Source organism: Simochromis diagramma, unplaced genomic scaffold (genome assembly GCF_900408965.1).
Source record: "Simochromis diagramma unplaced genomic scaffold, fSimDia1.1 OVJJ01000715.1, whole genome shotgun sequence".
NCBI lineage: Eukaryota > Metazoa > Chordata > Actinopteri > Cichliformes > Cichlidae > Simochromis > Simochromis diagramma.
Window position 1 is genome coordinate 95,732 of NW_024387128.1, and position 144,179 is coordinate 239,910.

The following is a 144,179-nucleotide window of genomic DNA, read 5'->3' on the forward strand; positions in this document are numbered from 1 at the left end:
ATATGTCTGTATGGAAAACGTACTTATATAAAAGAAGAGCTAATATTCAACTAGCTAAAGAGCTGATCCCTCATTTTGTTGGGAAACTGGCTCAGTGTCATTTGTCTTTAGCTTTTCCCCCCAAGCATTCTAGTCAAAAGTGATAAGATAAGAATGACTAAACTGTTGGACAACGTTCGGTATGTAGATGTATTTGTACAAGTGTGGGAAATTCCAAATAACATGCTGCTGCAAAGGAGACGGTTGATAAAATATTTTTCATTTTAGCAAAGGGCGATTTAACTTTTTTACCTTTCACTCTAGCTCGAGCGTTGGCCACTTGAGAGAAAGTTAAAGGACAAAGTCCACCTCTCAGTAAATGAATTGCAAGTTGTGAAACATCAGTCACAACCATTGTCTGCAATGTTATAATGAAAGAGGCGAACGCCGGGCAAACGACACCACAAAGTGTACACGTTTTCCCCTGTGCAATGCAACAACTATGTACATTAATCCCATGGCAGATTTGGGATTTTCCAGTTTTCAAAGCTGTGCTCCCTGCACTGATGTCACGTAGCTGCCAGATAAGTGAATATAATCTTTAATCTTCTGACAACATTGGAATATGTTTTGTATCCCTGTCATACTAGCTATTTATTTAGTGGTGATGAAGTGGCTCTCCTTCACCAAACCATGTCCTGTACATCTAAGCAGGATTTCACAAACCCTTCAAATTCCTTCATATCAAGTGAAAACATTTTTAAAGGCCTCTCGCAAAAGCATAACATCCAGCTGCAGTTAATTCAGAACTCGTTCTGTACTGTTTGTCTTCAGTTTTTCTTTATGTGCCTTTCGCGTGTCCTTTATGTTTCTCGTCCTCGTCCAAAGCACCATGAATTGCCATGTTATTGCAAGGTGCTTACCTTGCCTTTGAAGGATCAATTATTTAAAGAATCACATTTACAACCCGCTGTCAGCCAATCAGCCTCTTTCACTGCAAAATCAGAGGTTAAAGATTAGTAACGGTACACTGACGCGATCATTTGCTGAAGCAGAGGGACGGACTGTACAGCCTCCCCTTACATCAGGAGCAGGACTACAGGTACTGTCGCTGATTTATTTATTTTTCCTTGATATGAGGCTGCAAATGGTTTCCAAGGAAGCAAGAATCTACTCCACGCGTCACTTGTCGCACTGTTACATAAACTCCATTATGCAAGCACAAGCACGAGTGACTTAATGGGAATTTTGATATTTAAATAAGCACTGATTTGTCAGTGTCCTTTGAAAGAGCACTCAATGCTGCTGTTTCTGTTTTGTGTGCAGCATAAACAAAGCAGGGCGAACGGAGGGAGGGACAGCAGTGTGTTGCAACTGGGGCTGATACAGTTTGCGTGAATGAGGGAGAACTGCCTTATCCAGCTGTGAAGAGAAGAAGAGGAATCAAGGTGAGAAAGGCTTTTCTTTTGCGTTCTGTTGGGGAGTATGGCACTCTGCTTTGTCTTTCTGCTCATTGCAAATATACACAAGAGCTATAAAAGAAAAGTTATTAGAGTGTGGATAAGGAGCAATGAAGCTGCAACTGCATACATGATTTGCTGTAAGACCTGTAAAATCGCTAATGGAGCCTCACCATCTTGCCCTTACAGCCATGAAGTCTCTCTGCCTGCTGCAGCTCGTGTGCTTGGCTGGTTGCATTGCTTCCAGATCCAGAGAATGGGCTCATCATGGTGCGCCCATATTTGCTGACCTCACGGTGCACGAGATGAAAGCTGTGCGGGCCTACCTGCACGGTATTCCAGAGATGGCGCTTACTAAAGCTCGTAGCAGGGCTCTGAATAAGAACAGTATCCTACTGATGGAACTCCATTTACCCAAGAAGCATGAGGCCCTAAAAGCTCTGGACCGTGGACACGCCAAACCCCCACGCCAAGCTCGGGTCATTATCCAGTTTGGAAACCAGGCCCAGCCCAACATTACCGAGTATATTGTCAGTCCTCTGCCGTCCCCAACATCCCACGAAGTCAAGACTTTCAAAGGGGCAAAGCCCGTAACGTTTGAGTCCAGACCTATTACTGTGGTAGAGTATGACCATATCAATGACATCCTCAAGAAGATCTCAAACAAAGCTCACAAACTCCTGTTTGAGACCACAGGAGGGTTTTCTTATAGCAACTGCTCTAACCGTTGCCTGACATTCTCAGACATAGCCCCTCGCGGGCTGGATCCAGGGGAGAGGAGAACCTGGATCATGTTGCAGAAGTTTGTGGAAGGTTATTTCATCCACCCAATTGGATTTGAGGTACTCGTCAACCACCAGGACCTGGATCCGGAAAAGTGGACTGTTGAAAAGGTTTGGTACAACAGCGTGTATTTTGACAGCGTCGAGGAACTGGTAGAAAAGTATGAATCAGGGGAAGTGGAAAAGCTGAAACTACCTGATCACAGCGATGACGACTTTTACTCTACCTACATACCTCGCGGTCAGATCAACACTCCCACGAATATCCATGGGCCAAAGCTCGTTGAGCCTCAGGGGCATCGCTACCACATCGATCGCAACTTTGTTGAATATGCAGGATGGTCTTTTGCATATCGAGTCCGCTCATCTGCTGGGCTGCAAGTCTTTGATCTCCGTTTCAACGGAGAAAGAATCGCCTATGAGATCAGCCTCCAGGAAGCTATAGCCTTCTATGCTGGTGATACTCCTGCAGCCATGCAAACAAAGTACATCGATGCAGGTTGGGCAATGGGCACCTCGACTTTTGAGCTGGCACCAGGAATTGACTGCCCAGAAATTGCCACTTTTATTGACCTTTACCACTACTTTGATACAGACAAACCTGTGCACCATAAGAATGCTCTCTGTATTTTTGAGATGACAATGGCTATGCCTCTGAGGAGGCATTTTAATTCCGACTTTCAGGGGGGCTATAATTTCTTTGGAGGGCTGGAAAACACTGTGCTCGTGCTGCGGACAACCTCAACAGTTTACAACTATGATTATATCTGGGACTTCCTCTTCTACCCGAATGGGGTGGTCGAAGTGAAGGTCAGTGCTACTGGATACATCCACGCCACTTTCTTTACACCTAACGGCCTTCACTATGGTTCAAAGGTGTACAACTACGTGCTGGGTAACCTGCACACACACCTCATCCATTATAAAGTGGACCTGGATATTGATGGTGAGTATCATAGTGAAGTCACGTGATTTTTTTCTGTCTATCCTGCAACTAATTTAAGCATAAACACGTTCTCTTTTTGCTTGCACACCCCCATAGAAACTGCTCAAATACAGAAATGAAAATAAATGCTGAGAATTAAGAGAACAAGACGCTTTGTGAAGTTGTTTGGCTTTATTATTCTAACACACACAGCACAATGTGGCCTCAGTTCACTGATAATGGCAAAAGGGCACCTCTCTCTGAGCTATGACTAAGCCTTTTACAGATGCCGTGCCAGATAAATAGGCTTTGTGGACTTTACCCATCATTTGATCTTGGCTACGCGACACGTTTAAGTGAATAACTAACAACATCTTGTATTGATGTGGACAACTCTGTTACACCTAGAGATTTCTCATGCAAAATCAATATTTTTGTAGAGGCATCACCAGACCAGACTCTCCTGACAGCTCTTTCCCCTCTCAGGTCGAGAAAACAGCTTTGAGACCCTGGATCTCAAATTTGTGAACTTCACAAATCCATGGAGCCCAAAGCATTTCATCGTCCAGTCCAAGCTCCACAGGACAGAACACAGGACCGAGCGATCGGCCGCCTTCCGCTTTGGCAAAAAGTTTCCCCGCTACGTGCACTTCTACAACCCCAATAAGAAGAATAAATGGGGCCACCAGAAGGGCTACCGGATTCAGTTTAACTCACATGCACACAGTGTCCTCCCAAGAGGCTGGAGAGAGGAGAATGGCATCAGCTGGTCCAGGTAACATGTTGTTTCGTTGACTAGGTATAATCAGTTATTCATTTCTATGCATAAAAACAACTTGAAAAAACCATAAAGATGTTAGAAATGAATTGGCAAATGTGCTGATACAGGTGAAATCACTGATCACAGTGTATGAATGAGGCCAGCTGTGGTACTTTCCCACTTGGTCTTTATGTTGATAATGAGAAAAATACTCATTATTTCCTCCTGGTGGAAATGCTCTGAATGTAGCCACTGTGCATCTTCGTGCTGAACTCACATACTTGGCATTCATCTAACTTGCTGTATGATTCTCCCAAATCCACATCTGTGACTCCTCTAACATACAAATATAAAAACGTACCACTCTTACAGACATTACTACAAGTTCATACAAGTAGGTGCTCACAGCACAAGGCGGCACTTTGTCTCTATGTTTTCTTCACCTGTCATCTGTCAGAATGACAGACAAATGTTTCCTGGTCAAATGTTTCCGCCTAGATATCCTCTGGCTGTGACACGTCATAAGGATAGCGAAGCTACCAGCAGCAGCATATACACCCAGAATGACCCATGGGAACCTGCGGTGTCCTTTGAGAACTACATCCGCAACAACGAGGACATAGTCAATCAGGTGCAGTAGCAAACCTCGATCCACGTATACCTTATTGTCCCATATTTCCACACTGTGCTAACCTCAGCATGAAGTTAAACTGAGAGCTTTCTCATCGAAAATAAACCTGAAATATATTCCACAGAAAAAGCCAACATTAATAATGTTGTTTAAATCTACTTTTTTAGGACAAACACATCTCAGTGCTCGCTAACAGGTTTAGCAAGCTCCAGTAGCTTAACCGATACAGTCACCTATCTCAAATGTAATTCACATCCTGTTTTTACTGGTTTCAGAGAGTAACTATGTAATGAGTCACAATACACTGATGGACAGCGTCCTTCTAAGAGTTTATGTCGTTAGTTTAGCTTTTCTCTTTTCAAAAGAATCATTCATCATCACAGTAACTCAAGAATGACACACGTTCTTTCGTTTGGCCTTTAAGTAGATAAAAAACAGCTAATCTGAGCACTATAGTAAAAATTCCACGGTCGTGTTTACTCTTCTGCATGCAGGACCTGGTAGCCTGGGTGACAGTGGGTTTCCTACATGTGCCTCACTCAGAGGACATCCCCAACACTGCAACTCCGGGAAATGCCGTGGGCTTCTTTCTCAGGCCTTTCAACTTCTTCAATGAAGACCCTTCCGTGGCGTCCAGAAGCACTGTCATTGTCCGGCCAGGCCAAGACGGCAAGCCCAAGATCCAGAGATGGACACCCGAGGTCATAGGTCACTGTGTGACAGATCAGCCTTTCTTCTACAACGGCACTTATGCAGGAGTCTAAAAGTGGTTGACACATATCATCTTTATTAAAGAAAACTGAAACAATTGCATAAATGTACATGTAGTCACAGTAATTTGTTGCCAGATTATAAAAGTGGCACTTAAATTCTATTCTGTGTTTCATGCAGTCTTGTTTTTTTACTGCTTCAAATGAAGATCAAATGAGCTAAATATTAAAGTATGTATAACACCAGCTCGACCCACTCATGTAATATGGCAGTGGTGTAGAAGCTGAGCCTCGAGAGCTCTGATAATCCTCCGATGCGTCGCCATGGATGAGGTTTAGCAGCAGCGGGTATCCAGGATGCTGGATGCCCTGTATCCGCCCTGCTTGGTCTGAACTGCTACCCCCTCAGCGTGCTCTGCTTGCCCCCATGTCGGGAATGTTTTTGCTGAAAGACAAAAGGCCCCAGAAAGCAAACAGCCTGATTCCAGATCGTTCCCGGCAAACAGTGTGGGATACCACCTAGCTGCGGCGTTGCCCTTGGGAACCTGGCTTTCCATACAGTGCACAAGTATCAGCAGCACATGTAAATGTGTTGGCCTTGTGTTATGGCACTTAAAAAAGTGCTACGTAAAACTTCTTTAAATCATATTGTGTTTGATTTCATTTTGATTCAAACTGTTTACACTCAAGAGCAACCAATAAAAACAGGTGTTAAAACTCAATTCAATTCAATTTTATTTATGTAGCGCCAAATCACGGCGACTTTTGTTGTATCCATTGTATCCAACAATTGTATCCATTGTTGTAGCCATTGTATCCAACAATTGTATCCATTGTTGTATCCATTATCCAACAATTGTATCCATTGTCATGTTTGATATATAAAAAAGTATCAAAATGAGTTTGTCTGAAAGGTAAACTGTGGTTTTAGTTTGGGGAAAAGGTATCCAGACAACTGTCGTGAGGATTTTTGCATTTGAAAAGGAAAAAAAAGAGAAAACATTTAATGTGTGTGTGCTGATGTTTAACAGGGCACACGGTAAAGGAGGGACGAGTGTGAAAGCTGTGGACAGCGTTAGAGGAGGGGATAGAGGAACAAGCATTCCTACAGCTATCCCCATAGCAATGACAGCTATAACATCTGCAGTACTGAACAATAACAGTGTGAAATTTGATTTCACACATTCCTCATGTAAAATTTATGCTTTCTTTGTTTCTTTTTCTTTCTGAAAGTACAGTTATACAAGACCCATCTGTGCTAAAATCTCTATATGAAATACCACGTTACTGTAAACAAAGGGTCAATCTGAATTTTAATACCTTGAAGGGAAGCCAACAAAAAATGAAACGATGAGAAGAAATGTGACATATATTTTGTTTCTTTATTACAACAATAAGTAAAGTATTAGTTGCTGAGAATAAAAACTCTCATTACTGTCGTTTAACAAAGAGAGGGAGATGCTGACCTGTTGCCATCTAGTGGTTTCTTGAATCTGCTTCACGAGAATCATGACGTCGGGGTTGGATCAAAATGCTGACCCAGATGAGGCATAAAGCCCAAACTTCTTGTCTTATCTCTGATTTCTTACATTGCAGCGTTTATCCTGTTTTTCCTCTCATAACATCATGATTCTCATTTTTTGGTCTCTGTCCAGAAAAAACATTTGTTGACACAGCCCTGTGATCTTTGCCATCATCCATCAGAGGCCTTTGGTTGTTTACGGGACGTTGTGTGTTCCTGTGACCTTTCAGAAGATTAAACTTGTTGTTCGAGCATGCATGCAGATCCCTTTGGGACCCACTTTTGCTTTTGAGATTCCCTTAGTTCTTCATGGCTGTTATGTAAATTTGAAGTTTCGTGAGGTTTTAATTTGCTTTTGCAAAGGAGCCAGATGTGCAACAGCAGTCTCTGTGCCTTTTGACCGAGAAGAATAACAAGCACAGAATAAATTGTTCTGTTATCGACTTGCTGTGGTCACAGAATATAATCAGAACATTCAGTGGAAAAGATAACTTGTACAGGTGAGTACATCATGTGCTGAAAGATTATATGTTGACATGATGCTATGGATCAGATTCAGTCAGGACAGCGCCGCACAGGAATTACACTCCTTCCTGTTGATCACTCACTGATCACACAGCTACATCCCGTTTGGCACAAAGAACAGATCTAAAAATCTGGATCGGTTTAATTTCTGTCCTTTCTGTGTTCCATGCGGAAAGCAGATGAAATCTGTAACTTGTCTTTCATCTTGGAGGGTTTGTATTCATCACATTTAGGTATTTAGCATCAACACTTAGTTCATACATAATCTACGCAGATGAAGTCCATCATACAATCCTGTTCTGTTGTCTCCGAGTTGACCAGGATGTCGACCAGGAAGTAGAGCAGGTCATCTACTCATCGGAACGTTGGCGGTTTGATCCCTGGCTGCTCCAGTCCGCATGCCGAAGTTTCCTTAGGCAAGATACCGAACCCCGATCATTTGAATGTAAATGTTACACACTCCACTCTTGATGAGAAGCTTGGGCTCGGGGGAGCCCTGATTGTCCTGCAGAGACATTTGCTGCCGGATACTCGATGGTCAGTTCGTGTGCTTGGAGACACTCTCGATGGAGGACACTGAACGAGAGCTACCGTTATGAACCATGATAACAGAGCTGATCGGAGCTGCCTCTGACCTGGCTTATCGAAGAACAAAGAAAGCGGTTACAGCTTTCCAAAAGCCCCACTAGGCTCGCCGACATGATTGACGACGGGCAAGCTGTGAGTACTCAGACTGTGTTTCTGGAACACCATATGGGAAGATCTTGCAGAAGCTCACGGCTTTGCAATGGGAAATAGTTAGACCTGGTGTCCGCATTAACCCAAACAATCATCTCCCTCCCTCATGCAGCTCCTGAACAACAAATTCTTGTCCCTGATAACCGGACTATGTTTAGTCTCTCTGACCCGATCCTTCAAGGACACCTGGTTTGGCTGAAGGACTGCTGACTTTCGCTCAACCGGGTGCAAGGACACTCTCCCTCAAGTTGAACACAGGATACACACACACGCACACATACACATGTACACTGACACAGATGCACACTCACTCCCTTCCCTATTCCAAACGCCCTGATGCTTGGCCCCCATCTGATGCAGACGGCGGGTCAGCTGGACCTGGGCAGAGATGCCACGACTCGATGCTGCTGTCTACATTGGCTTACTCTAGCCCTACTCACCCAACCCTGTTGCTTGTCACGTGTTTTCATGGTGTCACGGTGTGAAGATTCATGTTTTCTGTTCTCATACTGATCCCCTATCAGGAGCTCAGTTCTCTTTTTTTCTCCTCTCCTGTTTTTCTATACTATACCTGTTCTGACCTGTCTCCACAATGTGATGTCTGTGTAATGTATGTATGGCTGGAAGAGGTCCGATTTCGCTGCAGGCAAATAAAGGCTTCATCATCATCATCATCATCATCATCTTCAAAAGAACAGAAAAAAGCGCTTGTATGGATGGGTGTTGAATGGGTGAATGAGGCATACTATAAAAAGAAATACACTAATGAACCATCAACCATTTACTCCTCCCTTACCAATGAAGCAACAAGGCTGAGGTGTAATGTTCCTCCCTAGCCTAATGTTCTGTGAAATAGAGCGTTGCACTTCCTGATTGACTGCTCTTATTGGCTGTCAGATAAAGGTGATGTTCAGTCGCATCCTTCACCTCTCCATGAAATTGGGATAATACAGAAGAAACAACTAGTTTCTCAGTCTTTTCTCATAGAGATATGTGAGAGGCAGTACAAAGAACACAGCTACAGTTGCTTTGTTTGTTTGTGTGTGTGTGTTTCGGCGTACAGATAGACTGGAACCTCATGTAGTCCCCCTGTTGGTCGGTGGGGGGCAGACGTACATTCTCCAACCTGCATTGTTCCCATTTCAGGTGAAGAAGAAGATGGTTACTGGGGTAACGTCAACATCATCTCGAGCCGCTGACTTTCTTCCAGCTAGCGTTTCATTCTTTTTCAGGTAACCCGCCGCACGCCTGCTTCGACTGGAAGTTATACAGGCGTATAAAACAGACCGCAGAGAGACCATTTTCAGGTAAGAAGCTGCGTTATCTCACGGCTAACGCCGGGACGTTTACCGAGGCTTCCGTAAACGAAGCTAAGCGAAAAAGTGTCAGCTAACAAGTTAGCAATAGCCGAACTAAGCTTCAAAATTGTAGGTTTTAACAGACGACGCTGTCATAACGATGCACAGCTGCCGTTACAGCGATGCGGGTCAGTGTAATGTCAGTGCAGCGTAGATGCAGTGTTTGTGCACACGAAACAAATCATGTTTCTAAATCAAAGTAAACATGTGACATTTGTTATTATTTAGAGTTTGGTTTAATCACCCCGAGGAGCTTCTTTCCTCTTTTTAGCAGCGTGCACATCTTTATTTCCTTTACAAGCTCTGTGTTACTGTGAGGTACAAATCAGTCCCTTTATTGCCTTCAGCCTTTCGCTACCACTCCTAATCACGTGACCGCCTGATCTGTTGCGCTAGTAAAATCTAAAGTGGAAAATGTCAGTATATGAATTAACAGGCACCACAGGGTTAAAGGTTATTCTTTAGTGTCTTCAAGTGTGGCCCTTTTATTTCACCAACAAGCACCGAACTGTAACAGCATCTGGAAATGATGTGGTTACTGTTGCTCCAAGGCAACAGGAACAGTAACAGACTGAACTAAATTAAATAATACAATAAATTACAAAGTTAAAAATATAGGAAATAACATAAAAATGGCTCAATCCAGCCAGCAGCTCCATGTGTCTGATTTGTTACTCAGTGTTCCTGTTTGTGTGTCCACGGGTTTTAGGCATCATGGCAAGCCAGCGGCCTCCATCCAGCATGGGCCGGCCGATGAGCCGCAGCGGATCTGTGGTCCCTGGTGCTGGGAGACCCCCTACAGCTATCCAGCCTCCTCCTACAGCTATGCGTGTTGCAACTGGGGTAAGCCATCAGCAGCATGGATACGCTGTAGCTTTGAGATATTATCACTCTGAGTGTGTTATGTTCAGTCTGAAAATACAATTGTTTGCTGATTCTGTGTGTTTCTGCACGCCCAAGAAATGAGTGCCAGGTTTTACTGAGCCTACGTGTAACACTATAGACCAGTTTTGGCAAGAAAAAAGACCAAAAATAAAATGGACATTGTGCTTATGATGCATTTTCATTGCATCATGCTTCTTTTGTAATCTTGTGTGCAGTTCTGAGTACAGACTCTGTTTTCCCCTCCCTACATGTGTGTTGTATCTAATATGAGAAAAAAGACGAGTATGAGGTTTAGAGAGAGTAACATGGTTATTGTCAGATTTCCTTTAGATATCGTGATAATATTGTCACTGTGAATTCTTTCAGCTAAAATAATTTCAGAGTGAAAATGCAATTTTGTGACAGCCACAACTAAGGCACTGCATTTCCTCTTCCAGATGGTCCCAGGGACCAGTGCTCATCCAGGTTTGAGGGGTGGCATCCCCGTCGCCACCCCCGGAGTCCTGACAGCACAGATCAAAGTGACTGAGAGGCCGGTCACCCAGCAGGGGCTCAGTGGGATGAAAACTGGCATGAAAGGTGTGTTTTCTTCTTGGATATTTTTCTGATTGTGTTTAATATATAAATAAACCTGTGACCTCCCTCCCACATTTCCTTTACCAAAGGGCCTCAGAGACAGATTTTGGACAAGTCCTACTACTTGGGTCTTCTCAGGTAACACATACTCACTGGCATTAACAGTAACTACTTATGTCAAAGTAAAGGAGTGCACAAACCATAGGTCAGCTAGACCACTTCACAAAAGATGCAAACATACTGAGCACATTCACATTTCTTAGAGTTGGTCTTGAGTTAAAATGCATTTCTATTTTCACCATAGATTCAAATGTGATCTTTTTACGCTGCTCGTGAAAAATTCTATCGATGTGAAATTTGTTCTTCTGTCAGGAGTAAGATCAACGAGTTGACCACAGAGACCAGCAGACTGCACAAAGAGATTGAGAGCTACAACCAGGAGAACTCCGTCTATCTCTCTTATGAAAAGAGGTGGGTGGTGTTCTTCTTCTTCTTTTATGACCAAGTTTCATTCCCGTCTTTAACAGTTATAGTTGAGTGAAAGATGAAATCCACTGAATCCAGATGAACTCTGTATAATGTCCCCGTGATGTGTGTCTGCTGCAGAGCTGAAGGCCTCGCTGCTGAGATTAAGGATATGCAAGGCCAGCTTGCTGACTACAATATGGTAAACAGCAACAATGTTGTTAAACACTGAAAGATTGTATCCACTTTTTCACTGTGTTGTTGAGGAATGTCTAGCTTAAGCAGTCGGCCATGATGACTTAAAATAGACGATGTAAACTGCCCACTTCAGGGACAGTAACTATTTGATTGCAGGTGTTACGATGTTATGTTTGAGAGCAACTGCACATTTAAAACCTTTATACTGGTGAGGTTGTGTTTCCAGTTTTCAGTGAATGCGTTAAACACTGGACTCGTTTTTACTTCACTTTTGTATTTTTTTATTGTGTTTCCAGCTTGTGGACAAGCTCAACACCAACACAGAGATGGAGGAAATGATCAACGACTACAACATAGTAAGTAATCCATCAAAACAATATAAAAGTTTTTTTTCATGAACTGGAAATATAGGGGAAAATTCTCCCTTTAACTTTTTGATCTTGTGTTTAGTTGAAAGCTGAGAATGACAGCGAGGCAGAAAGCATCGATAACATCTTCACTGAGAGGAGAGAGTAAGTGCACGTGTTCTCATAAAGACACTTGTGTCTCCATTAGACAGTTTTATGTTCACAAATACACTTTAACGTATTTATTTTGTGAAGTATCATTTTCAGAATGAAGTACTAGGACATTATTTAATTTAGCCTGATGGCTAGTTTTCATGCGAGTCATAAAACATTTAAAAAGAATCAGATATGTGCAGGTATGAGACTTTTGAACACAAACACAACAGGAAATGACTGCTTGTTATGTAAAGATGAAGCAGCAGTGGAGTTTTCTTAATAAAAATAAATGCCGTGTAGATCCGTGAGCAAACAAACACGTGGAGTGTTTTTTATCTGAAACACTTGCAAACTGTTTTCAAACCACCGTAAATTGAGGTTTGTATAACACTGCACATTGCTGCTGGTGTTGTCGAGTCATGAAGAGGTAAAAACTCTTGTAAACCATGTGACTTCATCGTTCTAGTGCCGTGCAAACAAGGATAAAGCTGTCGATCTAACTGGGCGCTCACACACTAACACTAATGGCTCAGATTACAGGAAGTGTTCTGTACTTGAATATTGTTCTTCTAGTGGTCAAAAAGTGGAGTTAGGGTTGTTGCAGACTCCTCGTAGCTGACAACAGTGTACTAATGGAAGTATCCGGGCAACAATGCAGGCCGTGGAGTTAAGAGCCTGAATTTGTGAGATGTTGCAAAGAAGCTCCTTCAATGACCAACAGTACAGCTCTCACACAATGATTCTGTGACCCGTGAAATGATAATACTCAGCGGTGTTTATCAAACAGCAAGGTTGCCACTGAATGGATTGTATTGTGTTTGTGGTTTGGTTTCTTATCATCGTCGTTTCTCCTCGTGCATGTCACTCTTCTCTCCTGATATATGGATCCTCAAAGTACTCCTGCTCCTCCTGCTCCTCGTCTATCTGTCTGTTCATTGGTTCAAAGCTGAATGTTTGATGGGTCTGGTGTCTTCCCGTCGCCGAGAACTCTGTTGACACAAAATCCTCGTCGCCCTCCTCGACTTGTTGTTGTAACTGCCGATGCCTGTAGTTGTGGAAGAGCTTGTACCAGGACGGCCCCTTGACGGCACACACGATGAGCATGGAGGTGGCCAGTGCCAAGATTGCGACGGATGCTGTGAATTTCCACGTGTTGCCGAGCGCAGGAGTCGGGTCTAGTTTGGGTTTGAGGATGGAGACGGGGTTATAAGCTTGCATTTGTGCGTCCACATATTTAAGTGGAGAAAATGATCTGCAGCTCTCGATGTCGTACCTTTGCTGATGCTGTTGTTCTGACCGGTTGACTGTGTGGTCGTCATAATAACTGATGGGCCCGACGTCTGTTGAGGGTGGACCGGTGTTTTTGGTTTCTGAGGGTCTGGAGTGACGGTGGGTAATAATGTGGAGTACAGTGCTGCAGCATTAAGAAGATCTCGTCCAGCCTGCTCTGCTGGAGATGCACAGATGACCTGTGGTCCTCCTGCAGCCACACACCATTTCCTTCAGTACATGCTCTTTAAGTTACTAAAGTTAGAGAACAGTTTCTTCACATAGAAAGGGATTTTAAACACTGGCCTCATTATCTCTCTATACTACACTCCTACTTGTCTCTACTTGTACTTGTTTTCATTCAAAGTAGTGTTTTTGGCTTTAATACTGGGATAAATCTTTAAGAATGATGTGAAAATAATGTAGTTCACTGATTGATCCAAGAGAATCACTGAAATCTGCAACTTCAAATCTTTCAAATAAGGTTCAAATAAAACCTCCATACCAGCCGTGCGAGTCTCTTACATGGCTCATAGATTGTAAGTAAAAATGTGCCACTGCAGATTCAAGCAAGATACTCCGTGTCTACTAAAATTCCTTCAAATAAAGATCCACTGCTCAAAGAAAGTTCAGGAACACTTTGAACACATACTGGTCTCAGTGGGGGGAAAGCCATGCTGGATACTGATATGGACCGGGGAATGTTTTAGGAACGAAAAGATGGGAATGAAAATGATCAACCTAGAGAGGGCCGAATTCAAAGACACAACGCAAATAAAAGTGAAACCATGATGCAGCCAGTCTGTTGTCCCGATCCCTGATATCAGGCAGGTGCCGTTGCCTAGCCTGTAGACATCTGTGTGTCCCCCCCATAGATATGCCTCCCCAGACCATTCCTGACCCACCGCCAATCTGGTCATGCCGAACGATGTTACAGGCAGCATAACGTTCTCTACAGCTGCTCCAGACCCTTTCACATGTGCCACGTGTCCTCAGCACACTCATGAACTGTGTTTGTGTTCCTTTCTTTTTTTGAGCAGTGTTTATAGTTTTCAAACTGCTGTAATTGACTCATTAGCTCCCAGAAAGGGTCACAGGTCAGCCAACATTTAAAACTGTGTGATGAAAACTACTACCCATGGTAACATTTGCTGCATCGATCTGTCCAATGATGGTCAGCAGTGGACAGGAACAATTCCAGGGGTTTCCCTGTAGGTTCAGTACCTGATGGGACCAGACAGAGCGAGGTAAATGAAATAATAACACATCCTGTACAGGAAACACTTACATGTGCAGCCCTAAATCCCCATACACATGCATGCATTTCTTTATGTATGTCATGTCTAGATTAGTTCTAACTAAACTCTAAGTTAGCAGATTCTTTTTGAAATGCTCGTTTTACCTGTAACTTGTTCAGCCCACTGATCAGCTGTGCAGGGAGGCTTGTTAGCAAGTTGTGGGTCAGGTCCAACTCTGTCAGGACCTCCAGGTCACTGAAAGCCTGAGGGTCAAGGCTACAAAAACAGCACAGCAGAATTATTTTAACCTTGATTACATACCACACTGTACTTGGATATATTACTAACATGCAACAGTAGTAAGTTTTAGCAAGTATGCACCAATATCAAAATCAAACCAGTTTAATGGTTGGTGTTTAACACACAGTATACTTAAAGCAGCTAACTAGCATTTAGTTAGAAGTTAGACTTTTGCTAGCCTACTGACCTGCTGATGTTGTTTCTGGCGAGAGACAGCACTCTGAGGTTTGGCACCACAGAGAAGTATTTGGCTGGAATAGCAGTGATCCAGTTAGCATCCAAGTGAAGCTCTACCAGGCTGGGATAGCTAGCTAGTGCTTGCTGGTCCGTGTCATTCAGAGTAATTAGGTTCCCTTCAATCATCAGTTTGGTAACATTTACATTTTCAGAGTTTTCAGGGATGACTTGAAGATGTTTGTTGGTGAAGTTTGCTGTCAGCTGATGGGTGGAACAGGAACAATTCACTGTCTCATTATTTTTCACTAGCCCTGCAGTGAGCCACAGCAGGAGGAGAGGCTGCCAGCACCTCTCCATCACACCACACTGAAAGAAATGGATACAAAGTCCTGTAACCAACACGTGACAGAGAAAACACGCTCATTTCTTAACAAAACCAGTAATTAATTCATTTTTTGCCTGGTAGAATTCAGCTTTTTGATTGAAAAAGCGTTACTACGGCACAGATATCGACGAAGCCCAATTGGTTGCAAATTATGTAGTTGGACTAAAATAATCTGACTAACATCAACTCCATTTATACACAAGGTTTGCATAAGTTACAGTTATTTAGCCTGTCAGTAAAATGTATTTTCTGAAATACATGTTTAGCTCCTCCCCCTTTAAGCCAGCGTTCTTTGGATTGGCTGTGCCTCTTAAAAACAAGGTTGCGTGACACGGTAGCACCTGAAGACCACAAAGAGATGAAAAATCTCAGTGTATGCTGTGAAAAGTGTGCAGGGGTTAAAAGTGTGAGACAAGATTTTGTAAATAAGTATTGGCCAATGTTTACACTAAGCACAGCATGTCATGGGGACAAATACTCACAAATACTACGAGTGATACAAAGTGCCATAAATGTGCATTCTAAGTAATGGCCAGCAGGGGGTGCTGCAGAAAGTCCAATATATGGCGACAGTAAAACAGTGCTTGCGTCTCTTGATCACTGACCTTATTATCACTTTCACGATAAGCTGATGGTCTCAGTTTCACATGAAAACAAGACTACACTGATTTTTCAATGATGGCCCCTTAGAATCAAAAAGCAGGATAAAACTTTACCACAACGTCCGTGTGTGCCTGTTACCAAACAGCAGCATGGTGACAGTGTAAAAGGCAGCTTGAGGCTTGACAACATTTTGTTTAAAGTGTTTGATTCAAACAGCAGGTAGGCGGAGCGCAGCTCGCTGACATGACCGTACCTGTTCTCACTGACATCACAAAGAGCAGAAGGAAAAAAACTGTTCAGAATCTGATGAAAATACCCTTTAGAGTCGGGAGCTATTAAGCCATCTAACCTGAGGATAAAAAAACATTACCCATCATTGCACGTCATGTTCCTCTTTAAATATACGACTCAGCGTTGGACTCCATTAACAGAAAACATTATGCCCTCATATTTCTATGTGAATTCTTTGTATGTGCAGTGAACTGAGAAATCGGGCACTTTGCAGCATAAGCCCGAGGTCAGAGTACAGTAGAGATAAAGCACCGTGTTAGGGAGTGAGTGCACACTGATGCTGGAGTGTCTTTTTCACGTCTTACAGAGAAAAGAAACTTCAGCGCACGTCTTCTTTTAAAGGAGACGTGTAGAAATGTGTCTGCTGACTAACCTCGCACATCTGCATCTCACAATCACAATTCCTGTCTGGTTTTCACACTGTTTCTCTTTATACTTGTTGTGTAATCATCTTTTACTAATGAAAAGTAGCAGAAGAATCTTACCTGTTCTTCTACACGCACTAAGGTGAACCTTTAGTCCTGTGTTACTCTCACGCAGTCAGCGTACGAGTGACCTTTGTTCCTTGTAAAACAAGTGTGCACTCTGTGCTAACTGTTTATGATTGATCAAGTTGGTCCTCCCATCTTTGCTGTCTTCCTTCTTCTGCCTACAAGTATCTCTTAGGTTACTGTTGGAAATGGCTCATCTAAATATATATGTGAACTAGTTCAAGGTATAATTCTGCAAATGACTGAATATGATTAATGACGAGCATTTTAGTTCTTTTAATGACCTCTTCTTACGGAGAGATGACGGCTGAATGGAAAAGAAAGCATAAAGTAAGGAGAAGAGTGTGAAAGATCAGACGGAGAAAAGAAAAAGTGGATGAAAAGCAGGTAGAAGATGAAAGAGGCCAGTGTTGCTGCTGCTTCGTCTCAGCAAACATACCTGTGCACCTGTGTGGACACGGCAAACCCAAGTGTGTGTACTCACACTCTTGATATTGTAAAATGTTTTAGCAACATTTGCAAACTATTGTAAACATTGTAATGATTAATAGTACTGTGAAAGTGAGCAGGCACACCAGCAGCAGCAGACTGGGTTACATACCTGTGAGGAAAATCAAGAAAAGTACATGACAGCTGAACAAGAATTCCCACATTCCTACTCTTCCATTGAAGTTCTGCCGGAGGTTTCTTCCTGTTAAAAGGGAGTTTTTCCTTCCCACTGTCACCAAAGTGCTTGCTCATAAGGGGTCATATGATTGTTGGGTTCTTCTCTGTATCTATGAAGCGCCTTGAGACGACTTTTGTTGTGATTTGGCGCTATATAAATAAAATTGAATTGAATTGAAGTAGAGACTGATGTAAATGTGATGGAGCTGCATTGCAGCCCGACTGCACCGTCTCTGGGAAAGTCGGGTTTCAGCACAGAGGAGGGAATGTTGAGACTGGAGGAGCTGATCTACATCACAGGGGTCAGGTTCAAGTGTAACCGTATGATGTGAATGTTTATTCAAGAGTTTGGTGCTGTAGTCTTCCTCCACCAGTCCCAGAGCAGGGGTGTCAAACATAAGGCCCATGGGCCAGGATCAGCCCTCCAAAGTCTTCAGTCTGGCCCACTGTGGAAAATGTGAAGGAGGGCATAAATCTTCTACGGTGAGGACGTGCTCCATGACCACGTACTGTACCAAAGTAAATAAGTCGTAGATAAACCAATAAACAGCAGAAAGTTCCTCGTTTTTCACTGGCTGCTATAGAAATGTATCATTCTTAGATTCGATTCACCATAAACAAAAACAGAAAAAGGACAAAAATGTTCATTGTTGAATTACAGGACAGTCTGCACAACACAGAACCTAATTTAACATATTTATGGTTTAGCTCAGTGGGATGATCAGGAGGTCATACGCCGTGTGGCCGGAGAGCGGTAGGCCCGGGTTTGAGTCCGAGCCGCGCTAAGCTGCATGTCCCCCCCCACACACTCATGTCTCTATGGAATAAGGGCTGAAAAGGCCCCAAAATTAAAAAGAAAGCTTATTTGTTTCTTACAGTTTAAGTGCAAAGACACTGAGATGTATTATTGAATTGCATTTGTGTTTTTATGTTAAAATATCTCAGAGAAAGAGGCGTTTCACTGATGCGGCCGGCTTCAGATCATAGTTATGCTTCAGTCCTGTGATGTAGCTGAGCAGGAAACAGGAGGAAGCTTTGACCACCGCTGCTTGATTCTGTCTCCGTTTGTCGTTGGTTGGTGTAGTAAAGAATGAAAATTAATTTAAGAAACAACAACAATTTTTTAGATTCTTCATCTGCTTTGCCTTATTTTTCATGTGGAACGTTGTGCTTGTGCAGTGTTCAGTCAGGGCCTCCATAGACTCAGAGGAACCCGAGGAGGTGGGTTGCAAAGCAGCTTGTGCATGTGCCACAACTTAAGCAGCTTAGATAGCCTGACCCGATGTTAGCTGATGTGTAGAAGCGTGTCAGCTGATGTGGGCTGTTATTGAACTGTAAACTCTTTGGCTTCCTTTATCTGTCTGCGTGCACTCTGTCCACTCTGTTCACTCTGTCCACTCTGTCCACTCTGTTTGCTCTGCAGGAGAGAGGAGGCAATCAGGGCCATCGAGGAGGAGATCAGGAGAGAGAGGCGCGTTGCTGATGAAGTCGTCCAAACAATGCCGGCAGCAAAGCAAGAGAAATATTTCACCATGACAACCACTAATGAGGAACTGCTGCAGGTGAAGCTGTAGTTGTTATGGGGAAAGAGGAGATTGGTTCATGTCAGCAGGCACGATGAAATCTCACTCTGGCAAGTACTCAGCTGATTCTTTTGTTTTGCAGGAGCTGACTGTTCTGCAGGAGGAGCTGGACGTGCTAATAACGAGGAAGGAGGACTATGAAGCAGTGAGTCGGGTGGAGGGGGCGGTGTGAGCGAGGTGGAGGAACAGCATGGCTGCGGGTGTTTTACGTGAACGATCCTCGTTGCAGGAGCTGTCCCACTCTCAGATAAAGCAGGAGATGGTTCGGCTTCATGAGACCTTGTCAGCGCTGGAGGCCAAACGAGACACGATGGAGGCGGAGCAGAAGAGCCTGGGTTCACCCCAGGAAGAGAGAGAGAAGTTATTTAAGCAGGTGTGCGCGCTGGTCATTGCTACATCAGAGGACGGGAGGGATTTGATGAAATATCACAGAAACTTTTACAAACAGGAAATAGATTTGTTTGTGTTCCTGAAACGGGCTTTTACAAGGATATCACATGAATTCAGTTTCAGTCTGGTTGAGTAGTTTTAGTCATGTTGAGGAATTCGGTTCCTCAGCGTTCACTGCCTCCACACATTCAGGGTCTGCGCCGGCAAAAACCCTCTTTCAGCATTAAAAAGCAACTATAGCTGCGACATTTGGGTCCTGGTACTTTATTTTGTTCTCCGATGTTCTCTGATTAAGTAAACTTAATAACACTGAAGTTTAGATTATCTAATGCTAACCCAGGCTACTGTGGTAATGTACAGTAGGGCTGTTCTTCATCCTAAACGTGTGCATTGATTCAGAGAGTCAACAGCACCATCATGTGGTCAAACTGATGAATGGATTGTAAACAGCAGTGAGCAGAGCTCCTGAAGCTTCATGTTAGCAGACGTGAAAAACCAAAGACTGAAGCTGTGCTTCTGTTCTCCAGGTCAAAGAGGACAACCAGGAAATTGCCAGCATGGAGAGGCAGTATGTACTCATTACAAGTACTTAGATACTCGTCACTTCTGTGTGTGTGTGTAAGAATATGTGTATATTGTGTGTACTCAGGCTTACGGAGATACGGGACAGGAGAAGACAAATCACAGAGGAGATCCGACACCTGGAGCAGGACTCAGAAGCAGCTCAGGGTAACCCACAGGATGAAGGTGGACTCTAAACCTGAATCACCTTTGATGTGATTTCAATATTCTGAACATTTCTACAGGCGAATGTCAACAAAAATACAAAGAGCTGAAGAGGAAGGAAGAGGAGATCGACCGTGAGTCCCAGTCGAACCGAACACTTGTGACATAGGCAGCATAATCGAGCTCATTTAAAGTTACGGTGTTTCGAGAACATTTCTTACGTACTGTGTCCGTTTATTGCAAAAGAAAAAAATGAACACATACAACAGTTAACGGAGCGACTGAGAGGAGACGGTCAGTCGGTCAGCATCACAGGCGACTGACAGACACACAAACTGCATCTTGATGTCTTGGACTGTGGGGCAGAGTAGTTGAGCAGATGCAGGCTGACAGGCATGTATTTGTTCATCTGTATAATCAACACTGATGATCCCACATTTGGGAATGTGGGGGCTGATGCAAACACTGTATGTGAAAGCATGAAGCCTAATTGATGACAGTTAGGAGTCACCAAAACACAGTAGTTTGATTTCCACTATCAGGAGGAACTAGAGGGAACCTACTGTCTACTAGCAGCGCATGGATATAACCTCTGTCCTCTTCTCAGGGTTCCTCGAGTCATTTGAGGAGTCCAGGGCTCAGGAGGAGGAGAGACTAAAGCAGGGCCAGGAGAACATTGTCTCACTCCTGGAGCACTGCAGCAGGGTGAGGAGCACTGATGAAATGGGAGGACAAACACAGCGTGGTCCACTGCACTAACTGTGCATGTCTTTGTAGAACATGTTGCGGCTCCGTCGGGTGGATACAGTGACAGCCAGTGAGCTGAGGGACATGCAGGAAGTGCTGGTAAGCAAGGAGACCGAGGTGGTCCAGTCAGAGAGCACCGCTAGAGGACTGACGACAGGTGGGTGACACACACAGTCGGGTTTCCCTCACTTCTAAAGAGATCACATTCATTTATTTCTAACCTTAAAGTCTGGAACATTTACGTCCCGACAACACGAGCACTGAACAAAGCCCCTTCTCTGCCCCTGCACAGAGTCCCAGCGCCTGCAGCAGGACCTGGAGAAGGTGCAGCAGCTGGAGGGGAAGATCACAGGTGAGCTGAGCACCCTGCAGGAGCGTGTCAGCACCATGCAGTCTGAGCTGCATACCTACAGGGACCTGGACACCCTCAGGCTCACAGCTGAGGAGAGGAAGAAGGTAACTGCAAACTCTTTGTGCTGAAGGTCTCTTCCTGTTAAAAGGGAGTTCTTTCTCACCACTGTCCCCGAGAGCTTCCATACTGGAGATCAATAATGGAGCTCCGTTTTAAAAAATGAACTGACTATACTTTGTTTTCTCTCCTTGTGCTGCAGAGGCTGCAGGAGGAGCAGGTGTCGCTGACTCAGCGTCGAGATGCATTTGGACAGCTGCTGGAGGAGATGAACCAGAAACATGAAGCCCTGAAGACCAGACTGCAAGAAAATGAGACTCACGCTCAGGTTGGTCGTGTTTTGGTACACGGGAAACAGACTGAATCTTCTGACTCAGCTTCCTCCTCACCACCTGCCTTCCCGTCTTCAGCTCACAGCAGTCTTGTGTTTTGTGTTGCTTTATGTGTCTGAACGTTAGCTGGCTAACCTGGAGAGGAAATGGCAGCACCTGGAGCAGAACAATTTTGTGATGAAAGAATGTATCCTTTAGAAATATGACGTATGAATTCATCCACACTAGAAGCCCTCTATTCAGTCTCCAGCATCCAGAGAAAGTGAGCTTTTTAAACACTAGGACCAGTTCTTTACAGCTTTGGTAGCTTTTGGAGGTAATTAAAGGAGCAGTACTTGTCAGATGTGTGCATACATTTAGTTTTATTTTCCAGCTCTCGAAAAGACGCCCGGTTTGTCTTCTATAAACCTCTGGTCTCTGAGACACCAGGTCTGTGAGCTCAGTGATTTTTCCTTAACTGCAGCGTCAGTCATCGCCTCCAAATCCCAGGAGAGCGACTACGCCTCAGTTGCCAAGAGCGTCTCCCAGCAGGTGGCCGATTACAACAAGAGCCTCATAGAGCTGCTGCAGAACAACATGAGTTAAAAACAAAAGGCTTTATTCATTTGGTTCCAGATGAAGCTTTCTGACAGGCTCATGGTCATTAAAAGCAAAATGTGTTGAGTGTTTATACCCAAATAGCTTTTCAGTCATTCAAAGGCAGAGAGATTGTGCTGCATTCTGACAGCAGCTTCAAGTAGAGATGTAAATGTAAAATGGTGAGCTAATTTAAATGTTTCATAGGTACTGTCTGTTTATTGCAAAAGAAAAAAATAAACATACTACAATTAACTGAGAGACTGAGACATACAAATGCATCAGTTAAACTAACGTACATGTCTAATGCATCATGGGAATCCCCGGCAGCCTACGTCTATTGCAGCATAACTAAGGGAGGATTCAGGGTCACCTGGTCCAGCCCTAACTATATGCTTTAGCAAAAAGGAAAGTTTGAAGCCTAATCTTGAAAGTAGAGATAGTGTCTGTCTCCTGAATCCAAACTGGAAGCTGGTTCCACAGAAGAGGGGCCTGAAAACTGAAGGCTCTGCCTCCCATTCTACTTTTAAATACTCTAGGAACAACAAGTAGGCCTGCAGAGCGAGAGCGAAGTGCTCTAATAGGGTGATATGGTACTACAAGGTCATTAAGACTGTATATAAAAGATGGGCATAGTTTCCAGGTCTAGAAATTGAATGTATAGAAGTGTTTAGGCGTTCCCTGTGCCCGATTTGGCACCGTTCCTTCCTGATGAATCCCAAAAGTAATTTGTGCCGCTAGCTGGAATCAAACCAGCAACTTTTTGCTTACCAACTAAAGCTTCTTAAAGACAACAGTCCACCTCTTCCTTGAGGTTTAACAGAGTTTGAAAGCCTGCTAGCAGTGAATGCTACTTTCAAACTATCGAGCTAGTTAGCTGTATAGAAGCTAAAATGTTGATAAAGCTGTATGTTTAACCACAAAGAGACTGATTGCAGATGTCAGGGTAATCTCGTCTTGTCACAGTAAAAGCTGGAGTTGATCTTGATAATATCTGGTTTTCATGGCTGGTCGTTTACCCAACCAGGAATCTAAACGGTGCATCTTAATGTGCACAGCAAAATACAGGCTGCAGCCAAATCTAAAGGACAGACGGACAAGTTTTATTTTTATTTATTGCTTTTAATTACAGAAAAAAAAACCAGGAACAATTTGCATAAAATCCAAATTCCACTCTAGAAATATTTGACCTTTCTGGTGTGTAGATATCAAAGAGTACAGTAAACATTGATGAACAGTACAGCATTTTTCTAACCATTCAAAGGTCAATAAAATGAAACTTGGGTTTATTTGGTGTCCTCAGTATGTACACACATGAATCTCCTCTTCTTCATCCACATCTTCTCACTGCTTGTGATCCAGAGCAGTGGGATCGTCAAGTCTTGAATGAAAAGGAAGAACTTCAAAGGGAAACATGAATAAAGCCCATCTACAGTTGTTTGTTTTTGTGCATCTCTTTAGCAGTTTCACATGAAATATCTTGTCGTCTCCACCACTTGCTTCTCTTGTCACCCAATTTAAAACATCTGGGGGGGGGGGGGGATCCAAACATGTATGCATAGATCAACTAATGCACTGACAGCAGGCTGAGCAATGATGGAGGACAGACGCGGCACAAAAACAAGCACCATATCCACAAAGCTCTGAAAACAACCAATGAACAGCCTGAGTGCATCAAATGGCGACCAGAAACTTCAGCGTCTTCATTAATAAATAAAACAATCCTACATTTGTGTTAGCGACGAGTGTTCTCGAACTGATCTCATTTATTTTGTACTGACAACTTAATTGCTTAAATAAATGTTACATATGGAACCCAAAGAAGAGGTGGGAATTATGTTTTTGTCAAACTGCATTTAAAATTCTAATATTAAAATGTGTCAAAGCAAGCTCATCACCTGCTTTCAACTATAGCCAGCTAGCTGCTTGGAGCAAGAACAGCAATAGTGCTGAAGACATTCAACAGAAATGTGGGAACAGCCTCCTCTGATTATTTATAACCAAGTTTGTTTTACAAGGCAACTCGTGCTGCTCGCACAGAGGCAGTTCAGCTGCCAAGCTTCTGAATGGCTGCTCAAAAGGCTTCAGACGTCACTGGTTAATAAGCTAATGTTAGCTAAACAGAAAACTAGATTATAACCTTATCCAAGTCGTTAGCGCTGCGAAGGAATATTACACTAGCAGCTAGATTCAGCATTAGTTACTCTAAGCTGTGCTGACTGACTAATGTGGGCAGCAGTTTGCTTGGAACAGTAAAGACTGATGTGAAAAGTGAAGCCAGTGCCTTAAACGTGCAGTATTATTCTCAGTGGCCATCAGGGGGCGACCACTATGGTTATCGAGTTGTGACGTGTCACCGACAGGTCATCAAGCCGTGTCACAGATTCTCCTCACCTGCCAGTTTGAGGCCCGGTAACAAACATCACTAACCAGTGGGTGATATCACAGTGGGTGGGCCCATTGTGTACACCGTCTATGCCACAGGGTTGTAGTGGCATAGTTGTAGTTATCAGCTAAAACATAAGGGAACAGCGACAGACAAATTCCATTATGAACTAAAAACAGATTAGAAAAATCTCAGATCCTCCTTAAAAACTTAACATTGGGTTATGAATTAAGCCACCTTTAATTACACTTATATTCTACATGATCAACAATTAATTGATGTACTCTCAACCACTTTGGGGCTCCATATTCACACCTTGCCTTCTTTAATCTGTGTCACAAAAACCTCAGGAGAATATTTATCGCTTTAAATCTGCTGTTCTGCTTTTCCACATCAAAATAACCCTAAAGTCCACCTTAAAATATTCAGAAATCAAAACTGTAGATCTTTTCAATTGATTCAGTTGAATCCAGAAAGTGTCAGGTGTCGTCTGTGACAGTGTTGAGTTCAGCCTGTAACTGTCAGAGGCTGGACCCACCCAGTCTGTGCTCTACAAGTCAGTTTCCATGTTACAGCTTCTGCCCACAGCACCAACGCTTCGTGGGAACGCTGTATGACACTTTGCCATTTAGTAGATCAAATTAAAGGCTAACTTTGGTTGAAAGAAGACGAGTTTTGCCTTTCAAACACTCCACTGATAATTGGTCTGGAGCTTCCCGGGTCAATGACGATTCCAACAGGCCAAACTATTAAACTGGACCCACCTCAGACTAGTAGTTGCTGTAAATACACCGGCCCAGGTAACGCTGGAGGAGGGGCCCGAGGCAACACTTCTGCTGCTCGACCATGTTTGGGCAACACAGGGTAGCTAAAGTTGGCCAAACGTGAACATGGTTACAGCAGAGAAAAGGATGTTTCCCAACAATGCAAGTGGCCTAAACTTTAATACTAATTAATGCAAAATGTTGGAGGGGGCTTGGATATGAAGTGAACTGAACATGTTTGCCTTTCTGACACGACGAGCCAGCACGTCTCAGTTTGATGCACACTCCGAGCATGGACGCTAAAAGGAAACAGCTACTAAGGTTTAAGAGAAAAATAAATAAATCAGAGCAACATGGTGAGGACCAAACGTGCTGCCTGGAACAGAACTGGTCTGACTCATTACCTGGAATCTCAGTTTTATTTCTACAGTATGTCGCTTCAACTTTTTCCACTGTTAGCCATCAAAACTGGTTCTACACCTGAAACGACGTTTTACACAAAATGCTGATCAGTTTGCCAATTCATGCAGATTTCAAATGAACACCAATAAAATGTTTACGTGAACGCGTATCCGGTGCACAAGGTTGTAGTGGCTCCTGCTTCTCTATAGTGCATCTGACCAAAAAAAATAACTTTTAAAAAATGGAAAACAATAAGAAAATTAAATTACAAAGCAGCAGCAATTACCCTTCAACTAAAAACACACCAAGTGGCAAAAATGCGTGAGATCCGTCCACTCTGAATCAGCTTCCTCTTTAAACATACATTCAAAAACCTTACAGCAAAATTGAAAACAAAATCCATCTTTGATTCGTAGTCTTTGAAAACTGCTGTACAATAAAATCGTGAACAGTTAAGAAAAGGCATAAATACGCTCTTACAAAGAAGTGTTTAAGAAGCTCCCAGTCGAGACCGAAGGCTCCGCTTAATGTTAAAACTAAATATCCTCAAAATAGCTTTCACTTCCTAAGAATTAATAAGTTAATCATTTCAGACCCTCAGTGCAAAAATATCAAAAACCAACTGAAAGGGGGTGGGGCTTCGAGTCACATGGACAGTTTGCGTGTGCAATGAGTAATCCCCACGGGATGAAGGTTTTTTTCCAGGCACGAGTACTCGGGCTTTGTCCACGGAGCCCGTGGCAGGTCGGTCCTGTTCAGAGGATGCGGTGGCGAACACAGAAGCTTGATCACGCTGCTCACAAACAGCTCCCAGGGAAGAGGCTGCCGCCATGGAAACGAGGTCGCAGGAACTTCCTCCATCCTCCTCGTGCTCTTCAGTCAGCGTTGTCAGGGCCGTCTGAGATGTGGGACGGTGCGTACTTTAACCGGAACCCACCTGTGACACACAAACGCACAAACATCAGCTCGCAGTGGTTCATCACAGCACGACTACACGACACCAACAGTGTTCAGTGATGCTGAGCGTGTTTGCTGAAGAACAAACAGAAAAGGAAAACGCTGCTATTTCACGGCCCGCGCTTCAGGTTTGTGTTACGACTGTGGTTCGACAAACCCACACACACTTATTTTGTGCACTACATTACTCTACCTGTGAGGAAGGACAACTGCAACTGTAAAACCCATCACAGCCATGAAGTGTGAGCTGGTAATACTGAAGATTACAGATTTGTACACAGTAGTGCGATTTATACCAATACAGCGTGAATGTGCAACACACTACAGCAAGCTGTGCGGGCAGTATCGCCTGCATCACCTGCCAAGACTGCAGACGCACTAATGCAGAAGAACACAGCAGCGCTAATGGCCAAACAGGAGGATGGAAGCGTGTCACAGAAAACAAAGTTCAATGCTTTCACTCCACAACAGCATCACTGCAGCGCACGAGCATGTCAAACACCGGCACCCTGGAGCTGTAACTCTGAATGGGTCCATGTTGATCCCTTTCATTTATTTTGATGGTCCTGTCGAGTAACGGTAAAAATACATTTGATCATTTTTAAATTCATGCGTTTCCTGAGTCATTAATTTTCCGTGGGAAGACACAACGGGGCGATATTCATAAGTGGGCAGAGAACGCGAGGTTTACCCACAGGAAGTGGAGGTTAGTCGACTACCAAAATAATCTTTAGTTGCAGCCCTAGGTGCCATCAGCCTGTCCTAACCAAACTGTTTCTGTGGAAACGTCAAGCAAAAGTGCAGATAAACAAAAACCCTACACTGCCTCGTTTGTGTTCAAAATACATTCAGAAAACCTGACCTTTGATCTTGAGGTCAAGGTCACTGAGATTTGAACTTGGACGCACAGTATCAGTGAGAAATCCCACACCGCCTCATTCTCGTACACAAACTTTGGCGTCCATGCCGCCATCAGCCTTTTATGGCTGATAACTGTACTTGTTTGTATTCAGCTATTACTTTGATTTTAACGTAGGAGGTGACACTGCGGTGTTGCACACATGCTGCATCTCACTGCAATAATGTGAGCGACGCAGATTCTTCTGCCATATCTGAAAGCGCATGTTGTGAACCATGCACAGCTGAGTAAAGACAGCTACAAATATACTTCATGTGGAGGATCAGCGCTGCCTTCTAGTCTTTGCTGAGTGTTGGGTGTCGCTGTTACCTTGTTGTGTGGAGTCAATGGAGGGCTGGTTGCATTCGTGAGCAAAGTGGCCGCTCACACCGCAGTTATAACAGGACACGTTCCCGTTCTTCTTATTGACGCCACCTCCCCCCAACAGAGAGGGAGGCAGCATCCCCAGGGGAGGGTACACATGCTGGTAGACATGGTGGCAGAACGAAGTGTTTGGAGCCATCGGCTGCTGGAGGCTGTAGCTGGCGGCGGCTACCACTGCTGTAGCCTGCGTGGCCAGCATGTGCGATGGTACCTCTGCATGACTTTGGGCGTGAGTGTTAAGGTAAGGGGATGGATGTGCTGGAGCAGCACTGGGGAAGTAAGGGGGCATGGAGGTGGGTCCGTTGGCCTGGTGAGGAGGGTGAGCCTGGGTGAGGTAGCTGCTATTGCACAGGCTTGTGATCTGGAAGAGCGGTGGAGGAACACTGAACATCTGGTGCGCTGCTGCCATCTGGTGGCCCGGGAAGAATAAAGGCGTCTGACCCGAGGCGACGCTCACACTGCTGCTTCGGCTGCCGCAGTTATTGTGACAGCCACACGTCCCGCAGCCCATTGGCAGCTGCTGCGGTGCTGCTGGCTGCTGGAGAGTGAGAGGGCTACCAGGAGCGACCGGGGTGCTTCCAGTGGAAGCACTGCTGTTACTGTAGGATGTAGAGTCGCTGTGTGCCGTGCTGTGTGTAAGTGCTGGGCTAGAGCTCGGGGCAGGTCCAGGGGTGTGCGTGGGCACAGCTGGTGGAACAGCAGCTTGTACTTGTCCAGGGGCCACGGGTGCCCCCAGAGATGGCATTGGGACGGGGGGCAGGGCGTAGGGAGAAGGCAGGGCAGACGGTAAGCCTGGGCGCTTGCTTTGCGATGTCTCCACATGTGGTAGAGAAGAGGCCAGGCCCGGGCTGATGTTGGCTGGGTCTTGGCAGGTTAGTATTGGAGAAGACATGACGCTGACGGGTCTGATTGGACCCTGGTGTGAAACCTGCGGTGCAGCAGGTGAAGATCCACTCCCCGGCGCTCCGTCAGTGCCGCCCTGGCTGTGAGACAAAGCCGTTTTGAAGCCCTGGATCAAGGGCTGCATGGCAGAAGTTCCTGCAGGATGCAGTCCAGTAGGTGGAATCCCAAAGGTTTGGACAACATCCCTCTTCTCCGGGTCGTCCACAATTCCAGAGACGGCTGGAGGCAGTGTGGGCATCGGAATCATTAGCGGCCCTGGTGAGGGCTTTCCCTCTGGAACCATGCTCTGGCCAGGAAGTGAACCCAATGGGAGCCCAGCATCCGCAGCTCCGTTGGGGAGTATGTAGCTCACATTATGCATGAAGGAAATATGGGGGAAGTCTGCTCTCCCCTCCAGGCTGCTAAAGGAGGCCTCCGCCAGCACAGCAGAGTCAGTCTGGCCGGTGAAGAACATGTCAGAGCCTGGTCCTTTACAGAGGTCGTCACAGGGGCTATCTGTATCTGACAGAGGACAGCAATGTCATCGCTTATCTTTACAGTGGCTGTATTTAGAAAAAGGGCGTGTGTTTTACCTTTGTTGTGTTCATCCTCACTTTCCAGGCTCTCTGGTCCTCGGTGCTGTGGGCTGGATGGGGAGCTGCAGCTTTCTGACGATGAACCGCCATCTGCAACAACAATGTGTGTCAAAGCCAACCAGCGCCCATCTACTGTGTATGCAACAGGAAACACAGCATGATTGTTAACGTGTCCTTTACGATACGACAAGATTTACTGATGAGTTTATTAAACTAGTGACTGAGACTCTGCTTCAGCTGCAATTCATGAGGAACTCCAGCCTGTAAGAGACGGTGTTATTATTAGTCATTTACTGTCTACGAATACCATACCATGCAAGCACTAGGGCCATGTCACATGATAATACAGAAAAATAACTAGGCAACATAAAGATGTTACATCGCAGTATCATTGCTACAGCAATACCATGTGTTTACATTCCCGGTGCGCACAACAGCGAGACAAGCCTGCACATGCCAGAGAGGGACGGCCTCTGATACAGTGTTGCCAACTCGTCAGTAAGGAAAACAGCTATTGGCTGTCCTAAAAGTCGCTAAATGATGTCATCACCTAATTTGCATAACTGGTCATGCTTATGTTAAAAAAAAACAAAACACCTTAAATGCATTTAGAATATATTTAGAACTACGAATGAAATTCTTTTAAAAATTATTGTTTTTTTAATGTCACGATTCCACCATCCAGGCTTGGTACCGGCAAAAGTGACCTGAAACAGGCACTCTGGCAGAGTTACTGTGTGTGTGTGTGTGTTTAAGTCGTTTTAAACCTTCTGATCCACAAAAAGTACTGACTGCGTTACAGTCAGTGCGGGAGCAGCGGCTTCGCTCCTGCGCGATTCATTTGCAGTTTGGGCGCGTAGGGGTCAGCATCTCCTGCTCCGACTGCAGCTGTGGGCGACTGCTACGTGAGAATGACCGCCGCCTGTGAGCGCTTTGGCACGGGCGGCACGCTGCTTGTTCAGAGGAACAGCGATACGTGCTTTCACGTCAAAAAGTGGTCATAAGTCTGACTAATAACACCAACAAAAGTCGCTTTTTAGAAAAGAAATAAGGTCGCTAAGTTGGCAACACTGCTCTGATGGACTTGGGAGCTTAAAGGAGCTGCTTCAAAAGCATTCAACAAAGCACCGTCCTGTTGAAGTACACTGCCTCCTGCTACAGACGCTTACCTTTCCTTGGGGCTGCCACCAAACACCCGTTGGACACAAAGGACTTGCACTTCACCTTCTCTCTGAAAACAGGAGCACATGGGAGACCAGAGCGTTCATGTTAACACAGATGCAGCACACTGTACACTAACGCACAGACTGACAGAGCCAGAGTCTAATGACTGCTCAAACGTGTCACACAGGGTAAACGTGGAGCCTCTTAGCTCGTGAAGCAGACCTACCCTTCTGTGGGCAGCACTCTGCTCTTGGTTTTGGTGGCTGGGTGGCTTCTCTTGTCTGTGTCCTGGTGCTGTAAGAAAGCGAGGAGTCATTAACATGCAGCTCACAGCTCCCCTGGAATGACTCCATTTGCCATTAATCACTTTCAGCTGTTCAGCTAGCAGTGTATTAGGGGATCCCTACCAATTTACACGAATACTACACAGAGCTGGAGCATGAGTTAAAACAACAACAACAAAGAAAGAAAAACGACCCTGTGTAACACCAGTTTACACTGAGAAAAGGATTCTGAAGAGTCAATCCCATCCAGGGCTCTGAAATAAACGGGTTATGAGTGAGATGAAGAATGTGCTTTGTCAGCAGACTGTCCTCCACCTCTCAGTGTTTGAGCATGTTAGCGAGATAGCACAGAGCACTCCCCTTCACATGGCACGTCCAATCACAGACACAGGAGCAGCTGGGTTAATGCAATCATAGCGGCCTTCAAACGTCTGCAGCCCATAATGATTAACAGTGTTGGTGAAATGGTGCTCACTGTGCTCCTGAGCTTTACTCACAGGACTGAACCGAGCTGCATTCATGTAAAGGAGCTGCTTCTGACAGCGGCTGGTGCAGCGAGGAGCTTACCTACTGCACAAACGGAGCAGATTGCAGCACAGCAAGCTACCATTTCTACAACACTCGTGCCAGTGTTAGCAATCATATGACTGCTGTGTGTCTCAGTGGCACGCTGAAGTACTGCTGAGCACGAGTAAGAACTTCTTTAATCAAAACAGGTTTCTGTATACGCAAGACAAAGACAGACTGGCAAATAACCCGACCTGCTCGGCTTCCTGGCTGCTTCGCGGTGCGCAGCTCTTCTTCCTCCTCTCTGCAGGCCCATTGAGCTCTGCGGCGTGTCCTCCCCTGCGAGGGTCCAGCTGGGAGCCTTTGGCACCCGACAGACCGCTGAGAGGAACACGTGCTTTTGGTTAATACGTTTCCGTGCAGCTTTTTTCTGCTTCACTAACAGTTTTTTCAATTCTGGAGACAAAAAGAGTGGTGAAGCAGAGATCATACTCACAGCTGGCATGGACTCTTGGACCCGTGCTTTTTCTTGTGTCCCTGTAGATACGACTCTAGATTTCACAGGGTTTAAACAAGAAAAAGTCAATGATGGAGGCGCTCATCCAACTCATTGTTCATTACAATTCACACATTATTACCCATCAAATGACAAATGTGAGCACAACTAGGGTGAAGCACAGTGCACAGGTTTGATTACATTCTGACAAAGGAGAAGCGATTCATGTGTACTGTTAGCAGTGGCTGTAGGACCAAAGACTCAAAATTCATTTAATACATCATTTTTCTACAGCTGGAAAGAGATAGCCCATCTCTGTGTCTGTAAGGTAAATGGCTTTAAAAACTAAAAATCAAACTGTTCTTTGGAGAAAGAAAGTCGTCCAGGATTAACAAGCTTTATATAAAGTATGAGCAGGACGAGGCCGTGCTGGCTGCTGCCCGTGGCACATGATGGGGCAAATATAGCTGTGAAATATGAGGATTTGAAACAGACTCAGCTTTTCCGACTGACCTCCAAAAATAAACACTAGTAAGACTCGGGCAGCAGGCCTGGTTAGCTGGCCATGCCTTTGTTTTGTCAGTGCCCACAATCACTTCTCAATCAGCGATTTACACAAACTTCCATGCACTCCTCCCCTCATCATGCTGCACTGCCACCAGTATCACAGAAAAACAACCCGCTCCCCCCCAAAAAAAGAAAAAAAACAGAAAAAAAAGCGCGGACCTGAAAGCTGCTTCTTCTCACCTTCCTCCTGACTGGAGGCATCGGAGCAGTCTCCCTGGTAGGCTGTGCCCAGCTGACAGCTGCCTGTTCAAAAAACCCCAAAAACACAGAAAAGGTGAAAACCCAGGAATTAAAGCACAAGTGATGAAAACCACTTTGTCTGATCACTCAAGACCAAAAACTGCACATCTGTAGCATTTTATTACTTTCATTACATAAATAAAGAAAACGAACTAAACAGGAAGCCAGAGAGGTTCAAAATGTAAAATCAATAAATACAACACTACACAAAACAGTTCTTGTTGCTTTCTCTGGCTATTGTAAGGCTCCATACATGAACCTGAACTGTGACTGCGCTCCCTCACAAAGGACCAGAGGACATTATGTTGGTGGACATGCGTGTTTCAGTGAGAGGAGGTGAGACCACCGACTCTTCTGCAGGATGATGCTGCAGCTTTCATTAACAGCTGACCTTTCAGACAATTGCATGATCTAACATGAATATGAGTATCTTGGCCTTATACTCACATCTGCTACAAGTAGGTTTAGCAGCGTAACTGGAATCACAGTTGAAGAAGCTGCAGACCTTCCTGGTCTGCCTGAACAGCGGCGGCGCAGACAGGAACCTCTCTCTACAGGTGAGAGCAGAGAGACGGCATGAGTGAAACTCTGTTCATTAACAAAAACAAATACCCTAAACTTAGACTTCAGAATGACACCATTACTCTGAACACAAACTCCTCCTCTGAGAACGTGTTTGGCACTTATTTTGAAGCACTAAACGATTATTCATAGAAATAGTCACTAGGACATAAAAACTGCATGCACAGGGTGGAGCTGACAATATTTCAGTTACATTACACGATCATAAAGGCTTGAAGAATTCACAAAAATATCCATGGACTTTCTTCTGCTTATCAATTTCAGATTTGTGGGAGTGCATGGAGAGGCTGGGTACAGTCTGTACCAGGGTTAACACAGTCACACTAATCACTGGGTGCCCCCGTTCTCGTAATGACTGTACCAACCCCCCAGTCCATAAACATTGAACCTGTCGTGCACTGTGCAAGTTTTAATGGCCCATAACTGTAGCCAACAGTGAAGCAAAAAGCTTTGCTCCAGCACTAGTTAAGCCTCGCCTTATACAAGATGAGACACAAGACAAAAGTCTGACAGTGGGCCGGACTTTGGATGCAAACAAAAACAGTCCAAGCAGATAGGTTTCAGTTTCCCCACTCACTCCACAGTCTCACTTCACACTAAATGAAACTGGTGGAGAGGCCACACCCACTGTGTGGGTGTGTGTGTTATCAGAAATGAAAGGGAAAACAACAACAAAAAGCTCTCTGGGTTGACTATCCATTCAACCAAGAATGAAAACCAGCCCTGTTTAGCATGCCTGGCATGTATTACAGGGACACTTACAAAGCTTTGCAGATAATAGTCAGACCCATTTGACAGAATATCATGTTTAGCTGTGCTTTCTAGGTCAAGAGCCCCCGCTCCTTTCCCCACCCTCCAGTACTGGCATGATGGGGGTGACGGTGTTCCAAACACAGCCCCAAGTCATGTTTTACAGTTTGTCCTGCTGGTTTGTAGCAGCAGCAACAATAACTGACACACAGCACACTGACGGAAACGAAGGTACTTAAAATTCCCACGGAGCTGCTTGTTCACAGCTATTTTAAGCTCAAGCTTTCAAAATAATACAGCGACGGTTAGCTAATTGTTTTTGTTTACATTTTAAACTGGCTGTATTGATATATAAAGAAAAGACAGACGATGCTGTTCGATTTGCAAAATAGTGTCAAACAGGAGGATTACAGTCTGACACCAACATGCCCTTTGTTTCTCAGTCTGCCCTCCTCATCACATTGTGACTACATCTTAATCTCTGGTGACGTTTTCCCTCCACACATGCACACACACACCTGAGATAAATAACCGCAGGACACTGAGAATCTCATCCAGTGTTCCTTCACTGACCTGGGGTCATTCCATTCAAGTCTACTGAGCGCCTCAAAATGCCACAAAGCTTCTTGCTTGTTTTCGAAGTAAACTGCGGCACAGTGAGGAGTAGGAATGCATGTCAGATTTTTTACACACAGGAAATGATGCTGAACAACGTCTTTGGGTAAAGCAAGACAGATGGTGACCTCTTATCCTTGGAGAACTCAGAATAACAGAACAAAATGACCACAGTCGCGACTGCGGCAAGTCCTCGGTCAAAGCTGCAGTCCACAGTGTTTCCACGTGATCAGATATGCGAATGGCAGAAAACGCCAAACAAGATGGAGCCGAAACATTTTAACACAAGCTAGCCACAAAAATGCTCAACAAAAATAAATATTCCTCATCAGAAACTGGCTCATCTAGCCAGAGGTCAAAAGGAGAATTTGTCCCGCAGCTTTTTAAAATTTCAGGTGAACAAGTGGGTTAGATGTAAATTACCTGAGGTTCTTCTCCACCTCCCTGCTCTCATACTGGCCCCCCTGGTTCAAAAGACTCAAGATGCTCTTCTCAAAGGACTCCGTACACTGATCCTTAGGAAGCTGCAGAGAAAAAGAGGGAAGGTGAACAACAGGAGGGATGCACTGAAGCATTGCCTGCACATACAAGTTTTCATTATGCGTCTTCAAGACCTCGACTTCCTTTTTGTGCTCAATAACCAGCTTTGGGTTCAATGGCGTGGACTGAAGCTGTATTACCATAATGTATATACGATGGTACATCCCGATCACCTGTGCACAGATTAGTTTCGTACAGGACGACGAGTAAACTTTAGTGAAACCTCCCACTGTGAAAATGCTTCTTTTTTAAAAACTGGCCAAACATTTGAAATTGGCATCTGGACTCATACAGCTGTTACTGATGGAGGTAAGACCAATCAGAAAGTGGTTCAATTGCCAATGACAACTACTCCACAGTATCCTCAGCAAGGTTCCCCGGATACAACCGTCAGAGCTGGTGTGCAGATGTTACACAAGAAAAACATTTGTATAAATGCTTGAAGTACAAACAATCAGTAATTACCAGTGTATCAGTCCTATTTACTAATGACACTGCTGTCACTTTGTTCTGCTGATGTGTCTGCTGAAGTTCTGACAGTGAGCCAGCGCGCCAGCACCTGGCTGAAATTCAAGCAGCTAAATTAACTGTGCTGATTAAATGTTACCTACAGCTTCGTCCATTTGCCACAACGTCTTTGCATCATTTACAACAAAACAGACCTAGTTGCACATGTGACAGTGACACACTCAGACTGAAACCTCTGTACAATCAGAAAACAGTCTTAATTATATATCTTTAAAAAAAAAAAAAAAAAAACAACAGTTCAACAAATAAAGGAATATAACGACACTGAAAGTTCTTTACATATACTTCTGCAGCTCTTCTGCTTTAATATTACTGCTGTGATTACCTTCAGGAGGAAGTTCTCCAGCTCAAAATGGGTTTTGGTCGCTTTGCTGAAAGAGGAGTCGGACCACTTCACCTGAAACAGCAGCAGGACACTCCATCACTGCAAAGCCACAAGTGCCAAAAACACCTCACAGAAGGACTGCACTAGAAGTTTACCGCACAGTAACGGCATGAAGACACCCAAGCAGGGCAACAATACTGAATAAAAAGCGATCAACCTGTGAGCATAAGTGGAAAAAACAAACAAACCATTCAAATAAAACAAGAAAAAACAAAACTTGTGTTAAAAGGAAGATTGGCTTACTCTCCTGCTAAGAAATCGAGGTGTGACATCTTTTCTAATCTCAGGAGTTGCTCATGTCAAAAAGATAGAATAGAATTCAAAGTTAGAGTTCTGTTTATGAGTGAGTGCACTACAAAGATGTCAGAGTGTCTGTGTCTTATGCATCAGCAGCTCCTTCCAGTCCAAACAGAGCTGCTGGCTTTACTGTCAAAGCTTAGAAAAGCCAACAGGACAGTTAGGCTCTTCTCTCCAATTGTTTAATGATTTCTCTGCACACAAGCAACAATCAGGTTACTTTGTTCTATAAAGATCTAAACAGACTTCTCAAGGGATAAAGTCACCAGCTGTGACACTGACACGCCATGCACCACTGAAAACGGGATTTTTCTGAGCGCAACGGCCAAGTAGGTCAAACAAAGTAAAGAAAATACAGGAAACTATCTGGGCGTTATAATAGGCACATAACTGTGTGTGCGACAATAGGGGCACGTGTAAAAGCTGCATTTTTCTTGCATGATCAAGTTCACAGCTGCGGGTGTTGGTGGCAGAGCAGAAAGCAAGTTTCTGTACGTGTTACTGAGCAGGTATACGAACAAAAAAGAAACAGACAAAGTTTCTACAAGAAGGAGGAGCCTTAACTTTCTGTCACTGTATCACATGTGGTGAATATAAGGGCAAACAAACTTGTTCAGACCCGCCTGAGAGGCATGGCAGGCAGCAAGTTAGCAAAACAACCAGTGACCCTTTGCCTGTATACACGTGTATTTGGAAAACCCAACGACAGGAAAAAGACAATTTATTGCAATAACAGACTTCTTATTTTGAACTGTCAATCATGCAAAGCTACTCAAAGGTTAACAGTAAAAATTCAGATTTGTAACTTAATATCACAGCTCATCTTTGACTTGACCTGATCTGAAGCGGTGCCCGAGAGTGCGTGTGTGCGGTTACCTACCTCAAAATTGTATTCCTTGTCCGTTCTCTTCCGACAGATGCCCCTAAGCACAATTCCCTCGATATGCACAGCTGCACAAACACAGAGGACACACTAATGATATTGTTTTTCCATAAAAACAGCAACATAGCTAATACCGTCTTCAGACACAGTAGTACAGGTCTACTGAAAGCCTGTTGAATTATTTAAGCCCATACAATATCAGGGTCACTTCAGCACCTGCCATGAGTAAATCAGCAAGTAGAGAAAAATGTGTATTGGCTTCTCTGCGGCTGTACAAAGTGCCAACATAACAAAAACCATTAGTGCCTTAGAAATGATTACAGCAAAGAAAAAGAAAAAAAGCTACTCGTGAAACTCTGACTCAGGGCACATATCAAAGCTGCCAAGATCTCAGTTGCACCTGCAGCACATAATTGCCATCGTGTTCAGTATGTGCACCCTTTCTATTCACCTTCTCTCTGTGTTGCCCTGCGGCTGGACCGTCGGCTCTGGCAAGGTGGATGGGAGGCTGGACACTCTCCTAGCCCAAGCCCTTGAGAGGCCAGGTAATCTCCCTTCTGGCCCATCAGCTCCTGGAAAACAAACACTCAAAGTTAGAAACATAATAATTCACTGCAAGCTGAGCTCTACTTAGAAAGTACTGCATTTCACAAGTGTCACAGTTACCTATGACATTTCAATTTAAACAACTGTCGGTGCAAATTACTAATGCTGGGGGGGGGGGGGGGTCGTCAAAGTTCGATCAACACCACCAGTGGTTTGTTTTACTTTTCCCACAATACACAGCTGGAGATCAATGAAGGGATCTGGAAATTGGAATACCATCCCAGGATCTCTGATGGACCGATCCGATATTACGTATCGGTATATAATCCGATACTGACATAAATTTCTGGATTGGATATCGGAGAGAAATAAAAAATGTAATCGATCCATTAAATATCAAAAAAAGCACCTCACAAAACTTGTGACACAGCGTAACTCTGCTCATAACCGCAGCACGTCGCAGCAGTGTGCTCAGTGATAGAGCGGTCTCTCTTCTTTGTTTTGTTTTTGCACCAGAAAGAGGAAACAACAGCAGCACGTTTAAGCTTGATAAGCTGTTGTTAGAATGTATTTAATATTACTTTCTACACCAGGATCTTTTTCTACAGCTGACGGCTGGTAACTGTGCAGGGGCGGATCTAGCAAAGTGTAGCCAGGGGGGCCGATAGGGCATGAACAGGGAAAAGGGGGCACAAAGACATACTTTTCTTTCTTATTCTCATTTAAAATGTCGAGCTTTTAATTATTTAATATTTATCTGAATCTTACACCCAAAGTTTTAATCTGATGTAAAATGTATAGAAGTCCATTACTGTATATAGTAACTATTAAGTCTAATATACCCTAGTAAGCTATACTACTTTTTCCTTTGGGAAGGCACCATCTGTGCAGTCTGCAGTTCTGTTGAAGAAAGATGTTGAATCTATTTAATTATTCTTGAAAAATAATTTATTTCTGTGCATTTTTTTCCCACACTGCATCAAATTAAATTTGATTATGTCTATTAAGCATCATGAGGTGGAGTGTGTGTGTGTGTGTGTGTGTGTGTGTGTGTGTGTGTGTGTGTGTGGGGGGGGGGGGGGGGGGGGGGGGGGGGGGGGGGGGGCTGCTTACTCTTTAAAATACCAGAATAGGGAGGATGGAGAGCAGGTTTAAGTTTATTAGATTGATCAGTTTTGCTGAACTATGAAATATTTTGGGTGCAGTGTATTCTTTACATACACATAACAGAATAGCCTTACTGTTGTTTTTTTTAACGTCAGTATGAACTTATACAAAAAGCAGCAAGATATTTAAAAAAAATCAGTTTTATTGATTAAAAAATACACTATATCTGATTCATATCGGTATCGGCAGATATCCAAATTTATGGTATCGGACATAAAAAAGTTGTATCGTGCCATCTCTAATCACTGAGTACATTTTTCAGCTTTTTCTACGGAGTGTAAGACTAATTGCAGTGACTTTATAATTCACTTCTGACACAAAATGAACTCAACGACCCAAAGCAAATATTAGTCTGTGATAAATTACAAGCCAACAGGAAACATGAACCCACAGAAATGCTGAGCAAAGAAAGGGAAAAAAGCACATATGCATACATAATACAAATAGTACAGAACAGAGCCAAGCTACAGCATCCGTCTGTGGGTACAAGAAGGCCAAGCAAAGCACAACATTGTGTCAGTCACAAGGGATGAAACAGATTATGTATGCATAACAAAACCCCAGAACCCTCCATTTGTTTCAAACCCGTCACTTTCTCTATGTGTTTGCCCACATTTGACAGTGGCACAGTCCAGAGACTATTCTTTAAAAAGGGCACGAGTGATTTTATTAAGAGCAGTGCATCTTCATCAGGCAGGGTTCTGGCTCACAATGACTTCATCCTGGGACTCGTGGAACAGAAAGCCTTCGAGTCAGAGATACAGACACGTATGCTGCTACTAGCATAATGTGACTGGGCTGGAAACTAAGTCTCATCACCAAACAACTCACACTTATTCTATTAAGTATCTTACATGGGGAATAGCGACTGCTATTTCCTGCTACATATCCCCCACGTGTTAGGCAGCAACATGCAAACTCGGATCCTTTAGGGTGGCTGAGACTCTAAAACGAGTGAGGGGTTTCTCATGAGCCAGTGGGAAGTTCTCACCCTTGAGTGGCTACAGAAGAGCTTTGCATTCCTCACATGACTTCAGGATAGTTAACTGAGGTTTTGTTCATTCATAAAATCGACAAAACTATTAAACCGTTTTCTCAATACGGCCGATGTTATTATGCCCTCCTGTACGCTTCAACAGAGCCTGTAGTTTGAACTTTATCCACTTATAACACAAACCTGTGGAACCAGGTTTAATGACTGAAATCAACAGTTTGTACCTAATTGGAATCAAATGAACTAACAACTGCTGTTTGGAGACAAGAGGGACCACCATGTTTACACAGAGCTACAGGACGCTCACATCAAGAAACGGCTAAATACTACAGAAACGATATTAATATTTCAGTTTCAGTCATTGGGAGAGCAAATTGAAGCCTGTTAAACAAAGCAGGCTTACTGAGTTGCTTGGATCCTCTTATAGAACAGAGAAATCACTGAAGTCTTAAACACAGACTGGTGAGCAAAGGTAAGAAAATTCAGAGTGGATGTCACAGTAAACCTGCTTATAAAAAAATAATATTCAGGTAGACAAAATGTCCTGGCTTTGTATGCAACTTTGTGATACATTTCTATGGTATATCTTTGAATTATATTAACAAATCTGGAAAGCAGATTAGACGAAACAAAAAGCAGCCAGTTTAAAGGATTCAGTCATAAATGGTGTTGATAACAGCCCAAGGAGGTATGCTAAAAAAGCTATACATTGATAACTCAATATACTTAATATTAATGTCACGAAGGAATCACTTAACTTGGCTGGGTTATAATGACACCTTATCCACTTTATAGGAGGTTGTGTTCAGGGGTGAGATTTAAAAATCCAATGAAGAGAAAAAACAACATTTTTTGCAATTTTTGTTGCCAATAGATGGAGGAAAAACAGATCAAAGGAGCAGGGGTCCTTTGATCAACACGTCACACTGCATCTCTGCTGCTCCCACTGATATGTCAGTGTCTGGTATTGTATACAGTGTCATCAGGTCCCCCAGCAATAATGTGTCAAAAATGTAGTGCTGCTTGCAGTACATCAGCATTACATTGGCAGTGCCAGCAATGGGAACCTTCTTTCCTTTAGGATTAACATCCACACTGCTCCATGTGCAATGCTTTGGACAAGTGGTTTTACGTGACCTTCCACAGGCATTAGCAGAGAACTACTGAGCAGATATACCCTCAAATCAGACATGGGGTTTTAGCTTTGTTGAGCACTCCAAGCCCTTTTCACCAGAAAAAGTAACCAAAGATGAAAGCTGAAAATTTTAAAAACTTCAATGCAGTTTAAGCCTGACATGAGATTTGAACCACACTTCCCCAGGTGAAAGCTTTCTGCATCTTTCTTTTAACGTGCAATTCTTACAGTTAACACTACTCATCTTATCTGGCTGATAAGATTATGAGATACACTTGCAGGGAGCCCATTTCCAACTCGTGCTTTTGATTTTTTTTTTTTATAAATTCTAAAGCGTTTTAAAATAAGACACCAAAACATGTTACCAATCCCACCTTTCATAGAAAATCAAGACCACACCAGCTAAAAGGAGTTTTTTGATGGATGGATGGATATTCAGCTGTGTGGCTGGGTGATTGTTGGGAGATCGGCCCTTTATCAAACACCTGCTACAGCACAGAGGCGCTTGGAAAGCGGTCTGTTTGAGAATTAGTGCTGTCAGAGGAGCGCTTGGCATTACATCTGAATATAGCTTTAATAAGGGCACCACTTACCCTCCAATAAGCTTGTTAGCGACTTACACTGTAAATGGCGGTTAGACAGATGATGGTAACCCATACAGTTAAACAGCAGGCTACAAAACAGCTCCGAGCGTGTAACAGCTGCCCAAACTGTAGCTAGCAGCAGGGTAACCGGCTGGCTTTCATGTTAGTAATAGCATAGTATAATGGCAGCTAATGCTAGCAGAATAATGTTTGCTCTGAGCCTACTCTACCAGTATGTGACATAAATTTCATGTTACGCAGTTTGAAATACATGTATCTAACGTTTTTCCCCACTTTAACCAATTCTGCTGAAGAACACATTTTAAAGTTGGGCGAGTTTAACAAGCTAGCTTAGGATTTAGATGGGCTAAAGTTGGTTTGTTGCTCATTACCGTTGCTTGGACGTTTGATCTACGCTGGCGTTGACGCTTTCCCTCCTCCATAGCAAGCTCTATTTTGTCGAGCAGTTCCCGAACAACTTGGCGTTGGTGGAAGTGGAAGGCTGGGTGCAGGGACGCCATAGTAAAAAGCAGCGCAATCTGCTCCAGAGGTCCTCCGGCTGTGTCGTTTGCAGAGAAGCCGCAGTCTTCTTCTGAGCCTCCGTACATACTGTCGGCCTGACACGGCGAGTGAACGTGAGAGTCCCTAAATGGAGGGAGGGGGCAGTCGTAATTTCTGCAGAACAAGGCCGGGTTGACATGGCTGAGTATCCGAAAGAGTATTCCAGCACATTCCCTGCTGTCAGACCCGAGGAGGGACAGGCAGACTAGGAGTTTAGACCTGATCACTGGGTCAACCACGTCCGTTAACACTCCCAAATCGCTCGGACTATTTGCTCGAAACTCAAAGTCCCGTAAAACATGGTAATCTTTTCTAGCGAGATCCTCCAAGTAAGATCCTAAAAAACGGAGCTCCAGGGGTTGGCACATATGCAACAGCCCGCACATGAACTCGATACGCTTAGCAGGGTTTAGGTGCAGGCCGAACCACTCAAAGACGCTCTCCTTGTCCAGTTGTGCTGGATGCACCGGAGGTCTGGGCGAGTCCCCCAGCTTGTCATACGCCACGGAGGGAGATGCCGCCCCGAGAACATGTTGGTGCTTCGGCCGATCCAATGAATCGTTCTTAGCCGTTTGGTTACCTCCTTCCTCGCCCGTTTTCGTCGGTAGTTTCATTTTCAGCATTATCAGTGCTACGAGAGAGCCTTCAAAGTGTAGACGACGGACCAATATACATTACTGACAACCTAACACCGCCTCGTAATACTGAGCGACAACCGAATATCCGTCGTTTTACCGTGTTATTGCTGTTAGCTAAGCATCTGACGCGGCGCCACTACAGAAGCCCTTTTCACGGAGTTACAGTCTTCTTCTACTCTGCATTAACGGCAGTGTGGCAACCACTGTTAGCTCATTGCTGCCACCGCGCGACTGGTGTCGGAGTTACAGTGGCACAATGAAATACTGTACTTGAAAAACTCAAATGTAAAATCAAATTACAGGCCTGTAATTTTACTGTAATAGGCCTACTCTAATGCAAAACAGCGTATTCTGCTACTTAATTTGTTCAGTGAGATTTAGTGTAGTGCATGAAACACTAAACTAAATCGAGGGCCAGAAAAAGATGCTTCGTGGGCACAGCCGACATACCCATCACCCATTTTTAAAGTGATCTTCAGCAATAGTTCTCCACTACAGGTCACTGCATGAGCTCAGGAAAACTTCCAGAAATCACTGTGAACAATTTGCTGTGCCATCCTCAAATCCATGGTTAAAGCTTTATGATGCACAAAAGAAGCCACACATATGAACATGAAACGCCACTATCTTCTCTGGGTCAAACAAGAACTGAAGCAAAGAGAGAAACTGCTCTGTGGTGAAACGAACCTACATTAGAAATTATTTTTGTAAAACATGGAGGCTGATGATTCGTTTCTAAATTCCACTTACTGATGAAACTTTATTGAACTTTATTGAAGTGCTGAAAACAAGACTTCATTAAAACACTTCTATTTAAAATATAGGATCACCTCACATTTAAAATTGATCAGCAACCCAAAGGATAAGTATTTATTTTAATTAATCTGTATCTGTCCAAATGTGTTCCAATCCCTATTTTAGGGGCAAAATATGCTAAAAGGTTAATATCTCCCGGACAGATTTTCCAGTTTAAAGCAAAGATCACGAGCCATCAGTACTGTTCATTGAGGCAAGACTGCCCTCTGGAGGAAACATCTGGAAATTACAAGAGTGGCAGTAACTACCAGCAGCACCTCCCATACAAAAGTGTGACAGTGGCATCCATGTAACTAATGCTGTATGTTGAATCTTGAACTTCAAGCTCATTAATAATGTGTTCGGTATATATATATATTAACATATTATTTTTTCACTGCTGTGCTCATATGAATACACATAAATAAAGAAAACAAACAAATTATACTACAAAAAAATATGTCAACTACTATAAACAGCCTCCACTTTGCACTTTTCACAATTTTATTGTGAATTTTCAATTAAATCGATTTTCTTTTAGTAATAATGGGCTGAGATTACAGAGAGACAACACATTAGTTTCTCTCAGAAACATGTTAAACATAATTCTACTTTTTTATTGAGCAAAGGTAACCTCAACCTTCCCCGCTTTGCTGTTTGCTGTTACACACAGTTGAGTCTTTTGCTTCAGCTTAATTTTTAAGTACAGCATATGGTTTGGTAACACATGTATTCAAATGTTATTGTAGAAAATGATGCTAAAATCCAAGTTTTCCCATGGGTTGGTCTGTGAGGAGCAGACGGAGTGTAACGTGTCATTTCCGTTTGTCAGTGATCGCGACTTTATCGCAGTGATTCAACGTGAGCCGCAGCTGCTTTTTCATCTCTCGCTGCAGAGCTTCTGTAACCCTTTAATTGAACTCATCTCCTGTACAGCTGCAGAAAACAGCGTGCTGTGAAACCACAGTGCTGCCGTGCTTTATTACACGACTGCTGATCACAGGCTCAACACTTGATCCCCTTTATCTCAGACTCAGAGAAACTGTTGTTTAACTTAACAACCTTCACTGAATGAGGCTCCTACTCTCACTTAGCTCAGTTAAGTTTATTAACTGTTTGTTGTTTATTTCACATTGAATGTTAAATGAGTCATTTATGCAGTCAGACTTGTAAGCCTTTTTCACACATCTAGTAGCACCGTGCATGTAAGTGTGTGTGAGTAGATCCACACTGGATATACGTTGGTCTTAGTTGTGTCATATTCCGTGGTGGAGTTGGCCACAGTTTGTAAAGGCTGCCCTGACACTCCCACTGCACCCTCTGCCAACCAGGAGGAGGACTGTCACTGCCGAGCCAGGCGTCCTCTCTCTTCAGCGTCTCCCAGCAGAGTTGCATTCATCATTGGCTTGTTGCAGCTGAAGGAGAAAAGGAGAAAGGTAAGGACCTGTCAACACTTCTTCATTACACATGCTCTCACACAGTGTAGCTTTATGAGGAGGAAGCCTGGACAGAGTAGCTGTCCATTAGATTGCCAGCTACTCTTCCTTTCCTGGACTTCTCTGTTCTGCCCATCTCTGCTCAGGATGGTGGTTGTTGTTTCATTTACTACTTAATCTGCGATATGCATGCATCTTGTCTAAAATGCGATGTTACCACAGCATCAGTTTGGTTTGGCCAAAACTGACCGGCCATCAGGACAACAAGAAGCTAAATATACTGCAGAAGTCATACATCAAACTCTGTGATTATGGGTCAGAGAGTTGAGGTCCTCAGCTTTACTGGAAAGCACCAGCCTCCCTGTGTGTTTCTTGGCATGTTTAAGTTACGCTGTCAGTTATGTCTGTTCCCTGAAATAACTTCTAATTACTGTAGACACTGTACAGCAACACAATAAATTGGAAACGATGGAAAAGGTGTGTGCTGGACAGTTTTTAAGATCGTCATGGGATAGATCGCATGGAAGAAAAGTGCAGTTTTCAGATGCAGTCACCAATTATCTTTGAACAAGAGATGACAGTGAAAGTTCTGCTCGGTCACTGCAGTTATTTTTGACATCAGCTGCTCGTTGGTTTTTGACAGAGGAAAGATCGGATCTGGTAAAATGTTACCTGGTTTGACGAGCAGGAGATACAAAGCAGTGTATTTGTAAAGGCTGCGTAGCAAACAGAGCTCTTTCACTGATGTCTTTGTACCTTTACCTGTGCTAGCTGTGGCTGGTTGAGCAGGTCTGTAGAAACATTGGTTTAAAATGTCAGGTTACCCTGAGCCAACATGTCATCACTCTGGGCAGACAAGATGAATCTATGAAATCTAACCCCTTCATTGTCCGAACACAACCCTGTCGCATTATGTTACTTCACTGGGATGTTTTCCACTCTTCAGATCTTCAGGTCAGTCCCTAATCAGAGCACTAATCAAGTTCATGTAACTGTAACACAAATCTAGAAAAGGCACAAAACGTGCTGTTACGTAGAAAGAAGCAATAACTGAGCAGAAAAGAAGCAAAATGTGACTTGAAATTGAAACAGCATCTGTGAAATCTCAAGTAACTGGAAAACCTGACATAAATATTGAGAATTTCATTTACTAAACATTCTTTAGTGAAATTAAAAGTGTACTGCTCATCTTTTAAACAGGAGGCATTTAATCCGACAAGATTAAATCCAGATGTGAAGTTCTCATCACAGAGGACCTCACATCTGGATCTATATTTATTTTTGTCTGTTACTGCATATAAGTGTTACATGACAATAAACAGGGATGATCAGGCTGCAGTTCCAACGGAACAAAATGTATTTGAAGGACCAGTCCCTGATCTACCTGTGAAACCGCAGGAAATATGTTTTGGACAGTGTTCAGAGTATAGAGATAAATTAATGCCAGGATGTAGCCGACGGCATGAGGTCAAAACCGAAGCGGCCTAGCAGAACTACAGGCTGTAAATAAAAGATGGACACTGCTTTGGGGTCTTACAAAGAGAAAACTTCTTCTCTAAACAATAAGAGACAATAGATATATTTCAACTGTCAGAGTTTTATATTGGTTTTGTGAGTAATATTGTACATGTTCGGGCACATTAACCTTTCTGTTGGGTTTTGATTACACTCATAAAGTGTCATTATCATCTGTTAAAGCCTCCATCGAGTGTTTGTCGTATTACTGAGCTGTTAGCATGCACGAGTAGAAGGCTAGCTTTTTATGTGTGAAACTGCCTTCCATTCGTTATCATCAGTTTATTTCAATTTAAGAACATCTTGCAAGTTTCTTGTATTGAAGCAGGTGTAAAATTCACTTTTTTTAGGCTTGTATCCAATTTTCTCTACAAGGTCATGAAGAGGAAGTGGAGTTGCTTGTCCAGATCAGCTCTGGTGAAGCACACGTACCCTCTTTCTTCTTTTTGATAAGGCTCGTACTTATTCTGCTGACCCTGAACCCACCCCTAGTTATTCTGCGCTAGGTACTGGGAGCTTCCCATGATGCACTGCCTCTTCTTCACTCTCTGTGTTTATATACTCCACTTTGCATTTAATCATTAGTTCTCTTCCACAGCGTGTCTTTAGTCCTGTCTCCCTCCCCTCACCACCATCAGGTCACGGCAGGTGGCCCCGCCCCTCGCTGAGCCTGTTTCTGTTGGAGGTTTCTTCCTGTTAAGTTTTCCTTCCTACTGTAGGCAGGTACTCGCTCATAGGGAGAGATCTAATTGTTGGAGTTTTCTCTGTATTGCCCTCTTACAGCACAAAGTGCCTTCAGGGACTGTTGTTGTGATTTGGTGCTATAAACAATGGAATGAATTGAACTGAATTAATGTCGAGCAGCGTGATGAGAAAGAAATGTAGGAGCTGTTTAACATCAGGAAACACTTTCCTGTTGAGTCTGTGGGCACAATCCCCATGTGTCAAGTCACAATTATTATAAAAATGATATTTAGTTTGTCAAACATGCGCCCACCTTTTAGTAAAATAGACAGTAAAGCTGCTTTAGGGCACGAGTATCTTCTGTTTGATACGTTGCCTCAGAGAGTCATGTGCCGTCTTTGGAGAATACTTTTTGTAAGACGCAGTGGCATTAATTAAATGATGTGACACATTTATTGTTTGTTAAGCTTTCAAAGGAAATGAGTTACAAGTAGGTAAAGTGTGTGTAGAATGCAGGCGTCAGTATTTGAAAGCATTTTCTAAAGTGGATACAATGTGTCTAACTTCACGGCTAAAATAACACCGTTCCAGATTTATCCACTCAAAATGTATTGAAAAAAAATCATATTATTTTAACTGAGAAAGCTATAGTGTACTTGAACAGGTTGGGATCCAGTAGCAGTGCTGCTCTCCGCACTCATCATATTACATGAACCAGTGAAAGGCGCTGAGCAATCCCAGCAACATTTATGCACCAGGAATGTTCTGGGATGCTGAAGCCAGCGGAGGCTGCTCGTGTGGTTGGTAAACTGCACTTCTGGTTTGCTAGAAGAAGAGTGAGGTTTTGGAGGAATTCAGGTTCAGTACACACCTCTCCATGTCTACTGACTGATGTGTGGAAAAGAAGAAGTGAGGAATGGTGGATGCAAAGAGAAGAAGCAAAAAGAGTGTCTGTGTGGTTTTTTCCAGACCTGGTAAAGATAAAAACAGTGAACGGTTATGAAGGATCTCCACTGGTGTGTTGTTTCCCTCTTTTACTGTTGATGTTCTGTCTTTGGATGTCTTACATCTGTATCTTTTACTTTCTTTTATCCTTTTCCACCTCAGCCATTTAAAGTTGGGTTAAAAGTCCTACTACTCTCTAAAGGAATCCAGCTGCTATAACGAAAGAGCTGTTTAGGATTTGTACTTGGACAAATACTCTCAGACAGTCAGCCCATGTTTAATATGAGCATCCGCCATTAGAGCAGCATGAAGACAGATAATGGGGAAACAGCATAACTTTAAATTTCACATAAAATCAATTGAATTACGTGTTTATGTAATTTGTACATGTTTATAATTACTTGTATTTTAAAGTGTTGATCAGGAGTGTGTACGAATCAAGTTCTGTTCTGAGTCTTAGCCGGTCCCATCCAGTCTGAGTTATTGCTCTCAGCTTGGGACTCAGCTTCACTCCAGAAAAGAGGACAGGTTGAGCTGATCTGTGCAGGCAGGCAGTGCCTACTTTTGAACCCAGCTGCCATCCATGTGGTGGAGCTAGTTCAGATACGCTGTTATCTAACTGGACAGAGGCTGCTCGGGGAACAGTCGCAAAGCTTCCCTCTTAGCTTAAATTAGAATTTGCAAAGTCATGGAAAAACTCAAGCATCCCAGTTATGGCAGCGTTCGTGCGATGCAAACATTTATCATTTAGGTGAATTAGCCCACTCTGTAGACCAATCGTTCCCATGTGTCATATAAGAGATGTTTGAATTCAGTGCCCATGTGCCAAACACTTCCACTTGCTATAGTAGGAAAAGCACAGGCACAGCTAATAACCTTAATTAGGGCACTGTGCCATTTAGTTATACAAATAAGCCATTTCACTGAGCTCACAGGCTCATGTCTGAAGAAGAAAGGGTTAGTTGTACCAAAAATGTTAGTGTCTTGAAAAATACTTGCCAGTGTTAGCAACGATTGCCTGCTTTTATGTGAAACCCACAGCTTATGCAGGTTTGTTTGGTTCTTCTCATTAAAGTGGGAATGTTGTCTCTTTTATGGTCGAGCAGGATGATTTAGAAGGCCGGTGGCTTAATCCCCGGCTCCTCCTGTTGCTCATGATGTGTCCGTCGGAGTGTGAGTGTCAGCAGTGAGAGTGCAGAGGTACAGATGAAAGCATTGTATGAGTGTGTGTGGGGGACTGGGTGAATGAGACTTGTAGTAGAAAGTGTTGTGAGTGCTCAAATTGAATAGAAAAGCGCTCTATCCTCCTGAGAACCGAGGGAACGAGAATCTTCCCATTGAACTTTTTTGTGATTTCCTTCGTCTCTGGACGTAGTGGAGGCCACCCAAGCAAATGAGATATCCGTGGAAGGCCCTGCATGTCCTTTATTTAGTAGATCAGGACTTAGGAGGGTAGCTCAGAGGACATAAATGAATACGCTGGTTCTCGATAAAGAGACTTTCATAATAGGAAGCTAAATAACACTTTGGTACTGAGGCTGGTGAATTGTTCAGAAATGTGTAGAAGCCATGATGCACAGTCCAGCTGTAGTTTTATTGAAGGATGTAGGTATGAATATACATCTGTGTGCATATGTGTGTGTGTGTTTGTGTGTTTGTGGTTCTGAAAAGAAAAATTTGTACAACAGATGCTTAGTATTCACACATAAGGATGAAACATCCACAAAAAGGATACTTTATACTTTCAACATGTTAGCAGTTAGCAAAGGGGGCTAGCAGCAGCCTGACATGAGGCTAAAAGCAGCAACTATTCCGGCGCATGTGGTGCACTAACACTGTAATTAGCACACGCTTCTGCACAGGCTGCACTGCAGCCTTCAAAGAGGCAGGACTCATTTCTACTATTACAGCCACTGCCTCCACATTAATCACAGTTTTCCATCTTTACCCAGGATGCTATACAACTGAACACGCTTACACATTCATAATACAGCTGTGAGACTTTGGCTCAATTAAATATGTGTTTGCATTCAAACCATCAGTTCCAGTTTTATCAGCACATTCACAGAAAATATAATTGCTGCAGTTAAAATTACCAGGACTCAATATCTAATATTACAATAAACAATATAACTACAAGTATAATGCACACATAGCTCAGTCTGTAGCTTCAGTCTGATATTTCTGCCCCTGGGGTACCTGTGGATCTCCAGACTTGCTGAAGGAGTTGAGCTGTCAGGGATGCATGTGCTGAGAGCATGACCTAGTGACAGCTGAGGTCAGATGAAGCTCTCATTTGGACAGATAAACTAGCCTCACTCTGTAGACCTTTTTCATATTTTTGCACATCAGCATGGGGAAAGCAGAGGTATAATAGAGATGACTTATTCCCATTAAGTGTCTCCATTAAGCCTCATGAGACATGACAGTGAATTAACATGCACTAAATGGGATGTAGCTAACATTACTGTGGTTTTTTCTCCCTGTGAAAGTTCTATTGAATTATAGTAAATATTAAAGTTAATATTGACTAGTTTAACATTTTAATGTAACATTGTGTCTTTTCCTTTCCTTAAGTAAAGATTCGGTGTTTGCTTACAGCTGTGCACTCACACAATTCCATGACATAAAACGTGATAACGAGGTATCTCTCCCACCTTGACATACAGCGGACAGTGAGAAGACCTGAATAAATATATTTGGGCCTTTAAATGATCAACATGGTCAATTATTCAATTGCGCATGTTTTTTCTTTATTAACGTGGCCTGATAATGTTGCACTGATTGGAAATGTTGCAGAAAATAAAAGCTGCTCACTGTATAGTGGGTGAAAAGTATAAGCACCCTTCTAAGCTTCAGTCAATTCAGAGTCAGTATCTGTGAAAGCCACGATACATTCCCCATTGTTCTTTTTACTATTCAGGGTGCAAAATCCCAGTTAAGACCAGTGTTGAATTTTTACATTTTTACTTATGTCTGCTTATGCAGCTTAATTATCACAATAAAAAGAACATTAGCATCTCAGATTAGCAATTTTTCTACCATTCAGATCAGTCAGAAGCTAGCTACCAGCTGGTCTACTAGATAAAATGAGCAAGCAAGCTATAAAGCTAACTAACTTTAATCTAAACTATAACTTAAAGTAATAAAATCTGGCACTTTCAGTCGCACTGCTATGGGCAACAAACACAAATAAGAGCTGCCTCCTAAAAAAATCTGCTGGAGTATTTTTAAAAGTAATGATATAGTAATTTCTTGCTGGAAAAGTACAACATATGGTATATTTTTACCCCAGGACCTGGTATGTTGTCATTTGTTGTCCAACAAAATAAAGACTTTCCATGACATATTGTCCCAAAACCTGGTTCAGTCACCCGTGTAAACAAAAAACAAGAATGGACAAGAAGGCATTATTATTCTGGAAGAGATCCTCCCCAACACGATAGAAATGTTTCATGACCGTTAACAATAATGATTCAGAACAACCTTTATTGATCTCCAGTGACTCTGAAAGTGGCAACAGACCCAAACTACACAGAGATGTTTGCCTGCATCTCATATGTGGCTTGAGGACTCCATGTATCAACCTGATTAACTCCGAGTGATAAAAACAGCACCCAGCTCATCTTTTCAGTGGCTCTTAATTCACTTTAAAGCAGAAACTGGGATTCATTCTAAAACTCAGAACACACCCATGATGAACCCATGCTCCTAAACACACACAGGTCTTTTATAGTAAACATAGAGTTTGCCCATTTCAAGCCTGTAGCAAACTTACTACCCATGTTACCTACATATAACTTATATGGCGTTTAAATGTCCATTTCATTTTAATTTATTCACCAGTTTGATCTCGTAGAGAGGAATATGTAAGCAGTAATACAAAAAAGTTACTTAATAACAATTCTTAGTGATCCCTGTCAAGGTTTTGCACACACTGCCTATTCTTTCGGTGTTTCTGGTTTAAAAATATTTCGGAGAACAAGCATTACAGGGAGAGGACCATGTCAAAGAAAGGTTGTGGTGGCTGTACTCTCTGCAGCCCACGGATCCTCCCCTGTCTTTAAAGCCTGTGCCAGCACAGTGCAGCCTTCTCTGCCATGCCTGTGTTTCTGCTCACGTTGTTATTTTCTCTGGCCCTGCCTTGTGGTCGGTGGAGCCATGTTTGTGCTGCCGAATGAAAACAGGGAAAGCTCCATCATGTGTTGCATGGTATGGCATGAAATAAAAAACTCACAAAAGAATTTTACAACACAGAGGAGGAGGAGGAGGAGGAGGTGAGAGGAGAGGGGACAGAGGAGAGGGAGAGACAGAGATGTAGTCATTTCACAAGACACCCTGGACTCATTCTCACATCATATATCACATGCAGTATGTACCAGCTGCATATTACAACACAGTGTGTCCACTGGACGTGGGCTGAGTCCTTGCATACATGTTTTAGTGCTCAGTGTCTGTTGTTCAGGACACATTTTCTCTGGTAGCATGATTTAGCTCTAGCTGAAAACATGCACAAAGCCAGTACGTAATGACTGTAATAACACTGAAGCATTTAAAGCTGTTATATCTTGCTCTAGCTGACCTCCAGCTGTTTGACTTCTCGTTCATGCTGTACTGACTACACACTGAGCTCCGTGACAGCAGTGAAACATTTGGTTACACGCAGGTGAAAGCGAATATGAAACAGAGTTTTTCAGCTTAGTGACAAGTTGCTCCTTAAAGGCAGGCTAAATGTGCTCCAGGGCTGCAGGGTAACTGCTCACTGGGGAGCTCCCCAAGGTGGCTTAATAGCAGCAGCTAGCAACAGCTGCAACAACATGATGGAGTGTGTCAGAATGGAAGTGCTGTACTTTTTTGTTTGTCGTGAGTTTCGTGATGACAGTGGGGTAAGAAAGGAAAGGTTTCTTTCACAAGAGTTCTGCTGGCTTCAGCTGGTCTGAGGGGGGACGGCTAACCTACACATCTCCCTGGTGCACTATGTGTGGCACAGAAAGGGCAAAGTGCTGACGATGAAGCTATTCACGTACACAGACAGTTAAATGCTTTTCTACACTGATTTACTTTGAAGTAGCAAGTTGAGATAAAAATGTGTGTATTTACGTTTCATTTTGAGAAAAATGGTGTTGTTTTTGTGCTGTCTTGAGTGCAGGGAGCCAGTTTAGCACGTATTAGCGAGCCATATTGTTTCAGCACATGCAGAATATGGTTTCAATCATTTAGAAATGATAACTTGCACTGATTAACTGTTAAAACCCACGTAGTGTTTCACAGAGTGGTGAGCTCCTCCCTATCTGTACCTCTGAAACACAGCTAATGACCTGTTGCCAATCATAAAAAGAGACCAAATCAATGCTCTGAGAGCTTTGATAGTTTCTAGTTCCTGGGCTGGGAAATCCCTCTATGAGTTATGACAATGATGAGCAGGTTCATGGTTTGAAAATCTCTTTAAGCCATAGGCTCGGGGCTCCTTAGCTACACAGGAAGTCTCATTTCCTCCTCGTGTTTCCACCACATCTGAGAAACTGTGAACAATATTCAAACTGATAACAGAGTGAAAAACAGCATCAATGACTGTCATATGTTTTCACACAGGAAGGAACAATGTGACAGTCAGAGTCATTGTGTCCTTATTGTGTTTGATGTGGCAGAAATGGAAAAGGAGAAAGCAGGGGTGTTATGGCCAAACCAGCAGTGATTGGCTGACTGATTTATGAGTCTTTATTTCTGCTTCTGTGTGTAACTGCATTGAATTACAGAGCAAACAGAGTTATTCTTGCTGGTTTTCATTCTCAGCTCATTTGCATATGCCCACTCTGGTTCCCACAACTCAATTATTTTCTGACTATAACTTTATATCTAAATAAATATGTATCCACGGATCGAATGGACCTGCTTTGTGTGAATACTGGGAAGTCCAGGGAATTCAGTAAAGATCCGCCCACCTAATTTCTTTTTTATTTGAAGTTATTAAAGATGTTGTACAATCATTCCACTCTGGAACAAGAACAAGAAGATCCCCAAATCCACATCCATGGTGCGTGTATATAAACGTGTGACCATAACTGTGCATGCAAAGACTTTTCTATGTAAGGAAATTCTGCACGTTCCACACACAAACATGTGCATTTAACTGCTGCAGCATTTTGCCGTGCAGTTGTTTACTTCTTATTTTTACTTCTCATAACTCAGCACCTCAGGGAAGCTCATTTACTCCTGTAACTGCTGTCTGATTGCGTCAGGAATCAAAAGTGTCGAGGAACGTTTTAGCACCGATGGCTCAGCTCACAGCTCTGTGCCGTACAGCGTGCTCGTAGAGCTAATACCTCAGCAGGTTTTGGGGGCGTGGTCATATTTTAGGTCATAATTTAATGGTAATCTGTTCATAGGTGTGAAAGAATGTTTGCCTAATCTTTACGATAAGAAGCTTTCTTTTTGTTTTTATGTAGGTTGGGCTGGGCTGCGGTGCACTGTTCTCCTACAGAGCCATGTTGCTGTGGTCAGTATGGAGTGTAATTTTACTACTGACGACAGTGGACGCTGCAGAGGAGGAAGATGTGAGAGCAGGTACTGATGACATGCACCTTTGGATGAAAGCAGATCATAAAACTGATCTGTTAAGTCTCCTGAGTGTAATGACTTCTCTTTAATGACCGTGTATATATCTTTATGTGCACAGGCTGCAGCACGGCTGTCAATGACCTGGTATACATCATTGATGGCTCATGGAGCGTTGGCGTCTCGGACTTTGACACTGCCAAGCAGTGGCTCATCAACATCACCAGCCAGTTTGATATCAGTTCCCACTACACACAGGTAATGCTGCATGCTGTGCATAATGAGAATGATTTGAACAACCTCCAATTTCCTTTCAGATTTACTGCAGTTTTCATCACTCGAGTTATTTGGTGCATTACACACGACAGAGATCCACTCAGATAAGTTTTGTTGTGTCACCTGTAGGTGGCTGTGATACAATACAGTGACACACCTCGGCTGGAGATTCCTCTTGGGAAACACCAGGGAGTAGCAGAGCTCATCAAGGCCATACGGAGCATCAGCTACCTGGGAGGAAACACACAGGCAGGACCTTTTCTCCTTAAATGTCCTAATTTGCAGAAGAACATATAAAATCATGTATCGTGGGGATGTGTTTAGAATAAACAGATGCAGCAGTATATCAACATGTATGTAACACATGCCGATATTTCTATTTCTTGACTTATTCGGTGACTGAATAGAAATGAGCTAACCTGAGGTGAAGGAGAAACTCACAGAGGGGTCGGCAAGTAGCAAACCAGCAACACAAACAGCAGAGTGTTTGTCTCCAAACTCTTTGTTACCAACGTTTTTCACTTTGAAGGGAAAGTTTCATATTTCCGATCGTGGCTCAAAGAGTTGGCAGTTCGTCTTGTAACTGGAAGGTTGCCGGTTTGAGCCCCGGCTCGGACAGTCTCGGGCGTTGTGTCCTTGGGCAAGACTCTTCACCTACCGCCTGCTGGTGTTGGCCAGAGGGGCCGATGGTGCGATGTGGCAGCCTCGCTTCTGTCAGTCTGTCCCAGGGCAGCTGTGGCTACACCTGTAGCTGCCTCCACCAGTGTGTGAATGTTAGAGTGAATGAATAGTGGAATTGTAAAGCGCTTTGAGGGCCCCGAAAAACGCTATATAAATGCAATCCATTATTATTATTATTTCTGTCTTGATGCATTCTCAATCATCCAGGAAAGTAAATCTCAGTCAGCTGAGACTTGGATGAGTGACGAAACGTTTCTCCCACAAAACGCTACGTCCAGATGAACAGAATCAACTTTTGGAGGTTCATATTTCTGCTTCATGTTGCACTCTTCACAGTTCCACACACCCTGACTGTGTACTTGGCGAGTGGTTATCATCATCAACATCATCAACTTTATTTATAAAGCACTTTAAAACAACCACAGCTGACACAAAGTGCTGTACACTGGAACTGTAAAATAAAATTACATGAGATATAAATAAAAAACAAATAAAAGAAGAGTGAAATCATTAAATAACTACTTCAATTAAAAGAGAAACTAAGTCTCACTGAGGTTAAAAGCCAAGGAATAAAAGTGGGTTTTAAGACGTGATTTAAAAGTGGACAGTGAAGGGGCCTCTCTAACGTGCATGGGCAAATTATTCCATAATTTTGGAGCCACGATAGAGAAGGCCCCGCCCCCTCTGAGCTTCCTCCTGGATCTCGGTACCTCCAGGAGCAGCTGGTCACCTGACCTGAGAGACCGACAGGGTGTGTTGGGGATGAAGAAGCTCAGAGAGGTAAGGCGGGGCAAGACTGTGAAGGCATTTAAAAACAAACATAAGAATTTTAAAATTAACTCTAAAAGACACAGGCAGCCAGTGCAGAGAGGCCAGCACGGGGGTTATATGCTCTCTTTTTCGAGTTCCTGTTAGGAGTCGTGCAGCCGCATTTTGAACCAGCTGCAGACGTGAGAGCAATGACTGACTGACCCCCACATAAAGTGAGTTACAGTCGTCCAGGCGGGAAGAAATAAAAGCATGGATCACTGTTTCAAGGTGCTGCCTCGAAAGAAAAGATTTTACTCGTGCCAGTCGCCTTAAATGATAAAAACTGGACTTCACTGCTCTGATTTGGTTGTCCAATTTAAAATCACTGTCCAACTTAAAACCAAGGTCAGTAACAACAGATTTAAAATAGACTTCCAGGGATCCTAAAACAACAGAGGAGGACTCACAGGGACCACTGGGTCCAAACACCAACACTTCTGTTTTTTTTTCATTAAAATTTAAAAAGTTTAGAGCCAACCAAGCTTTACTGTCATCTAGACATGTCAAGAGAGGTTTTATGGAGATGCCATCCTTGTGTTTTAGTGGCAAATAAATTTGACAGTCATCGGCATAACAATGAAATGAGATCCCATGCCTTCTAAGGATAGAACCCAGAGGCAATAGATACAGTGAAAAGAGCAGTGGCCCTAAAATTGAGCCCTGTGGGACGCCGCATGACAGAGGAGCAGAAGACGATTCGTAACCGAGAAGGCTGACAGAGAAATTTCTGTCTGACAAATAAGACCTAAACCAATTAAGTGCAGTGCCACCAATACCCACTACATCATGTAATCGAGAAATTAGAATATTGTGGTCTATGGTGTCAAAGGCAGCAATTAGGTCAAGCAAGACAAGAACAACATGGTTACCAGAATCACATGCCAGAAGGATGTCATTAAAAACCCTTAATAATACAGATTCTGTGCTGTGAAGGGTTTTAAAACCTGATTACACATCTAACATATTAACCAACCAGACAAACTTACTAGTAACAAAAGCAGTTATGTTTTTCCTGCAGTCACTGTGAAATGAACTGCAAATAAATGTATTTGCAGCCAAATACACCTGATGACAGCCAGCAGCCCTGACAACCACCTTACCAACTGGTTGGAAATGCACACTTTTCCCTGGTTAATGACCAGTCTTTAGGCCTTCATGACTGAGGTACAGCAATTCATTTCACAGTGACTGCTAGCAACTCCCAGTACCCACTCACAACCCACTGGGGAATATTCATTTTTCCCTGTTGATTGATGGTTTCCAGGTGGACACCAGCTGTTCTGTCGGGCTATGTGACAGGGGCCATCACATTATTAATATCCCATTAAATAATCATCATAAAATACAAACATATAACTAGATAATAGTTAACTGTCTACTTGTGTATCGGTTAGCACAGGGGAAATGTGATGTGCTAAAACTGTATTGTGATGAACTGTGATTCTTGTGCATTTGTATGTCCACAGTGATAATACTGTGTGACACATGTGCGTTAACTTTGTGTGTTACTGAAATAACTTATTGGACCATTGCATTTCTACTGTAACTGAATCCCCTCCCTACTCAAAGCCGTCCTACTTCTTCTGTACGATCCTTACGACACGCTCAGTCAGTGCAGTTGTGAGGCAGCCGTCTCCACACACTCGACCTTTGCTTGTTGCATGAGCGAAAGGGCAGGCGTTTCTCAGTGCTGCACTGTTTCCATAAGCAGTGAAGCTTTGCTGCCATTGTTATTTTGTTATTACATGTTACACGTTATCATAGCTACGCTGTAAACTTGATCAGTTTTTGTTTTTGCAAACTAATTTAGTAGTTTTAGGAAACAGAACAGAGTATCTCTGCTGTCCAGCTTGTCTGTTATGAAGTATTTTGCAAAACTATGTCTTTAAAGAAGCTTCCCCAACATTGTGCACAGCACATGTAAGCAGAATATTAAGACTTGACATAAATAAAAGGATTAGTAATTTAGATATATGTAAATAGATATAGGAATATAAACAATTACACAGAAAAAAACTGCACAAGTCATAGGCAACGCTGCTTGGTTTTAATAGCAGAGTGGAGAGGGAAGGAATGAAACTTTTGACTCCACTGGAAGCGAAGTTAAACAAAGAATATCAAAAATTATGAAACAATCAGTGGGAAAATGGGTAAAGGATAAATTATTACATAGGTGGCCAGCTCCTACAAACTGACTGGGAACTATTAATGTCAAAGCATAGTGAAGGAACAAAACAGACTTTACTCCTATGATGCAACCTTTAAAGCGTCACATAAAAGCAGACTGCACATTTAGGCATGTTCACTGGTGCCACTTGCCAACACTGTATCTGCAGCAGGATGACCACACAACAAGGCCACAAGCACACCAATGGTCACCAAACAGACTTGCACATGCATCCCTGTAAATTCTGCAGCTGTAATACTCAACATTTCCAAAGAACCCTGTTAATATGTCTATGCTTGACTGGGAATGGCTAGTGGTTTCATTGAGTAGTCTTTAACATGTTCACTTGGCAGATCAGTCAGGGACACAAATAACCTTTGTTATACTCCTTTGTTAAGGAGTTAAATATATTAAAAAACTGGTTTGATGTAAATAAGTTATCATTAAATATAAAGAAAACAAAATTGATTATTTTTGGCACTAGACAAATGAAAAATGTATCTAAAATCAGGGTTAATGGAATTGAAATTGAAAGAGTGTACGAAAATAAATTTCTTGGAGTGATAATTGATGATAAGCTGAGTTGGAAGTCTCATATAAACCACGTGAAAACAAAAATGTCAAAAACCGTTTTATTCTCTATAAAACAAAGCATGTCCTGAACAAAAAAACATTATACACACTTTATTGTTCTCTGTTGCTTCCATATATGACTTACTGTCTGGAGATATGGGGTAATGCATATAAAACGAACACTCTTCCTATTTTCAAGTTACAAAAAAGAGCTATAAGAATTATAAACCAATCAAACTATATAGAACCAACTAACATTTTGTTTATTAATCTGAATACCCTGATATTTAATGATTTAGTTGAATATAAAATGGCACAGATAATGTATAAAGCACAAAATAACTTGCTTTGCCCCAGTACTCAGAAGCTGTTCAAAGTCAGAGAGAGTCAATATGACTTAAGGGGAACAGATTTCTTTAAAAAAAACAAGATGAGGACAAATATAAAGCAGAGATGTGTTTCTGTTAGAGGAGTTAACCTGTGGAATAGTTATGACAGTGATTTAAAAAGGTGTAGTTCATTTTCCTTGTTTAAAAATATGTTTAAAAATAGAGTAATAGAAAAATATATATATCAAGAATGAAAAGAGCAAAAAAAAAAAAACCCCCCAAAAAACTCTTGATTCTTTTGCTTTGATGTAGTTACTTATCTAAGGTGGAAAGTTTTTTTTTTTTTTTTCTTGTTTGTTTGTTTTATTTTTGCTTTGTTTTATTATTTGCTTCGAGCCCTGTGTACAGGAGCTGCATGCAAAAAGATCTTTTGTTAAAAGGGTTGGCGTAATAAGCAAATGCTTCAGCCAATACCTTTTGATTAGCCTTGTCTCGTGCTTTCTTGCTTTGTGGTAGATCTTTGTTCTGTCTTCACTGAGATATTTGAATGCTAATCAATAAAATAAAATAAAATCAAAATCAAACCTTTGGGGTTGTGTAAGGAAGAGTGTCTGGTGTAAAATTATTTTTTTTAATTCATTTCTTTTTGTAGACTGGCAGGGCCATCAAGTTTGCAGTGGACCACGTGTTTGCCTCCTCCCAGCGGGGCAATCTGGTCAAGAACCGCATCGCTGTGGTGGTTACAGATGGCAAATCACAGGATGATGTGGTGAGTGGTCCTTTGCCTCATGGGTAAAACCACGTCAGTGTTTTTGGGTGGCCTTTAATAACAGAGGCAACATAAAAGAAGTATCAACATGGAAAGAAACTTTGGCATAGAAAAGCCACACTGTGAGGTTTTAATACTCTAGCTAACCAGTACTTACCCCCTAACCCTAACTGTAACCGAGACCCTAGCACTTCTTCCCCAGACCTGGGAAAACAATTTAAACCAAAAGATAACCTTTTATATCTGTAGGTTGACGCCAGCATGGAGGCTCGAGCACAGAGTATTACTGTATTTGCTGTGGGAGTTGGCACTGAGATCACCACTTCAGAGCTGATCTCCATTGCCAATAAACCTTCATCTACCTATGTCCTGTATGCTGAAGATTACACCACCATCGATCGTATTCGAGACTCCATGGAGCAGAAGCTTTGTGAAGGTCAGAAAACTCAAGTGTATCTACAAAAGCACAAATTAGAGTGTTGCCAAATATCATATAGCTGAATGACCACTTGACTGAATGAATCACCCTGGTGCTTCCAGAGTCTGTTTGTCCCACACGAATCCCAGTGGCATCCCGTGATGAGAAAGGCTTCGAGCTGATGGTGGGCATGAACATTCAGACCAAGGCAAAGAAGATCCCTGGCTCTTTAGTTTCTGAGACTGCCTATGCCCTTGCTGCCTCCACAGACATTACTGAGAACACCAGGTAACATGCTATCGCTATCATTACATTCATTCTAAACAGCTTTTGGGCTTTGGTCAACAGCTATTTACATTTTTTATTCTTAATCTTTAAACTAGGGAGATTTTCCCAGAAGGCCTTCCTCCATCATACGTGTTTGTGTCCACTGTACGTCTGAAAGGGATCTCTAGCAAGCTGTCCTTTGACCTTTGGAGGGTGCTGTCAAAGGATAAGGCGATCCAAGCTGCAGTAACACTGAGCGGAAAAGACAAAACTGTTACCTTCACCACCACCAGTACGACAGAGAAAGAGCAGAAAGCTGTCTTTAAAACAGGCTTTCAGGTTGGTGTTAGGATTGAGTGTCCATAGAGACCAATGATACCCCCTTGGCTTCAGGATAAAGCTACAACAACAAAAACAAGTACCATATTTTTCAGACCATAAGGCGCACCGGATTAGCATTAAGCGAAACAAAACAGTCAGATAAGTCAAACTTTACTCAACTCATTCTTCTTGCTTCCTCCACTTACGTACCATTGATTCATTAATGCTGAATTCTCTGCAGCTGCTCTATTCCCATGTCGTTGCAGTATATTAATGACTAACCTCGCATTGAGGATGGATTATCTCAGTTGTTCTCCTGACTAAAGTTTGGTCCGTTTACAGCATCCTGCCATTGGATTGCATTTGTCCCTAACCATCGGGAACCTTCACGTTAACTTTTATCGAGGGGAAAAGTATTAGCGTTCATCCTCCAGCTTCACTGTGCTAATGTTATGCTAACATAGCTGTGTCGCTAGCGATCATATAGCACATCATTATATACCAGCTAGCCCAACTTCATTAACCCTACAAATGTCACTGCTGTTTAGTTTTCTGTCTTCATTTATGTTGGAAGTGATAGCAGAGCTGTACGTTTGAATTTTTGCAGAAATCTCTCAGTCAGAACATGCTATATCATGCTTAGGTGTAAACTAGCAAGCTAACTTCCTGCTAACTTCTAACTCTGTTAAATTTAATAAATTCTGTTTTCATGGATGTCTGGATGTTAAACTTAATTGTTACACCTGGTAAAGCAGCAGCAGCAGAAAGAATTTAGACAGTTTTTAACAGCCAGTGATGCCGCAGTGATCATTTGACTTTGGGACCTGAAGTTAACAGAGTTTAGGACCTAGATTACTCCGCGGTAGCCGTAATGCTCCGACAATCCATCAAGCGGTGAGGCTAGTTTACCAAACTCCTACTAAAACATTTGACAGATTTTTGAGCGCTGCGTACCACATAAAATCGGTTCGTTGGTAAGCACAACCAGAATTCATACATAAGGCGTACTGGACTATAAGGTGCACTGTCGATTTTTGAGAAAATTAAAGGATTTTAAGTGTGCCTTATAGTGCGGAAAATACGGTACAGTTTTATTCTTTATGTTTTGATTTTAGAGTTGTAAACTCAACCAGTTTCTCTAACCATACCGAAGCTAAAAATAAACCATAGGATTTTATGTAAAAGAAGACTAACAGCTATAATCTTGTACTGTTCATCTGGCCACTGAGTTTGACAGATTGAATAAAAAGAATAGCTTTTCCATGTTGCATATACAGTGAAGATTTTAAAGTAGTAGTTTACCTTGATTTGGTTCAGAAAAAGTAAAAGTAAATCAGTACCTCTGTACATAAAACGTAATAAAACAACACTTATTGCAATAACAGTGTCTCTACTCTGCTCTCTAGAGTAAAACATTTGTTGATGCTGCTTTAATAAGTGTGGCTATGGAAGCCCGTTTCCGCCACTAAATAAAAAAAAAAAAGGATCCATAACTCAAAATTTCGAGAAAATAACTCGAAATTTTGAGTTATGGATCCTTTTTTTTTTTTAGTGGCGGAAACGGGCTTCCATATGTGGCTAAAGCAGCAGACTGAACTAGAATTGGTATTAATATATCCGCAAGAGTAAGTGTCATAAAATGATTAATCTGAATGTGAGAAACATAAACATCTAAGCAGGATGTAAGAAGTGTAGTTTGCTGTACTGCCTTGAAAGGACTCATTGTGCTATTAGAGCATCTCCACCTACCTCAGCTTTCTCTTCATATTAGTGAATGAGTCTTGGCAGCTATTTAAACATCACTCCACATTTACTTCAGTGGAACCAGAGAAGATGCAATGTGATGCCAGGAGAAGCCCAAAGAAATTGTTTCCTACTCTAAACCACTGTATTTTCCTGGTGGAAACCATTTATTGGATGTGTAGAACTTGGAACTCATGTCTCTATTTCCGAGGCAGTTCTGGGTAATAATCGCCAGGTTCAGTCTAAGAAGCACCCACCACCCTCCGTCCTTAGACGCAATGTTCAATGTGTAGGCCTGAACAGGGTTGTAATTATATTGAATTTGTGTTTGCATATGTTTGATTTGGTTTGATGTGGCACGAGCTAGGAGCTTGTGATTTGTCCTTTCAAAAGTGACTCTCAGCCCCAATGGAACAATTGCTGCTCTGTCTCTCTCTCTGCCTATGGCCTGAAAAGTCCTCGGTCTTAGTACCTGGTGTGTCAGAACTATTTGCAGAGCATTTAGTGAACAGACATTTTTGGTCTTGCCCACAAAATTATATTTAATGAAATGCATGAACACACAGTTAAGGCTGGCAACAGAAACAGAAGACTGACTGAAAGAAGAACTGTAAGGTTAATAATTGTTTTCACATCCAGTTTTACTCATGAATGAAAGCTTGACCAAAAACGTGCTTTAAACTCTTAATTAAAGCATCTTCCTGTTCTGACAAAAGGCTTTTTTTCATGAAATTTATATCATCTCTCTCAGACTCTTTATGATGGAAAATGGCATCAGATTAAAGTACTAGTGAGGCATCGCCAGGTCACCGGTTTCCTTGACGACCAGCGCATCCAGGAACTAATGCTAAAACCGGTGGAGCCAATTTACATCAATGGGGAAACGCAGGTGTCTAAGAGGCGAGGAACAGACATCACTGTACCTGTGAGTAACACATGTAATTACACTGGAGCTTTGAGCCCTGACGCTGATCTTTTACTTGATTTGATTTGAGGAGATTGGAGTGTTTTTATATGCAGAAAGAGTTTAGATCATTGGCACGTTTAGCTTACTTTCTGATGATCCTTTTTGTTAAAGCAATACGTTATTTCAGTCCAGTACATTCATTCTGGGAGCTACACCACACCTGACCAAATATAGTATAGGAAATGCTTCTGGTAAGAATAGCCAGAAATTAGCCATGATAATCATCCATCAACTTCCTGTCACTTACCTGAGTTGCAGAGGCAGGAGCCTAAGCAGAATATTTAGATGTCCCCATCCCAGGCTACTTCCTCCAGCTCTTATAGAAGGATAGTGAGATGTTCCTGAGCAACCATGCTTTGGAAAAGCTATTCCAGAAGCTTAATGGTTTACATTCACAAACCAGTTCTGATGTGTTTCTGGGATCACTGTCCTGGTGGAACATCCATTCGTGTCCTGGGTTTAACCATCTGTGGTGAATTTGGCGAATTTTGAGGTAGCTTCTTGTTTTCATTGTTCCGTCCACTTTGTGCAGTGTACTGTAGCACTGGGAGCTAAACAGCTCCAGAGCATCATAGCTGGTGCAATGTTCTTGGGAAGGCTCCCCTTTATTTCTCCAGACATATCTCTTGTCAAATAGCTCAATCTTTGTCTTGTCTGACCATAAAACTTTCCCAGAAATCATTTGGCTTGTCCATGTGGACGCCCACTGTGAACAGTGACACTGATGCTGCAGCAGTTTCCAGTTCATGGCAACCCTAAGCCTGGGTGGTTCCTGGATTTTCTAAGCAATTTCCTATTATTTTAGGGTGACATCTGGGTATCCTTCCAAAAAAAGGAAATCTGCCGTAGAAATGGCTCCAAGAGTCCCTCCCAGTCTATAGTGTATAAACCTACAGATTTCCTTTTTAGACTTTCTGTGACTTCTTGCACATGATCAATTTTTAAGTATTGGTCATTCAAACGAGCCAAACGAATTCTGTTTTATGCTGGCACAGACAAACTACCAGTCATAGTTAATCATGATCATCAGTGGGAAGTTAATAGGCCTTGTCAAGTTAAAATGTATTGCAGAACCTTCAAAACCACTTCCTAAAATATTTTCAAGGAGATGTATGTATATATTTTAGCCTGTATGTAAATAAATTAAAATTGCACAACCAATGCTTTTTATTTAAGTAATTTAGGATGTATGCCGTATAATCATTCCACCCTGGAAAAAGAGCACTTCAAAGAAAGCCCAAAACTACCATGACAGCCATGCCCATGATGAGTGTATGTAAACCTCTGACCACAACTGTATATGACAACCAGACCTTTGAGTCTACATGAGGGGAGGACTGTTAGCTGGCAGAGCACTATTTTACCTGAGCAAGAGCCCAAAATACTGGTGCTCATCCGATCAGAGCAGCAACACATCCCCAACCTGCGGAAGACAATCCACGCTTTCACTCATTTTGCCATGACTGATATGAGCATTCACTGCTTCAACGCTTTATATACAAAAAGAAATATGGAAAGCATAATTGGACCCCTTTAAAATGTTGCCAGTAGGTTGGATATATTTTGTTTAATATGCTTGACTGTCCAGAGAAAGATATTCTGTATAAATGATCCTACAATTATTAGTTATAGTTTGCAAGGTGTTACAATCATTAGGGTACCATGCAACATTTGTTTTGTTTTTAACACACGGCTATTGCATGTATGGATGTAGATATCATTACTATTATCATATGAAGCACAGTTTGCAACATTTGTAACATTTACATGTTGCAAAATCATCACCGTTCAGCCTTCAAAGCATCGTGTCACCCATCAAAGATGACACTTGTTTCTGTTTTTACAAAAAGCATGTTTGAAATAATCAGATCGTCCATGTTGTTTCGATTCAGGTGGAGATTCAGAAGCTGCGTCTCTACTGTGATCCCCATCAGAGCGAGAGGGAAACAGCTTGTGAAATCTACTCCGTCGTAAGATCTCTGCTCTCACTCTCTCTTCCTTTCCACTTCAAAGGCTTTGTACTTGAAAGGCTGTGTATGGCTGCGTGTATGAGCCTGCGATGACGATAACCATTATTTTTTCTCTTGTCTTGTCTCTCCTGATACACAGGATGATGAAAGGGTAAGGGTGAATTCACACATATTTAATCTGAGGTCGCTAATAAAAGTTTCACCACTGAGGTGTTGTCAGGGTAATCCGTTTGTGACCCACTCTGTTAATTTAATTGTGTATGTGTATCTTCAGTGCCCTCTGAATAGAAGTGCCACAGTGGAAGAAGAAGACTGCGATTGTGTAGTCGGCCCACCAGGACCCACGGTAACACACATAAAGACCTACATTTGATAGATTACATGTCTGTTTCCTTTCCTATGGTTTTAACACCAGGCTCTGATGTCCAAATATACAACTGGTCTGCAAGATCCCTGCTGCTCAACAAAGAGTGTGCTGATGAGTGTGATCCATCATCATTCTCATTTAACAGCTTGGTTATTCTTTGATTTTGATGTTCACATATAGAATGTGCTGCTAGTTTACACAACATTCTTTGTTGCTTTTTTGGATGCAATAATAATCAGTTCTTTACTGTATCATTATATTGGAGGTCATTACACACCCATCTAAAATGGTATATGCTACATAGAGAGGGGAGAAGTGACCACAACATGGCAATTGGAAACTAGGAAACTGCTAGTTTATTTGATGTGGATTTGGAGCCTCATTCAAAAAACATACATATCAAGACTTGACTCCTCTACTAATTACCTCTAATGATGTGTGGTTGTGATGAAGCCCAGTTAATGAGTCACAATAGTATTTGTTTGGTAAGGAAAGTGTCCACGATGTAGACAGCAGTGCACGCCTAAATCGCATCTCTTGCAAACTTGTTATGTTTCCTGAAAAGTCTCCATCGTGTCTGCAGCCAAAGCCATGTACAGTCACGTTAGGAACATTAAGGTTTCTGATTTACAAGGATTTGAAAAATGAATTCTTCCTAGAATTCATGAAAGATATTTGCAGCCAAAAGATCCCTGGTTCAAGTCGCACCGTTTCAGGGGGTCGTGAGCCGGTGAACTCCCAGTGCCAGTCCAAAACCCAGATGGGACGCTCGCATCAGGAAACCACTCGGTGTAAAATCATACCTGTGATTCCATCCACTGTGGTGGAGCGTCTGAAAGTACTTTCCATTAAATGTTATGGGATCAGTTGTTCCAAATTTGAAGGCAGTTCATTGTCATATTCTGGGACGGTTGAAGCGATGGGCAGCCACAGCCTTGGTATTCATAGAGCCAATGGCATAGCTGCTGTTGTGTCTTAATGTAAGAAGAAAGTTTCTGATTGGAATATTTTTATATTACAGGGTTCACCAGGTGAGAAAGGGACACATGGGCCACGAGGGCCTGAAGGCAAGCCTGTAAGTACGGATAACTTTGGACGTTTTTCATTCTGTTTTATCTTTGGATGCATGTTTGAACATGATGCAATTGTTCTCAGGGTAAAGAAGGAAAACCTGGTGATCCTGGCCCCCAGGGATTTCCAGGGATGAAGGTATAAGGAAACACCACGATAATACCTTTGAATAGACGCATTGCACTTCTCTGTTTCTGTGTGAGTTGTACAGAGCTGCATGTCCTCAAAGAGTTACTCCTCCCTGTATTATTCACCCACCCGCATCCTTTATAGCACATTATATATTAATAAGACATTAATAATAATAATAATACAACATTATTATTATTATTATTATGTCTGACACAAGGAAGAAAACTGCACTTTACATAAAGCATTGGTGGCTATAAGACAGAAACATTTCTGGAGACTCATCCATTCGCTGTTGGCTTTAACTCGCTTTTTAAGTCTGTGTTTCACCAGCAAATTAATATTTGCGTGATGAGGAGTTCAATGCAGAGCGATAATTATTGTGTACCCAAGAATGTACACACAAAAGCCACAATTTCAAAAGTTAACATGTGGTGACTGTCATGCATAATCTGGAGGAAAGTCTTTCTGCATGCCTTTTTTCATAAAAGACATCTGAAATAGTGACATCACACATGTTTGTTCAGATAAGCCTAACAAGTTATGTCTTTGAATATCCTGCAAATGTATTAGGTTTTAAATGTATTATAGGAAACAGGCAGATCAAAATACTTTATGCTGTTTATTTCGGTGAACACTTTTCTGACCTGTCTTCCCTCTGCAGGGTGAAGCAGGTCTGACAGGAGCAAGGGGAGCACCTGGTCCTAAAGGTGCAAAGGTAAGTGTTAGAAAACCAGGAGCATTAGTGTGTGTTCTTATTCACACTGGTTGTTTTATAGACAGTTCTTCAATGTGTTGCAGGGAGACAGAGGCGAGCCAAGCTTAACGGGAGAACCAGGTCTCCCAGGACCTAAGGTAAGACTGGGAGAGCAACAGTCCCACGGACGTTTTGAATGATATATATTATAGATATATTTCTGCAGCTCTCTCTCGTTCATTGTGTCTTGGCCACTTTTTCTGTTTTAGTGCTGCTTTGTGTCGCTGTAGTGCAAGGCACAAGAAGCCACTGATGCTTTACAATATTTTAGACAACTTAATGATTTGTATAACAAATTGTTGAAAACAAAATGAATTGTTAAAAAAATGACGTTTGAAATTAGAAGCATTTGTTTTCCTTCTTTTCCCCACAGCTAATCTTATAACATTGTGCATGCTGCTGTAGCAAATAAAAACAAAATCTTTTGCATGATTCTTAAATTCACTCTTAAATCTCCTAAATTGTAAGAAATAAATGTTCAAAAAAGTTCAGGGAGCTCATTTTCAGAATTTGCTGTAATTGTAAAACAATCACAGAAATGGCTAAATCAGACATTTAAACTATTAAGACTATTACGTACTCGGTGAAGTGTGATTGGCTGTGGGGGAGCTCTTTATCGGTAGTGAAAGCTAAAAAAAGTTAAAAACGTATGCCCTGCTTCACATGTTCCAAACCCATCCAATGGGCCACATTGGAGTCTCTGCCTGGCCGATTTTGGGCCCCAGGCCTTATGTTTGACACCGCTGCTTTAGGCCTTTTTGCCCACAGAATAATTTCACCCCATAAAATCTCTGCTCAGTGTGACATTTGCAGGTGTTAAAGGAATGCATGAATATAATAAAAACATTTTATCTGATATAAAACATGAATAGTGATTTTTATCAACATTACTACACATTCAAATGTTCAAACAGCATCTTACAAAAGAAGTCAAACCAGTTTGGGCCACTATACCCACTCTCTGAAACAGAGTGGTTCCATATCTGCTGCGTCTATATGTAGATCAAACTAACTGCTGGTGAATACAGGGACACGCGTCTTTAAATGCTGCCACATTTAGCACGGACATTTAAAACACTCACAATGATCATCCTGTTGAATTTAATTTGTTTCTAACAAATTTTCCTGCACAATAACAAAACTTTGCTGTTAATGTGAGTTTGAAACTCTAAAGAAACATTTTCTATGTCAACCAACAGAATTAAAATTAAAAGATGGTGAAGTTATTATTTAAAAGTGATCACATTTGAATGTTAGCAACATTCTTCATGTGCAGGGTCTCCCTGGTGAGAGAGGAGAGCCAGGACCTCCAGGAGAAGCTGGGCCGATGGTAAGCTCTAGAGGGAGTTAGCTGATGCTCATAGGATGCTAAACCTTTCAAATGTAGGGCTCTGTCTGATGTCACGAGATCATCAGATTATTCCAAAACACTCGATAAGAAAGCTATGATAAGTTAAAAGCAGTTTAAACAAGGCAAGCAAAAGTATTTCAAAATGTAACAAATCAAAAATATCTTGAATGTGTTTATATGATATTATTTCTTCTCCTAATTGAACAGTAGTGCAGAGACGAGTTTGCTTGTGGATGGGATTTCTTCCGCCTTCTGTACCATTACCAGGACCCTGTTGTTTCATATTGCCTCACAGAATTTTTCATCCTCCTAGGGGGAGCCTGGAGCTCCAGGCCGTGTCGGACTGGTTGGCGCGCTGGGACCAAAGGTCAGTGCAGACTGTAGTTTCTGAGACATCAAGTCCGCTTCACGTTGCAAACATTGCACTCTGTGATTGTCAACATCTCGTGCCAACACTATAGAGAATATTTCTGTTACAATTAACATGTGTGCTGCTGTTAACAGCTGCCAGTGTTTCTGTAAGCTGTCTGAACAGCTCGATTTGATTTGACCACAGTGGCATTTGTGGTCCAGCACTGATACGGAGCATCTTTCTGCAGCTTCATCACAAAAGTGTTGGGAAGCACCACACTCTGCATACAGGACAGTTTGTTTGGCAAAGCAGTGGTTTTGTAGAACGAACCTCCTTTAAGCTGATCTTACAAAGCTGCACGTTTGTCTTTATGGATATTCATACTGAAACTGAAGGCAATGAATGCCAGCAAGTGGCTGCCATTTACTTTATGTGACAGTTCAGACGCTGACTGATAGCAGAACTGAGCAGGACATTAAATGTTAAAAACATTTCCGACCTCTGTGTAAGCTGCCCTCGTTTAAACTTTGCAGTAGTACCAGTGCATCTCAAAGACATTTGAATATTGTGAAATGTTTTTTCATAATTCATTTAACAAAGGTAACGATGACTTTTTAAATAAATTTTAAATTTATTACAAGTCAAGTGAGAAGTTTTTTATTTTGATCGTTATGGCTCATGAAACTGAGAAATCCACTATCTACTGGATACTTGTTAATCATATGATTAGTAAAAGAAAAATTTACAATGTAGAAACATCCAACTTCTGAAATATATTACACTCTGAGTACTTTTTTGGGACTCCTTTATCACAAATGGCTCTTTCAGTGTGCCGTGGCCTGGAGACAGTCAGCCTGTGTCACTGCTGAGCCGTTACTTCGTAGCCTCACTGAGCTTTGCTGTATTTGTAGCCCAGGTCTTTCTCATCTTCCTCTTGACACATTTTAACAGAAATCAGAAATTTAAATGTAAACATGTTTATATGCTATATGTGTAATAACATTTATGATGTCATTAATTGCACAACCATTGATAAAACTAATGTTAGTGTGGAGTTTAGCTAGCTAGCTGTAACTTGGCTATGTAGCATAAGTGTTTGTAAGATTAGGTGACAGCATTACTACAGTAGTAGCAGACGGTGGGCTAGCCTTTTCATTTCATGAATGATCCTCTTCTGTCAAGGAATTAGATTTAAGAGTTGAATGTGGATAATGTACCACAGCTAAATTTGAATAAGAATTTAAGCTTGTATAGACGAGATCATAAAACAAATGAGAAGCGCAAACATATTAAACAAAAGAAGACTTTAAAGCAGTTTTATTGTCTTAGCGTAAGTTAATGCAAAGCATGCTGTGGCCTCAGACTTGAAAAAATCTAAAAGGTTTTAAAACTGCAAAGTTGGCAGAAAGACATAAAGATATTCAACTTCCTACTTACTTTTTTGTCTTCTGGAAAGCGAAATAGTTTATAAAGACCCATCTGGGTGGGATAAATATTTTATACGGGAGGCAGGGAATAAGATACTCCCTGTGCTCCCTGGTAATTTGACTCATGGGATTTTAAACTTTACTGATAGATATGTACATTTGACAGGACAAACAAATAAAGGTAAACTCTTATATAAAAAACTAAAAAAGGACATTAGGCCCCACCTAAGACTCAGCACATTTGCAAGTTTTCTTTAGCGGCCTAGAAAAGTAATCCAGCGACAGTCGTCCATAAATCCATGGGCTGCATTAGAGAGGATCTGCTAATAGCTATTTCAGCATGCTCCTAATGGGAGTAATTTGACCAAATGGAAGCTCATGCAGGGTAAAAATAAAGTGCCATAAAGAAAGAAATACCTGTAACTTACAAAGTCCATGGATTAATTTTGTAAGCAAATCTCTTTGACAGATTTTATTTCTCGTTGCTCTGATATGAGCCATAGAGTCGGGCTGTATGTTGTTATAATCTCATCCACCACCATTTCTGTCAGTTAATTAACACTAGTAGTGGGCTACAGCCACACACTACATGGGATGTTCTCCTGTGGCAAGCTGGCTGTGGCTAAATGAAAGAGCAAATGCACACATCTGCAAGCGTGTGTCCACACCCACCAGCTACAAGTGTGCACACTGCTATTTTGAGTTTTCTCTGAACTCCACGCTGACTCTCGGCCACTCTGCTCAGTAATTTGGGCCTGTTCCTGCTATCACAACAAACTACTTTCTCCAAGGATCTGGAAGTGTTCTCTACCAAGTGGAGGATGCTGGTACACATTTGGTGTCCATGTGTGGGAACATGTGGCTGCTACTGTCTCCAGAGCACTCCCTGTGGAACGTATCCGCATTTTTGGTCATCTGGTCATGAAGGCACACGTTAACTAGCTTAACTTAGCATCCAGACTAGAAGCAGTCTCTGCAATCTGTCCAGCATCAAGGTGATTGTTGAACAATTACTTAATAAACACTTTGTAAGTGCACACATTTCCAGCTGTGCATCATTACCAGAGACCAGGCTGTTAGATAGGAATTAAATAAAGGAAAACAGGATGTAAATATTAATAGATAGTAATGGCCCTTTAAATCCATATGCTATTTTCTCATAACATCTACTAGGTGACATTAGGACCATTAGGAGAAGGATTATGGTGGCAGTAGTCTTGTGCTAAACGAGCAGCGTTTTAGGAATGATAACGTCTTCCCTTTCAAACAGAGTTTACTGCATGCACTTTGATCTTAGAGCTCTTCTATTAAGATTTCCATTTGTGTCTGACAAACATGTTTACATTCCATATGAAGGACAGATGGGAACATGACCCGACCCTAAAGAGATTAAGTATCAAATTTAAATTCAAATTTTATTTGTCACACACACACAACCATACACAGTATGACATGGGGGTGAAATGCTTGTAGCTGTACAATGCCCGACCATTAAATGACAGAAGAAAAGTTTTACAATATTTACAATTTACAGGTTACTACAAAATTTACAAATTAACTTAGGAATTTACAGTAAAGAATGTGCAAATAGCAGAAGCGATTATAAAGATTATAAAGATTATGAATTATAGGATTATAGGAAATGTGTGGTGATGTGTGGGAGAGTCCAGTCTTATAGTGACGTGTGTGGGAGAGTCCAGTCCTACACCTGGTTCAGGGCCCGAATAGCCTGGGGGAAGAAGCTCCTCCTCATTCTCTCTGTTTTGGCCTTAAGGGAGCGGAAGCGCTTCCCAGACCTCAACAGTGAGAAGAGTCCATTGTTGGGATGGGAGAGGTCCATCATAATCTTCCTAGCTTTGGACTTGCACCGCTTGGTGTAGATGGACAGCAGGTCAGGGAGCTCTGATTGAATGATGCGTTCGGCTGAGCGCACCACTCTTTGCAGATCTAGTCTGTCCTGCTTGGTGCTGTTCCTAAACCAGGTGCAGATGTTTGCCGTCAGGACGCTCTCGATGGTGCAGGAGTAGAAGTTCTTGAGCACCTTCAGTGGCAGATGGAAGTCTCTAAGTCTTCTGAGGAAGAAGAGACGCTGACGGGCTTTCTTAACCAGGGTGTTGATGTGGCAGGACCATGACACGTCCTGAGTGATGTGGACACCCAGGTATCGGAAACTGTCCACTCTCTCCACTGGCGTGCCACTGATGATGAGGGGTTTGTAATTCCTCGCCTGCTTTGTAGTGAAGTCCACGATCAGCTCCTTAGTCTTGCTGATGTTTAGGAGGAGGTTATTCTCCTGGCACCGGGTCTCCAGGTTCCTAATCTCCTCCAGGTAGGCCGTCTCGATGTTGTCGGAGATCAGGCCCACAACAGCAGTGTCGTCAGCAAACTTGACAATGGAGGTGGTGTCGGATGTGGCTACACAGTCATAAGTGTACAGTGAGCAGTGTTGGTCAAGTTACTTGAAAAAAGTAATCAGTAACTAATTACCGATTACTCCCCCAAAAAAGTAATCCCGTTACTTTACTGATTACTTATTTTCAAAAGTAATTAATTACTTAGTTACTTAGTTACTTTTTAAAAACATGATTTACAACCTGAAGAGGTGACAAAGCGATAGATCTTTCAGCCCAATTCTACTTTTTCTACATAATCCATCATACAAAATGTAATCAAATGGAAAAGTCTCGTTTTATTAGTTTTAATCTTTTAACTTTATGCATCAAGCAAAAATGTAATTATATGCAACATTCTCTGACTGGAAGAAATTAGTTTAACATTTAAACCTATTTTCTGCACATTCCAGCACATAAAATAAAATATTTTTTGTGTTTACACTCACTCTTTCAAATTGATGCAAGTAAAACACAGCAGAAAATAAATAAAGTCAAAGACTCAGCGGTCCTGTTGCTCTATTTTCACCTGTAAAGCAGGACTGCGGTAGGCGGAGGTTTACCCTGGTACAGGTGTGCAGCGGTCAGTGGAAGAATCCGCGAGTTTCTCTGTGAGTTTCCCATTACGTCGTAGCTACTCGGTGCTTGCTTGGAAGTTTAGGGGTTTTTTTCGCTGTAAAAAGAAGTTTTCTTCCCACGCACGATGGACACTAATGTTTTTGTCACTTTTTATGGAATCAAACTCAAAGTAAGGTCAGTACTTCCACGCTTTAAACGCTGCACGCTCATACTCTCTCCCGCACTCGATATATGATGCACTGTTGATCTGCACACAGCTGTTGTCACGAACCGTAGCTCCGCTTTGCCTTTCGGACCGCGCTGCGCACGTTGTAGGACGCAGCCTTGTATAGGTCCATATTACCGGAGACGAGCCCTTCATTGTAGGCAGCGGTGCGTGATCTCAGAGCGTCGCGGATGTTTTTATCCACCCACGGCTTCTGGTTGGGAAACGTTCGGATGATAGTTCTTTCTGCAGTGTCGTCCGCTAGTTTCCCGATAAATCCCACAACCGCTTTCGTAAACATGTTGATGTCATCAGAGCTGCGCCGAAACATGTCCCAGTCTGCGTCATCCAGTGCGTCCTGCAGCGCGGCCACCGATTGATCCGTCCAGCGAGCGACCTCCTTCCTGATTGGTGGTTGCTGCTTTAGCCTTTGTTTGTAAGCAGGTATGAGGAAGATGGCGGCATGGTCCGATTTTCCAAATGCCAGCAGGGGCTGAGCCTTGTAACAGTTCTTGAACGGGGTGTAGCAGTGGTCTAATGTCCTCGTGCCCCGGGTGGGGCAGTTGATGTGCTGGTGAAGGTTGTGAAATGTCCGTTTGAGATTCACTCTGTTAAAATCTCCCATAACAATGAGTGCGGCATCTTGGTGAAGTGTTTGTTGATGTGTGAGAGCCTCATGTAGCTCACATAAGGCAGTGTCCGAGTCCGCGTGAGGCGGAATGTAAACAGTGCAGACAATGACCGCAGTGAATTCCCGAGGGAGATAGAAAGGGCGACACTTAACGATCAAAAGCTCCAGATTGGGCGAGCAAGAGCGTGTGAGAGGGGAGCTGTTTGTGCTGTCGTACCATCTGTTGTTCACCATCAAACACACTCCACCACCTCTTTTCTTCCCCGACTCCATTGTCCTGTCCATGCGGTAAACCGAAAAGAACTCCGTCGGCTGCACGGCGTGGTCTGGTATCGCTGGGTTCAGCCAAGTCTCGGTGAAGCAGAGGAGGTTGCAGTCCCGAATGTCTCTCTGGAACTTGATTCTGGCTCTGAGGTCATCAAGCTTGTTCTCGATGGATTGAACACTGGCTAGCAGGATACTGGGCATGGGTGCGCGGTGTGCGCGAGCCCGTAGCCTGTTCCTGATGCCGGCTCTTTTACCTCGAGGCCGTCGCTTAGGGTCGCGTCCTTTGTTCTCTCTCAGGATCTCCTTTGGCCAGGTTGGGTCCGGAGTTAAACATGGTGAAATGCTCATGTATTGTAGACCAATAGAAACCAAAGTGTCTCTACTGTAGCGGATTTGTGTGTTTTGCATGATGGCCATGCAAGATTATGGCAGATATAGCAAAAAGTGACGAAAAACTGCAAAAAGTGGAGAAGTTGGGGCAGAGCATCCAGCACGGCAGCCGACCTCACCGGCGCCAAGTATAATTCTGAGATAATGTATTTCTGTATGCCTAATTTATAGTATTTATGAGTAAAGTAAATTGAGTAGAAAGTGAAGTAAAGAGAGCCGCTGAGATTAACTAAACTGGTGACTTGAGCTGCCTCACCGATGCAGGAAGCCTAACAAACAAATACAGTTTCTTCCTGCAGCAAAGTCAGGGAAGACTGACCATCATAATGATTACCAGGAAGCACAACATACCAACGTACTTTGAAGGACTGATTGTTGAATGAATAAATCTTTAACAACCTAAAAAAACCTGCACAAGTATACATTTAATTTGTATTTTCTGTAATCCACAGAGGTTTATAAAAATACTTACAGGCTCACATTTGGAAATACTGTGAAAGGATATTGTTCTACATCCCTGATACATATTCTCACTTAAATATTGGAAGAAGTGGAGTTTTTATATTATATTGTTCTTTGACTCGGCAGGACCTGGCTCTATTCACTGCTCATCCTCATGATCAAGTCCAAAGAATTAGATGAACCTAGATGAAAGTAGCGATGGCAGCATCATGCTCTGGGGCTGTTTTGCTGCAGTGCTACGTTGCACAAAATTGATGGAATAATGCAGAAGTGGAACTCAAATCCATAGATGGTTGAAATTTGGACACAACTGAGTGTTCCACCAGGACAATGATCCCAAACACACATCCAAACTGGCCTTCCCAAATCCCTGACGTCAGCCGTCTTGGAAATATGGAATATGCTTAAAAGCCGTGTCCATGCTAGGAAGCCAATCAGTTGAAAGGAACTATATTACTAAGAAAAGTGGTCAAATTTTCAAGCAGAATTATGACACAAGGTTGTCGACACTATCAAAGCATCTGACGGAGCTGCAACTTGCTAAGGGACATTACACCAAATACCAAAGTACATCTTTGAGCCTGTATGTTTAACTCTGACCTGATGTGTGTTAAAAATGCAGAATAAATAAAAGACATTAAATTCATTCTGTAAATGGTTAAAGATGCATGCTATACAACCAGCCCACCCTGGAAATAGAGCAGTTCAAGGAAAATCATTCCAAGCCTAAAATTACCACAGAAACCTCTGACCGCTGTATATGTTTGACTTGATCTCTTTTTCCTTCCTCCTCTTACCAAACTGGAATTTAAACAGAAATGTACAGAAAATTATTTTGGGTGCACAATTGAGTCTTTCTCTAATATTTGTTGAGGTCTGATGAGAACATTTATTTTGGAGCACAACCACAGGTGAGATGGACAGAGCTTCCTTTCAGGTCTGACACAACAAGTCAGCTGAGCAAAGCAGCCTTTCTGCTGCCACAGGGAGGGACTCATGACCTCAGCACACAGGGGTTCATGTTGGACAATAAACTGCGGTCCAAGATTTCTATAGAGTGTTGTGGTCTACATTTGTTCAGGTGTCATGTTGGATAGCGCTGTCGTACTTCCGCACTGGCTTCATTTTTCACCCCAGGAGGTTTCCACTTGGTCTGGCCTCCTTCCCGTTCAGGTTTCCACCTGCCTTTGCAAATAGCAACCATGTAGCTCATATAAAGGATGACTGACACCCCTGATCAGTTTTAGGTGTACGTGCTTCTACCCTCAGAAATGTTAGTTTGCTTGCTGGTGATAAAATGAAAAACCAAACAGAACATTGTAATGGGGACGCCGGTCTAATGGAAAAGCATGAAGCATCATTTAAAGAGATACACAGAGAACAACTGAACAGTCGTTACTGAATAAATAGTTAGCTCTTAGTCTGTAAAAGCCCCGTTCTAACAACTTCCACGCAGTTAACAAAAAGCGATGTATAGCAGTAAAAAAGCTCTCAGTGTGGTCACTGCCTGAGGTGGTCTCCCTCATCAGCTGTAAAGAATTTCTTTTCACCGATCCGTGGAAGCCCCATTGAATGTTAATGATGCCTAACGTTAGATATACTGTAGAAGGCTTTAGGCTGCTACTGTGGCCTTTAATCACACTCATAAAGCTGCTATCTTTCAGCATCACACTTTCAAAGAGTTTAGGATTTGATGTTTCACACTCAAGTGAAGTCAGATAGAAATGATCAGCTCTGTGCTGGCAGTAGGTCTCTTATTACCAGATACCGAGTGTTCTACACCCAAAATTATACCATTTCAGATGCAGCTGTGTGAGGTTTTCATGTTACGAGAGATAAAGAGATAAAGATACTGTATGCCAATCAGTGCTGCCCTGTAATTACTAACTGTATAACTATTATCTGTTGGAAAACAGGGATGGGGAGATTTCAAATGGGGCTAGGCTGTCCATATACATTTGAAAACCCTTTAATAATATTAGCAGAAGCATGTTCTCGGGACCAACGAAACCACAGGATCCTTTAAATGACGTTGCTTAAATGAGCCAACAAATGACAATCGTCTACTTACACAGATCAAAAGGAAGCCGGTAGCATTTAGGTTGGGTTTATTTTTAACTCTGTTTCTTGTAATTTGGAAGCGAGTTCAGAGACCTCTTTAGTACATGCATAAGTTCGAGTTTCCCTCTCCCTCAGGCTGACAGGCCCACAAATCATCGGTTGTTACCCACAAGTAAGAGATGTATAGACCGTGTCGGGGAGTAACGGAATACATGTCACCGCCGTTACGTATTTAAAATACAAAATACGAGTAACTGTATTCCGTTACAGTTACCGTTTAAAAAGCTGGTATTTAGAATACAGTTACTTTGTTGAAATGAATGGATTACACGGCGGTACTTCCCTGTTTCATATTGTGGTGGGTCAGGACTGTTTGGGTTTTGTTTGACAGCTACATTCTGTAGTTCCAGACGGCAGCGTTATGGTTGCCATGGTTACAGGGTGACGCTCTCTCTCTGCGTGTTTCCTGGGTGAGAGAGCGCCATACCCGTTATGTGTCTGTGAGCGCGAGGAGGGAGAAAAAGGCGAGTGGAAAAGTAGAGTTGTCATCGAGCAGAAACGGAAGCTGGAAGCATGTAAATATAATAATAACCACTGCAGCCAAGAAGAGTGCCTGACGAGCCCAGTTGTAAGTAAGCTATTAAGACTCGACTGTACGCTGTGTTCGTGTTTTTCTCTGAAACAATAAGTTCCTTTGGAGCAGTCTTTCAACGCCTCTCTTCGTCTCTCACTAGCAAAGTTGACCCAGACAACAAAGTAAAGCGATTTTTCGGCTACAAGCCCGACACGAACCCGACGTATTAGCCAGAGGTCCCTTTACTACGGTTTGGAGCCGCTGACCTTCAGTAATAGTAATAAATCACAGTGCATGTGTTGGGAATCTGTAACGGAATATGTTACAGAATACATTTTGGGGCATGTATTTTGTAATCTGTAATGGAATACATTTTAAAAGTAACCTTCCCAACACTGTGTATAGAGCCACTTGAGGGTCCTTGGTTGAGAATGAAAGTGGTCAGCTGGGCATTTGGGGCATTACACACACAAGAAAACTGCAACAAAATGTTAGTTAATATGAGAATATGTAAAATCAACTGCTCTTTGTCTATAACAGGAAAATCAGAAATTTCATCCAAAATACGCTTTTATCATGATGTAATTTTCTACTTTAGTCAAAATTAAAAACACAGATTGAAATATTTTGTACTTAAAAAAATGATTTGTGAAGCACAGATAGATACTTCTGATTAATATTTCCTCTTTTCGTCAGTTCAGTGGGTTTGTGAGTATCTGCGCTGCTTACAATAAAATCTATATTCTTCTATTTAAGGCTTTATGGCCAACTATTACACATATGAATTCTTATTGCCATGTCCTGTTTGTATTTTGCGTTGTATAATTTAACCCGTGTTATTTTTTAATGCCAGCAATTCCCAAAATGCATCACATAAAGGCGGTCATAAAGTTACTGTTTGGCAAGAGGAGGTGTGTGTGTGTGTGTACCTGTTTAGACATCTTTGCGGGGACCAAAAATTGGAAGTTTACTATACTTCTGGGGACCAAAATCTCGGTCCCCACTAGTGCAAAGGCATTTTTGAGACTCAAAATGGGGTTTTAGTGTCAGGGTTACAATTAAGTTATGAATAGGTTTAGGGTAACGGTCAGGGTTAGGCATTCATTTTTGATGGTTAGGGTAAGCGGCTAGGGCATTATGTCAATGAGATGTCCCCACTAGGATAGCAACACCTGACGTGTGTGTGTGTGTGTGCACGCACAAATATATGTGCAAAATGTGGCTGTGAGGAACAGGCGTGTTGCTCACTGCAGCTTCAGTAACTACCTCAATTTTCAGAGGAAATCCACTTCAGAAGCCTAAAGAAAAGGCATCCCAACAGCATGTAGGGTACTTTTTTGTTTAGTTTTCCTAATCAAAAAAAGAGGTTACCAGGGGGCCCGAATGAAAAGCAGTGGGCTGACATGCAGTTAAAGGACTGACACTTATTTGCTATGACTAAATTTGGAATACTCTGTGATTATCCTCTCAAAGATGTATGTGTGTGTGTCCCTCCACCTACACACAGAGCAAAGCAGGCAGCAGCTCAGAGTGAAGCAAAAAATGTAACAAGAAGCAAGTTTTAGCTAAAGTATGAGAGCTACTTATCCAGCAACATCAAAGGCAGTGCTGCATGGAGTTGGCAGGAATACCTCATCCAAGCGGATAGAATGAGATAAGTGAAGCCTCGGCTGGGTTGGTGGCTTTTGGAGCATTTCTAATGACATTATCTCACAGACTGTCCAAGAAGTTTCTGCTTCAGTTTTGCTAAGTTTGCTGCACTACTTAGCACTAATAAACAAGTATCTGTGTTTGTGGGAAATAGCCGTGCAGCTTGCTAATCAGTGTTTACTTTACTACAGTCAGCTACCAAAGTCTGTAGGAAATAAACTACACTACCCCAGTGTGACTGAAAGAAGTCCTCACATGTTGCTACACAGTTAAATACCTCCTCAACGACACCGAACTGTTGTAACTCACACATTAAGCTGTTTAATGAGGTGATTAATTGTGGTAAATATGGGGAGTATGGGTGCTGTTTACTCATTTAAGGAAAATGAGATGCTTCCCTTATACAGAATATTTAGACTCCACCAACTTTGAGAATATGCAAGTGGAAATGCTTTCTGAAATAAAGTAGCCACTAATCATTCATCCCAACTCTTGGGTTTTTTCAGTTTGCAGCTACACAGCTGATGAACTGTTATCTTAGCTAACCTACTGGTATCTGGCCATACAAGTAGTTTTAGCTTTGTTATTGGTCCAGATTTGAAAATTCCTGTACTTTTAGAGTTTGTCAGTACAGTTTCATATATACTCTGCTACCTTACAACTACAGTTGCCTTTTAGTGTAAGACGTATGATAGGGAAAGCCAACAAGCAATGAGCTGCACCTGGTGAGGCTGCTCGTTGTTGAATTCTCTCCAGTACAACAACGGGTGGTTGAGGGTTTGGAGAAAGATCCAGATAGCTCTAAAGCTGTTATTACTACTGTATGCATCAGCAGGGGAACATCTGATACAACATGAAAGGCTTCCCAAGAGCATCATGGGGGATCCCGGAGCATTCCCGGGATATGCAATCATACCAGCATTTTCTGGTTATGCTGCATGGTCTCCATTCAGTTGGATGTGCTCAGGAAATCACTAAAGGGAAGTCAGGAGGAATCCTTATCAGATAAAATTACTTCAACTGGAACCTTTTAACAGAAAGGATCAGTAGTTGACCCTCCAGGTAAACTGTTTCTAGCTGCTCCTCCCAGGCCTTCCTAGTGGATTTCAGAAGGAGTTTCAGGCCAGAATGCCTGTAATCTGGTTATGCTCCGTACTTTGATGCAGTACCAAGGTGCTGGTCAGATGCTCAAACTGCTCACGATCATTGGTTATGTTTGACATGCAGATCAGCTGGCCAATCAAGACTTAAATCTGCTTTTTCAGTCACATCTTTCCCTCATTCATTCACCAGCTCTTGTTGTTGCTTGAAGTACATCACCACTACGTTTTGGGCTTCTACCCACCCCCAGCCCTCAGTGATCCTCTCCTATGAAAAGATGTGGTCAGACACAGCGTGTTCTTACATTCTTGTGCTTGCTGCCTTTATCTCTTACAGACTTTTTCTTTCAAATCTACAAATATTATGTGTCTAAGTTCGGTTTAGCTCAGAGATATCAACTTGTCACTGGCTCTTCAGTCTTTAACAGCGGGAGGCAGGGTGAAGTGCCGGATTAGTGTGCTTACATAAAAGGACCGTGTCAGGCCAGCTTCTGTGTGTTGTCTATTTTCTCTTGTTCTAGACACCCAGAGATTTATGTCATCTTGTCATTTATTGGGCTGTGGTGGGCGTCTTGGCTGTGTAATTATGAGGTCTGCTGCTCTTATGGGTTTATGTGCGTAGTGCGGCGAGACACTTCAAAAGAAAACAGATGCAACAGAGAGCTAATTCAGTTGTTTCCTCACTGCCAACTTTCATAACCGTGCACTCAAAATATACTGTATCTTAGGGACCCGGTAACCTCTGTGTTCAGCACAGAGCTCGAACACGAGAGAAATGTTTCACACCTCAAACGGTCATACTTGAAGCCCCGCAGAGTACCCAGGTCTGAAGTTAGGCGCTGCTGAGCTGAGGTTAACAAGAAGGCCTGGCTTAATATGTCAGCGATCATTACCGCACAGGACTTTCTTTGTAACTGGAAAAGGAAAAGATATTTTAGGACCAAACAAGCAATTAGGTGCTAGGTGAGAAGGTTGAATAAAGGTTGCATAAATATGATGGAATATAGCAAAACATCCGCGAAATGAATTTTAGGCGCCTGTGCAGCTCTTTGTAGAAATAAATGTAATTTATTTAATTACCATTAGTTTAGATGGTCAGCTGGTTACTAAGGTAATACAACTGTCCTTTAAAGGTCTGTATAAAAAAGATAGATATTTGTTAGCTGTTTCAGCTAAGAGCTACGGTGAATGCTGTACAGTAAATTATTTCCACTGTTGTTAACATGCTGCTGTTGTCACACATCTGTTGACTCTACAAGACCTCAGTGTCCTTTGTGGATCAGGCTGACCGCACAAGCACTTCTGAAAAGCTCTGATTCAGTCGTCTGGCTGTATCACTTTGGCTCTTGTCCAAATGACTTTGGGTTTTACACCTGCCCGTTTCTTCTGAGCTGACCCCTCAGCTAATATATCCCAGACTTTGAAACGGGCCCTCGTTACAAAATGCTCAGAAGGTTTTGGCTTATCGGTATAAATATTCGAAGATGTTATAATTTATTTCCAAGAGCAAGAATCTAATCTGACAACTGAGGCTGCTCCGGGGATGCTAATGCTATTGTTAGCTTTATTACGATTTTAGTTGGTCATCTATTATTAAGTGCGAGCGCTGCAGTTTACTGTCAGGCTCACTTTAAGTGCTCACCCTTCTTTCACTGTTCGGATGATGCAGACACGTTGTTTTCTTCATCTGCAGCAGACAGCTGACATCAAATCCTTTTTCCTTATAGCTAACGTATTTTTGAAAAGGTCACTCATGCTTCAGTTTGCTCTTGGGTTTGTTGCAGTTTTTCCAAGCATTGCACAGTCTGGCCTTGGGGTGAATTTACTGGAACATCCACTCCTGAGAAGACTGGCAGCTGTCAAGAATGTTTGCCACGTTCTCGCTGTCGAATGATGGAAATCAAACTGTTGGGAAATGGACTTATATCCCCACGCAGACGGACGTGCAGCCACAGTAACATCTCGTCTTTCCTCTGTGGTATGCCTGAATTCTCCCCGCGTTCTCATCCCAACATGCAACATACCGACGCTATGTGACAAATCGTCGGTATGATCCGAGGCATGAGAGCGGATTAGAAGGGATCTATAAATGTAAGGTTAGGGTTAGGGCTGTAATAGAAAGCTGCTAAGTGAATAACAGGGGAAGCGCTTCAATTAAGAATCCGGAGCGTCTCGTAATGTGGAAGGGCACCTTTCGCGTTACTGTGACACGTCTCGGGCCGTGACGAATCGTCAGTATGGGGTTTTTTTGTATACTGCAAACAGCAAAACTTGTGCTTTTATAAAGGTGGTCCTCCTCGCTGATTTGATCTGATTAGAGGCACCTGGCTGCTTCTTCATTTCTATAATGTACTTAGTTTTTCACAGCGCTTCCACATTGTGGTCTAATTTTTGGCAGAGAAAAAAATGACATGGAGTAATATGTCATACTTTGTAGTTCTTCTGAGGTTGTACCTGCCAAGTGCCAGGTTACTTTTTCTTATTATGTTGTGACAAGTTTAAAGAAGGGTGCTTTGTTATTTAACATGACTGGAGGTGCATATTTTTCAAACTCACATAGTTGGTGCCAATCATTTTCTCTTTTTGTTTATCCTTTGCTGTTTAAGATTTTTTTCTATCAAGTGAAACCTAAAAAAAAATCTTTAGCAAAACTGACTTTGTGAACAAAAGGTGCTGCAGATGCACAACAGGAAATCCACAGAGGAAAGAAACAAAACCACGAGCCCAGGATACAAAGAAGAAAAAGTCACACTGACAGAAACAGTGGAACAAAAGAGAACAACTACCATCGAAATACAGTTTATGTTTCTGCGTACTGTCCTGTATTAGAGCACCAACCCACTGCTGGAGCCCTCCCCAACACATGCACTGGTCTCACACAGTAAACACACAGTGTGCACACTTGTATATGTATAAAAGAAAAGTGTTTATTTGTAACCAATTTCAAAAGAAGAAGGCCTACAGTATGATCTTTGTGTGTAGATGAACAAAACACATTGTGCAGGAAAAAGAGAATATGTATGAGAAAGAGGAAACCATCAGTTTTTAATATGATGTTCACTGGATTCAAGTAACATCAAAGCACTCAAACACACTCATAACATCGAACCAAAGGCTGAAGAAAAGCTTTTAGTACATTTGGGTTTCATAATCTTTTTTTTGCTCTTTTAAAAATCTGAAAAATTCTTTTCTCATACATTTGCTCAGCAGGCAAAGCAGCGTCAAATCTTCACAAATGACTGGCCTGCAGCACCAGAATACATTTTACAGCTTGTTTCGCATGTTCATTGCCGTTGCCAGTGTATTAGAGCGGTCCACGCTGGAACCAGTTCACATACCACACAGTCAACAAACACGGTATAGAGTGGTCTCGGAGGACTTTGCTGTCTTGCAGATGGCTAAAACTTTATATGCACGTTGTGTTGTGGTTTACAAATGTGTTTGTTTGTTGCCTTATATTTTTGTTTTAACAAGAAGTGGGCTCAGTGCGAGATCTCACCACAGGACACGCTGCACAAGCTGCGCCCGTGCGTCAATACAGAGCCGCTACCATGACATAACACTTCCCAGCAGTTCTCTCACACTCAAGTGGCACAGATACATATAATTTCTCTTTGTGGAGCTTACATAAAATACAAAAGCAGATACTTTTATGAAGATGCAAGCTAGACAGACATCTTTCATGACTGGTTGCTCTTCTTAAACGGGGATTCCACAGATTCTTCACGTCAACGTTATTTTTCCAGGTGCTATGAAGTCCTGATGTTTAGGTGAAACAGTATGTCTCCTGTGTTTGCAGGCTGGAAGCGCTGGAATACATTATTTTTGCTTAGGCTACAAGTTTGATGCATGTTTTGTCAGGACTGTAGACTTCAGGATGAGGCGGTATCCAGTTAATGTCTGGATACTTCCAAGCTGGAAGGTACTGACATGTCTGTTGTGTCCACAGGGAGAGAAGGGTGATACTGGGCCAACTGGTGCTGCTGGAGCTCAAGGTGCCCCGGTGAGCTGATAATGATTTCATGCATTAATATGTATTTGTACATAAACAGTTAACTCAGTGCTGTTGTTGATTTTAAACTGACACGTAAAGTTTTGAAGGAAAGTGCAATCAGGACATTAACACGAGAGCTAAAATTAATTGGAGCTTTTAAACGCGCGCACACACACACACACACACACACACACACACACACACACACACACACACACACACACACACACACACCAGGAAACAGGAGATGGTAAAAGCTGTTTTAAAGCTCTGTGCTTGAACAGGGAGCAGTCAGGTTACTCATCTATTTTACGGGGGAATAGTCACTTCATCGTCTTTTATCTACTTACCGAACAGATTTACTGCATCTCATTGATTAATGTTGAATATTTCTCATCAAGCAGTCCATCCTGGATACAAACTCTTGTGTAAAAGAATCAGTTAAACTCAACAGAATCGATCATTTTTTACAACAAATTGAAGGTTAGATTTGACGCAGCTTCAGAAAATACCTTCAGCTTCACTCACAAACTGAGTCAGAAAAGTGTTCCAGCATTACATTTGCAAAACTGACAGTCATCAAAAGTTTCTATCATGAGTTTCTTTGTATAAACACATTTAGGACTGCCTGAATATATATATATATATATATATTTGTTAGACATGAGAAGCAAGGCCCGAAACAACTGTCTGCTCCTTTCTGGCTCTGCTAATGGCCAAGATGTAAAAAAGAACATGAAATTAGTACTTGAGCCCAGAAAGACATCAGAACACTGTTCACTGAGGTCGGCGATCCAAGGAGCTGTGGGTCATCTCTCACGAACAAATGAAAAATGAAAAGTCCATTTTCAGCCGCTGCTTTGGCCCCTTTTGCTAATTAGAAAGAATGCTGGTTTACAGCACTCTATTCATATTTTCACCCCAAATTCTGTTTATACATGTTTGGTTTTATAACACGTCATTTAGATTTATACTTACTAAGGTGCATATTTCATGCGTGCTTGTGTTGTTTGCTGTCTGTTTCATGCAGCAGTCTCCTATGGGAGCCAGTTTTTTTTGAAGCTTGAGCCATATTTCCGAATTAAAGCCGGCGTACATCGCCCTTTGAGCTTTTTTCTTTAATCATTTTTTTTCTACTTGCTCAAATCCATGTATTAAATATAAATTCCAGCTCCACAACAGCGAAACACCAGAATGAGCCCTTTTTATTTTTATTTTAGAGCCAACAGAAACACACTTACAAACAATCTTACTGCCATTTTATGGACTTTAGTGACTTTATTGCAGAGTTAGGTGTAATGGATTACCATGTAGTACTAATTTACAAATTGGGCGTGTTTGTAGCTTGAATATACTTTGATATGAGGCAGTGAGGAAGACAGAAATACACTCGGGTTTATTTATATGGGAAGTTTACAAGTTTACTTGAAAACAATCTCAGGCTGCTGTAACATCCTGTAGCTCCTCATGTTTGCACTTCTACATCCTACGTCTGTAAATGTAAATGAGTGGTAAAACTCATCACTGCCACACCCCACAACCACACACTCACTTCCACTTTTTAACAGGACACATATACACACAAAGTGTGAAGCTAGTTTTTCCACAGCTGCACGTGCTGATATCCAGACACCAAGTAGCATTTTGCTGATGCATTGCTTGCAAAAAAAGTCTATTGCAGTGGATACCCACATTTACAAGTGAGCGCACACTGCAGGCAGTATCGCGTGCTGAACAGCTCCCCACTGCTTCCCAAAGCCAAACCCTCTCTTCCCAATCAAGCTGGTTTACACATGCAATGCTGGTGAATGTAGGTTTTATTATTGTAAGTAGTTTTACCATGCTGTGTTGTCCCAGTAGTTATGGCCTTGTAATAGAGGTCCTGCACAGAACTGTCTCCATGTCCATGTTAAGCTGTCTGATTACCTCACAGTCCTAGCTATAGACACATAAGATCTTTAGTGATGACAGCTGGGCTCAAGGTGATTTTCTTTAGTCTTCTTTGGCTGAATAAATAGGATTGTTTGTGAGTTATAGGATGCTTTCATTAAAATTTATTGGAACTTTGCTAAAAACTCTATATTAGACATACAAAGCTTCTCTGAGCTTCTGTGTGGTCAGAATGTGAAGTCATGTGAAGTCAAAAGCAAAGTAATTTATCACATGCTTAAATGAATCTGGCTCCTAATAAGAAATAGTTCTGCTAACCAACCATCAGGTCAACAGTTAAAGAGTAACGTGCTTCACTCTCCTCCTCCTGATTCACCAAACTCATCCTCCCAGTTTGGTGACCTGACCGTCGGTGTTACTCAGCTCCACTACCCCAGAATCCAGCTTTAGGTCCTTTTCTAGATGCCAACGTCTGTTCTAAAATGATATTCATTCATTTTATTCATATATATACAGAGCGATATGCAAGTACAGGCAGTACTGTTGCACCCAGTGTTTGACCTTTAATCAAAGGAAGACCTGTCAAGTACAAAAACATGAATGTCTCTATCATAAAGGTTCATCTGAAACAGAACTTGGTACAACACTGAAATCGATGCTATCCTTGAGGAAACGAGTGCGATACCATGCTGCAAGTTAGGCGTGATTCTCCAACAAGTCTCTATGTGGTATCGGCTTGTTTTTCCTGTTCCAGCTGTGGTTACTAACATATGAATCTAATCTCTGTGCACCTGCGATATATCAAAGCTGTTTGTGCTGCAGCACTTTTCTTGTCTCTCAGTCCATCTGTCATTCCACCCTTTCCCTGTTTGGCCCTCTGCTCACCTCAAGGTGAAAGTATGATGGTGTTTCAGGCTCGCGGCATTGTTGAAAGATGGATGAGAATGATGAATGTTCTAATGGAGGACCCGCTTCACTCTTTGTGTTTATGTATTGGTTTTAAGGTTAGAGTACTTGTTGTCTCCCTGGCCATCTTATTGGCACCTTAACTCTTTCTCTCTTGAATGCCTGTTAAAGTTATTGTCTAATGTGGTCTTTATCAGGGAAAGAGTTAAACCAGTTGCTGAAATACTAAAACACTTCCACGTAGAAAGATTAGGAAAGACGACGGGAAGCAAACAGGATGTGTTTTTGATGAGATGGCCCTGATGCTGTCTCTGAATCAAAGCCTGTATGTCACACACCTGCCTGTGTCCACATTTATCAGCCTTATTTTACACAGCTGACTCTATTACACACTTACACAACCACAACTGACTTATCTGCATCAGTAAAGATTCACACTGGGAATCCAAAGTATGCTGATACACCAGTGTACACTTAACAGGTGGGAAGTCAGTGCTTCAATAATTCTGCATTTCTTTAATCAGAGCACTGTGTAACGTAACCACCTAGTGATAATTACCTCAATCAGGTTAAATTATTATATCTACAAAGTTTTTCCAAGCAGAATCCAAGAACCACCACTGTTAGCTGTAGTGGAAGATGAACACCAGCGTGAGCTGAATGCTTGAATGCTGGAACGTGAACAGTTGCCTCCTGCGTATGCAGACAGCTGTAGTGACAACAGCAGAACCTTATTTGAGCTGGACAGCTTACGTTTGATCTCTGAAACAGCAGTTTACAAAAAAGTTCTCTATTCAAGATCTGTTCGCCCGCTCGGTCTGGAGCTCTCACTCATTCTGCAAAGGCTTTAACAAAAAGAGTCTAACAGACGGAGCTCAAGGCGAACGTTCTGTCAGCTGCTCTTTCTGATGACACACGATTTTCAAGCTAAACTTTCAAAGCCAGTGATGATGAATCACTAAGATGGTGAGAATACAGGAACATTTGGAGCAATATATATGTCCTCTATACAATTTACATATTTAGTGAAGCAGCAGTGGAATTATTTAGAAAACTGTCATAACAAAGCCCATATTTCATCATCAGACACTGGCTCCCACCGTTTCACCGTTTCAAATATAAACTCGATCTTTATTTGACATCTGTAGACAGTTACTACATCATTGTCACATTACCTTTGCATGTAAATGTTTTGAACAAAAATAAAATGCAGTTCACTGAAGCTGAGCTGAAGACTAAATACAGCTTTATGTAATCATGTCCTTCTGTTACTGTAATCCACAGGGGGCGCGGGGACCTCCTGGTGAACCAGGTCTACAGGTACCTCTGGTAAACTCTGAAACTAACTCGTGTCAGAACTGTTGGTGACACAAGTTGGTGACCTTAACTCATTTCTTGTGTTCTTGCATTTAGGGTGAAAAGGGGTTGCCTGGCCCACAAGGTCCCCCTGGAATAAACGGAACACTGGTTAGTATGACATCTCTTTTCATTTGCTTCCACTTTTTAAAATGTTTCTTCAAGTATTCACAGCAAATTAGGACATTGTTAACTAATGAACATCCCTCAGGTCGCCCAGTAAATCACTGAGGGATATGATTAGGGTAGCCACGTTAAATAAAAAGGTTTCAGAGACTACAGCACATTACCTTTTAAATAAAGTCCCTTGCATGCATTCTGCCTTTAAAGCTCTTCTAAGATTTCTGATTGCATACGCCAAATACACAAAAATTCCTTATAAAGGGGTAGATGTTAGCTTGAATGCTATCTTTAATATGTTCACTTGAAACCTGATGCATGTTAAGGTCAGTGATGACCCTCTCCGTATGGGCTACTGGATCAACTTTGCAACTGATCAATCAAGTTGTCTGAGTATTCAGTTAGCATTAGCCCAGAAGCTAGCTAATGCTATCCAAGAAGCTAGCTAATGCTATTAAAAGCTATCACTAGCAAACCAGCATGGCAAATGTAATCTGCAACAGTAACTTGATTGCTTACCATTTGTTGCAGAAGTTAATTTTATATAAACACATTTTTTTTCCTCACGCAAAATTGTGACACACAACATGATTGGTTAGTTGCAATGTTGACCCTGGTGGTTAATAAAATGATGCAGGAACAACACCAACACAAGGATGTCAGATACACCATATATAAAATTATTCTCCAAAGTTTTGGCAATTAGGGGATAAATGCTCTAATCATTTAGACTGATACACATCAACAGCTGTTTAGTATTCTTACAGAAAAAGACCTTATTGCTGTTCTTTTAAAAATATAGGGTTGCAAACCTCAGAGTTTAAGATAATACCACAGTGAACATAGTTCTTTAGGCTACTTTGTAAAAGTGCAATCACAGCAAAACATTTGTCTTAGCTTTTCTCTCGTCTATAGGGGCTCCTACTTTTAGAATCACAGTGTCCAACATCATTTTTTCACCATATGTGTCTGCAAAACAAAATATTTCGGACTCAGAATGAGTCTTTGTGCAGTTTTATGTGTGCCATCTCCAGAACACTGCCGTCCCTGCGGTTAGCTCATAATGAGATCATTAATTTAGCCACGGATCCTTATGAATCCATTCACTGATTTATTTGGCAATATCATTAAGGCTGCAAGTGCCTGTTGCTGTAGACCAAAAGTCAGACCAGCATGTGCTGTGGGTTATAGCTGTACACACAGTATGGAGACCCCCCCTCTGGTAAACAAGATTACACAGAGAAATGCAATTACAGCAGAGCCTGGAGAGCACACGCTGCTCAGTGATAATGGCTGGACACGTTGTTCACAGCTTTGTCACCCTCCTATGGCCAGAGTGGGACAGTACAGCTGGAGTGAGGGAGGGTCTCAGTGAATCGTGCTGAGACCTAAGGACACATCTACACTGCAGAAAACTGAATCAGAAATGAGATTAATGGCAGATATTTTCTGCATTGGTCTGTTTTTTGCAGACTGCTCTACAATGTGAGGCTGCACAAAGGTCACCTTTCCACAACCACCAGCTTCATCTTTGAGTCTTCATCCTCCTCTTCCTATTGTGTCAGTACAACAGAACCCAGCTATGACGTTATGCCTGCAGTGGGCCTCTGACTTATCTGACACGCACAACACATATACACACAAATACACGCACACTGAGTCAAGAGGGAGGAGGAAAGTGTGTGGGCGGGATGAGCCACCCCTTGTAACTAGGCAACCACATACATTCTTGTGATTATAAAATATACAGAGATTTCAAACTTACTGTTAGCTGACCCAGCTGGCACCCATTATGTTTGGCATTTCCAATGTGCCTGTTTGTGCTTTGGCTCCTTATATATCATGTACAGTCATGTGTTTCCTCCAACTTGCTGGATAAGTAAATACATTCAGGTAGCCTCTGGTTGTGACAGGTGAAGTACCTTAAGCCTGCATTCTTTCCCACTGGCCAGGTGGGGATAATATTTGAGATGTTCCAAAAGAAAAATGTCATTCCCTGACTGGTGGGCACTGGTTTTGGAGGTTGTTGGCTTGCTGGACAAAATCTTTGCACAGAAGGTGCTGCACCAAAAACCTCCTTGTTCTGGTTGCGAGCAGAGTTGCAGGGTTGACACTAGATTTTCGCATTTGTCTGAAAACACACAGTAACTCTGAGCTGACAGCTGATGGCCCACGTAGGATGCGGATTGCGACATAACTAAAATCACCCCCTCTATCTCCTGTGACATCAGCATATCCACGTGCAATCACTGCTTTTTACATTCAATGGATGATCCAGAATATATGGAGAAACTTAAATAATACAAAGTAAAACATCAAATTTCTATTTGACAATAAACAGATATTTACTGGAATAGCATAACACATAACAGAGTTAGAAACAGATCAATTCCAGCTCCGTTTCTGCAGCCTGTATCTGCAGACACGCACGAATCAGCAGTAACAGCGATAAGTGTATTGGGTGTTTTTTTGCCTTTTCCTATCTTGACTGTTAATAAAAGAGCTCTGCTGCCTGTTCCTCCCTTACAGTCTCGCATATTTCAGGACGGTAGAATTTATTTGTGTTTTTTTTCCTGTTGTGAAGGCATGTGGGAAGATAGAGCAGCTAACACACAGCTTCAAGCTGCGCTCTTGATACAGCAGAATGCTTTGTTGAATATGCAAACTCTGTGTGTGTTTACGCACACCACTGTCCAAATGTAGATGCCCTGTGTGTGTGTGTGTGTGTGTTCCTGGTGTGAGTGGACCTGAGCCATCTCATTTCTCCCTCAGTGCCTCCTGACTAAGCCGTCACGCACTCTGTCACATTCAGCCCAAAGCGCTGTGTCTGTCTCTTTCATCTCATTCTCTCTCTCTCTCTCCTCCTCCTTCCCTTGCTCTCTCACCCCCATCCTGCCCCCCCTCCCCCTAATGTTTGTCTCCATCCAGGGAGCCCCAGGGCCCCGGGGGCCGCCTGGAGAGATTGGCCGAGATGGTCCCAAGGTCTGTGTGTTGAATGTTTTTAATTAGTTATTATGCTAATGGCCTGCTACTCCCCAGCCGCTTGGCTATTCTCAGCCCGTTCTGATGTTGCACCCTTCCTCTCCTCTTGATGTTCCCGTGGAGAAAAGTGCATTTTTCTAAGCAGGAGTCAAACTGTTTGGAATCAGTGTGTAGATGTTTCTGAATAAATGCCAAAGATGGTTCATACTTTTGACTCTTAATGTGCAGATACTCAAATTTGCATTTGTGCAAAATTAGGCTTCACACTATGAACTCATTTAGGTGCTTATACACAAATTACACAAGCCTAATTGCTATTGCACTTGTGTAAAGTTGGATAATTTCAAAGAGACAAATTCAAACCAGATTGTTCAAAATCAAAAACTGTTTTTTTAACTTGTGTGAAAAAGCTTCAGAAACGAGATCAGTCTGAGGCTCCTCACAGAGACCAGCACAGGGGGCATGAGGACACGTTCATATTTCTCTGACCTTGAAAGGCATATTTCCTAGCCCTTTGGAATTTGTATACTCAGCACAGCATGCATGGCACAAAGATGGAAGGAAAGGAGGGGTAGAAGATGATTTCATGCATATCAAGGTGAAAATGGCCTCTTTGCTGTTGTGCTGAGCAGGAAAATGCTGCTTGATAAAGTGGTCATGCCAACCTATCTGTAAGGCAACATAAATAGACATTAGTCAGTGAGATTAGACTTGTATCATTAAAGCAGTCTGTACTGAGCCCAGTATATTTGTTGTAAAGGCTTACATGCACAGTGAATGCAGGTGAAGGCCTCCTTGCCTTTGCATGACCCCATTAAATTCCTGGAAACTTCCGAGGGCCTCTTAATATACCAGGAACACGTGATGAGAAATGAGGAGCTGGGGTTGGACAGTCTGCTTAATTTGTATTGATTCAGGGGCATCTGGTAGTAGAATTGTTTGAGATTCATAATCATGTTGTTATAGATGTAAGTATGCAGAGCATGAGCTATTTATTGAGTTCTCCTTTCACAAAGCCAGATATGTTGTGCTGCCATGTTTCTAAAGTAGTAACTGATCCTTGAGAGAAACTTTTACACGTTAACTTAAAGATTGAATTTTATTTGAAATCCCTGCCAAACAGCACAAGTCTGAGCCGTCTCTCACTCGTCACAGTGTGACAGTGTGAACGCTTAGACGACTATAACCAAATCACTGTTCTGCTTGAAAACAGAGCAATCTTCAACCTCACCAGTGGATGTGACTGCGAGGTCTAAGATTAAGTTTAAATTCATCAATCAAGCTAAACAGATGACTGAGTTCATTTGTTACTGTGCTGTACTCAAGCACAGTTGTGGCAGTGATTACTATAGTAGAGGTGCAATGGGAAAGCAATATTAGTGTTAGCTAGTTTTATTGTTAGCCACTGTCGATGCCTACAGCACACACCTCTTATACATTAACATTTTAAGCACAAACATGACCAGGAAACTGTAAGATTCTGAGAAAGGTTTGAATATCACGCTTCTCTCTATTTCTTTAAATATAGGATGACAATGTGAAGTGAATGTGAAAATGTAGTCATATAAATTATGCACATTGTATCCTTAAGAAAACATAAGGCTCCTAAAAAGGAAGCAACTTTTGTAGTTTTGCTTGGTGAAGCTTCCAAACAGAAGGTGCAGCACATAAAAGCTCTTTCAGCTAATTCAGTTCTGCGATTGAAGACGGCATAAAAGTAAGCGCAATCAACTCCATATCGACCAGCTGCAGCATTAAAATAGTGCTTGCAAGCAGCACAGTGTTTGTAATACTCAAATTCCCACATTGGCACTGACAGCGATGCCGTTCTGGTGCTTGGAAAAGCTCTCTGTCCTCTAAATTTAGTCAGACACTTTTGTGATGTGCTACTCTGATTAGCACAGCTGGTTAACAGGGACGAGAACAGTAATGGGACTGGCTGAGAGGATTGTGATGAATCACTCTACTGTGTGATTTATATTCACCTTCACTCATCTCCTTTGCAGCATGTGCAGCTATATGAATGCAAATAGCAGCCATGCACTGATGTGCCCTCCATGACCCTTGTGCCTGTCTTGATCTTCAAAAACTGCATCAGAGCTGAGAATGTGGGTAACAGATGACCCTCAGGAGTACGCTCAGACGGATGTTGTGTGTGTTTCATTTAGGGGAGCTGTGGAGATCCAGGAGTGGTTGGTCCTGTTGGTCCACCAGGCCTGACGGTGAGTGGGGGGCTACCTTTGTGTTGACCATTTTAATACAATTTGAACAGTTATTAAAACGTTGAGGCAGCTTTGTGGCTACATCCTCTTACATCTGCTTAACTTTTCTAATCGTGTGATACTAATGGAAAAACATGAGATGCTGCAGTGACATGACCGAATTGCTTTGTAAACACGGGAAACCTCACCCGGCCTGGACACGGAAAGGATCGACAGATTGATAACTCTTTCTCGATTCTTATCTTATCTTATCTCGGAGTCCCAGATATAAACCCACACCCAGTTTCACACCTTGGCTCAGGCGATTAGAGGATCATCAGGGGGTCCTTTTGTCCCTCTGTGGGGGGAAACTCCCACTAGGTTTAAATCTGGGACTCCCCACCATTTGACCTTAGAACTGAAGAAGCTTCTCGGATGAGAGGTGAAACGTCTTCAAGCAACTTAAAGACGTCCAGACGCTTTTCTTTGCAAGCTCCTTTGACGACACAAAGTTAACCAACATTTACTTTCTACACTAACAGCCAACAGTTAACCAGTAGTTTGTTTTGGAGCTTCCTTAACTAAGGCATGGGTTACTTCATCATCGGTGTGACAACTTTATTGTCCGTATGGGCTCAGGTCAGGTATACAGTATCTAAACTGGTCTGCCAGCTGTTTGCAAAATATTAGCTGAGAGCAGCTGTGTGAGTGTCTCATAACGTTTTCAGTTGCTTCAGCTCACGTGATGATAACAATGGTGTTCATGGGATATGGAGAAACATTCAAATGAATGTAATTGCAGTGCTTAAGAAACTTATTGGACCAGGACCCAGTGTAAAGTTTATCCATTACAGCTGCCCTAAATCAAGAGGATCGTAGTTACCAAAATATCTTTTTCATTGAAAAAATAAATACGTTTACTGTTTTACAAAGGAAATGCAAAAAATAGTGAAGGGCAACGTTACATTTTCCATAAAAGGAAAAAGTAATGTTAGTTGTTGAATCTTATACTAAATTATTTTGTGACTTCTTAGAGAAGTCTGGTGTATTAGTTCAAATGCAAGTGTAAAAACGTGAGTTCAGTTTGAAATTCCTCACAAAATGATAAAGTGTGAAGAACTCCCTGAAAGGGAGAAAGTCCGCACTGAAGCACTTTTGGATCCTGGATTGTCGTTGACACACAGTGTTCTCACAGTGTGGTCAAATGTGCTTTGGAGACTAGTGCACCAAGAAAGAGGCAGAAAATGAAAGCTGACTGAAACAGATGTCAGGCCCATCAAGACTGTAAGTAACAGAGACAGAAGGAAGACCACTGCTGATCTTCAGGCAGAGATAAATGTGTCTGGATCAGAGTCTGAGAAAGTCTTCAGAATGACCATATGCAGATGACTGAATGAACAAGGCTTCAAGGGAAGAACAGAGAGCACCAACACCGGAGGGTAGATGACTGGAAGAAAGTACTCTGGATAGACAAGTTCAAGTTTGAACTCTGTGGTCAGCATTGTTGCGCTTATGTCGACAAAAGCGCCGTTTATGTAAACATGAGAGCAAATGAGTGAAAACTGAAGGTATAATGAACCAGAAGGTCTACCACAGCATCTCAGTGCATCATGGCATGCCCTCCTAGGCTACGTCCACACGTACCCAGGTATTTTTGAAAACGCCAATTTTTCTATGCGTTTGCGCCTTTCGTCCACACGTAAACGGCGTCTTCGGTCACTGAAAACGGATTTTTTTAAAAACTCCGGCCAGGGTGGATATTTTTGAAAACTCAGTTTTTGCATTTACGTGTGGACGAGGAAAACTGAGAAAACGGAGCGTCAAAGGTGTGCTCCTTTTTTGACGTCACACTGTGCGCCACGTTATTGTTTTGGTGAAATGAATTTCTACAATACGGTTACTTGTACTCTCTGCAGTGTTTAAATGCTTACATATACACACACAGTTACTGTCCCTCCACACATACGACTCGGTTCTGCTTCTATGCCCCAGCTTTGTTTACTTTTTCCCAACGAGGCTTCTAGACTTCTGATTGGCCAACATTTCTACACTGTTAGGAATATAGCGCCACCTGCTGCTTTGGTATGTTCCTAGCAGCGTTTTCCTTCATTTCTGCCTTTACGTGTGGACGGGATTGTTTTTTAAAACGAAAACTCTCCATTTTCAAGAATACCCGTGTACGTGTGGACGTAGCCTCAGTCTCAAACTGAAGGTCATGGTACATATACCAAAAAGACAATGACCTCAAGCATATTTCAAAGCTTTCCAAAGACTATTTGACCAATAAAAAGGAACACTGGAAATGATGGAAGTGTGACTTGAATCCACAGATTTGAGATGCAATGGATTCAAAGATAGGAAACAAGCCAGCATCCGGGAACAGCCTGGAACTATTTGGACCTTAATAAACGATACTATCGAAAGTCCATAAAAACGCTGCCAGCAGTAATGACAGCTATTATCAAGGCATGTAAAATATGAACTTTTATGGTTATATGTAAATAAGGACTGCTTACTTGTTTCATTTTGTTATTTGCCTAATAAATAACATCATTCAGTTTTAAACAATTCTTTTTTTATTACTCTTTTATTTCTAATATATTTGGGGTTTCTTGAATGTTTTTATGACCAGTGGTCTAGTAAATCTGTTAAGCACTGCCATATAACGTCATTCTTAGCGTTGCTAAAAAGGCCATTTTAAGCATTTTGTTATGTTTGTTTTTTTAGTCGCTGTTGGGTCTATTAACACTTTTTGTTTTATTATCTTGACGTCCCCATGACCTGTTCTGCAGACTCCTGCTGAGATTAAATACAAAAACGTGATAAATGAGACGTCTGTTGATCTACACAAGTATAAACTATCAGGTTAAGGCTGTGTGCAGGCAGGAGTGGAAGTAGAAGGACCCAATGTGCAGACACTGAGGCGGAAAGTAACTCAAAACTCAGCTTTTATTGCTGGATGGCAAACGTAACAAAAAAATCCAAATAAACTTACATGAACAGGCAGACGGAACATACAGCATAAATGAGAGTAGATCACAACACAGACACAAAGAAACACAGGGCTTAAATACATAGAGGGAGCAATCAGGGAATGGGTAACAGGAGGGAAACACAGCTGGGGCAAATCAGGCCTAACGAGACAAGGGGAAGCAAAACCAGACACATTTACATCAGACATGGACTTTCAAAGTAAAACAGGAAACATAACACAGACTCACAGGCAGGCACTAAAACAAAGGGAACAGAGACGTGGGACCAGGGCAGACACTGACTGGACGTGGGAATACAGCAGACAGGGGAGACAGCAACTATGGAACAGACAGAAAACCAAAACACTAAAACTCTAACCAAACCCCACCCAGAGAACCTTAAGAATAATCCTAAAACCCGTAAAGCAAAGCTAGAATATAATGAAATAAAATCAAAGAACCAAAAACACTGGGTCAAGGACCCAGGGACCCTAACAGTACCCCCCCCCCCCCCAAGGGCTGGCTTCCAGACAGCCCAAACCAGAACATCAAAAACAAAAAAAACAACCCAACCAGGGTGGGTGGTGGGGGAAACAGGACGGAGGGCACGAAACAAATGAAACACAGCAAGCCAGAAACCAAAACACAGGGAACAGAATCCAAAACAACAGCACTGAGGCCCAAGAGCCCAGAAAACAGTTCAGGGGGCCGTGCGGGACCAGGCGGGGGCGCAGACTCGGGGGCCGGACCAGGCGGGGGCGCAGACTCGGGGGCCGGACCAGGCGGGGGCGCAGACTCGGGGGCCGGACCAGGCGGGGGCGCAGACTCGGGGGCCGGACCAGGCGGGGGCGCCGCAGGTGGTGGCTGGACGGGCCCCTCGGACCCTCCAGCGAGAACAGACGGCTGAAGCGGTTCCTCGGACCCCCCAGCAGGAAGAGACGGCTGAAGCGGTTCCTCAGACCCTTCAGCGGAGACGGAAGACGGCTGGAGCGGTTCTCCAGAACCCCCAGCAGGAACAACAGGTGGCAGAACAGAAGATTGAGGAGAGGAGCAACGGTGGCGTCGTTTCCTTTTGAATGAGGGAACTGAAACTGGCGGAGAAACGGAGACCTCTTCATCGTCCGACCACATAGCTGCCAGGAAAAAGGCAGGTGAAAGAGGTCCCGGCTGGCGTGTGGAAGGAGAGGAAGTCTGTGGTAGCGTTGAGGCCGATGGTGAGTGTGTGTTGTCCTGGGGCGGTGGAAAAGAAGTGGAGGTGGAGGTAGAGAGAGCAAGCTCGCCAGCCCTGACTTGCTCCCTCCAGGCAGCTATGGAGCTGCCCAGTACAGTGTCCGTAGAGAGCCGAGTAAGCCGAGGGTTGCTCCGAATGATGGCATCTACAGCGCTTAGCCCAACTGCCATGGTCCTCAAATCGTTGGCCTGAGCAATGCGGTCAAGGAGCTTAATCATCTGCTCCATCTCAGCGTTGAATTCAGAAGCTGAAGAGTCTGCGGGGTCCATGTTCTGGTCTTGATCTTCTGTCAGGTTAAGGCTGTGTGCAAGCAGGAGTGGAAGTAGAAGGACCCAAAGTGCAGACACTCGGAGGCGGAAAGTAGCTCAAAACTCAGCTTTTATTGCTGGATGGCAAAAGATGGCAAAAACATAACAAAAACAAAAACCCAAAATCCAAATAAACTCACATGACCAGGCAGACAGAACACACAGCATAAATGAGAGTAGATCACAAGGCAGACACAAAGAAACACAGGGCTTAAATACATAGAGGGAGCAATCAGGGAATGGGTAACAGGAGGGAAACACAGCTGGGGCAAATCAGGCCTAACGAGACAAGGGGAAGCAAAACCAGACACATTAACATCAGACATGGACTTTCAAAGTAAAACAGGAAACATAACACAGACTCACAGGCAGGCACTAAAACAAAGGGAACAGAGACGTGGGACCAGGGCAGACACAGACACTGACTGGACGTGGAAATACAGCAGACAGGGGAGACAGCAACTATGGAACACAGACAGAAAACCAAAACACTAAAACTCTAACCAAACCCCACCCAGAGAACCTTAAGAATAATCCTAAAACCCGTAAAGCAAAGCTAGATTATAATGAAATAACAAAATCAAAGAACCAAAAATACAAAACACTGGGTCAACGACCCAGGGACCCTAACATAAACATTAACACACTGCCTGATATTCATGCCTCCAATGTGCTTTGGTGGGTCCTGCGGCACAAGTGGACTCAAAATTGTACAATAATGCTAAATGTATTTATTACTTCATCAGATTACGTCTCACATGTCTATGAATAGTTTAGTGTTTAAATGAATTCGGTTCATTAATATATTATTAAAACAAGACATCGACTTCACCAGTTTTTTTTAACCAAGGGCTCAATCCACATGTCCATGCTTTGCTTGTTGCATTGTGGACTTAACAGGCCAATCTACTCACAAAAAAATGTTTATAATATACAGTGGGGCAAAAAAGTATTTAGTCAGCCACCGATTGTGCAAGTTCCCCCACTTAAAATGATGACAGAGGTCAGTAATTTGCACCAGAGGTACACTTCAACTGTGAGAGACAGAATGTGAAAAAAAAATCCATGAATTCACATGGTAGGATTTGTAAAGAATTTATTCGTAAATCAGGGTGGAAAATAAGTATTTGGTCACCTCAAACAAGGAAAATCTCTGGCTCTCACAGACCTGTAACGTCTTCTGTAAGAAGCTTTTCTGTCCCCCACTCGTTACCTGTATGAATGGCACCTGTTTGAACTCATCATCTGTATAAAAGACACCTGTCCACAGCCTCAAACAGTCAGACTCCAAATGCCGCCATGGCCAAGACCAAAGAGCTTTTGAAGGACACCAGGAAAAGTATTGTAGACCTGCACCAGACTGGGAAGAGTGAATCTACAATAGGCAAGCAGCTTGGTGTGAAAAAAATCAACTGTGGGAGCAATCATCAGAAAATGGAAGACATACAAGACCACTGATAATCTCCCTCGATCTGGGGCTCCACGCAAGATCTCATCCCGTGGGGTCAAAATGATCATGAGAACGGTGAGCAAAGATCCCAGAACCACACGGGGGGACCTGGTGAATGACCTGCAGAGAGCTGGGACCAAAGTAACAAAGGTCACCATCAGTAACACACTACAACGGCAGGGAATCAAATCCCGCAGTGCCAGACGTGTTCCGCTGCTGAAGCCAGTGCATGTCCAGGCCCGTCTGAAGTTTGCCAGAGAGCACATGGATGATACAGCAGAGGATTGGGAGAATGTCATGTGGTCAGATGAAACCAAAGTAGAACTTTTTGGTATAAACTCAACTCGTCGTGTTTGGAGGAAGAAGAATACTGAGTTGCATCCCAAGAACACCATACCTACTGTGAAGCATGGGGGTGGAAACATCATGCTATGGGGCTGTTTTTCTGCCAAGGGGACAGGACGACTGATCCGTGTTAAGGACAGAATGAATGGGGCCATGTATCGTGAGATTTTGAGCCAAAACCTCCTTCCATCAGTGAGAACTTTGAAGATGAAACGAGGCTGGGTCTTCCAACATGACAATGATCCAAAACACACCGCCCGGGCAACAAAGGAGTGGCTCCGTAAGAAGCATTTGAAAGTCCTGGAGTGGCCTAGCCAGTCTCCAGACCTCAACCCCATAGAAAATCTGTGGCGGGAGTTGAAAGTCCGTGTTGCTCGGCGACAGCCCCAAAACATCACTGCTCTCGAGAAGATCTGCATGGAGGAATGGGCCAAAATACCAGCTACTGTGTGTGCAAACCTGGTAAAGACCTATAGTAAACGTTTGACCTCTGTTATTGCCAACAAAGGTTATGTTACAAAGTATTGAGTTGTATTTTTGTTATTGACCAAATACTTATTTTCCACCCTGATTTACGAATAAATTCTTTACAAATCCTACCATGTGGATTCATGGATTTTTTTTTTCACATTCTGTCTCTCACAGTTGAAGTGTACCTCTGGTGCAAATTACTGACCTCTGTCATCATTTTAAGTGGGGGAACTTGCACAATCGGTGGCTGACTAAATACTTTTTTGCCCCACTGTATTTGTGTTTTTGAAGCATGAAGCAAACCTGACCAAGTAGTTTTGCTTCCTAAACCTAAGCATTCGGTGTTTGAGGTTCAAACACAATAGCAACATAAAGTGAAGTTTCATCTGTGTTTGCCTAACACAAAGATACAGCAAACATTACAACATTTGCACAATCTCCCAGTTCCAGCAGTTCCAGCCTACATAAAGGTGACAGTCTGATAATTCAGCATGAACCCAGATTCCTGCTGTCAGCTCGTACTTATTTCACCAACCCGGATCTTCCTGCTGAGTGACAGCAGCAGTTTTTATGTCGCTTGTTCGTTAAGCAACATGTTACTGAAGAATTACGCCCACAAATGTCAACCGTTTAAAAAAAGAACCCAAGTTGTCTTTGCTGCTTAATTACAGGTACCTTTGTTATTTCCAAGGTGTCATCCTTCAAAGCACAATTTGCTTCAGCATTTTAGAAATGATAATTTCACAAGCAAAGGAACACTTGAAATGTCTTCGCTCAGATATCTTTAGAAGCCACGTTTACCTACGCTGATGATTATCTGGAGCCCGAGGTATTTATTGACCACTTTCCAAAGATCCTGGCTTTAATGTGTCGGCTCTGTGCTGGACACCAAACAATCACAGACCTGGTTTACATTCTCTGCATCTTTTCTTTTCTCCCACATCAATGAAATTTTCTCAGGGATCAAGTGGAGAACCAGGCGTTCCAGGGCTGCCAGGGGCCATGGGTCTGCCAGGGTTCAAAGGTCATAAGGTGAGAGTCAACTCGTGTAATTACATACAAAAAAACATGGTTTATTTGTCCATAATGAAGTCTTGAAAAGGCAGCAGAGGCAGCACTTGATGAATGATTTATGGCTCTAACTGTCAGGAGCTTACATGATTTACAAGCTGTACTGTGGAAATGTTGACAGCGTAACATAATACATGCTTGTTGATGTATTATTCATACTGTGCTTAGATGACATGATTAATTTTAATGGTGCTGAAGGTTGTCCTTCACACTTCAAAAGCAGATGCCCAGACACATAAAGACACAATAAACAGCCCTGATCCAGAACATACTGCTGTGTTTGATGCGCAGTGTGCAATCCACAGCACATGTTGTTTCTCTCTGGTTAAGTCTTCGCGCTGTCACCGCAGTGTAACGTGGGCGTGCTCTAACACTCAGTGTTGTGTCATCAGGGGGAGAGAGGTGAACCTGGGTCCAAAGGAGCACAGGTACGGTGGCTTTTCTTCCCGACACTCATTCACAGTGTGGAATCACATCCAAACTAACCAGCTTCATGAGAACATACGATCCATCATGACTCCACAGGCTCTAAGCTCCATCTCAGCACAAGTAGGTTTAGCTTAACTAAAGAACAGCATTAGTGATGCAGCGCTCCATCGATCGTGTTCTAGGGCCAAACAACCGTTAGCCTAGAGGTATGTTTCTGAATCATTTTCAACAAAAACACATGTGCCATGCTAATTCATGAAGCGGCGGGGTTATTAAAATATCCAGAAAAAGTGAGGTACCCTGTTAATCATTCTGTTTCATAACAACATCGTTTTTAGCAAACTTAAATACCCAGGGGCAGTATTCAAATATGTAAATGTGAAGTCAAAGTTTCAGCTAATAAATGTTAAACAACAATGACATGAATATAAAAGCAAAGAGAGCGACGCTCTGCCTTCTGCTTCTGCAGACGGGGCCAGAAACATGAAACTAGAGAAAAGCCAAAGGTTACACCGACAGCTCACTGGCTACAGCATTAGCATTATGATAAAACCAGTTTCAAAATAAGATTTTAGCACAATGGTTTCATGTGTTTGTTTGTGGTGTTGCATATCGCCGTGAAGTGGGAACAACAAACAGTTGTGATACTGTTGTTCCTGGGAAGGGGAATGTCAGGTTTTTGGTCAGTGGTCCTGACCTCTCAGTGAGTCCCGTGATTGGTTAATCGGCGGTACATCTCCAGCTTTACTTATGTGGCATCATGTCAGATGAAAACAGCTGGTGCTGCATACCAGGGTCAGGACTTTACACTGTTATGGAGAGAAACAACAGTTTACCCACTGAGCAGTAGAGGACAAGGAAAAAACTCCTTTTGAACATCAACTATCAGAGGTTTACACAGGTGGACATCAGAGGTTTACACAGGTAGACATCAGAGGTTTACACAGGTAGACATCAGAGGTTTACACAGGTGGACATCAGAGGTTTACACAGGTAGACATCAAAGGTTTACACAGGTGGACATCAGAGGTTTACACAGGTGGACATCAGAGGTTTACACAGGTAGACATCAGAGGTTTACACAGGTAGACATCAGAGGTTTACACAGGTGGACATCAGAGGTTTACACAGGTGGACATCAAAGGTTTACACAGGTAGACATCAGAGGTTTACACAGGTAGACATCAGAGGTTTACACAGGTAGACATCAGAGGTTTACACAGGTGGACATCAGAGGTTTACAGAGGTAGACATCAAAGGTTTACACAGGTGGACATCAGAGGTTTACACAGGTGGACATCAGAGGTTTACACAGGTAGACATCAGAGGTTTACACAGGTAGACATCAGAGGTTTACACAGGTGGACATCAGGTTGACACAGGTGTACACAGAGGTTTACACAGGTACCAGGTGGACATCAGAGGTTTACACAGGTAAGGACATCAGAGGTTTACACAAGGGGACATCAGAGGTTACAACAGGTACACAGGTGGACATCAGAGGTTTACACAGGTAGACATCAGAGGTTTACACAGGAGGTAGACATCAGAGGTTTACACAGGTAGACATCAGAGGTTTACACAGGTGGACATCAGAGGTTTACACAGGTGGACATCAAAGGTTTACACAGGTGGACATCAGAGGTTTACACAGGTACACAGGTGGACATCAGAGGTTTACACAGGTGGACATCAGAGGTTTACACAGGTAGACATCAGAGGTTTACACAGGTGGACATCAGAGGTTTACACAGGTACACAGGTGGACATCAGAGGTTTACACAGGTAGACATCAGAGGTTTACACAGGTAGACATCAAAGGTTTACACAGGTGGACATCAGAGGTTTACACAGGTACACAGGTGGACATCAGAGGTTTACAGAGGTGGACATCATCTAATTTAATTTATTTTGAACCTGCAGGAAAATCAGATATAGTGTTACAGATGATCTATTTGACATTATTCTACAGCAGAGCTTTTGCTTGTTAACTAATTATCACTTTTTTAAATAGCATGAGTACTGAGTGTTCTCTGATACAGGCTTTAACTGGTAGATTTTCCTCAGTTCTTCTAATTTTAATAAGAACATTTTGAACACCCTGTTCTGACAGGATGACACAGCGGACAAAGATGTTTGCAGCAACTATTCAAGCGATTACTTCACTAATATGACTGCATTGGACTGCAGTGAGTATGTAGTATATTTAAGTAGCTCCAGTTTCTTAGAGCAAGTGTAAGAGGCCAAAGACGTCTAATGTAAGCTGATCTTTAATATAAAACCTCAGCTTTGCTGCAGCCACTGTTGTCTGCACTGGTTGCTTTTACATGCACTAATGGCAGACAGAGTGATGGCCCAGAGGAACAGAGAAAGCTCCTCTGGGTGCTTCCTCTGCTGCAGGATGTGGTTGGAAAACCACACAAACGAGATAAAAAAGTCAGGTTTGTTAAAGGTCACCAGCAGCCAATTCTTATCCCTTTCTCACTCTGGCTTTCCCTTATTGGCTGCTAGTGGTAATCATGACCTTTTCTCCACTCCCCCTGTCCCTCTCTCACACACACACATATAAAATGAAGACATTGACAGGCACACACCAGTGCATACACACATTCAGCCCCACACACATGCAAACAAATTCACACAATCCTCCAGTCAATGATGAGGTATCTCTTTTGCAGGGGGAGCGAGGCAGAGACGGAGATCTCGGGAGTCCCGGCGTGCCGGTGAGTGTAGAATCCTTCTGCTTCCACTGGGTGGCAGCGGAGCTTATGTTTTCAAACGCTGTGTTCAAAATGTGTGCTTCTTGTGTGTGTGCACAGTTACTTGAACCAAATGTCCCCACAAGGACACAGGGATGGGACTTACACGGAGCTAATTTAGGCTTACATCATGAGGTTACTTTAAACTAGTTTAGGTTGGGGAAAAATAGAGAATTGATGAAATTTGACCAAACCAGTATCTTGTTAGAATTTCTTTTCTTTAGCTATCTGTAGCTAATAAACTGGAGCCCTCAGAGAAATTCTCCCAAAGTCATTACAGTCCTTACAGATCAGGTCAAACGTTTGCACACATCCATCATGAATGTGACTGTAACTGTAGGCTTTCTTTGAACTGTTCAAACGGTGGAATGATTGCACAGCATACATGCTTAGTGGCTGCTGAAAACAACAATTGGGTGCAAAGGTTTGAAATTGTTTTTGCATTTTTGAATTGTTTGATTTGGCCACCAACAAGCCACCAAACTCTAAATACTGTGTCAGAGACCACGACAGTGGGTGAGAATGAGAATTATCACAACATTCATGCTCATCATGAGTTGATGTAAACTTACTGCCTGATTGTGATCTTATAAAGCACCTTAAAAAGCCTCTGTAAGAGCAGTGTTATATGGATTTCTGATAAAAGAAAACAGTACATTAAAAACACAGTAACACCGAAAAGAAAAAGAGGGGCATGAAACGGCAACAGTGCTTTACACAAAGAATCATAAAATCTAGTCTGGAAGCACATATTCAACAGCCACTCAGAGAGAGGTGACTAAGCTGAGTTAATATGCCTTGATAAGTGACCCTGGAGACAAACTCCAGGGCCCTCGTGGCAAAGCCCCAGCCAGCTTCGTTGTTCAGGCTCAAGCTAAGATCCACATTATTGAGGATCACAGTGCCACAGTTCAGATTCTTGGCAACAGCGAGGAGGGCCCAGAGGAGACACCGTGTCAGAATAGGCTGAAATACAGACGTTTAATTGAAAACCAATGGTCAGTTTACAGGTTTCGATGGCGTGAACTGGCGAACAAATCTGAAGGTGATGATTAGAGAGACAGACAGCAGCTCTAGGACTGCTGGAAGTGCAATAAAAAGACACATTTTACAGCTCAGTCTAATAACTTTTGCTCACACAACACCATGATTGATTTGCTCAGGGAGGTAAAATTAATGATATTTTATCTATGTCTAATAACATCAGTCATACATGGAGAAACCTCTCGTTGCTCCGTTAGCAGCTATTTTCTCTCAGGTTCATTTGTTTCTGTGTAAAATGCTCCGCAGATGTAGAACGACATGTACAAATATATCTTTAAAAAACACACAAGCAAAAATAACGTGTGAATTTATATTGACGTATATGTAAACAAGTCACTAATTACCAAGATAGCTTGTTCACATACTTGCTTTGGCAGCTGTGACTTGTCAAAGAAGAAAAAGCAGAAGTATTACTAATAACATGAGTAATATCAGCATGTGGAACCTGAAGCAGATAAATATAATTTAGCTACTTTGTTGTTATTATCGTGACATAGAGGAAGGCCTGCTAGTGATAAGCTCGCTAGATACAGGAGCTGAAGAACCACTCCTGGGTGGAACGCAGAACTGACTGTGAGCCACGTAAAGTATTGTTTGTAATAAACAAACAATAGGAGCTCTACATGATATTTACTATAAGAAGAAATCTATTAGATGTAATTGTGAAACACTCCGTTATCCATCAGAGAGAGGCAAGAAACAGCTGCAGAGACAGAACAACTGCTAATGCTGAATAGATGGAATTGTTGTAGTTGGGGAGTATTTTCAAGCTGTTGGCAGATGATTGTTCCTGGCAACAAGGTGAAATGAGATTAGAGAAGCAGGGCAGTATAATAGAACTAGCATGTTTTCCACATTGCAATTATCATCTTTAATGAATGTCAATAAACACAATAAGAAAACATAAAAATCAGAATGTTTCCACCTAATCTATGTAATTGAAGTGTTTATCAGTAGGTATTGATCCCTGAGGCATTGCCCCTCACGTTCCAAGACAAGGATTTGACAGTAAACTTGGAGGTGTGTGTACTGCAGCAGCCATGTTGCATCACACTGAGCCACGGCTGTGTGGTTATGCGTGCGACACTGGAGACACATGAATGTCTCAGCATGCAGCTTAATGTTCACACTCTGTAATTCCTTAGTGTCGAGAATAGCCCAGCCTCCATGTGATGTGCACTCTAGGCTAAATGCATCAGCGGTGAATCACAAGCGTGTCACCTCTGAAATGAATTTGACATTTTTGTCTTCAGACACACTTCCTAATTCCTGCTGGCTAAAATAAATATGATTGTAGTTCGAGGGAACAAGGGCGGGTGTGCCCCTGTTTCCCAAGAGGAAGTGATGAAGCTGTCACTTTGGTACCTAAGGGATGTTTCTTGTGCAACATACTATGTCATTGATTAGTCTGTTACTGACCCTTATTATGTCTGTATTGCACCCATGCACTTTATGGCTACAGCTTGCTAAATTAGCTTGCTAGTGTTAGCTGGTGACGTCCAAAACTCCATCACTGATGCTCCAACAGGTGGCATCATGGTGGCTACAATACCTTTCACACACAGTCTGTGGAGTTTACTGCGTACATTCAGTGCTAGCATTTATGAGGAAGCTTTTAGAGACCAATGAGGTAAAGTAACAAAGCAGCAAAATTAAAAACCTTTATCCCTCTTGACAGCACTGGCTCTTTACTTGGAATGACTCTAAATCCATAATTATAATTCTTTAGTAAGACCCTACACACACACACACACACACACACACACACACACACACACACACACACACACACACACGATGTTACTGCAACAGAAAATAAACATTAGTAATAATGCTATCTGTCAGATTTCTCAATAGCTTTGTTTAGAGCGTTGATTCAAGTCAAAATACAAATGCACAGAAGTGGTTTCTGCAACCATAATTATACAAAAGTGTAAAAAAAGAAAAGAATTACACAATATTTATGTGTGTACATTTGTATGTGGTTTTTGTGATAGCCACAGGGTTAATTCTGCTGAGAATTTCTGGAACCTGAACACATTAACCTTAGTTTGCTGAGTTGAGTAACTGCTGTAGTGGACGTTGAGTCTCCCGAGCTGAACATTGTAAATTGCTCAACATGTAGGGTAATTAAAGATGTTGGGTTAGGGGTTATTTTTTGCAGTTTTCAATCCTGTCTTTCTAAACTTCTATCCATGCTACAAAAACATTCCCTACGTAAAACAAGACCTTCCATCTAGACTAAATTTTAACAACACAAGACATGGGCTGTTTATTCATTAATTCATTGAATAATTCAATTGAAGGCTCTTTAATTATTCTACGAAGTGTAAGCGGCAAGGTCTTGCATGGCTGTTCATATTAGCTTTATGGATTTGTGTGTTTGGTCTATATTATTAACCTAAAAAATGATGAAACACTTGTGGACACTGATTGATGACCAATGACAAAGAAGGGTAACTGAAACTCTTGAATTCTGTAAAACTGAAACCACAAATGCTGTGAGTCCTTTGACTGGAAAGCTCAGTTTTTGTGTGAAGTGCATCCACACAGTGACTTGAATAGAAAGCAACAAAGAGCTGCTGTTTGAGCAGAAACAGAAACGGCTACTGAACATGCATGAACATTTCCCAACACCAACAGTGTCGCACTGCTGGATGCATTCTCAAGTCTTTGAGTGGATGTCTGTAGGGTTTTTGACCTTAATTTCACATTGATTTTCTTCCTGTTACATCAGCAGTGCGGGTGATTGAGAAAGTTCCTTTGGCAGATTGTGCTGTAAGCCCCTGGCATTATGGCTTTAGTAAGGTTTCTTAGAGTTTCTTTCCTAAAATGATTGAAATCAATTACCTGGTCATGAAAGAAAGAGGAAGTCTGGAGCAAAAAGGGAAGCATTTCATGGAAAATGGAACATACCAACCTATCTGTAATTCAGCAGTGTAGAAGCTTTATAGAACTGTGGTTACCACTGGATCGTGTTTTTAGGGGCTAAGAAATCCACATTTTCATCACATTACAACAAAGAGAAAGAGGTGGGAAAAAATCTTTATAAAATGCATTACAATAACCAATCTAAGTCATCGGTTTGACAGAAAAGAGCAGTTCTGCATCAGCAATGCAGAGCAGCTCATGTAGTTTCTCTGACATACTGTCTTTGATGTAAGCAGAAGTTTCTAACTGTCTTTCTCTATTTTCCCCTCCTCTCGTCCTCCCCTCCCTCCCCACTCTCTTTTCTTCTTCCGTCAGGGCGAAGTGGGACCCAGGGGATGGAAAGGAGAGGTTTGTCGAATTAGACTTTGCGGTATTAGATATAATCCATTCTGTCTTATTCTGCACCACAGTGAGAAGGCCTGTCAAGCCTGCATGGCTGCTATAAAAGACTTACAGAGCCAGTACCTTCAGGCCTGTGGAAATCTGGGCCCCCGGGCAGAAATATACATCACAAAAGCACTCTTTCCCTAAGATGCACACATCTGCAAATCAAACACTTACTCTACTGTCTGCAGAATCACAATTTAAGGAGATACAACTTCCCTCAGTCGCTGCCATTTGTAGGACATCAAAACATATCTGCTTTTTGATCATTAGAAAAGCAGATATGCAAAGCTTCATTGTTATTCACTGTTTACTAAAGCTCCTTTAAGACTGTCATTGCCCTACACCTATATCTGCCAAACCTTTCGCCCGTGCGTGGCACACCTGCAGGTTGACAACAACAGCAGCCTATAAAGTCATTGTACTTGTTCTTAGGCAGGTTTACAGAAACTAGTTTCTCTTGACTGACAAAGCATTTGTATTCGTCACCAATTCTGTCAGTTGAAATACCAGATTCAATCAGTTTCAGCTAGCTAGCTGAACAGCTAGCTAGCTAGCTGAAACTTTTATTGTTTCCAACTGACTTGATCTAAACTAAGAAAGCTGTAAAGGTTTTATTACATCCTGGTATAGCAGATGTCAGAAGACTGAGGTAAAAGCTGTATGTCCGAGCCATGTGGATGAAAGTTGCTGTATTAACATGTTTTCACACCCAGGGTGTCAAATGCTGCTGTTTTTGTCAGAGCCACTGGAGTATCAAAGATTTCGTAGACCGGCTGCTGCAATATTGGACTGAATGGAGCAAGGCAGAGAGGAGTGAAGGATGACAGAGCACCAGTGCTATTTAACTTCTGGAAAATATTGTGGTTTTGGTTCAAATGTCTTCTCACAGCACCGTGAATGTTAAAAAAAATCTCATCCTATGTGTACATGTGGCAAGTTGGGATACCCACCTCACTATTGCTGGAACAGGTGTGTCAAGCCACCAGCTCAAAAGAGACCTTGCGTGTCACTCATGGACGCCCCAAAAATGATTTGAGATTGAGGATGAGTTTGCAGTGTCTGACTGCCGAGCTAACACCAATGTTGATATGCTACGATGTTTTACATTACATTACAAGAGAAAGGCTTTTGAATGAGGACAAACCTGTGTTTGACACAGGTAACAGTATCCCAGGTAGTTCACTATTATTACCTATTACACAACCTTCCAACAAGCCTTAGTATTATTTATCTGCTTATGCAGTTGTTAGGAGTGTTAAGAAAAAGTGTTTAGCAGTCAGTAACTGCAGATCAGTTTTACTGTTTCTCTCTTTAGAGTGTGATTTTTTGTGCTCTTTTGTTGCTGCTTCAGAAAGGAGTGACAGGTGATACAGGCCCCAGAGGACCCGATGGAAAGAAGGGTGACATGGGCCACATGGGTGTCATTGGTCCCAGGGGATTTCCCGGACAGGATGGGTCGCCAGGCCAACCGGGCCAACCAGGCCAACCGGGATATCCTGGCAAACCTGTAAGTGTGCCTCCTTTCTTATCTGATGTTAACAACCATAGCAGTGAGAATAAAAAAGGACTGAAAAATGTTGGAGAAAGGACACTTTCCTGCCACACCTGGAGAGGTCAGGGTTGGGAGTTACTGTGACACTGCTGTCAGTGTGTGTGAGCTACGTGAAGATGGAGAACTGAGCATTGAGAAGATCCTCTAAATCTGCAGGCACGAGCCAGAGCATGTTTTCCAAGTCCCAGAGTGGCTTCAGCTGAATCAAAGTGTAATTGTGTGTTCCAGGGTAAGCCTCCCTCAGACGAACATCTCGTAAAGCTCTGCACTGATGTTCTGCGTAGTAAGTATTTGTTTGTTTTCTCATCACTCTGCGGTGCAAAAACCAAAGCCGCAGTTGTCTCAAACATGCATTTCACACAATAGCTTTTCATCCATATCCACTTGTTGCAGTAAATTGGCGAATGGGCTTAGTCTAGTTTAAGTGCAGTTGTTTTGTAAAAGACAGTCTTAAACTCAGAATGAACGTGTTAGTCGTAATAAATCACCTCCTTCCTGTTTTTGGCCTTTGACGTAAAGAAGAATCCAGTGAATGTTTTTTCTCACAGCTCCTTTTTCCCCACCCATAGATAATATAAAAGATGGATACTGTACTGTCACCTGCTGGTTTGTAAAGTCCTGTTCTGAAGTCTTGAGATGACATTTCCAATGTTGCCATCTCAGTGTTTTGAAACTGGATGTGACAAATGAGGCGTGGATGTGGCTGTGAAAGCATACACTCATGGACACGAGCTGAATAATGGTATTTTCTGCCTCTTACAATGACCAAAGGTTTCAGAACTGGCTTAATGTTGGATTCAATGTAACGAAATGAGTATTTCAGTATTTTGCTGACTTCTGTAGGGTCAAAAGGCCATTTCAAAAATGCAAAATTAAGACAATTCAGCACGTTGTCTGAATAAAGTCTTATGTTGTCTGTACTATCAGGCTTTTTAACTGCTGCTCACAGTCCTGTCTGTCTGCTGTTTTGGGCTAAGCTTTTAGTACAAACCTAAAAAATACAGAGACTGCCTATAGATTCATATTATAAGACTGAATAACTGCAACTACGAGTCTAAAGCTGGCAATTACATGCCGTAGATTATAAGACGCATTAAGCAAAACAAAACAGTCAGATAAGTCAAACTTTACTCAGCTCATTCTTCGTGCTTGCTCCACTTCTGTACCATCGATTCATTAATGTTGAGTTCTCTGCAGCTGCTCTATTCCCGTGTTCTACTGCACGACTGACAGCCTTGAGTTTGAAATCCGCTTCGTAAGCATGTCTCTTAACAGGTGCCATTTTACACACACTATAATATTATGTTGAAGCACAGTATGGATTACTCCGCGTAACTCTGTTTGTTTGAATCGGTTTGAGGTCAGTGAGCACAACCAGAATTCATACATAAGGCGGACGGTTGATTTTAGAGAAAATTAAAGGATTTTAAGTGCGCCTTATAGTGTGCAAAATACAGTGTATTGTTAAAGTGTGTAACAAAAGCAGGTTTGATGCAGATTGTAACAGGTTCTTCTCATGTTGTGGCTGTGCCCTACAGACCAGCTGCCAGCATTGCTACAGAGCCTGACTCCTCACTCTAGGTGTGAACCCTGCCAGGGTGTGAAGGGTCCTCCAGGTGAGCCGGGAGCACCGGGACCCAAAGGCTCCATGGGAACTCCAGGCTACCCTGGAAGAAATGGCGCTCCTGGTTACCCAGGACCTCCTGGAATACAGGGCCCCGCAGGCCTCAAAGGTTTGATATGACACAGTTTCTTAAAGTTATGAACCAGTATCTTCAGACAGGTTTATGTTGCCTGTACACAAAGCTTCCTCTCACCAGTGTTATATCTGCTCCACTGTGACAAAAAGCTCCATTCTGGCTCCTCACTCTGATGAAAACAAGGCAATAAGTAACAACACAGCATCACAAAGAAGCGATGGGACAAAATTTATGACCGCTTTCATCAACAGTTAAAATCAAAACAGTGTCAATGATGAACAAATTGGATGTGTTGATGTTCACTGTACCCCGTAAAACAAGATCATTAAACAAGCGAACATCAGTGAAAGTCAGCAGAGCAAAAGACAACAAATGCTCCACACCCATCTCAGCGAGCTGTCTGTGATTTATCACCACTTCAACACAGAGAGTGGCTAATCAGCTGTGGAAGATACCACTCCACTGCTGTGTAGCATTTTAACTTGTTAGGCCAGCCATGCAGCGACTTTGGAGGAGCTGGTTGAGAACATTAAGGGAAGACACTGAATAATTCTGTGCCCTGGATGTGCACATATCCAGTGTACAGGTAATTGTACAACTGTCAGTAATAGTTTAATTCATTTTAAGTTTATTTATGTATCACCCATTCACAATGTAGTCATCCAAAGGCACTTTGTAGTGGATGAAACTTTTTCTGTGGTTCATAATCAGGGTTTATGCACAAAATCAGTTTGTGTGAGTGACACTTTGCACTTAGAGCAGCTGTTTAGTTCCTCTGACAGGAAGGTGTGATATTACATGCTTCTGAGGCAAAGCTACAGTGTGTTTATTCTGCTAGTTTGTTGCATGCTTGTCACACTTCGGATCATCAAATACATTTTAATATTACACAAAAATACTTCGAACAAGCCAAACGGAAGTATGACAAATTGGTACAAACCATACTGAGTGGAGAAGGCATTTTTCTTCTGAACTCTGCACACATCTGAATCTGCCAGTAGCCCTTTGTTAAATGCAGTGTGATAAAAAAGCGAGCTATGCCTAACCAATCCAGGAACTCCTTGATCCGGGATATGGGATAACAAAACGTTCTCACTCCCAAAGCGTAATATTTTATGCTAGGTGACGAATCGTCAGTATATTACGCTTTTGGCCACCCGACATGCGAGTGGCTGTAGCTCAGGAGGGTAGGGTTAGGGTTAGCAGGTCACTGACTGATCGGAAGGTTGGTGGTTCAATCCCTGGCTCCTCCAGTCTGCATGTCAAGTATCCTTGTGCAAGATACTAACCCCCAGTTGTTCTCCGATGCGTTCATTGGAGTGTGAATGCAATTAGAAAAAGCAGTAAGTTCAGAGAAAGTGTGATTGGGTCATCATGGCTTTTTTATAGAGCACTTTGACGACTCCGGGAGAGTAGAAAAGAATAAGAATCAGTCCATTTCCTATATTACGAGTTTGGAAAAACGAGGAAACATGAGAACTGTTTGGAATGAATCTACACATGTAGGTTTATTTTACTTAAATCGCTTTGGAAAACACCATCTAACACGATTAAGGTGGTGGTTAAGATTAGGGATAAGGTTAGGGTTAGGGCTGGAATACATGGCTGGAGCGTGTATTACTGCGGGAGTGTCGTTGTATTCGATGTCATTCACAATCCGCCGCGTATCATGGGAACGGCCACCTTTCGCGTTCCCATGGGACGCCTCGGGATGTGACAAGTTGTCGGTATGTTACACGTCGGGAGTGAGAACCACCTCGGGATAAAGATCAAACTGTGACACCTCGTTCACCTTGTGATAGTCAATACAGAATCCTATAGACTCTTTTTTTTTCTACCACAGGAACTATGGACCATGCACTGTGTGACTCTTTCAGCCCTATGAGTAATTTGTCTTTTGTGCTCAGGTAACCAATAGGGCCTTAAACATACTGTCATGCCAAGGCTCTCTGGGCCTGTGTGAGATGGCAGGCAGCCCACCGCCATAGCCTGAAACACCTCCAGGAAGGACTGGGGGTCATCTGCCTTCCTGTTTGGTGTAGCATCACCACCAGAGCAGGAGGCGATGAAGTAGCCCCAGACTGAGCAACCAGGTTCTCCAGCACCCATGTCTGTCGCTTAGCCTGGGTGTCCAGCTGCCGTTTATTTGCGACCACCTGCTGCTGATGCTTGGCCACCATCTGAGCCAGTGCCTTAACTGGCTGCAGTACCTGTGGGTTCAACATGTCACAGTCATTCAGCCGACCCGACCATTAAACTCCTGCCACCATATTGGACTCGACTCATATGATGTTTTTCTGATATGCTGTGTTAGTTTTATGTCAGACAAAACATGATGGAAAGATTTCAGAAAGTTTAGCTTTTTAAAACTGGGAAGGTCGCAAATCGTTTTTCACAGTACAGTATACGAATATCTCCCACTGCGACCTCACTTTTGGAGTCAACCTCTACTTGCTAGGAGAGCCACTGAACCTTTTGGTATCGTTTCCTTTTTCAGCATGGGAAGTTATTGTTTGCATGGAAAACAGACGTAAAATGTCCCCAAAACTCAAATTTACAGAAAACATGGCACTTTTGTTCCCGAAGCTCTCAGTCTGAATCTAATGTTAGTTTTTAAACACAGACTTATCATATCCCCAGGTGACATGGGACCCAGAGGGTTGAAAGGCAGAAAAGGAGATGGAGACCAGGGACCACCAGGACCACCTGGACACCATGGTATGTTTCATTGTGCACATATTAACCTATTAACTGCTTTTACAATCCAATAACCTCCACACTGGTACTACCCTCTATTATTCACCTATGCCAGGAACTTTACCTGAGAGTTCTGGAAAATGTGTGAAAGCTCTTAGTAGTGTGGATGTTTAATAAATGCCACAAATATACCACGAATATGAACTTGAATGATATCCCATTCTTAATCGATGGAGTTTAATATAGTGCACATTTATGTACACTTATAAATGTACATTTAAGTACGTTTATAAGGCTCTTCTATCTGCTGACCCCACTCTGTCATTTTATGTGGTCGACCACTTTGTGGCTGAGTTTTTGTTGTTCCCACCCACTTTGTCATAATACCACTGTGGAGTTGTTGCATTATTTTGTAAACCTATGATCTAACTGACTTGAACTTCCTAATTCAATTCATCACTGACCTAAATTAGGCTAAGTACAGAGGTGGTTCTTATTTCAATCTTTTCTTTTCCCTCCAGGGATTCAGGGTCCCCGTGGCTTTGATGGGATTGGCCAGCCGGGCAACCAGGGAATCCCAGGCAAACCGGGCCCACCGGGAGATCCTGGCAAAAGGGGTAGCCCAGGACTTCCAGGGGTTTGTGACATCTCTATGTGCTATCAGACCTACAATCTCAGGGAACACTACAGCAAAGGACCACACATCTGATGACATGGGAGTGAGAGAGGTTGCGTTTGACTTGGCACACACTGCTGACCCCTTTAAGACAGAGATATCTGCAGCCAAGGCAGTTGTAACCTCATGAGCTGGTATGAACAGAAATAGGGAGGGCATTGATTCATGATCACTGAATTCATGATCAAAGAGGGTCAAGCTGGCTAGCGTCCTAGATATTTTAAACTTCTAAAGTTTAAATAGTGAATTCTAAATCCTGATTGAGTCAGACGAACACCAAGAGCTGTAACTGAGTCGCATTGTTTTTGTCAGTGTAAGAGGCAAGAAGGCCAGGAATCTGAATAATAATAAATATGTCTACCTCCTTGTTTACCTGAATTACTGTTTAAGTTAATGATACAGAAGGCAAATATGATTAATACCCTCAATAAATATGTATAACATCTATTAATTAAATCGTGGGCTAATGTGAGAAAAGCACAATTACTATAAACTGCATATTAAAATATTAAAGAAATAGAAAAGAATCTGTTCTTATGCTGTGCTTGGAACCTCTGCTTTTCTACTGAGGATCAGCCAGTGAGGTTATTTCTGTCGTCTGTGCAGCTCTGCCTCTGAGAAATGATGCCATCTGCAAATGGTAAGAAGTGCAGCACCTGCCGCGATGATGAATCAGGATCTGTTGTATGGAACACGCCATTTTCACAAGATTATGTTGTGGTTCGCTAAACGCTTTTGTCAAACATATGAATCTAAACAAAGTTCAAAGGTTCATAACTGATAAAGATCTTGACCTCCTTCAGGTGCACAGTACATGTAATCACTAAAGGTGGAGAAACATATTTATGTCATGTTTTGTGCACAGAGCATCACAATTTGTTCTAATCCAAAGCTGTGACAGAAGGGTTGTTTTTGTTTTCATGAAACCTGTTACTGCTTTTAATCTGTCATATTTGTTTTCTTGTTTACCAGTATTATGTATTCACTTTGCATTCCTTTTGTGTTCATGTGGATTACTGTAAAACCTCTGTCAGTGGCCTTAATTCAACTCATCTGCAGAATGAACAAGTCCTTTATATTTGAAGCTTAGATTAAGTTCTTTCTTCTTCTTTCAGGTGTGTATTTTATTTAAAAACAAACTCTAATTGTAATATTGCTGCTTAAGCCACTTGCAAGTGAAAAGGTCATCCATGTCTTCAACATTATCCATCGTGTTTCTGCTTTGGATTTCTTTTCTCTATTTTAATACCGTTAAAATCATTAATTATCTCTAGTCACTTTCCTTTTTTAATCATTTATTCTGCCCTATAAATTATACAGCTTTTTTTTTTTATCTTAACAGTCTCCAAACACCTCACAGGGCACAATCCATCACATCCTAGACCCCCTTTTAATTTGAAATTACTGGAGGAAATGTGGAGTTTTATTAATTTCAACCTGAAAACACAAAAACTAAAAACAGATATATGATTCAGACTCACGGGAGCCTGAGTAGTGAGTACTGTAGTGATATTAATATTCAAACACACTCTTATAGTTGAGAATTAAAAACAAACTATTCCTAATGATAACGCTAAGAATGAGAAAGTCGTGCTTGACAGTGTTAGCAAAATTTAGCACAGGTCAATGTACTGATAGAAACAGGGTACTATCTATATCGTGGTTTGCAAAGATATATTATTGCAGCAGTGAATATATTTGGCAACATGTTGCTATTTAGAATTTTTTTTACAAAAATGAAACGCCTATAACAGCGTTTGAACAGAAAGTTATGATACGGACACAATTTACAAACAGCAAAACAGTATAAATGTTATTTTTAAATAGGTTTTACTTTGTCAATGCATACAATGTCCTTTTTTAAATTTCTTCATATTTGGAGAAAACGCTCACATTTACTGTAGACAATCAGAATACTGCATTAAGAGGAAATGTCTCTGTGACCACATGAAGCAAAACTTCTTACCCTCATTATGCAGAGTATCTATAAATATGTGAACTGACCAACCTTTGGTCCCAGGCTCAGTTGCAGCAGCAGCAGTTGTTTGGACTTCAAGTTTGGTTAGTTGTTACCACAAACGCAAAACATAGCATTTTAATGCTAACAGGCTAACATTCCTTTTATTGTGTGTTTTTAAATTAACAAATTCTCTCCATTCTTTACCCAACTGATAGCTAACAGTTAACAAAATAAACTCTGCTTAGCTGTGTACAGAAATGAGTGGAAAGATGGAGCCTAATGGGGCAGTTTTATCAGATCCAGGTAGACGGACTTAGCATGATGCAGCTTATCCTTGCTAACTGTTCTAGACAAAATTCAGTGAGCATTCTCATACAGGAATAATCAGTGAAACAATGAATGCAAGTACTGGGACACAATATGGTAATTATTTTTTCACACAACATCTCTGTCAGCATTTTTACAAGGTGTTTGTTTTCATAGGGAACGGCTCCCAGAGATCCCCAATTCCACGTATGGTTAGGATTGATAAGGCATGTTATCACTTGTAGACTGGAAGGCTTTACAATTTAGGAAGCCAATTTCCCAACAAGTCTGTTATTTAAGATTTTTAATTTTTCACTTGTCAGAATAAACTTGGCAAAATTCATATGACTGCTGCGAGTGGGGATAGAGTACAGTTAAACTGAGTTTTTAAAACCCCAGCAATAAAATTCTGACCAGTGCCTTCACCATGATGAACGGCTTTTAAAACATCCAAATTCATTTTTGTAGAAAAATTAGTGTCTACAACAAGTGAGTCCAATATCCATTAATATGTGTATATGCTATAAATAGATATGAAAGTGGTTTATCCTCATTTCCCTGAAAATGAAAAACATTTACCCATTTGTAGAAATAATGGGATTTTCATCAGCAAACTCTTTCTCAGATTAGAACATTTAAATGCAGCCATTTTGCATTCATTGGTTTCCACTGAGTAATATGACATAAACATTAACATAATGTTAATAAGTTTATATTGTGCATAGTTATTAACTGTTCACTCATCTGAATTTGTTTCTTTGTTTGGTTCCTGTTCAAAGTGTAATTATTGTTGAATATGTATAATCAGAAATGTCAGTTTGGGAGTTATTTCCTGTTTTCACCGTCCTATTTATGCGAATGCACAAATGTGTGTTAACAAGCGTGTGTTTCTCTTCAGCAGTCAATGCTGTCAAAAAGATGCTAAAACTTTCCTGTCATTGTGTTGCTATACACAATGTGCTTTGAGGTAGCAGCCAAGAAGGGTGTAGTTTGTGTCTGTGAACACCCGTGTGTACACCTGTGTGCACACCTGTGTGGATGACAGCACTTGTATTCAAAAGGTTTCTCCATGTAACGATATGCTAGGGAGTGTGGGGAGCCATAGCCCCGTCCCCCAGGGCATGAAGCAGGTATGAAAGAGATCCAGGCCCCAGACATCCAGAGGCCCCAGAGTATGACAACCCAAGGAGGACCACCAGGGGGGCAACCGTGCCACCCTCCTGGAAAGAGCTGAGGAGAGCCCCAGATGAGGGGTCACCCAGCAGCCACGGAGCAGAGGCCAGAGGGGGTTGCAGTGATGTGCCTGTGGGCTCTGCCAGCAGCCAGCTGTGCCAGAGAGGACCGAGCCCTAGGCCCAGAGACCAGAGGGCCCCCCACCCCCCAGGGCCCAGCTGAATCACAGGCGCCAGGTGCTGCCAAGCAGCCACCTGGAGTGAGCTAGTACATACATGACCACCCAGCCCCAGACACCAAGAACCACCAACGCACTGACATCTGAGGGCATCGGCCACCGGCAGGGAGTGTGGTGGGGAGATAAGCCCTCATACCTCGGAGGGCCTGAGATGTTCCCAGAGAGGTGGAGTCTAAGACCCGACCTGACACATAGACACAGACGAACAGGCACACACAGACAAACGTGCATTCCAACCCTCATGCACACATATACAAATACTCGACAATCACCCGATGTGGAGAAAGACACAAATAGACACTGTACACACAATCACACTCCCCAAACATACTTTATACCCCAGGTCCAGGTACCCTAGCCCCCAGAGGGGGAAACCACACCTAGACCCAGGAGATGTTACCCTTTTCCCTGGGTGGAGGCAAGCAGACCGCCCCCGTATCTGCAGTAGCAGGGAGGCCCCACATCCCAGACCCCAATCGGACGGCCAACACCTCCCGATGGTTAACAGAGAATGGGGGTGAGTGAGGAACCCCAACCCCCCTCCACCCGCTCATATGTAGTGTTGCTGCGTGCTGTTCTAAAGTGCATTTAAAACACAGGAGGGCATGGTGCTTCCTGCCAGAGAGCAGCACGGCTCCTCCCGAAAACCCTCAGTGTCTATATGCATTTAAAATTGAGGGTAGGGCACCAGCGCCAGAGGTGGGTTTGAATACACAGAGCATCCTCTGGACGCTGTATAACGTGCACACCCCCCCATGTGGATGTCTAGGTTTCAGAATAAAATTGAGGCACAGGCGGCCAGAAGGGGACAGAGGGGGAGTGCCTCTCCTGCACCCTGGTGAAACACCTGCACCCCTAGCCTTGCATGTGTGGTTGATTGTGGTGGAGCGGGAAGACGGAGGCAGTAAATATTTCTTTCAAAATAAGACACACAACTACAACACGGGAAAAGACCCAGGGAAACCGAGTTAACGATAAAAACCCTGAAAACCATAAATTTCACACCCAAGCCTGAACTCTCGCGGCCTGGCACCAAATGACTCACGGACCGATACCGGTCTGTGGCCCGGGGGTTGGGGACTGCTGTTCTAGATCAGCTGAAGGCCTTTCAGGGAGCTTTTAGTAATAGTCCTGTCTATAATTAATAAATGCATGAACTACCTTTTCCACTCCAAGACAGAATGTTTCCAGTTTTTATGGATACTGTGCAAAGGCAAATAACAAATCATGAAGGGCTCAAACGCTTTTTCACACTACTGCATGTGTTTACTACACGCATTGAAGGTCATCCTGGTCCAAAAGGACTCCATGATTCCTACCAGTGTTACTGTAGTCCAAAGTAATGCCATTCGGAGTAAGTATCTGGTTAGGCACCATACTTCTAAAACTTCTGAGGGTCAGGGTACAATAACATCAGTTTTATTTGAATTTAGAAGCAAGAAATGAGAAATCATCCAGGACTTTATGTCTGTAAGACATTCTTGGTTCTAATTAATTTTAATTTTGGACGAATAAAGCTGGGTATCATCTGCATTGTAATAAAAACTGGTCCCAGCACAGAACCTTGTAAACTCTATGATTCACCTGACGTGTGAAGAGGACTCCCCAGTTACATAAACAAATTTGAATCTGTTGAATAGATATGATTCAAAGCAGTATCAGTGCTGTACCTTTAAAATGGACAACATGACCCATTAGCTGTTTTATAACTAGAGAGAGTATAAGACTGCAGCGCTGCTTCCTGGTCTCAACTCCCGATAGTCACGTTTTGGGGGCTTAATACATTTGGCCAGGTTGTGACAGGAGAACTGCTCCGCCCAAAGTGGGGTGGATGCTGTTTGTCCTTATAATTGCCCAATAGACAGTCAGCTTTCTAGACAGCCAAGTGTTTAAAAATATTATGTGGCTAAACATGTCTCTACTGATTCACCTTGAGAGGAAACCAGCACAAACTCCAACATTGTTTTTGGTAAAGTTGCACAGTGACTCAAAACTGATGTTGGTGACCTCTAATTGACCTAACTGGATCATTACTGCTGATGTGATTTATAATTTTTCACTAGTGTCTCCACTTTCACGTTTCCCTGAGTTGCTTGTAACCAGAGTGTTATTCCTCGGCGGGTTTGTCTCAGAGTAGGAGGGGCTTCAGAAGCTTCAGTGTTTTGAACTGTGTAGAGCATCTTTCCACTAAGTGACAATAAGATGGGAAAAGTTTGAACATGATGCAGACAGCACTGACCGCTGACATGTCAACATACATTTGCCACACACAAGACAAACCTAACATTTCTCATTTTACAACTTCAACAACTGCAGATAAACGTCACACACAAGCTCAAAGTACTTGGAAATGCTGCTTTTAGTTAAATATAAATAGACTTGAAAAATACTTTTGAACATTTTACATTACTGAGAATTGAGCACCTTAATATGGAAAGGCTGTGTACTTTGTAGAACGAATCTTCATGTAATTAATAATAGCCCAAACCCTATAACTCTAAACAAGAATAGCAATATACTTCTTAATGATCAAAACAACTTGACATCTAGCAATAAGATACTAAGGTTGCAAAAAAAAGTTTAAGGTTAGGATGCACGTCTATCATAAAAGCCACCAGTTTTGTACTTCCCACTCTGGCTCCTAAATGTCATGCTACTTTTGCTTTTGCTCATAAGTAACTTCCTGTTATTGTGTTGAGGATTCTCACCTTATACATGAGTGAGTTGGTTATTTTTACCATTGCTGGTGCTATCTTGAAAGTGATGTCTTATCATTTCACCATCTTCAGTGCAAAAGCAGCACGTACTGTATGTGTGAAAACCTTTTCCATTGCATACGGTGACATCACCACTGGTACCTGTATGTTATGTTTTTTTCCCCTGTATTTATTATATATATTGTAACCTAATGTTAATATTCATAAATGCTGAAAAATATCATGTTACAATGGTATCACACACACACACACACACACACACATATATATATATATATATATGTATATATATATATAAAATCTACAAATGGCAACATTGTAGTTTTTTGTAAAAACAAATAATATTAAAATAATTCTGGATTTTGCCACTCTGACTTGTTTATCTGCGTTTTCAGTTGTTATTTTGACTTTAAAAATGAAGGTTTGGATGCTTCAAAGACAACTGTCACAAATTCACAACAAGGCAGGGTGCCCCGTTTCTTAATCCATTTGGGAAATGAAATAAACTCTACTATGTGTTTGTGGTAAACCACAGAATATTATGATAAAATTCATGTGGGTATCATTTTAAATCTTCAAATGTGCTTATCAGTATCGGAAGTGCGCTCTGATTCCTGTAAAGGAAACATTTTGTGCATGATGTAAAAAGCATCTTCTTAGCTACACAAAACAGTTGGCTAGAGCAGAAGACAACAGCTGACAGTTCTAAGACTTATTTATTCACGTGCTGAAATAAAACATAACAATGTGTTTTAAAAAGGTTTAACTGTGCACATGCTGGGTTAAAATCTTTACACAACTAGTATCTTCAGTTGTATATAATATTGCATTATACTGTATTTTCAACCAGAATATATAATTAATAGTTACGACAATATTATTATTTTGGAAATAAAATAATAACAACTATGCATATACTTGTATTTTCATATATCACTTGTTAAACAGACGTGGTTTCCATTACTTGTATCAACAACCAAACATTCATTGAATTAGATGAACTTAACATCTTTGCATTCACCCAACAAAATTATATTGAGTTCTGTTTATGTAAAGAAGTGAGCATTTGTGTTTTCTTGTCTTTTTATAAATGTAGCAGATCTGAGTCTGTGAGTGCACATTATGTGTCTGTTCATCATCAGTACTAGACTGGATTATTAATCATGCACAGTGGAATATGAAATGTCTCCTTTTTGCACCAGAGCTTCACACAACGTTTCCATAGAACCTGAGGACAGAATGAAGTGCAAGTCACCGCTGCCTAAGAAACACTCAAACTGCCTGTGAGGAAACATGTTTCTGTTTAACAGTCACTGACTTTGAGTGGACTGTATTATGAATATCGCTGCTTTTTTTTTTTTTTACCATTTGACTTAAGTTGTTTGTTTTTGGTGTATTTATTTGTTTTGTTTTTTTAAATTGTGAAACTGCTTCTACTGGTGTCTCTACACAGTAAATAAATATATACACTGCTCAAACCCAGAATGCAAGGCCCTAAAAAGGCTCCTCCACCCCTTTTATTCTCACTTTGTTGTTGTAAATTTGTTTGTTCTGTGATTTTCAATAAACTGGATACTACACTATTGACCAGTTATTTACATTTTTTTCATGTATAAATAATTATGAATAATAATAATTCATATGGTGGTTCTGTTGGCTTCATCGGGTGAGGGCCTCCAGCTCGCACTGGAACGGTTCGCAGCCGAGTGTGACGCAGCGGGAATGAGGATCAGCACCTCCAAATCTGAGGCCATGGTTCTCAGCCGGAAAAGGGTGGAGTGCCCACTCCGGGTCGGGGATGAGTTCCTGCCCCAAGTGGAGGAGTTCAAGTATCTCGGGGTCTTGTTCGCAAGTGATGGGAGAAGGGAGCCGGAGATCGACAGACGGATTGGGGCTGCGGCTGCAGTAATGCGGACGCTGCACCGGTCAGTCGTGGTGAAGAGGGAGCTGAGTGTAAAAGCGAAGCTCTCAATTTACCGGTCGATCTACGTCCCTACCCTCACCTATGGCCACGAGCTGTGGGTAGTGACCGAAAGAACGAGATCGCGGATACAAGCGGCGGAAATGAGCTTCCTCCGAAGGGTGGCTGGCCTCTCCCTTAGAGATAGGGTGAGAAGTTCGGCCATCCGGGAGGGGCTCAGAGTAGAGCAGCTGCTGCTCCACATCGAAAGGAGCCAGCTGAGGTGGTTCGGGCATCTGGCAAGGATGCCCCCTGGGCGCCTCCTGGGCGAGGTGTTCCAGGCATGTCCCACCGGGAGGAGGCCCCGGGGCAGACCCAGGACACGCTGGAGAGATTATATCTCTCGGCTGGCCTGGGAACGCCTTGGTATTCCCCCGGACAAGCTGGAGGAGGTGGCTGGGGAGAGGGAGGTCTGGACCTCTTTGCTTAGGCTGCTACCCCCGCGACCCGACCTCGGATAAGCGGATGAAGATGGATGGATGGATGGATGGAATAATTCATATGAACCAGGCTGTTTTTTCATAGTTCACCTGTCCTCCAGGTGCACCAAATGTCCTTTCTCTCTCTTCGCCCTGTCTGTGCAATTGTGGGCATGACTGGATATCAACCAGTCTCTTCCAGCGTGGGTGTGGTCCTTGGACACCAAGCACACCTGTCATCCACCAATCAAGCTCCGTATTTGAACTTCGACTTCACTATTGCTCATGGCCAGATCATTAACCTGCTCTAGCAGGATGGTTGTTCAGGCCTTTAGTTACAGACTGTTTGCTCGAGTTTATTCTGTGTAACACCCACTCACCTTTCATTTCCTCTGTTTAGGAACCTCTCGGGAGAACATCATCTGCCTATCCCACTTTGACTTTGCATGCGGGAAAATGACTTGTCTCATGTAAGCAAATGGTAGGAAGGTATGAGAGAGCTTTGTTCACTGGGGCGTTAACTCACCTTCTCAGGAAACACAGTGAGCCCTTATCGTGACAGTATGTAAACCTTTTCTACCTAAATGCCTTTTGCCTAACCATGCGCTCAAAGTCTCGGTGGTTTAACTATCAGCTTATTCACTTGCTTAGTTTTAACCTGTGAAGAGTTTTGGTTGCTTAACTTCCTGAACAGCATAGCTTGCAAACCCAGCTGTATTTTTTTTATTGACATTAAAATCAACTAAACTTTTCATGGTATTCTGTGATTGATTCCATTTAGGTAACTTGACAGATTTATAATGAAGTGATGCTAATAATCTCATTAACCTACATAATGCTGATCAGTTCTTTATGTCACCCTAGAACTGTGCAGCAACACTGTCAGTGAGGGGAAGTGTTACATTGTTTAATTCAGCAAAAACAAGGTAATTTACACCCTAATAAAATTGTGTTACCCTCATATCTTCACTAAATGTGTAAAAGCTTATTTGTTTATGAAACACATGAGGGTATCGATAATGCTTCAGCTTCATACACTGTGACCTGAACCTTTTAAAAAAGGAATTTCATTATTAGATATTTGGTAAAACACAAATATAAAGTTGTGTATCATCTGCAAAGCAGTGAGATTTGACATAATGACAATAATGTTCCTTCCAAGGTGCGATGTAATGTGAATAGGACGTTAAACACTTCCTTCAGAATGTACAAAACAAATCAAGCCATTTCATATCGATTTATTTAAGCTGCTCACTCGCCTCACATGTAAGTGATGCACTGTTAAAATCAGATGAATGATAGAATTCTAAACTGATGTGAAGTGGGTACAGGAAACTAGTAAAAGCTGGTCTCATGCAAATTAGTTTGTTAGTTTGGGGTTTTCAACAAATTTGTTAAGCTTCATAAAGGAGATGTTTATCACCAGTTGATGTGGGAGGTATTTACTGATTTTCCATGGACCCCCCCACTAACTTTCTAAAGCAGAGAGAGCCTTATCAGACAGCTCTGTTCAAACTTAATTAAAGTATGTTTACGTTTTGTTTATTGTGCATGAGTGCATTTACCTCAGAAGTGCTGGATGCCATTTGTGACATTACCAAGATACGGTTTAACAAGAGAATCGATAATGCACTTAAAGCATCCTGTAAATAAAGAAATCTGTGAAAATATGCAAATAAATAAATGAATAAATGTAATAAAATATAGAAGATAAGCTCAAATAAGGTTGTACTTTTTTATTTTATGGTGATGAGGCTCCTAATATAAGTGTGTCATAGATGAGTGAAAACATCTAACAGCTGATTGTATCAATGTAAAAACATTGCTAGTGTACAGACCACACAATGCATATTGCAGGAGAATGTGCCACAAATGTGTTTGCAGTGTGAGAAATCCGATTTGAAACAAAAAACATTTTCACATTCCTATACGAATGCTCTCACTTAGTGTTGGCACTCTTTGTGGTGCAGTATCACTTCCTGTTTCTGTTACAATACACAGTGGTGTGTTTGTGTAGCTTTTTTGTACAGCCCATTTCATTAAAAGCTTTTAGAAAATGTCTTATTTCATATTGTCATATTGTAATTATATTTACAGTATTCATTCAGCGAGAAAGCGAGATACTTCAACAACTATGGTGTATTGTCTTGCAGAGGTCAATACTGAAGCACTGCTGCAGCTGCTGGCTAAAGACAAGCATAAATTCTGCCAAACAGTAATTCACATCAGCAGTAATGAAACTCGGTTACATGAACCGGAGGTCACTAAAATTAATATTGAATCGACTTTGCCAAAATTCTGTAGTCTTCTCTGGTTCTCTCGCTAATCAGACCAGGAATCACATGATTAGCTGCATATTCTCCTTAAAATGCTGTCGGTCTGAATGGTGTCCAAAAATGGTTTGGGTTTTATAAATAGTGGGAAACTTTCTGGGGCAAAATTGGTCTTGTTAGGCGCGAAGTCATCCCTTGACTTTGTGTAGAACAGCTCTCATTCTAGAAATCTGGCCAAATTTATTAAATCCCCTAAAATCCAGAGCATCCAGAGTTGGGACCAGGAAGCAGAGTTGCAGTCTTGCACACCTCTCTGCAGATTCTCTCCTGTTATACCCCCAAACCGCATCCCCTTAGAGAGTGCATCTGCTTTTAAACCAACACAAAACAAATCAAAAATCAGCAAAATCAACAGAAAACAGTTTAAACATTCAAAATAGAATCACAAAGTAAGAACAACACAATATCCACATCTACAAAAAAGAGTGAAGCAGTGAAAGGTGGATTATTAACCATTAGGTCTCTCTCTTCTAACCCTGTCATGAGTGTCATGAGAGTGAGGTGCGTGAAAGTCACGTGGTCTGTCAATCTCCATAGAGATTGACAGACCACGTAACTTTTGCGCATTGCATGCCGGGAACTCGTGGCAAAACAATCCAAGTACCGCATCAAACGCAAGCATTTGCAGCACCACAAAACGTTCATTCTCCGGTTCCAATACCTTCTTGCTTGTTCTTTGTCCCCCAAAAAAGGAATGTCTGCCCAACTTTCACCACGCTCATATTTATAATTATACGGTTCTTGGAGTGAGTGCATACACTCATGAAGTTTAGTAACTTCAGGTCACTGCAACAAGCCCAGATACAGTTTACCGACGGATGGGTGCAGGACCTTGAAATGCACCGTGTAGAACGAAAGACCATCGTACATATCATAAGTTGACCAGTCTCACAAATCATCATCATAAATACACATTCGTTAACCGTTTATTAATAGGACCTTTGAGCTCAACGGTAATTAATTAGTAGTAGAAATAATTTCTGGTACGCGTTACAGAAATGTAGCAGTGACAATAATACTGTATGCTGTAATCGTACTGGGCAATTAGTGATACAAAACAACTGTTTTATCCTGTGAATAAAAGTATATGTTTTTGTCAGTGTCCCATGGTAATAACAGAAGCGAAACACAATATTGTGTCAGGACAATTTACTATTTATGCACAATAAACAAAGGAGCATAGCGCGACAATTTCTGTTCAGCGCCAGACTTGCTTGTAACCTATATCACCAATTATGTTAAGAAAAATGACGCATTGACTACAACAGCAGACTGACCTTTGTGGGAATGCTTGGAGCATTAACCTGTGAGCTGGAGTGTTCTGGGACGTTATATTTGGTCTTTGAATGGCTGCAATCCAGTCGCCTGTTTGTTACTTCGGAAACATGTGGCTCGAACAATTTCTCTTCAACGACATAATCCGATAACAACCGATCTCTTTACCCGTCGGCTTCCCGTGGCTGTCATGCGACCGGCTATTGCAGTTAATAATACAACAGCTTCTTGCCATTTTTTGTGTTTCTTTTTATCGCTGTGTAACCACGAGTTCCCAGAATCCTTTGCGGTTTTACCCCTGAATGACGTCACATTTTCAATCTCTATTGGATGCTGTTGTTGGGGGTGGGGAGGAGTGAGCAGGGTGAGTAGAGGAGGTGTGAAGTATCTGAGGTGTCAGAGGTGGAACAGCAGCAGTGGGGGTGGGTGATTCTGCAGCAGATGTTGAAGCTGCATCCTGGATGAATCAAATCTGTTGAAGAAACAATTCAGTTCATTTGCCCACCTCACATCCCCCCCAGGCAGAGAGTTCTGATGTTTGTGGCCCGAGATGGTTCTGAGGCCTCTCCAGACTTCACCAATGTTGTTTTGTTAAAGCTGGTTCTCCATCTTCTGCCTGTAGCTGTCCTTCCCTTTCCTTATCAGTCCCCTCAGCTCTCTCTGCACCCTTTTCGCCTCCTTGTCTCTAGATTTGAAGGCCCTCCTCTTCTGCTTGAGGAAAGCTTTCATTTCTGGGGTAATCCAAGGTTTGTTGTTGGAGAAACACCACACAGTCCTGGAGGGTGAGGTGTTATCCACTCAAAAGTTAATATAGTGCATATTGCATGTCACCAGACTGTCGATGTCCTCTCCGTGGTCGTCACAGATCAACTCCCACACAGTAGATTCAAAACAGTCCTTAAGAGCCTCCTCGCTCTCCTCCGACCATCTCTGCACTGTGTGGGTGGCTGGGCTCATACACAGGGACAAGATGCACCAGGTTGTGATCAGATCTGCCCAGGGGAGGGAGAGGTGATGAACTTAATGCTTTTTTTGCATTGCCGTACAGTAAGTCCAGTGTTTTATTGTCTCTGGTGGGGCAGGTCACATACGGGGTGAAGGTGGGCAGTGTGGAGTCCAGTGAGACATGATTAAAGTCTCCTGATATTAGGAGAAGGCCTGTCGGAGATTGCGTTTGCAGTCTGCTGGCCACAGAGGGATTTAGGTGATTTTAAAATTTGATCTTAAAAGTAAATGATCTCAAATGTAATGTCTCTATTAATCAGTGATGTAAAGTAAAAGTACCTAAAGTAAAATTTTATTTGTATAGCACCTTTCTAAATAAAAATCACAAAATGTCTCACAGAAAAGCTAAAAGAAAAAACAAAAATGAACCAAGTTTAATATTTTAAGATGACTTTTAGCTACTTTTTTTAAAGAGGCCACTGAGTCCACAGATCTCAAGCTCAAAGGGAGAGCGTTCCAGAGTCTGGAGGCCACTGTTACAAAAGCTTTGTCACCATTTGTTTTCAACATTTTATGACCAGCAAGCCCCGATTACATGACCTCAAGGACCTGCTGGGGATGTAAAAGATCTCCGATGTATCTTGCTGCCTGTCCATGCAGAGCTCATACAGGCCTTCAAGATAGCAATAGTTAAAGCATGACTTAAAAACCTATCACTTGACCCAGCTTGACCCTATTTCAATCAGGGTTTCTGGGTCGTTGACCCAGTGTTTTCAGTTTGTACTTTGTCACTGTTTATTTTTTATGTGCTTCCTGTTTTATTGTGATAGCCTATGTCAGTTCAGTATGTTCAGTTGTACTTCCCACGTGTCATTAGTTAGATTGAGTTCCGCTGTGTGCTCACCTGTCTCTTATCACCATCAACACCCACTGTATTTAAATCAATATTTATCAAGGTCTTAAATAATCAGGCCTCATCTTATCTTAATGACCTTGTAGTACCATATCACCCTATTAGAGCACTTCGCTCTCGCTCTGCAGGCCTACTTGTTGTTCCTAGAGTATTTAAAAGTAGAATGGGAGGCAGAGCCTTCAGTTTTCAGGCCCCTCTTCTGTGGAACCAGCTTCCAGTTTGGATTCAGGAGACAGACACTATCTCTACTTTTAAGATTAGGCTTAAAACTTTCCTTTTTGCTAAAGCATATAGTTAGGGCTGGACCAGGTGACCCTGAATCCTCCCTTAGTTATGCTGCAATAGACGTAGGCTGCCGGGGATTCCCATGATGCATTGAGTTTTTCCTTTCCAGTCACCTTTCTCACTCACTATGTGTTAATAGACCTCTCTGCACTGAATCATATCTGTTATTAATCTCTGTCTCTCTTCCACAGCATGTCTTTATCCTGTTTTCCTTCTCTCACCCCAACCGGTCGCAGCAGATGGCCCCGCCCCTCCTTGAGCCTGGTTCTGCCGGAGGTTTCTTCCTGTTAAAAGGGTGTCACGGCGGGGTGCGCCGGTGTGTTTTTGAAACAGGACCCAAAAGCAGATGTGGACGAGGTGTTGCAGGTTTAAACAGAAAGCGATCCTTTATTTGGATGATTGCAGGAGTAAACCAGGAAACCAAAGTAAACTGACAAGACACTAAGAAACAAAATACTAAACGGTACTGAGACCAAAACCTAAACTATGACTGTGGTGGAAAACAACAAGCAAAGACCATGACTAATAATACATAACAGACGAAAAACCGTAACTAAGACTGAGGTCAAATAAACAGAACCAGGCTAGAACTAGGGCAGAATAAACAGACGACCCGACAATGGCATGAAGAAAACAAAAGGCTTAAATACAGACATGAGGTGAATCAGGGGAAGTGGAAACATATGGGGAAACAGCTGACAGCCATAAACCTAATGACAGGACCAGGAGAGAAAAGCTAAATACAATTAACAGAGAACACATGACATTGTCAGAATAAAACAGGAAATACTAAAACTAAAACATGACAACACAACTCAACAGACCCAACACGTGATGAATAAATACCAAACCCCAAAACATAGAAAACCCAGGAACAATAACCAATAACTGCCTAAACTAAAGGCAAAATAGGAAATAACACAAAAACTAATAACATATCAAAAAATACAAAGAAAACTCAGAGTGCTGGGTCAGAGACCCAGCCTGTGACAAAGGGAGTTTTTCCTTCCCACTGTCGCCAAAGTGCTTGCTCATAGGGGGTCATATGATTGTGGGGCTTTTCTCTGTACCTATGAAGCGCCTTGAGGCGACTTTTTTTGTGATTTGGTGCTATATAAATAAAATTGAATTGAAATTGAATTGTACTTCTGTATACTGTGACATTTACAGTTGCTTAGTTAATTAAGTGACTTAATTACTCACTTTTATTTACTAATTGAATTACTAAATGAAGCTGGAATTGTGCATTCTGCAGTTTTTAATAGTGTGTTATTAGTTTTTAAAGAAACAATATGCATTTTATACTATATTGTAAAAAGTATAAGGTAAGTTGAATTTAAAATATAATTAATAAAGTGTTGACTTTTTTCATCAATTCTTGTAGATACACAGAGTCGAGACTGAGCCTGATGATCATACTGAATCAGATGACAGCGGCAGGAATCTCCAAGTTCAACTGCAGATTGCAGATGCAATTATATTAATGCAGATTAATATAAACTCTTCAAGGGTCAAAATCTGCACACACATCATTCTGCATAGTGAAGGTCAGACAATTTGTGCATTGATCTTGAGAAGTAAGACTCATTAATTAATAGTAATATAATTAGACAAATGTTGAAACTTTATATTTCGATACATTTTGTCAACAACAAAAAAAACCCCAAGCTGTGCAGGCACTGATAACTGAATCTAAAGACCTTCATTTTTGTCAAGATTTGCCTGATTTAACTGTTGTTACCCTTGTTTAGAGCTCACCTTAATATGTATAAAAATGTGAAAAGTTTTTGATGTGTGTTAGAATGATTGTTTAATTGGCAAGGTTTGAACGAACAATTTTCAGAAGCCTCAAAATTCATCTGTTACTATTCCACGAATGTTTGAAATAAATTTCACCTCCATTTCAACATTTAATACGACTGTGGACATAAGAACTAAAAGGTGCTGTCCACGCATGTGTCCGCTAAGCCCCAGAAGGGTATAACCTGGGTCAAATGTGTTATTGTGTCTGACAAACCTACAATATGAGGACTCGCAGAGTGACGTCACTGAAAGTGTGTTTAAAGTGTGTTAAGTTCCAAAACTGGCCAGTAGGCGGCGAAACTGAAAGTGAGCAAAAACGCTAAACACACTTAAACACACTTTTTCATAAAATTGTGATGTTTCAGGACTTCTGAGATTTTTGGTTTGGGAGCATGTTGGGAGCCTCTAGAACACTTTAGAAGGCTCAGAAAAATGAGGACCTCAAAAATGTCCTCATTTTTCTGAGCGTCCTCATTTTGTGAGTGTGTTATCATAAAATTGTCCTAAGATGTCACGAAAACAAGTAACACACACACACACACACACCTGCACATTGGAGATTCTGCAGTCGAAGTAGTACCCAGCTACAAGTACCTGGGTATGTACCTGGATAGCAACCTCGCCTGGAAAAGCACTTCCAGCCTGATCAGGAGGGCTCACCAGAGGCTCTACTTCTTGAGGCGGATGTGTGGGACTTGAGAGCTTAGTCCTCATCTCCTTTTACAGATGTGTGGTGGAGAGTGTTCTGTGCTCTGGCATCAATGTGTGTCACAGAAACTGCACTGTGGCAGAGAGGAAAGCTCTACAGAGGGTGGTGAAGGCTGCACAGAGAGTGGTCGGAGGCAGCCTCCCAACCGTCACAGACATATACACCTCCAGATGCAGGCAGAGGGCCACCTGTATCATGAAGGACCCCACTCACCCAGCACACACACTGGCTGTATCCCAATTCAGGGTCTGCAGCCTTAAAGTACGCAGCCTCAACGGTCCTCAAGGGCCACGTACTCAAAGACCACTAAGGCCGGAAGTGCGAGGCTTGTGAAATGGGACGGTCTAGCCTCCGTCGCGCTGCCCAGGTTGCCTAGCAACCATGATACTAACCACTGGAAACGTGTCATACAGCTTTGTTTGACAGAAATGAAGGAGAAAATCTTTTGTTCATTTGTTTGTTTGTTTCTACATGAGCTTTGATCATTCTCTGTAAGATTAAGGTCAGCTATTGAACGGCGTATATTTTAAAGTAAAGGCTTTAAAACCAAGTTAGTACAAACGTCACTAATGTCCAGTGTTGGGTAAGTTACTTTAAATTAGTAACTTAGTTACATTACTAGTTACTTCTATCAAAAGTAACTCAGTTACTCCAAGTTACTCGTTACTTTCAGAGTAACTAGTTACTAGGGAAAGTAACTTTGGTTTTACTCAGAATTCTCTTGTTAATGTGTTGCTTCCGTAACTGGATACCCAGCAAGATTGCCAGTCTTCTAGCTTGCTTACTTGCCACAAGTGCACTGTGCCACTTACCAATAGAAAGGAAAAAATAATGTGCACATTTCCATGAGAGAAATCCCACACCTGATTCTATCTTAGCCTGCTTTTCACATCCAACACAAAAACTGCAGTCGTGGTACTTTCGATTGTACTCAGAACTGGGAAATTCTGCCTTCTGAATAGGAAGATGTAGGTAACACCAGACTGCAGATGAGCTGCATACAGGGCTGGACTGGGACAAAAAAATCCTCCCGGGCATTTTGACTAGAGACCGGCCCACCATTATAGGAAAAATCATAAAGCCTTTGAATGAAAATAAACACTGTTGTGACAGTGATGTACACTGTTCTGATGGTATATATGTATCAATCTATCAATTGTTTGTTGTAAGACTCAGATAATTATTTTTTTAAAAGTGAGACATTTTAAATGAGAATAAGAAAGTATTTCCTTGTGCCCCCCTTTCCCTTTTAATTCCCTACATGGACTCCTGGCAACACTTTGCTAGACCCGCCCCTGCACAGTTACCAGCTGTCAGCTACTTAGAAAAGGATCCTGATGTTATTTGTCTCCCAGAAACAGTTCATAACTTCCCTTCAACTCATTCATGTTAACTAAAAGGTAAACCTGTTTCTCCATCACAGCTCTGATGATTCAGTAAGGACATCTCCTGGTTTCATCTTCATGTTTCCCTCTCACCACATAGTCAAACCGACATCATGACCTGCAGGTTTACAGCTGTGGCTCCAGCAAACATCAGCTGATACTAGAAATTAATATTAAATAAATTCTAACAACAGCTGATCAAGCTTAAAAGTGCTGCTGTTGTTTAGCGCGACATCCGCTGGTTTCCTCTTTCTGGTGCAAAGTGGGCGATAAACCAACAAGAGAGAAAAGCCGATCAGCTGATCATTGATCAGTTTCATGATTGAAGTAGAAACAGGAGAGGGCAGGGGGAGAGAATGAGAGGAGAAGAGGCAGCTGTGCAGCGTAAACACAGAATAAATCCAGCTTTGTGTCTTTTTCATTGTAGCTGAAGTCCGGGACAAAATGTTCCTTTTCACCTCAATACGAAACGCGTAATATTTTCTCTGAATACGGGACGATTCCGTTTTTTACGGGATGGTTGGCAACTCTAATAATTAACCTTATGAACAAAATAAAGTTCAACATCAGTAACATAGCACCCACCCAGCTGTATAGAAACTCCGTCATGCTAGCTAGCACGCAGTACGAAAAAGTCAGCACAGCTAAAATAAACTCCACCTAAACTTGGTTCATATCTGACCCAGATGGACTGCAGGTTATAACTTCTTACCTGAAGTTCAGTTCACCTGACACTCTCGGCCCGGCGGCCGCTTCGGGTCTCTCCTCTTGCCTCCCTTTTCCTTCATCCACCTACTGGCCTCCACCACTTGCTAATGTTATTGAATCTGTGGAAGCTCCGCGATAGCCACCACACGAAGTAACGAATAACGAGCCTATCTAAATCCCAGTAACGAGTAACGCATTCCCGGTTTTGGCATAATAACTAGTTACCGTGCTCGTTACCACAATAATAACGTAGTTACTGTAACGCGTTACTTAATAACACGTTAGTCCCAACACTGCTAATGTCACATAACTTTGCCGACATGTGGCCAACAGTAATGTTTTAATGTTCTTCGTTAGTAAACATTTGCACATAAATAAGTGACATAATATTCAGTACTTACTTAAAGTTTACTCTTCGGGCGCCCCTCATCCGCCGTTTTTTTTTGGCAAAATTAGCCACACCGCCAAGTCTACACCGCCACGTCCTTAAAATTCAGGGAAATGAAGGACGCATTTGAGGGCCGCATTTCAAGCAGCCTTTGAATTGGGACAGCCTTCGTCGCCTCACTGTGACGTAATCGGCCTTAAAATGCGGCCTTTAAGGCTGCAGACCCTGAATTGGGATACAGCCACTCTTTGTCCCGCTCCCCTCAGGCAGGAGGCTGAGGAGCATTAAATGCAAACCCAGCAGACTGAGAAACAGCTTCACTCCAGATGCTGTGAGACTTCTCAGTGCATAATGGACAAGAACTGCTTCTATAGCACCTTAATCACTACTGACACTTACTGACACCGTCACTTTATCAATGCTGGTCATCATGCCCTTTGCTGCTAAAGTACTTATACCTACATTTCTATATCCATACTCCATACTGGTACTCAGGTTGTTGCACTCTATTTATTTGTATTAATTTATTACTTGTTATTCTGTTTTGTTTTTTCATAAAATATTTATGTATTTACTTTTTAAAATTCTGTTTCTTCCTTATTCTGTTTCTTTTCACTCCGGGACCGTGTGTATATAATTTCCTTCCACCTCATGTAAACGTGATGCAAATGACAATAAAGCTCCTTGAATCCTTGAATCAAATTTAAAATCCTTCCACATCTGATCTTGAAGTCCTTACAGTACTATATCACCCCAATTTTTCATGATTCTGTTGTCATTTGTGACTCTAAAAATATTTTGCCAATCTTGGAAACAATTGTGAATCTTTTTGCATATTTGAGTTCAACTGAAAATTAAAGGTCAATGTCAAAGGTCAGTTAAAGATCACTTCAGGCTTTGAATGCTTATAGTGCTCTTGGGCCTCATGATTTGTGTCCAATAGAGCTTTTCAATAAAAATTACTTTTGTATGAGATACACCAATAAAAACTGATCTCAGGTCATGTAATTTCTGCAGTCACTATGAGTAAAGCACAATCGTGTACTATTCATCCCATTATGTGGAGGTTTTATCTAAGTAAGAGTAGTGACATGGAGAAAGGCTGCTGGTTCCAGTCCCCTGAATTTCTTTCGCCCCCATTTAAGACTGTTCATGTACTTTTGTAGTGACATTTAATGCCACTACAAATTCCTTCAAATTGCCCCAAATTAATTCCCCCAATAGTTCACCTCAAACTGAAAAGAATCATTTTAATCTTCTTAATCTTGTTGCATCTAACATGATTGTGCTCTGTGAGGACAAAGAATCATCATGTGACTGGTCACGACAAACATTAAGAACTTATAGATTCTCTCGACACAACTTATAAACATTCAATTTGGGATGGCTGTAGCTCAGGCGGTAGAGCAGGTCATCTACTGATCGGAAGGTTGGTGGTTCGATTCCTGGCTTCCCCTAGTCTGCATGCAAAATATCCTTGGGCAAGATGCTAACCCCAAATTGCTCTCCGATGCATCCATCGGAGTGTGAATGTGTGTGAATGTTACTTAGAACGCACCTAGAAAAATGTGCTTGTGTGAATGCACATGTTGTGTAAAGCGCTTTGAGTGCTCAGAAGAGTAGAAAAGCACAATATAAGAACCAGTCCATTTACCATTCAATTCAGCAGTTATCAACCATTATTTTGAACCTCCATTTTCAAACTACATTAATATGAAGTCCAGCTGAAGCTAAAGATGTACTAATTGTGTCAGCGACACTAACCATTTCCCTGTTGCAGCTGGTTATCTGTATCATTCAAAGCCAATGTTGTGTCGTGAGATAAGGTACAAGGCTGGGGAAACTTTCTGTCAAACTTCATCACCATTTCCTCAGAGGAAACTGCTGTCTAAACCCCCTTGCGTGCGCTGTGCAGCAACAGGAAACAGAACATTTTTGTGAACTCTATTTATAGGATTCATGTGATCGCGTGTATTAACTGTCATTAGACATACTTTATTCTGTGTTTTTTGTCTTGTGACAACACCAAGTCGCTAGAGCATACCACCCAAAGATGCAAATACATGCAACGATGTCAGGGTGTGAATGCACAGCTGACGGGTGAAACTGAAACATTCACACCTGGATGCCGTATATAAAAATAATGAATGGTCAGACCTCAAAAATAAAATCAGTAGCATCAGTGTTACAGAAACACTATAGCATCCTTAGCAACTGGAACTATTTATTTTGGTGTATCAAGGCCCAAAGAAATTGTTGTGTCCTGTTGTTTGTTTCAGATCCTTTAAAATGACTGAAGAAGGGCCTGAATGAGTTGGTGTGCACATCAATGGAAGATTACATTTAATCATAAAGAATGTACTTCTGTGTGGAAGTGGTGGTGGGTGGGGATTTCACCGCTCTGCATAAAATTTTCTGGGCAAATAATTCAACAGCACTGTGAAATTGGAAGTAAATGTGTAGTAAAGTAATATTGTTGAAAAGTTAATAGAGTCGAGACAAATGTTCTAATCTAGGCAATAATTCCAAATAATAACAATTATCCTGGAAAACAAATGTTCTGTAACCATAAAAAGATGTTTGTTTTTAAATAAGTGAAACATTTATTATAAAATTGTTCGTAGCAAAGCAGTGAGAATTAAAATGAAGGAAAGATTTATTGTGAACACTTCCTTAAGGAACATCATATTCAGCATGTGCAAACTATACAAGTCATTTCTCAAATCTATTGATTAAGCTGTCATGCTCTCTTGTGTTACATGTAGGTTTCAAGTCCAATGGAAGAAGTGCTACGCTGGTTAAATCAGCTGTCAGCCATTGTTACTTTTGGGGCTTGTGAGAGAATTTGTTGTGTCGTAATGGCCTTGCAATGTTCATCACCAGTTTAACAAAAAAACACCCAAAAAACCCAAACTCCAAAAACACCTGAGGTGGGAGGCACTCACTGGTTTTCCATGGAATCACCCACTAACTCTCTAAAGCAGAAAGAGCCTTACCACACTGCACTGCTCACACTTAATCATAGTTTGCTCTAGTGTTGTTAGTTGTGGATTTACCGTAAGTGATGCCTAGAGTAATAGTGTTTCATATATTGAAAGTCAGACTGACACTCAACCTTCATTCAAACCTTAATGAATAAGTGGTTTAAAAAAATCCCCACTTGCCCTGCAGGTGGCCTTTTTCCTGCAAGCTTGAGTTATATATCTGTGTCTGTGTGTTTTATTAATACGGTGAAAAATGATACTAAGTTCAAGCAGCACGCACACTGGCTGTCTAGACATTCTGCACAGGATGCAAAACTGCTTTTCACCACAAAAAGCTGTTGGTGCGGTACTCTCTCTTATTATCAAACATTTTCAAAAGCTAGAAATGTTATTTTCACCCCTGAATTTTCTTTGTGTTAAACTAACATTACACACATTGGTCAGCACTACAGGACACCAAGCTCCAACATTTTCGAAACTTATTGGAAAAAGTGGAAAAACATAGATTCATGTGTTCCTGTGGACTATAAATACGAATAACGTGCTTTTTAAAAGAATGACAATGTTCTCATGCCAAAGAAACCCTCGAATGTCGGTCAGCTCCACAGAACTTTTTCAAAAAATGACCCCCTCCCTAACACACACATACACACACACACACACACACACACACACACACACACACACACACACAAAAAAAAAATCTCCTATTGATTTCCTCTTTTTTCTCTGATATTTGGTGTCAGTGTATGTACTTTGGCTGTAAATCCACAACGAACTACTACTTCTGCTTTACAATGTCATTTCTTATGCAGTTAGTGTGGGAAGTTCTCGTTTATATTCCATCCCAGCCTGCCACCGCTCTCACCACCAAAGAATTGGGTATGTAAGTGAAAGGTATCTTTTCTGTATGTGTCACAAGTTGCAAAAATAGTAGAAAAATCGTCATACGTCGTCAAGACTAATTTCTTTTTCCCTTTTCGCACAAAGTCATAGCTTTCATGAATATAAGTGGGGCCTAACATTTACTTCATGTACCCATATCTAGAATTTGATTGAGCATAATGACTTTTGTACAAATGTAACAATGTTCAGCGAATATACTGTTGCTAAAGTACCAACTATGCTACGGGAAATGTCAGCAAGGGGTGTCAGCAAGTGAGTGCTGTAATTTGCCAACAATTTGCCAACAAGCTGTTAGATAGACAAGAGGTTGTAATATCATGAAGATATTCTACAGCAGTGAATTTTATTATTAGAAGTATTAAAACCGCTATTGCATACACTTAAGATTAAGTTGGGGGCGCAGCAGTGTGACAAGTCTGTTTCTACTTTGTAAACTTATTCCTAACATTTCTCATTCAGTGAGTGGTTAGTAAGGCTGCATGGCATATGTATTTCCTTACAGTATATTGATTTCATGCTCAACATGAGGAGCTGTACTGGGACGCTGGGTGTGCAACTCAGGCTAGCAAGCTAGTAAATAGAACATCACACCCCACGTCACAAACTGAGCTGTTTCAGTGATTCTGTTTCAATGAGTCAATGATTCTGAGTATTTTCACACTGTCCCTAAGAATCAAAAGTCTTGTTTCTATGTTTGGAACACTCAGTGACAGACTGCAATAAAGCTGAATGAAAAACAGGCTGTACTTCGGTACAGTCCATCCCGAGTTCCATTTTATATTTTAAGGTGAAAACTCTGCAATACTAGACAGAAGCAGAATGTTAGGATGATGCCCTGCAGCACGACCAGACTCAGGGAGGAGCAGTCATCTGCTGTGACCATTTGGTGAGTTAAGGGAAAGAGGCAGAATACGGGAGGGTTTCCCATAATAAGAACATGAAGATACTATACATGAGCATTGTTTTTATTATTATATCTAGGTTTTTTTTTTAATTATTTTTTTAAAAAGATGATTGAGGTCTGAGCCTGAGCCAATCCAGGTGTATTTTATTCAATCAGGCTAAAAAAATGAAGCAGATCTGGTGCTGTAGTCAGTTATGACTATGATGATGTTCTGTCTAAGAATTTCACTTAGTAGAGACACAGTCCTGCTACAGATAAGAGGGCTTGTTCAAGAAAAGAAGAAATGATGCAAAACTAAAGAAAAACATTATTGTGCAAAAATCTTGAGCCTCCATTATTTCAAGAAAATGTGAAATAGGTGCAGTGATTTAAACATTTGTGGAAATACTGTATGTAAGGAAAAAGTTTGTTAATAAAATTTATTTATAAAGAAAGCATCTGAGAGAAGCTAAGATTTCTCTGAAGATGAGGAGGGGTTCACTTACCTGCAAAAAAAGTGCATCAACAAACTGTAGAACAATTTGAGAAAAATCATCCACAATATAAAATTTTGACGACTGTGAATATCTCACCGATTTCAGCATATAATATCACCTGGGTTCTGCACCAATTGTCTGCAGACATCTCTGTGCGCCAGGCCAGAAATCAGAGTTAGATGCTTTTGTTCTTCGGGCTCTCGGCGCAAATGGAATTATAAAAAGGTTTTTAAAAGGTGTGATTATGTCATGGAAATTACTGTGAAGTCTCAAGAACATCTCCACAAACCACTGTCTGCAAAGACTGCTCACTGTGCTGTCCACAAATGATGAAGAAGAAACCCTATGTGAACATGATCCATGATCATTCTGTTTAGAAAACATGGAACACGGATGAATGTATTTTATTTTATCATATTTTTGACTAAATACTAAAAAACCACGGTGTGTGAAATATGTGGGTGGCAGGGATGGGGAATTTAGTCTGAGCAGTAAACAAAACTGACAAAGTTTATAATCAACCACAACCTGTCACACGTGGCTTCATGCAGACAAGTGGGCGTGAAATAATATTGCAGTATCCACAGTGTTGGGGGAGTAACAGAATACATGTACCGCCGTTACGTATTTGAAATAAAATATACGAGTGACTGTATTCTGTTACCGTTGCCTTTTAAAATCCAGAATACAGTTACATAGTTGAAATAATGGGATTACACGGCGGCCTTTTCCTGTTTCATATGTTCGGCTATGCCCTCTCTCTCTCTATTTCCACCTGCGTGGAAACAAAACCCACACACAGAGGCTCTAATGCCTGCGTCTCAATCTCGCGGCCCATGTCACCTCCACTTACGGCCGCATAATGGCGTGAAGAAATATTTTAAAAAATTATTCAAATAATTACTTAATATGAAGGCAACAGGCAGAGTGTTACAGGCATCGCCCTAAAGAATGTAGCCTGATGGGCAGTGTAGTCCGTGCTGCAGGGAGAATGGACTGTCACACCCGTGATGTGTCTGTGAGCGAGGAGGGAGAGAAAAGTATGAGCTGTCACCGAGCAGAAACGGGAGCTGGAAGCATGTAATGTCCACCTACTGTTACTCATTTTATATTAAGATTTAAACATCTAGTTGGTACTGGTATGGAGAGTAACCTTCAGTGATAGTAATAAATCACACAGCAACAGGACATTCATGTAGTTGTAAACAGCATGATAATATATTAAATAATCCAAAGTATTCAGAATATGTTACTCTCATTGTGTAATGTAATGAAATACATTACAAAATATATTCCGGGGCATGTAATCTGTAATCTGTAGTGGAATACATTTTAAAAGTAACCTTCCCAATACTGAGTATCCACCATGGGTGTATGCTCCATGTTGCTTTCACACTGAGTCTAAGCAGCTGTCCAGTATGTGTGCATGCCATAGGCATTCAAATAAATAGTGTGTAATGGTGTGAATGCCGTCACACTATTGAGTTCCTGTTTCTCTTTAATATTTGTTCTTCTACCTTATTACTCTAGTTGTTCCGTTTCTTTGCTGTTTAACTACTCTCACAGTTTTTATGAGACTTTAACCATTCAAAGTCTGCTCTTTCTGCTAATGCCAGTTATATCTTTGGTGCTCGTAACTTTTATACTTTTTGAAATCCACGTGTGATTGCCGGTTTAGCTCGCCAGGGTGAGCTGTGTTTTAGCTCACTAAGATGAGCAGGCGTCCTTAGAGTGGATGGCCCAGGTCCGAATCTTCCTCATGGCAACATTTTTTTTTCAGCAGACAGTTCTGCTTCTTCAGCAGGTTTTGGAAATCAGTTTCTGCTACACGGCATTCACACTGAATTTTCGCAGGAAATCCAACTTTTTCTGGTTCATATTATTATTATTCTAGATGCTCCATTCCTTGGCCTTTAACTACTCCCATAGTTTTTGTGCTATTTTCACCATTCAAATGTTAAAATACTCTGCCATTTCTGCTCTTGCAACCTTTATCTTTCGGTG

The 144,179-nt window shown here is 42.1% G+C and overlaps 5 protein-coding genes and 1 long non-coding RNA gene across 9 annotated transcripts; 4 read left to right on the forward strand and 2 right to left on the reverse strand.

The window, feature by feature from the left end:
• Window positions 1-963: 963 nt before the first annotated feature.
• On the forward strand, window positions 964-5,893 carry aoc1 (amine oxidase copper containing 1). Its single transcript, XM_040047089.1, has 6 exons — window positions 964-1,081; window positions 1,306-1,427; window positions 1,629-3,167; window positions 3,633-3,921; window positions 4,405-4,537; window positions 5,032-5,893. Exons 3-6 carry the CDS (start codon window positions 1,631-1,633, stop codon window positions 5,299-5,301), a joined length of 2,229 nt encoding a protein of 742 aa, XP_039903023.1. The 5' UTR covers window positions 964-1,081; window positions 1,306-1,427; window positions 1,629-1,630; the 3' UTR covers window positions 5,302-5,893.
• A 3,292-nt stretch (window positions 5,894-9,185) lies between these two features.
• ift74 (intraflagellar transport 74) lies at window positions 9,186-22,408 on the forward strand. The gene is made up of 20 exons (XM_040047090.1): window positions 9,186-9,339; window positions 10,100-10,233; window positions 10,713-10,854; window positions 10,941-10,989; window positions 11,224-11,322; window positions 11,458-11,518; window positions 11,811-11,870; window positions 11,965-12,026; window positions 18,861-18,999; window positions 19,103-19,165; window positions 19,250-19,393; window positions 19,938-19,978; window positions 20,060-20,139; window positions 20,217-20,270; window positions 20,744-20,841; window positions 20,914-21,040; window positions 21,176-21,339; window positions 21,495-21,620; window positions 21,751-21,811; window positions 22,094-22,408. Exons 2-20 carry the CDS (start codon window positions 10,105-10,107, stop codon window positions 22,207-22,209), a joined length of 1,815 nt encoding a protein of 604 aa, XP_039903024.1. The 5' UTR covers window positions 9,186-9,339; window positions 10,100-10,104; the 3' UTR covers window positions 22,210-22,408.
• LOC120743448 (leucine-rich repeat-containing protein 19-like) lies at window positions 11,521-15,739 on the reverse strand. The gene is made up of 5 exons (XM_040047091.1): window positions 15,012-15,739; window positions 14,689-14,800; window positions 14,423-14,510; window positions 13,291-13,497; window positions 11,521-13,192 (listed from the first exon to the last, which is right to left on the reverse strand). Exons 1-5 carry the CDS (start codon window positions 15,356-15,358, stop codon window positions 12,879-12,881), a joined length of 1,068 nt encoding a protein of 355 aa, XP_039903025.1. The 5' UTR covers window positions 15,359-15,739; the 3' UTR covers window positions 11,521-12,878.
• A 1,262-nt stretch (window positions 22,409-23,670) lies between the features above and the next one.
• zcchc2 (zinc finger, CCHC domain containing 2) lies at window positions 23,671-43,102 on the reverse strand. 3 transcript variants are annotated; one of them, XM_040047081.1, is made up of 14 exons: window positions 42,126-43,102; window positions 37,759-37,879; window positions 37,305-37,375; window positions 36,068-36,139; window positions 35,098-35,198; window positions 33,175-33,278; window positions 32,647-32,730; window positions 31,921-31,975; window positions 31,679-31,805; window positions 30,860-30,927; window positions 30,639-30,700; window positions 29,467-29,559; window positions 27,938-29,389; window positions 23,671-26,689 (listed from the first exon to the last, which is right to left on the reverse strand). In XM_040047081.1, exons 1-14 carry the CDS (start codon window positions 42,915-42,917, stop codon window positions 26,628-26,630), a joined length of 3,264 nt encoding a protein of 1,087 aa, XP_039903015.1. In that variant the 5' UTR covers window positions 42,918-43,102; the 3' UTR covers window positions 23,671-26,627. The 3 variants fall into 3 exon arrangements, with proteins under 3 accessions (XP_039903015.1, XP_039903014.1, XP_039903016.1); XM_040047080.1 differs by having other exon boundaries at window positions 27,938-29,395; XM_040047082.1 differs by having other exon boundaries at window positions 27,938-29,395; window positions 32,668-32,730; window positions 42,126-43,101.
• A 1,431-nt stretch (window positions 43,103-44,533) lies between these two features.
• On the forward strand, window positions 44,534-120,706 carry LOC120743450 (collagen alpha-1(XXI) chain-like). Of its 2 annotated transcripts, none has more exons than XM_040047092.1 (32): window positions 44,534-45,163; window positions 54,754-54,871; window positions 54,984-55,120; window positions 55,268-55,387; window positions 60,351-60,467; window positions 60,717-60,903; window positions 61,008-61,173; window positions 61,269-61,491; window positions 63,968-64,141; window positions 66,076-66,153; window positions 66,293-66,304; window positions 66,428-66,499; window positions 67,542-67,595; window positions 67,676-67,729; window positions 68,385-68,438; window positions 68,522-68,575; window positions 69,754-69,807; window positions 70,142-70,195; window positions 85,866-85,919; window positions 89,991-90,035; window positions 90,120-90,173; window positions 93,111-93,164; window positions 95,333-95,386; window positions 103,103-103,174; window positions 103,606-103,641; window positions 106,321-106,365; window positions 110,692-110,724; window positions 112,115-112,270; window positions 112,544-112,598; window positions 113,854-114,048; window positions 116,656-116,733; window positions 117,234-120,706. In XM_040047092.1, the coding sequence occupies exons 2-32, from the start codon at window positions 54,793-54,795 to the stop codon at window positions 117,419-117,421; spliced, it is 2,808 nt and encodes a 935-aa protein (XP_039903026.1). In that variant the 5' UTR covers window positions 44,534-45,163; window positions 54,754-54,792; the 3' UTR covers window positions 117,422-120,706. The 2 variants fall into 2 exon arrangements, with proteins under 2 accessions (XP_039903026.1, XP_039903027.1); XM_040047093.1 differs by having other exon boundaries at window positions 89,991-90,026.
• A 7,758-nt stretch (window positions 120,707-128,464) lies between these two features.
• Window positions 128,465-134,865, forward strand: LOC120743484. The gene is made up of 3 exons (XR_005698210.1): window positions 128,465-129,190; window positions 129,296-129,300; window positions 134,851-134,865. It is a non-coding gene; the product is annotated as an uncharacterized LOC120743484 (long non-coding RNA).
• Window positions 134,866-144,179: the final 9,314 nt, after the last annotated feature.

What these genes read in the sequence shown, in the direction of transcription:
- aoc1 (XM_040047089.1), top strand. Translation starts at nt 1,631, where the DNA reads ATGAAGTCTCTCTGCCTGCTGCAGCTCGTGTGCTTGGCTGGTTGCATT. An exon ending in AGTGGACCTGGATATTGATG is followed by an intron (nt 3,168 to 3,632) that starts GTGAGTATCATA and finishes TTCCCCTCTCAG; the next exon opens with GTCGAGAAAACAGCTTTGAG. An exon ending in ACGAGGACATAGTCAATCAG is followed by an intron (nt 4,538 to 5,031) that starts GTGCAGTAGCAA and finishes TTCTGCATGCAG; the next exon opens with GACCTGGTAGCCTGGGTGAC.
- ift74 (XM_040047090.1), top strand. Translation starts at nt 10,105, where the DNA reads ATGGCAAGCCAGCGGCCTCCATCCAGCATGGGCCGGCCGATGAGCCGC. An exon ending in GATGAAAACTGGCATGAAAG is followed by an intron (nt 10,855 to 10,940) that starts GTGTGTTTTCTT and finishes CCTTTACCAAAG; the next exon opens with GGCCTCAGAGACAGATTTTG. An exon ending in GAAGGAAGAGGAGATCGACC is followed by an intron (nt 20,271 to 20,743) that starts GTGAGTCCCAGT and finishes TCCTCTTCTCAG; the next exon opens with GGTTCCTCGAGTCATTTGAG.
- LOC120743448 (XM_040047091.1), bottom strand. Translation starts at nt 15,358, where the DNA reads ATGGAGAGGTGCTGGCAGCCTCTCCTCCTGCTGTGGCTCACTGCAGGG. An exon ending in GCCAGAAACAACATCAGCAG is followed by an intron (nt 14,801 to 15,011) that starts GTCAGTAGGCTA and finishes CTGTTTTTGTAG; the next exon opens with CCTTGACCCTCAGGCTTTCA. An exon ending in GAACAACAGCATCAGCAAAG is followed by an intron (nt 13,193 to 13,290) that starts GTACGACATCGA and finishes AACCCAAACTAG; the next exon opens with ACCCGACTCCTGCGCTCGGC.
- zcchc2 (XM_040047080.1), bottom strand. Translation starts at nt 42,917, where the DNA reads ATGCTGAAAATGAAACTACCGACGAAAACGGGCGAGGAAGGAGGTAAC. An exon ending in CAGGGCAACACAGAGAGAAG is followed by an intron (nt 37,376 to 37,758) that starts GTGAATAGAAAG and finishes GTGTTTGTGCAG; the next exon opens with CTGTGCATATCGAGGGAATT. An exon ending in CATTGACTCCACACAACAAG is followed by an intron (nt 26,690 to 27,937) that starts GTAACAGCGACA and finishes TGTGTGTCACAG; the next exon opens with GTGGGTTCCGGTTAAAGTAC.
- LOC120743450 (XM_040047092.1), top strand. Translation starts at nt 54,793, where the DNA reads ATGTTGCTGTGGTCAGTATGGAGTGTAATTTTACTACTGACGACAGTG. An exon ending in CGGGATATCCTGGCAAACCT is followed by an intron (nt 112,271 to 112,543) that starts GTAAGTGTGCCT and finishes TGTGTGTTCCAG; the next exon opens with GGTAAGCCTCCCTCAGACGA. An exon ending in GGGCCCCGCAGGCCTCAAAG is followed by an intron (nt 114,049 to 116,655) that starts GTTTGATATGAC and finishes TCATATCCCCAG; the next exon opens with GTGACATGGGACCCAGAGGG.